This window comes from Panthera pardus, unplaced genomic scaffold, assembly GCF_024362965.1.
Source record: "Panthera pardus isolate Hobbes unplaced genomic scaffold, ASM2436296v1 HiC_scaffold_11, whole genome shotgun sequence".
In the NCBI taxonomy this organism is placed as follows: Eukaryota; Metazoa; Chordata; class Mammalia; order Carnivora; family Felidae; genus Panthera; species Panthera pardus.
The window spans coordinates 45333910-45478088 of NW_026526666.1; the positions used below are offsets into that span (position 1 = coordinate 45333910).

General features: G+C 36.9%; 1 long non-coding RNA gene across 1 annotated transcript; it reads left to right on the plus strand.

The window, feature by feature from the left end:
• Nucleotides 1-2170: 2170 nt before the first annotated feature.
• Nucleotides 2171-81395, plus strand: LOC109266677 (uncharacterized). The gene is made up of 3 exons (XR_002079813.2): nucleotides 2171-2692; nucleotides 29420-29502; nucleotides 81301-81395. It is a non-coding gene; the product is annotated as an uncharacterized LOC109266677 (long non-coding RNA).
• The last annotated feature ends 62784 nt before the right edge of the window (nucleotides 81396-144179 follow it).

Here is a 144179-nt window from a genome sequence, read left to right on the forward strand (position 1 = left end):
AACCAAGGTTTATAGACATAAACTGAAAGAATGAAAGAATACTTCACGTCCTGGCCCTAAGATCAGGAAGAACCTTTCCTGCCATCTACTTACAAAGGAGCTGTTGTTAGCGAAGAATGAAAGCCTGGGATTTATCATGCATATTTAGACACTTAGTATATGTTTTTTCTTATAACACCCTTAACAATTATGTAGGATCACTGGGTTCTGCTAAAGTTATGTAACAAAATTCTTAAAGATTTAAGATAGCTTCCCAAGCTCACATAACTGTGGGAAAACAAACAAAAAACTAAATAGACCCCACAGTGGTGGCAGAGAGAGCTTTGAGTACATTGTTTTGATCAAAATTTGTTAGTGAATAATTGCTCTGTTCCTGGTATAGGGTTATGTGCTGGGAAGTGCAAGGCTGAATAAAAAGTGGTCCCTTGAATATGTAGCATATAAAAGAACCAAGTGATGGTGCCCTAATGGTATTCTGAGTACGAGGTAAGCAACAGAGAGGAGAGGTTAATTCTACAAAGGAAGAAGGTAGCTGTCAAGAAAGACTGTGGCAGAGACAACTAGATGTTCTCTGAAAAATTTGAATCCCTACTTTCACAGCATGAAGTAGGTCCTGGGAGAGGAGTCTACAGCCAGGAACTGCTTTTTCCAGTCCCCTCTGCATCCAGAGGGGACTCACCAATAAGTGTTCTCACCAATAAGAAGGTTGCCCAACAGAAAGTGAGCAGAAGTGATGTGTTCCACTTCTGGGCTTGGTCTCTCCACTCTTCTTGCTTTTACTGACTAGAAGCAGAAACCTCTGAGGCCCCAGTGGATGATGAAGACACTAGATGGAAGGAACATACATCCCTGAATCACAGTGTGGAAAAAAGGTCTCTGCCAATAGGAATATTGTTATGCAGGTAAAAAATAAAATTATATTATTTTAAGCCATTGAAATTTGGGAATGTACTTGCTCTAGCAGTTATTATCACACTAATGACTTAGTAGTTACTCCAAACTGCATTAAGACAAGTTAGTTTACATAGGCCAAATAATTTTAAGTTGCAAGGAACCTTATGTATCTCTCCAAATTTTTATTTTATACAGCAAGATATATGCCTACAAAAGACCCAAGGACACATTGCTAATTAGTGATGAACTTAGGCCTAGAATCCTAGGCTTTCCTACTGCAATGTCCTTTTAAGTGTGTGTGTATGTATGTTATGACATTTTTATATAACACTTGTGTAAATCACCCAATTTAACTTTTTACAATTGACTTTAAGCCCATTTCTCTATATTGAATGACCTGAGAACAACTAGCACTAGTCATGGTTTTTCCTTATAATCACCTGCTCTGTGGATGAAGACAGCTAGTTTTCATTCATATCTTGATTTTAAGCTAAAATGTATAATTCCTTGAATTACTTCATTATCTTAGCTGAATCCTCTTAAAATCCATCCTGTATCTACTGTATCTTTTCTAAAATGAGGAGTTGCTCGGTCGAGAGAATATTAGGCTGGAAATAAAAATTATACTCCAACAGCTGTGGTATACCTATTTATTACATGTGAGTCTGGTAATAGTCTTAAGCAATGTACATTTCCAGTAACGTGGCAGAATGGCATTTCATGATCTACTTCTTGATGGGTGGGGACTATCTATAGATAGTCATATGACTAGTTTTATTCACTGACTTGTGAGTAGAAGCAGCATGTGTTACTTCCAGGGCATAGCTAGTATTGTTCCAGAACACTTTTTTTTTTTTTTTTCCCCTTTAGCACAGAGATAACCAATGTTCAAGACTGTGGCTGCTCTACCAAACTTTGTCTTTGGATAGATATGGATCCCCCCAACCCCAACCTATGGTGGACCTGTAGCAGGAACAACAAACAAGCCTTTGTTTTAGGTCTTTCAATCTTGAGGTTATTAAGACAGCATAACCTAACCTATCCTGACTGAAATGACACAATATTATCAGTGTGACCTTGAAAAATTCATTAAATCTCTTAGATTTCAAGCCTGTAATTTGGAAATTAACTGTTACTTGGAGATTCAGTTAGATAATGATTGTGAAAAATACTAGACTAGGAGTCAGAAAGTCTGAGTTTTGCTATTTACTCTGTCATTAACTGGTATAATTGGGGGGAATTATTCCTTCTCTCATTTATTCACAAAACGTTTATTAAGCACCTACTGTGACAAACTGCTAGAAGACAAGAATTAATAAAACATAGTTCTTGCCCTCATAAGAGCTCACAGGCTGCATGGGACAGACAGATTAAAAATATATAGAAATGTGTTAAGAGGTATAGTAGAGGTAAGTGCAGGTTATTACGAGAAGCCCAGAGGAGACTATTGGCTCGCTCTACAGGGGAGTAAGGGAAAGCATCACAGAGAAGACATTTCAAATTGAACCTTTTTATTTAAAAAGGTGGCATTTCCAGCAGGAGGAATGACATATGAAAATATTTTACATAAAAGGACAATCCCTTTTATTTCTTTAACTCTGACATATCTAGCTTCTCTTTCCTTGTCTTCTTTCTTCTCTTCTCTTTTTATTTTTACTTATTTTTTATTTTCTCTTCTGGACAGGGGCATACAGTGGTACTTCTGGTGTTTGTCAAGGTATCATTATGGTTCACTTCTTAAAAATCCAAGAATCCTTTGGGCATTATCTGGGACTTAGAAAAAGAAGGTAAAAAGAAGGTAAATTTTTTTTCTTTATTAAAACATTCAGCTCTATATACATCGTAGCCAGGGAATATAAAGCAGGCTTTATACATTGCATATAGAAAAAAAAATTTCCTTAAAGTGGTTTTATTCTATTATTTCCAATGCCCTTATAAAAGGCTTCTGGGTGTGTAGGTATATAAGTATCTCTGTGTGTATAAATGTATGTATATATATATGTGTGTGTGTGGGTGGGTGTGTTTCAGCAGTTACTCACCCCAAACCTACAGGAAGATTTAGGAGGTATACTGGTATCTCACACTGCCATGCAGATTGTACAGAAGAATACATATGATGGGCCAACACATTTCTTGGAGCTTTTCTGATGTACTCCCTACAGCTAAGGCCTCATGGTTTGAAAGCTGGAGCAACTTCAATGACTACAGATGGGCCAGTGTCTCTAGGGCTGGGGTACGGTGGGGTGAATACTTACCCGGGGCACAGTGAAGAATCCAATTCTTTCAGAGGGAGAGAAGAGAAAAATCTTTCAGGATGGGAAGCAAGGCTAGGAACAAAGGCATCAAGGATTCCTTTTCCTCAGACACTAGGAACCATTATACATAGCTTCTAAACCTGTTATCTCTTTATTTTAACTATTCCAGTTATGGACACTGCAATAAAGTTTGTTACATACACAAGACTTTTTGTAGTGACTGTTATGGAGAATTAAGGGATGGGTGCATAAAGGAAGGAATGGCTGTCCCCATATCATTTTCAGTGCAGTTATTACTGCAGTGGCAACCTTACATAGAGGAACACAGCATCCTATAGTATCAGGTGGTACCCAGCCACAGAGTGAATGACAGAGTTAGAGCTGAGTGTAGGCAGGAAGCCATATCTCATAAAGTAGCAACAGCCAATGGGATGACTCAGAATTAGGACAAGGCATTTTCACTTTTCCCCAAATATACTAGACAAATAGGGGCTCACATTCTAACTTCATAATATGGAACTACCTGTCATGTTTGTGTTAAAAGCTAATATTTCTGTGTGGCAATAGCCCAGGATCTGTGGGGGGTGGCAGACCACAAACACATACATAAAGCAGGAAAGGGAGCTGAAACATGAGGAAGAATTACACCGAGGAAAGCTAATGGGGTTCATGCTCATCCCACATGGTAGTGGTGAGCTACTGAGAATTTCGTGCAAGGGAAATCATAGTAAGATTTGTGTTTTGTAAAGCAATCTCCAGTAAACATACTGAAAGTGGATCAAAATCAGGAATACAGGAGAACCTAATACAGAAACAAACAAAATTTTGCTACTGCATTTGTAGCATCTGGAGCAGTGTGTGTCTGCAGAAGGTGCACAGAAATATTTGTGGCATGAAAGAGTGAAGGCAATGATGCGGACTTGAACTACCTCAGTGGCTATGAGTTAGTGAGATGCTCAGGATACAAAAATACAAGGCACTTGGATCACTGATTGGATATAGGATGAAAAGAAGAGGAATTTTAAGATGACCTAGATTTCTGGTTTGGATGAATTCTGGTGCCTCTAACTAAAAAGAGAAATCATAGGGAAAATAATTTTGTCTAATTAGAGCTTAACTTTACCTAATTGGAGCTTAACTTCCTTATTTTTTAAATAAGGAAGATAAAGTAGGAAGTCTCTAAGTTGTCAGGTAGATCCAACAGTTTATGATTTGATGATTCCAAAACAATTAGTAAAAGAAAGTAAACTGCTATGAAAGAATATATTATGGGTAGAAATATTGGCTTTCAACAATGCAGTATTATAACAGGGGCCCAGTTAGTGCTGAATAAAGAAAGATGACTATTTGTAGGCCCTTGCTTGACCTTTTATTTTTTAACATTCTAGTGTCTTGTCTAGTGTTTGTTTGTTTTCAGAGAGCATTATACAGCTTCTGCTTCTGCTTCTGCTTAACTTATGAGCTACTATGATCTCAGCCCATTTTGTCTTCTTTTGTTTTATCCTGTAATGTCTTTCCTTATAGTCTTTTTTATAAAAAAATCATTCAGTGCACACTTGTGTGTTTTGTTTGTTTCTTTTTGAGAGAGAGAGAGAGAGTTCCTGCACCAGCTGGGGAGGGGCAGAGGGAGAGAGAGAAAGAGAGAGTTCCTGCACCAGCTGGGGAGGGGCAGAGGGAGAGAGAGAAAGACAATCCCAAGCAGGCTCCATGCTGTCAGCACAGAGCCTGATGCAGAGCTCTATTTCATGATCATGAGATCATGACCTGAGCTGAAATCAAGAGTCAGACACTTAACTGACTGAGCCACCCAAGCGCCCCAGTGCACACTTGTGTTTTGATCCTAATTTTCTTTCCATCTGCTTTTTGTTAACTTACAATTCTTTACCTATTCCTAAGATATTAGCAATTCTACTTGGCATCATCTGAAAATGCATTGGTTTTATTCTTAAATATGTCTTTGAAAGCATTTATAAAGATAAAGTGTTCACTGCTTCTTTTTTTTTTTTTTTTTAACTGTTTATTTTTGACTGAGAGAGAAAGTGCAAGCAGGGGAGGTGCAGGGAGAGAGAGACAGAGAATCCCAAGCAGGCTCTGTGCTGACAGTGAAGAGCCTGGTGCAGGGCTCAAACTCATGAATTGTGAAATCATAACCTGAGCTGAAATCAAGTCAGATGCTTAACCGACTGAGCCAGCCAGGCACCCCCCCCCCCCCGCCACTTCTATAGTAACAACAAACAAAGTAAAATAATCACGGTAAAAAATTTCCATTCACAGTACCAACTAATGTAAAACATATACACTAACTTTAATAAGAAATTCATGTGATATTTTACTGAGAGGCATGAAAGAATTCTTGAGTAAATGAAGCAATATGCCATATTTCTAGTAAGTCTGAATGTTGTCAAAATGTCAACTTGTCTAACCTTATATTGTAGGTTTAATGTAATTAAAATCAATTTCCAATTAGAATTTAACTTGATGAAATTATCTAAAAATTCTTGTGGAACAGTTCTCAGAAATAAATAAGACAAAAGAAAAATGCGGAACTTACATTAGAATCATTATAAAGTATGTAACTAGACAAGAATGTAAGGTGTCTTTATTTGGGATCTCTAGGGACAGAGCCTATGATGAGTATTCATGTACAAGTGACTTATTAAGGGGATGTCTCAGGAGAAACCTGTGAGGGGCAGGGTAAACAGGATACAGAAAGGAAAGAAATCATGCATGGATGTAGTTTAGATTATGTATTTTCAGTGGGACAGTATTACCTGACGCTAAGAATCAGATTATCTTGTTTCAAAATGGGTTGAGTATGGCAGACAGAATTCTGCGATGGTGTCCAAGATTTCCACCAACTGGCCTAAATTTCCTACTTCATTCTGTCCCCTTGAGTGTAGGTGGGACGTGAGAATCTAATAGGGCAATTACTTTCTTGGTTAGGTCATACTATAGAAGGTTCTGCTTGTTTTGAAGAAGTAAGTATCAATGTTGTGGCAGCTTTACTAGGACCTGACAGTGGCCTCTAGTTACAGAGAGTGGCCCACCACCAACAGCCATGAAGGAAGAGGTCTCAGTCCAAAAACTTCAGGAGACTGAATTCTTCCGACAACCTGGAAGAGGACCGCAAACTACAGATGAGAACACAGCCCCAGAGGATTCTTTGCTTATAACCTGGGAAGACCCTAAGGTCTTCCTTACCCATCCAACCATACTCTGACGACCTGACACATGGAAACTGTGAAATAACAAGTTTGTGTTGTTTTAAACCACTAAATCTCTGGTTCATTTTTACAGAGCCAGAGGAAATTAATACATGGGGCAAATAAACTTAGGTATAACTTTCTCCTTTAAGAAAGGGAACTATTAACTGGGAGTGGCTTGGCCGAGGATACTGATCCTATCTACCTCTGCAATTTCAGATAGTAGAGGTTTTTAATGAATTTGTACCCAGAGACTATCTCACTCTTTAAATCTGTTCCTTGCTAGAGTCTCCTCTATCAGGGCTAAGAGTATGTGGGAGTAGTGAGAGGGAACCGTGCTTGGAGGCCAACTAAATTGCAAGAATTATGTTTAGAGGCTTTCTATTGTGTCCTCATATTATCTTCAAATATACATGGAGAGGGAGGTACTGGCTCCCGATGTCTTATACAAGGAAACAGATGCAGAGATACTTAGTAATTTTGGAAAAGACAATGTAGGTTATCAAGAGCCCATCTCCAGGGGCCCTGCTGACTTTTATTGTCTCCTCTCTGCTTGTAATGTCACGTTTACCTTCCCTAAGCATCCACCTTTCATTCCTCAGCTGTCACTAGAGCAAATAACGAATATCTGTGGCAGATCAACTGGCAACCCAGTTTATACATAATTATTTTATACTTTTTGAGAATAGAGTGAAAAAATAGCAACTTTGTTAATAAATAGGAATAAATTGTATACAATTATACAGTTTAAAATGTCTAAGAAATTTTCTTCAGGGTGGAGATTATACTATCGGTCATCCATTAGTTGGTTCAAAAGTGCTTCTAAGTGTCAAGGTAAAGCCTGATATACAAGTACTTAGTACAATGCAAAGTGATTTCCCAGCCAACATCTGCTGGGAAAATCCCAGTTGCTTTTGGTATTGTACTCTGCAAGTTGTCTTAGACTGTACTCTGTGAACTTATGTGTTTTCTGAGGGTTAATTTTTAAAAAAATAGAAATAATGCCTAAAATCATCAGTAATATTTCAGGGAGGCTCAGAGCCATTGAAGCAATTGGAGTCAAGATGAAAGTTATCAGCCAGAATGAAAAGGACTAAGGGATCACAGACATTGGCTGCATTCTCTCCTTAGAGAAGGCTTCATCCAGAACAATACTCACACTGCTGCCAAAATGAATGAAATTGCTAAATCTGGAATATGACAAAGACTTTGAATGCCATTTAATGAAGAAGGTGGAGAAAAATAGATCTATTGGATATAGACAAATGCTATCTAATGCTTGATTAGGCATTGTCAGTAAGGTTTTTTTTTTTATTTTATGAATGCATAATTTTAGATACCTGCTTTTTTCTATAAATTATTTAGTTACTCTTCATATTGATGTTGTACTAAAAATGGACATGCTGACTTTTTTCTATTTACTATGACATCTATTGCTTTCCCTTTATTATGATACATTTTATTATGTGCTGGAATCATCCACCACTTTTCAGGAATTTGTATAAATAATGAAACTCATTTTTTACTCCAAAACTTCTTATAAAAGGACTTGAGGTGTTCCATAAGCCAGATTCACCCAACTTTGTCACTCACCCTCATTATTACCAACCCTAACCTTGCCTTTTCCAACTCCATCCAGACCTGCCATCTCTCCCCAATATCAGACTCTTACAGAAGTTTTAGAGAACATAAGAGGATAATAATGAATTTGAGGCCAAAGGATGAAAGACCTACCAAATGAGAAGCAGCCTGAAACAATAAGTTCCATGATTAGTGGCAGTATTTAGAACTAAACACATATGTGAATAAAGAGAGACAATATGGCAATAAAAAGTTCTGACTAGGAATTAAATGGCCTGGATTTTAATCCTAATTCTGCGACCTCTTAGCAAGCTAAACTACTATAACAAAACAAAACAAAAAAAAAACCTATAAAATACAGTGACTTAAACAAGATAGAATTGTTTTCCTTTTTTACTTAATGTGTCATAGATGAATGTTCAGGAATGACAAGATGGCTTTGTCATTTTTAATATACAGCTTCCCACATTGCTCACATTGCCATTTTCAAGTTAGAAAAAAAGAAGGAAAAAGAACAGGGCAAGATATTTTGTGTTTAAAAGAATCAGGGATTGCCTGGGTGGCTCAGTCTGTTGAATTTCCAACTCTTGATTTCAGTTCAGTTCAATTCATGATCTCAGGGTCGTGGGATTGAGCCTCATGCTGGGCTCTCCCACTTCCCTTCTCCTCTGCTCACTCACTCTCTTTCTTTCTCAATATAAAATTTAAAATAATTGGAAGTCAGACACATTATTTCCATTTACATCCCACTATCTAAAACCTAGTTATATAGTGTATTTCTCCCATGTTGTGTACCTCCAAGGGGCATCATTTGCAGTGAATTTTATGTGTATGATGCCCCTTGGTATTATGCAGAGTGGTGGCTCTGTAATGGCCATCTACTGTAGGAGAAGTGTAGTAGGCAGAATTTGGCCATCCATGACTTTTGCCCTCCTCCAGTGAACATGTTGTATTATATACCACAAGGGATGTAACTAAGATTACTAATGAGCTAACTTTAAGATAGGTAGATTATCCTACATTATCTGGTTGGGCCTACTATAACTCCAGGAGCAGAGATCTTTCTCTGGTGTTAAGAGAAGTCAGAGATTTAGTGTGACGGCTTCAATGAGCCATTATTCATTTGAATATGAAAGTCTATATAATTAAGCAAACAGAGACCTCAACTTTAAAAATAGGAAGGAACTGAATTCTGCCAATAATTTTACTGAGATTAGAAGCAGATTCTTTCTCGAAATCTCCAGGTAAGAGCCCAGCCCAGCCACCATCTTGATTTTAGCCTTGTGCAGCCCTGAGTTGATAACTCAGCTGGATCCTCTGGCATTTCTTGTCTACAGAACTGTGCGATATTAAGGGGTGTTATTTTCAGCTGGTAAATTTTGAAAATTTGTTGTGGCAGCAATAGAAAACTAATTCAGGAAGTTTCAAAATATAGTCTCTAGCTATGAAACCAAAATGTACTGCTAAAAGGAAGGAGGAAAGAATGTGTATTGGGAGTAATCAGTGAACTCTTCAACAGCCACTGTTTGCAAGATTGTGTCCTCAGGTTACTTATCTGTGGAGGTTTGACCTAACCAGAGGTCTTGTGGTTCCTTTGCTGTGATATGATATTATAATTACACTAAGAATATAGTAAAGTCTATCCTTCTATGTCGACTGACCTTGATAGGATATCTGAGCACTCATCTCTCCTTCTGTTTGTCCATCAAGAAGCCTGCTCACCCTGGCTAGCTTGATTCTCCTCCTCTTTTTGTCTCAACACTCTACAAATCCACTCATGTGAAAAGGAAAAAGAAAAGATAAAAGCTAAGCAAAGATAAAAATAAGAACATCAACATCAACTATAACAAACAATAGATGATTTTCCTGAGCTGAGTGAGTTGGTTAAATTTTTATGGCTTTAAGGGTGCTACGTTTCCAAAGATGAAGGGTAGAATTCAGGGTGATATTCTAAATATAGAGGTGATTCCAGTACGCATAGTCTCCATTGCTGATTGCTAGCTCCAGTGGCAAGGCCACCTGATACAATAGTGGAAGACAGTGGCAAAGCTGGAGTGAGAAGCAAGAAAGGAAGGAGAAAGAGAAAAGGCTATTTTCAATGGCATTTAGCCAATTGTTCTCACAAATACAAAAAAAAAAAAAAGCAAAGATATTATGCATGCATACAGAGGAGAAGAGTAGAATTACAGTTAACAAGAGGAAAAATGGAATTTGGATCAACTTCGTTCCTTCTTTCCACTCCTCCCTCAAACCTTGACTACCATGTTCGTCACTATCAAATGTGTGCGTGTGTGCACACACACATACACACACATAAGGAGGTGAAAATAACAGAGTAGAGACAATGATCTATGATGATTCAACTTATGATTTTTTGACTTTACAATGGTGTGAAAGCCATATGTATTTGGCAAAACCTAGCCTTTGAATTTTGAATTGTCATCTTTTCCTGGGCTCGCGATCTTTGATGCTAGGCACTGGCAGTGAGCCTCATGACCCCCAGTCAGCCACACGACCACAAGGGTAAACAACAGATACACTTAAGAACATTGTGTACCCATACAACCATTTTTTTTTCATTTTCAGTCCAATATTGAATAAGTTACAAAAGATGTTCAACACTTTAGTATAGCATAGGCTTTATGATAGATAATTTTTCCCCCCTGTAGGCTAATGTAAGTGTTCAGAGCACATTTAACATAGGTGAGGCTAAGCTCTGATGGTCAGTAGGTTAGGTGCACTAAATGAATTTTTGACTTAGGATATTTTCAACTTATGATGGGTTTTTCCAATTGTAACCCCGTTTTAAGTCAAGGAAGATCTATATGGTAAATGTCACATTAGATCTGATCCAGACTAATATTTGACTTCCAGGCACACAAGTCTTTCCTTACTTTCAGACCCAGGTTAAGTGTGCTCTCAAAGGCTGCAAGCTGAGGTATAATGGATTTCCAACATATGGTAACAAATGATTAAGCGATTGTGTCTAAGGTTACGACCTTCCCCACCACTGGCTTTTGATTTAGCTTTTGCTCCATTTAAGATCTTGTAAGATCTTAATTTCCTCCAATAAAGGTTTACTTAAGAAATAAAACTCATTAAACTCTGAGAGGACTCATAAAAATTCAAGTGTACCTTCCCTCTGAAATGCGAACTAAATTTCAAGTAATGCCATAAAGTAAAATTAAGTTTTTTTATTTCAAATATCTTCGTAGTTGACAGATTTTGAGTTTAGTTGGTTTGTTTTTTCTCCTTAAGAATCTGATGAATCAGAAATTTCTTTAAAAAGAATGACCCTTTTAGTTTTAAGCTGAACTTGTCATTTAAGAATTGTGAAGTCTCAGGCTTAGGAAAGCTTAACATTTTATTATTTTTACTATCTTTGCTTTACAAAAATCACAAGTTACTTAGTTATAAGGTTGCAGAGCTAGAAAAGATTTTTTAAAAATCACTCTCCATATTTTTTATTAGAGTTCTTATTGTTCGTAAGAGCCGCTGAAGAAGGGGTGTCTGGGTGGCTCAGTTGAGTGTCAGACTTCAGCTCAGGTCATGTTCTTATGGTTCCTGAATTCTAGCCCAGCACTGGGGTCTGTACTGACAGCTGACAGGTCTAGCCTGCAGCCTGCTTCAGATTCTGTGTCCCTCACTCTCTGCACCCCACCCCCCACTCTCTGTCTCTCTTTCAAAAATAAATAAACATAAAAAAAAAAGGACCACTGAAGAGGCCGACTGTGGGTTGAAAGCTGTGCCTCTAAAAGATGTGGAAGTCCTAACTCCCAGTGACTGTGAATGTGGCCTTACTGGGAAATAAGGTCTTTGCAGATGATCAAGTTAAAATGATGTCTAGTGTGGGGCTATCCAATATGGCTATGCCCTTATAAAAAGGGGAAATTTGAATCCAGCAATAGGCATAAATACAGGGAAGACACAGGGAAAATGCCATCTATAAACAAAGGAATGCCTGAAGCCATCAGAAGCTTGGAGAAGGGTATGGAACAAATTCACCCTCACAGCCTCAGAAGAAATCAACTTCGCTGATACTTTGATTTTGGCTTTCTAGCCTCCATAACTGTGCAGCAATAAATGTGCAGCAATAAATGTCTACTTTTTTTAAGCCATCCAATTTGTGCCTCTATGGCATCCCTGGGAAACTGCTAGAAAGCCCAAGCCTAATTGTTTTGGGAAGAAACCTATGCTAAATAACAGGAAATCCAACTTACCTCAGTGAATATTTTCCTCTGTTTAATAAAAGTAGTCATAAAAAATGGAAAGAATTAAGATGATCTTAAAACATAAATGTTTAAGATTTTAAAAAAATGCTTTAAGTAAGATGTCAGTTGTCCCTAAATTAATTCAACAGAGTACCATTGGTTTTATTTTTCTGGAACTGTGAAACTGATGTTAAAAAGTTTATATGGAAAAGAAGTAATCTAGTAATTATAACCAGGGGAAACCTGATAAAGAAGAGCCATGTAACAAATCACTACAAATTTAAAGGCTTAAAACACCACCAATTTATTATCTCACAGTTTCTATAGGTCAGAAGCCAGCCAAAGGCATAACTGGATTCTCCTCTCAGGGCATCATAGGTTGAAATCAAAACTGTCTTGTCATCTGGAGCTTGGAGGTTTCTACCAAGCTCCTTCAGGTTGTTGATGGGATTCAGTTTCTTGCAGTTTAAGCACTGAGGCCTCCATTTTCTTACTGGTTGTGGGCTGCGGGTTGCTCTCAGCAACTGAGAATTGCCCACATTGCTTGTCATGTTTCTTCCCCCATCCTGAAAATCAACCTTGGAGAATCTTCTCTTACTCTGAATACCTTTCTTCAGAAAGAGCCTGGTCCCTTTTAAGGACTAATTAGATCAGGCCTACCTAGGATAATCTCTTTCTTAAGGCCAACTGTGCCATATAACGTAACCTTATCATGGGAATGACCTTCCATCATATTTACAGGTACCTCCCACAGTCAAAGGCTGGGGGATTATATAAGAGTGGGGGTCATGGGTGGTCATCTTAGAATTCTGCCTACCACAAAGCACAAAGTTATTAATGGCAGTGGAAGTACAGCCACACAATGAAATACTATGCAAGTACAACAAAAAGTATAAAGACTTTCTGATATAGGAAGGCACATTATTAAATTAGAAAAAAAATGTTAGAAGAAAAACAGTATAGGGTTGTGTTTATCTTTATGTAAGAATTGGTGGAAATAAAGGTTTATAGTCAGAAGCCCAACCATGAACTTATTGTTTCATCATTGGAACAATGATTAAAGCACTGTTCCTGTTCTAAAGTGCAGAAAGTATGGTAGGGATCAGAAACCAAATCCCAAACTGAATATAATTCAAATAAGAGAAATATTACAGAAAGATGAGCATTTGTTTTGTGGTTTTAAAGAAAGAAGTGATTGTACCAAGTGCCTGCAAGGCCTATTTTTTTTTCCTTGGCGATACCTTGCCTGCCTGCCAGATAGGGCCATTTAGATCATTGTCTATTGATCTGTACAATTCAAACTTTCACATTTAAAACACTAGAAGAAGCATTACATTCCTAAAATCTCATTAGGTATCATTGGATCATTGATTTCCACATATTGATTAGAAGGCAATATACAGTTTTCATGATTTAAAAAGAATACTTTATTGTAAAGCATTAGTCTGTGTGAGAGTCAGAAGACTGGATATGAGTTTTCTTCATTTTTGTGAAGATTGCTACACAAAGAAAGGTTGTTGGTAAAATATAAACAAGACATGCTTATCAGATAATTACATGATATAAATTCTCCTTTTCTACTTTGGACTATCATTATTATAACCCGAATTTCTTCTTTAGTTATTTTAAACTATCTGTATTCATTCCATTTTGAGAAATAGCAAAATAAGTCCACTGGATTTTCCTGTGTCTTGCTTCCACATTTCCTTCAAATCTCTACTCAGATATAATCTTCACAATGAGGGCTTCTCTAAAATAACCCCACACCACTACCCCAACTCCCTGTACCCTTACCTGCTCTTTTTCTTTAAAAAATATTTTTTAATGTTTATTTATTTTTGAGAGAGAGAGAGTGTGTGTGTGTGAGCAGGGAAGCAGCAGAGAGAGGGGAGTCCCAGCATCTGAACCAGGCTCTAGGTTCTGAGCTGTCAGCCTGGAGCCCAGCACAGGGCTCAAACCCACCAGCTGTGAGATCACGACCTGAGCCAAAGTCGTACACCTAACCGACAGAGCCACCCAGGCATCCCTCTTTTTTTTTTTTTTTAAGTTTATGCATTTATTTTGAGAGATACAGAGACAGCAAGTGGTGGACATGCAGAGAGAGACAAGAGAGATATTGAGAGAGAATCCTAAGTAGGCTCCATGCTGTCAGTGCAGAGCCCAATGTGGGGTTTGAACTCACAAAACTGTGAAATCATGACCTGAGCCAGAACCAAAAGTTGGACTCTTAACTAGCTGAGCCACCCAGGTGCCCCTGCTCTTTTTCTATATATCACTTACTTTGAAACTATTACATATATGAGCTTAGTTGTCTCCTGTGTGTCTCCTCCATCACAACATACATTCCGTAAACAGAGCAGGGTCTTTGTCCTGTTTGCAGCTCTGTCTGGCACAACTAGAACAGTGTTTGGCTTAAGGGCACTCAAAAATATACATATTGAATGAATAAATAACCAATTCATTGAAGAATAAATTCTATTCATTGTCCTTAAATGAGTTATGTTAATTCTTGCTTCCCCCACCCTCAAAGAAAGTATCTGACAAATATTAAAAGAACACAAGCTTTGTTCTCTCTGCTTTTTTTGTTTTGTTGTTGTTATTGTTCTCTCTGCCTCTATCTGGAAGTGACATGAGGGCAGTCATCACATCATACAGCCTAGCCAACATCCAAGGGGGATAAGGTGCCAAGTTGCCTTTACTTGGTATAGTAAATAATAAGTGTGGTATAGTAAATAATAAATATTTGGTCTTTCTCCCCAGTTCCTGGCACACAGCCCCTTGAAGTCCACTGTCTTCATATGCTAATGGCTTTGGTATACCCCTATGTAGCTTTAGGGTGAAGTTTTGTCCCCCAAAAATCAACCACATGTTTAGAGGGTTAGAACTGTCAGACCTACTCCCTAACTTCTGTGGATCAGAAAGACGCTAGAGAATGAGTTCAATCATCAATTGCCAGTGATTTAATTAATTGTGTCCATATAATGAAACCTCCATTTACTATTAATAATGGGGTCAGGGAACTTTCCAGGTTGGTGAATACATCACTGTGCTGGGAAAGTGGTACTCCCAGAGTCGGCATGGAAGCTCGCCCCACCTCCCCGCCCCAAACTTTGCCTTATGCATCTCTTCCATTTGTCTTTTTCTAAGTTATCTTTTATAATAGACTAGTAATTGTAAGTAAAGTGCTTACCTGAGTTCTATAAGTCATTCTACTGAATTATCAAACCTGAAGATGGAGTTGTGACAACCCTGAAATTTGTAGTCAGCTGGGCAGAAGTGTGAGTAGCCGAGGTACTCCCATTTTGGGCTGGCATCTGAAGTGAAGCCAGTTTTATGAGACTAAGCTTAACCTGGGAGTGGGGGTGAGGGGGAATTGTGCTAGCACTGGGCAGTTACTGCATGAATTGAGTTGAATTGTTGAACACCCAGTTGCTGTTGGAGAATTAGAGAGTTGGTTTGTGTTACAAAAGACACACTATTTTGATATTAGAAAAAGCCATACATGCAGTCAACCTGAGTCTCTGTGAATGGTTTCTCTCAAAGCATCTCCTCAATCACCTGTGAAAGCATCTCCTTCCCAATGCATTCTTTCTCTTGGTGGATAACTACTACTTGGAGAAATTTATCAGACTCCCTAGGCTTCTGGTTGAGTAGGTAAACAGGGGGTTGCATAGGGGTGATGGTTGGGTAGGTCCTGGTAGCATGTGTTTGGTGACTTACTTTTGAGTGAGCTTTCAGAATTTGGCTGCAATTCTAAGGCAACATAAAATATTCTAATCTCCTTCCTCAAATGAACAAATTAATATTTAAATTTCTTGTATATATTGGGTTGACTCTAACTTTGTGAAAACCTTTTGAAGACTTTTATTCAAGAGAATGTCAAAATCTATCTTAGGACCAACTAGACTTCTTACTGATATGTGAAAGACCAGCTCTTAGATTTTCTAATTATTATCTTTGGATAAATTACAAATTTAAAATTATAAATTATAATTAACACACTAAAACAAAACTATGCACTATTTTGTTTTTAAAAATAAGCTACAAAATAAAGTCTATTGAAAAAATAGAGATATAACCCAAATTTAGGATTATATAATGCTAACTGAATATTACATTGAGTTCTTACCATTTTGGCAGCAAATATAAAATAGCTACCATACTATGTTACCTAAGTCTCTTTTGTCTTAATAATAAAAGACCTTTGCTGCTTTAACTAGAATTGACATCAGTTAGAATTTTTTGCCTGATTTCTTTAATAAGAGACTCTGAAGATGAGGAAGAAAAAAATCTTTAATAGCAGTTCCATAGGAGGAAAAGAGGAAAATATTAACAACAACTATCATAAAAGACTGCTTAATTATAGAAGGCAATTTACATATGTGATCAAACGTGATATTCATAAAAACTCTGTGAGTAGTGCTTATTCCTGCAATGTACAGATGAGATATCTCATTTTGCAGAGAGTCACAAAAAGGCTGCAAGTTTCCCAAAATCATATTGTTGATAGTAGTCAGAACTAGGGTCCAGGGTCAGGTCTTCTTTACTCTATGTCGATGCTGTACACCATGATTGCCAATATAGGTCAGTGACACTGTGGTGGTCCATGAGCACATTTTCACTGAGATAAAATCAGAAAATAAGAACAACATTGTGAATTTTCCAGAAAATTAATTTAATTTAATTTGAAGTGCTGTCCTTCATTCAAGGTTGTATCCTTCCTACCTTTTGGTCTTTATTTTGATGTAATGAAATGATGGTGATAATAAATGGAGAATTTTGTTTATTTTTTTAAGTATATTTACTTGGAAAGGGAAAATACAACATTTTGCAAGTTTCTAGCGTGAGAAAAAGTCTTTAAAATCCAAATATCTGAAAATTAAAGTTCTATATCCTCTCTTGTTAATGAACATTGGTTATATCTTACATTGACTCTCCAAAAATGACTCCCTTACAAACATTTTAGTGCTCCTATTTGGCCAGCTCTCACTTTCCCAGAAAAACCTAGTCCCATTTAAATTATTGTCTACTTGGTGCCTGCTCCAGAGGAGCCAAACTTTTCTGGAAAAAAAAAGATAAGCATTTCACTGTGTTTTGTATTAATTCATTTTTTGATATACAAAAACTTTACATAATTAATGTATACAACTTGATGAGTTTGGACATAAGTATATACCCATGAAACCATCACTGTAATCTATGCCATAAACCTATCCTTTATCTCCAAATGTTTCTTCCCACTTATTATTATTATTATTATTATTATTATTATTACTACTACTACTACGTGTGATAAGAACTTTGACATAAGATCTATCTTCAGCATATTTTTAACTATGCAATACAATATTGTTAACTATAAGCACTATGCTATATCTATCTATCTATCTATCTATCTATCTATCTATCTATCTATCTTTCTATCTATCTACACATATATAAATTCATCCATAGATGGACATTTAGATTGCTTCAATGTCTTGGCTATTGTGAATAATGCTTCAGTGGATGTAAAGGTATGTCTTGGAGATCCTGATTAAATTACTTAGGATCTATACCCAGAAGTGGGATTGCTGGGTCATATGATAGTTTTATTTTTAATATTTTGAGGAACCTGCATACTGTTTTCCATAGTGGCTGTGCCAATTTACATTTCTACCAGTGGTGCTCAAGAGTTCCTCTTCTCCACACTCTTGCCAACATTTGTTAGTGTTGTTGTGTTTTGTATTTTTTGTAAAAGGCATCCTAACATGGTTGAGGTGATATATTATTGTAATTTTGATTTGAATTTCCCTGATGGTTAGTGATGTTGAGCACCTTTTTATATATCTGGTGACTACTTGTATCTCTTCTTTGGAGAAGAGTGTATTAAGTTCCTTTGCCCATTTTTAAATGCAATTATTTAGTGGTTTTTTTTTCTTTTTTTTTTCTTGACTATTGTTTGTAAGAGTTCCTTATATATTTTGGATATTAACCCTTTGCTGAATATATGATTTAGAAACATTTATCCCATATTGTAGGTATCATTTTTATTTTGTTGATTGTTTCCTTTGCTGTGCAGAAACTTTTTAGTTTGACATTATTCTACTTGTTGATTTTTGCTTTGTTTCCTGTGCTTTTAGTGTTACATTCAAGAAATCACTGCAACTTTACTGAATTCATTTATTAGTTTTAACAGTTTTTTGGTGAATTATTTGGGGGTTTTACACATAAGATGATTTTACACATAAGATCTCTGCATAGATAATTTTACTTCGTCCTTAAATTCCTTTTATTTCCTTTTCTTCCCTAATTGCTCTGTGTAGGACTTCCAGTATTATGTTGAATAGAAGTGGCAAGAGTGAGCATCCTTATCTTATTCCAGTTCTTAGAGGAAAAGCTTTCATTTATTCAATATTAGCTGTGGACTTTTCATATATGGCCTTTATTGTGTTGAGGTAATTTCCTTCTATACTTAATTGGTTAAGAGTGTTTATCATGAAAACATGTGAATTTCATGAAGTGCCTTTTCTGCACTTACTGTGATGATCATGTGCTTTTTATCCTTTATTCTGTTAATATATTATATAGCACAATGATTGATTTATGCATGTAGAACCATTCTTGCATCTGAGGGATAAATCCCACTTGGTCATGATGTATTATCTTTTTAATGTGCTGTTGAATTTGGTTTGCTAGTACTTTGCTAAAGTTTTGGATCTATACTCATCTGGTTTATTGGCTTGTAGTTTTCTTTTCTTGTGGTGTCTTCGCCTAATTTTGTTATCAAGGTAATGTTGGCATCAAACTGAGTTTGGAGTGTTCTCTTCTATTTTTTGGAAGAGTTTGAAAAGGATTGGTGTTCTTTATTTTTATTTTTTTCAATATTTATTTATTTATTTAGTTAGTTAGTTAGTTATTTAGTTATTTATTTATTTTTAATATGAAATTTATTGTCAAATTGGTTTCCATACAATACCCAGTGCTCATCCCAACAGGTGCCCTCCTCAACACCCATCACCCACACTCCCCTCCCTCCCACCCCCCGTCAACCTTCAGTTTATTCTCAGTTTTTAAGAGTCTCTTATGGTTTGCCTCCCTCCCACTCTAACGTTTTTTTCCCCTTCCCCTCCCCCATGGTCTTCTGTTAAGTTTCTCAGGGTGCACATAAGAGTGAAAACATGGTATCTGTCTTTCTCTGTATGGCTTATTTCACTTAGCATAACACTCTCCAGTTCCAACCACGTTGCTACAAAGGGCCATATTTCATTCTTTCTCATTGCCACGTAGTATTCCATTGTGTATATAAACCACAACTTCTTTATCCATTCATCAGTTGATGGGCATTTAGGTCTCTCCATAATTTGGCTATTGTTGAAATTGCTGCTATAAACATTGGGGTACAAGTTCCCCTATGCATCAGCACTCCTGTATCCCTTGGGTAAATTCCTAGCAGTGCTATTGCTGGGTCATAGGGTAGATCTATTTCTAATTTTATGAGGAACCTCCACACTGTTTTCCAGAGTTGCTGCACCAGTTTGCATTCCCACCCACAGTGCAAGAGGGTTCCGATTCTCCACATGCTCTCCAGCATCTATGGTCTTCTGATTTGTTCATTTTAGCCACTCTGACTGGCGTGAGGTGATATCTGAGTGTGGTTTTGATTTGTATTTCCCTGATGAGGAGCAACGTTGAACATCTTTTCATGTGGCTGTTGGCCATCTGGATGTCTTCTTTAGAGAAGTGTCTATTCATGTTTTCTGCCCATTTCTTCACTGGATTATTTGTTTTTCGGGTGTGGAGTTTGGTGAGCTCTTTATAGATTTTGGATACTAGCCCTTTGTCCGATATGTCATTTGCAAATATCTTTTCCCATTCCGTTGGTTGCCTTTTAGTTTTGTTGATTGTTTGCTTGGAAGTGCAGAAGCTTTTTATCTTGATGAGGTCCCAATAGTTCATTTTTGCTTTTAATTCCCTTGCCTTTGGGGATGTGTCAAGTAAGAAATTGCTGCGGCTGAGGTCAGAGAGGTTTTTCCCTGCTTTCTCCTCTAGGGTTTTGATGGTTTCCTGTCTCACATTCAGGTCTTTTATCCATTTTGAGTTTATTTTTGTGAATGGTGTAAGAAAGTGGTCTAGTTTCATTCTTCTGCATGTTGCTGTCCAGCTCTCCCAAAACCATTTGTTAAAGAGACTGTCTTTTTTCCATTGGTTATTCTTTCCTGCTTTGTCAAAAATTAGTTGGCCATACTTTTGTGGGTCTAATTCTGGAGTTTCTATTCTATTCCATTGGTCTATGTATCTGTTTTTGTGGCAATACCATGCCGTCTTGATGATTACAGCTTTGTAGTAGAGGCTAAAGTCTGAGATTGTAATGCCTCCTGCTTTGGTCTTCTTCTTCAAAATTACTTTGGCTATTCAGGGTCTTTCGTGGTTCCATACAAATTTTAGGATTGCTTGTTCTAGCTCCAAGAAGAATGCTGGTGCAATTTTGATTGGGATTGCATTGAATGTGTAGATAGCTTTGGGTACTATTGACATTTTAACAATATTTATTCTTCTAATCCATGAGCATGGAATGTCTCTCCATTTCTTTATATCTTCTTCAATTTCATTCATAAGCTTTCTATAGTTTTTAGCATACAGATCTTCTACATCTTTGGTTAGATTTTTCCTAGGTATTTTATGCTTCTTGGTGCAATTGTGAATGGGATCAGTTTCTTTATTTGTCTTTCTGTTGCTTCATTGTTAGTGTATAAGAATGCAACTGATTTCTGTACACTGATTTTGTATTCTGCGACTTTGCTGAATTCATGTATCAGTTCTAGTAGACCTTTGGTGGAGTCTATCGGATTTTCCACGTATAATATCATGTCATCTGCAAAAAGTGAAAGCTTGACATCATCATTGCCAATTTTGATGCCTTTGATTTCCTTGTGTTGTCTGATTGCTGATGCTAGCACTTCCAACACTATGTTAAAAAAGAGTGGTGAGAGTGGACATCCCTGTCATGTTTCAGATCTAAGGGGGAAAGCTCTCAGAATTTTTGCATCCATATTCATCAGTGATATTGGCCTGTAGTTCTCTTTTTTTGCTGGGTCTCTGTCTGGTTTGGGAATCAAAGGAATGCTGGCTTCATAGAATGAATCTGGAAGTTTTCCTTCCCTTTCTGTTTTTTGGAACAGCTAGAAAAGGATAGGTATTATCTCTGCTTTAAATGTCTGGTAGAATTCCCCAGGGAAGCCATCTGGTCCTGGACTCTTATTTGTTGGGAGATTTTTGATAACTGATTCCATTTCTTCACTGGTTATGGGTCTGTTCAAGTTTTCTATTTCTTCCTGTTTGAGTTTTGTAAGTGTGTGGGTGCTTAGGAATTTGTCCATTTCTTCCAGGTTGTCCTGTTTGTTGGCATATAAATTTTCATAGTATTTCCTGATAGTTGCTTGTATTTCTGAGGGATTGGTTGTAATAATTCCATTTTCATTCATGATTTTATCTATTGAGCCATCTCCCTTTTCTTTTTGAGAAGCCTGGCTAGAGGTTTATCAATTTTGTTTATTTTTTCAAAAAACCAACTCTTGGTTTCGTTGATCTGCTCTACAGTTTTTTTAGATTCTACATTGTTTATTTCTGCTCTGATCGTTATTATTTCTCTTCTTCTGCTGGGTTTGGGGTGTCTTTGCTGTTCTGCTTCTATTTTCTTTAGGTGTGCTGTTAGATTTGGTATTTGGGATTTTTCTTGTTTCTTGAGATAGGCCTGGATTACAATGTATTTTCCTTTCAGGACTGCCTTCGCTACATCCCAAAGCATTTGGATTGTTGTATTTTCATTTTCATTTGTTTCCATGTATTTTTTAATTTCTTTTCTAATTGCCTGGTTGACCCATTCATTCTTTAGTAGGGTATTCTTCAACCTCCATGCTTTTGGAGGTTTTCCAGACTTTTTCTGTGGTTAATTTCAAGCTTCATAGCATTGTGGTCTGAAAGTATGCATGGTATGATCTCAATTCTTGTATACTTAGGAAGGGCTGTTTTGTGACCCAGTATGTGATCTATCTTGGAGAATGTTCCATGTGCACTTGAGAAGAAAGTATATTCTGTTGCTTTGGGATGCAAAGTTCTAAATATATCTGTCAATTCCATCTGGTCCAATGTATCAGTCAAGGCCCTTGTTTCTTTATTGATCCTGTGTCTAGATGATCTATCCATTGTTGTAAGTGGGGTATAAAAGTCCCCTGCAATTACCACATTCTTATCAATAAGGTTGCTTATGTTTGTGATTAATTGTTTTATATATTTTGGGGTTTCTGTATTCAGTGCATAGACATTTATAATTAGCTCTTCCTGATGGATAGACCCTGTAGTTATTATATAATGCCCTTCTTCATCTCTTGTTACAGCCTTTAATTTACAGTCTAGTTTGTCTGATATAAGTATGGCTACTTCAGCTTTCTTTTGACTTCCAGTAGCATGATAGATAGTTCTCCATCCCTTCACTTTCAATCTGAAGGTGTCCTCGGGTCTAAAATGAGTCTCTTGTAGACAGCAAATATATGGGTCTTGTTTTTTTATCCATTCTGATACCCTATGTCTTTTGGTTGGAGCATTTAGTCCATTTACATTCAGTGTTATGGAAACATATGGGTTTAGAGTCATTGTGATGTCTGTAGGTTTCCTGCTTGTAGTGATGTCTCTGGTACTTTGTGGTCCTTGCAACATTTCACTCACAGAATCCCCCTTAGGATCTCTTGTAGGGCTGGTTTAGTGGTGACAAATTCCTTCAGTTTTTGTTTGTTTGGGAAGACCTTTATCTCTCCTTCTATTCTGAATGACAGACTTGATGGATAAAGGATTCTTGGCTGCATAGTTTTTCTGTTCATCACTTTGAAGATTTCCTGCCATTCCTTTCTGGCCTGCCAAGTTTCAGTAGATAGATCCGTCACTAGTCTTATCGGTCTCACTTTATATGGTAGAGCTTATTTATTCCTAGCTGTGTTCAGAATTTTCTCTTTATTCTTGTATTTTGCCAGTTTCACTATGATATGTCACGCAGAAGGTCGATCCAAGTTACATCTGAAGGGAGTTCTCTGTGCCTCTTGGATTTCAATGCCTTTTTCCTTCCCCAGATCAGGGAAGTTCTCAGCTATGATTTGTTCAAGTACACCTTCAGCCCCTTTCTCTCTCTTCCTCTTCTTGAATTCCTATTATACAGATATTGTTGTGCTTGATTGTATCACTTAGTTCTCTAATTCTCCCCTCATACTCCTGGATTTTTTATCTCTCTTTTTTCTCAGCTTCCCCTTTTTCCATAATTTTATCTTCTAATTCACCTATTCTCTCCTCTGCCTCTTCAACCCGAGCTGTGGTTGCCTCCATTTTATTTTGCACCTCATTTATAGCACTTTTTAGCTCCTCATGACTGTGTCTTAGTCCCTTAATCTCTGTAGCAATAGATTCTCTGCTGTCCCCTATACTTTTTTCAAGCCCAGTGATTAATTTTGTGACTATTATTCTAAATTCATCGTCCGTTATATTGCTTAAATCGTTTTTGATCAATTCGTTAGCTGTCGCTACTTCCTGGAGTTTCTTTTGAGGAGAATTCTTCCGTTCGTCATTTTGGATAGTCTCTGGAGTGGCGCGGAACTGCAGGGCATTTCCCCTGTGCTGTCTGGAGTAACTTGAATTGGTGGGCGGGGCCACAGTCAGACCCCATGTCTGTCCCCAGCCCACCGCTGGGTCCACAGTCAGACTGGTGTGTACCTTATCTTCCCCTCTCCCAGGGGCAGGACTCACAGTGTACTGGTGTAGCCCCTGTCCAAGCTACTTGCACATTGCCAGGCTTGTGGTGCTGCTTCGATGGGATCTGGCATATTAACCGGAGTGGATCTGCAAGGTGCACAGGGGTGGTGGGGCAGGGTTAGCTCACTTTGCCATCAGTGGTCCCCTGCGGGAGGGGCCGTGCAGCACCAGGAGAGAGGCAGACCCATCAGAGGGATAGATCCACAGAAGCACAGTGTTGGGCGTTTGCACGGTGAAAGCAAGTTCGGTGATGGGAACTGGTTTCCTTTGGAATTTTGGCTGGGGGATGGGAGAAGGTGATGGTGCTTGTCAACACTTTTGTTCCCTTGCTGAGCTGAGCTCTGTCTTCCCGGGCTCAACAACTCTCCCTCCTGGTGTCCTCTCACCCTCCCCACTCTCCAAGAGCAGAGCTGTTGACTTTTAACATTCCAGATGTTAAGTCCTGCTGGCTGTCAGAACTCACACAGTCCGGCCCCTCTGCTTTTGTGAGGCAGACTTGGGGGCTCTGCCTTGTCGGGCGGGCTGCCCCTCCACCGCCCTGCTGCCTCCCGCCAGTCCGTGTAGCACACACTGCCTCTCTGCCCTTCCTACCCTCTTCCGTGGGCCTCTTGTCTATGCTTGGCTCTGGAGAGTCGTTCTGCTAGTCTTCTGGCGGTTTTCTGGGTTATTTAGGCAGATGTGGGTGGAATCTAAGTGATCAGCAGGACGCGGTGAGTCCAGGGTTCTCCTACGCCACCATCTGCCTCAGGATTGATATTGTTTAAATGTTTTTTTTTATAATTCACCTGTGACATCATCCAATTCTGATTTGGGGGAAGGGCTTTTGGTCACCGATTCAATCTTCTTATTTGTTACTGGTCTGTTCAGGCTTTCTATTTCTTCTGGATACTGTCTTGGTAAATTGTATACGTCTAGAAATTTATCTGTTCCCTCCAGATTTTCCAATTTGTTGGCATATAATGGTTCATAATAGTCACTTATGATCTTTTTTAAATTTCTATGGCATTGATTGTAAACATTTCATTTTATTCATTTAAAAATGTTTATTTATTTTGAGAGAGAGAGAGAGAAAGAGATGGCATATGAGTGGAGGAGGGGCAGAGAGATAGAGGGAGAGAGATAATCCCAAGCATGTCCCTCACTGTCTGCAGAACCTGACACGGGGTTCGATCCCACGAACTGTGAGATCATCGCCTGAGCCGAAATCAAGAGTTGGATGTCTAGCCGAACTGAGTGGCCTAGGTGTCACAATATTTAAGTTTAAATTCATGTTCACAAAAACCAAGTAGACACCTGATATTGCTTGGTATCCCTAATGCAATCTATTTTCATCTCTTCAGGTGACCATTCTGTAGCTTTAGCTCATTTCCTCAAATACCCCACGTCCTTCCTCCAGTCTTAAGAAATGATTCTGCCTCATACTTCATGAAAAAAAAAAAAAAAACAGCATTAAAAACAATTAGGAAGGAACTCTTTTATCCTCAGTACCAGTCTTACCAACTTATCTGTGTCTGATTCATACCCTCTCCTTCCCTTCTGTAACAATGTATGAAGTACCCCTGCTGTAATCTAAAGCTACCTCTTTTACATGTGCTCTGGGTAGTCTCAGATATTTTCCGGAATTATAGTCTTTAAATTAATTCTTCTCTGTGTTGTTGATACCTGTCTTTAACTGGAACATTACCATTGGTATCCAAACATGCCTTAATATTACCAATTTTAATGCTTTTTTTGAGGTCATATCACATTTCAACTGTATTCTCATCTTGTTGTTTTTATTTCTATATAAAAATTTCCAAAGTTATCCATTTATATACTCTGTATTTCTCCAGTTTCATCCTTCCCTCAAATTAGGATAATCAGATTTCCATGGCTACCCCTCTACTCAAACAGTTCTTCATATGGTCTCTCACAACCAAAATTTTACCAAAGTCAGTGGTCCAGTCCACCCTTCTCACTTTATTGTACTAGATTTCAAAAAAAATTTGATAGAGCAGATGACTTCTTCCTCTTGAAACTTTTTTTTCTTCTGACTTCTGTGGTACTAAATCTTGTTGCCTTTCATTTTCCCTAACTACTTGTGCATCTCTTTTGCTGTTTTCAATGCCTTTGAACAATCTTTAAATACTGGCATGCTATATATCTTGTTGTTTAAGCTTGCTTTGTTCCTTCTTTTGTTTTTTGTTTTTTAATCTTTACTCTTTTCTTTGGTAATATCATCCAGTTTTATGGCTTTAAATTCCTTCTCTCTGCTGGTGAATCCTAACTCAATTATTTTCACCTCCATCTCTTCTCTAAAATCTAGGCTCATGGACCAACTCTCTGTACCTTATCCATTTGGATATTTAATAAACTATCTCACTTATTAAGTGTTTAAAACAAAGGTCTTGATCTTCCATCCCAGCTTATTTGTTCTCCATCTTTCCCACCTGGCTGAATGCCATTACCATTCATTATCTCAACCCAAAAACATAAGAATCAAACTTTGTTCCTCTCTTTCCCTCAATTCTGATGAATATATTTAAGTTCTATAGATTCTTCGTTAAGAATGTCCAAAAATCGCCTACCCTTTTCGGTCTCTAATGCTATTATTTTGTCTCATGTTGACAACTGGAATAGATTCTTAACTAATTTCATTGTTTCCACTCTGTTCCCCTCCATCCAACCTGTGCTTCTGCTAAACCAATCTCTATATAGTATGTACAAAACCTTCAGGATCACATTCTATCTCTTATCTCCTTAAAAATATCCAGTGATACACAATTACTCTTATAATAAAATCTACACTCTTAGCTTATAAAGCCCTACGTGATCCAATCCCTGCTAACTCTCTGATCTTATCTCATCTTAGCTCCTTTCTACTCACTGTCCAGGACCTTGGACTAGCTATTTTCTCTGCCTATAATGCTTTTCATAGATTTTTTGAATGGTTGATTTCTCCTCAATACTCAGTCTTAGTTTAAATATCTCCTCTGAAAAATGTTTTCTGATTATTCAATTTGAAATAACTGCATGTCACATCACACTCTTTTATTTTCATCATAGAGCACTTGTCTCTTCTTCAAATATTTGTTTACTTTCTGTGTCTCCAGGGTCATATAAGTACCATGAGAAGATGAATCATATCTGTTTATCCTTTGCTATATTCACAGTGTTTAGGAAAGAACTTGGAGAATAGTATCCTCTTAATAAATGCTCATTGAATAAATAAATAATTAGATAAATGATTGTCTCTTATATTTATTTTAGAAAAAAAAGATTAGAACTGGTTGAAATAGATAGAAGGATAGTTTGAATTGATCAAAAGATAAAATTATGCTTTTAAAAATGAACTTCATTACTTTTAGGTACCTAATCTAGGTTAAAAAAGGATTGCATAAAAAACCTGCTAAAGAAACAGCTTTAAAGAACAGAAGACAATGAATTGCAATTATACTATTGATTTACTTTTATGCAGATAAATGCTTCTAATGAGCTTTAAGTAATTCTTTTAAATTAGATAAATATTTCCCCTGCTATTCTTTTCCATACTCTTCTTTGGTTTTGAAACTTGATTTTTTTTATCCTTGAAATTTATAAGGTAAATTTTACCCTAGTCTATGACTGAATAATTATACATTTTAAATTAGTAGAGTCTGAAATAATGTGACTCATGTAGTAAAACTGAAATCTTAAAATGCTTAGTATATAAAAGCTGTTCTCTGAGTGTCTTAGCTCATTTTTCAGCATGTTTCTTTTAAAATTTTAAATGTATTAATCATAGAATGATAAAAAAAAAAGATTTTTAAAATGTGAATATCAATTGATCTTGAAATACAGCAAATCTTCAAGATAAGATCATGGATATCTAGCACTATGTTTTGCTACCAGCCTGGCATTCTTGTAGTTCATAATCTGATGGGTGACACTCTGATTTTCCTATCTTTTGAAAAGATTAATTAAAATCCCCTCAGAGTATCTGATTTCCTTCTGAAAATATATACTGATCATCAATTACATGCCAGGCACTAGTTTTGGTACTATATATCAAGGATGAACTTGAGGACTTGAGCTTAAAGAACATATGCTCTAGTTAAGATAGGAGGATAAGTAAAAGGCTTAGAAGTCAGAGTGAATAATAGAACATAGGGCATTTGGGAAACACAAGGCAATTTATCAAGGCTACAGTTTAGAACATGAGTGGGGTGCTAGCAAAGATGAGTCTGCAGATCTGAGCAGAGGTCAAGTCATCAAGAGCTTAAGATATGTCTCAGGGCTGGATATAGACTCAGTAAAAGTAGAGACTAAGATTTCAGTCCATCTTTTGGTTGTGATTTCTTATTTTTATTTTTTGCAACTTATATAACAAGCTGACTCATTGCCATCATCTCTGAACTGCTAATAATACAGTAGAAACTCTCTTAAAAAGCTAATCATAAAAAGTAATATATACGAATCTTAAACTTTTAATTATAACTTAAACAAATACTCATTTGCCAATAGTTTGTTGAAGAATAAAAAAAAATTCTTTTAGTATAAATCTGTTGATCAGACTGGTATGGTCTTACATAAACCACACCATTATGTTTCTTCTATGACTCTTAGTCTTAGTTTCTTTAAAATTAGTGAGAACTTAGATACTTGAAGCACAGTCTTTCTCAATTTTTATTGTTCCTAGCACTTAACAGTGACTGTGTAAACACAGTTCAACAGCAGTTCTTTTTACTAATTCATTTTATTTGGCTCCCCAAATATTTAATTTAATGTTTATAGAAAATATAGAGAACAACTTTATTTCTTTAGGAACTTCTAACTTTTTGGTTTACAAATTATTTAAATAACGTAATTTCAAAATAATGACAACTGACCTTAAAAGTTTCAGGATCCAACTCAATTGATTCTTCATAGCATAGAACTCAAACTTTGGATGAAGAAATGAACACTCTTCAGTAATCTTTAGTATTAAAGAATAGCCTGGTAAATATAAGTCTTCAGCATAGGATGAACATTGCTCATTATGTTTTCTTGAGAGGGTGGAGAATGTCTATTAATGTAGGGAGTCCTTTAGGTGAAAGATGTTTAAGAGGGTTCTTTGAATAACATCTACCTTATGAAATTTATGAAAGGGTTTAATGAGATTGCATAAAAACAACTAGTAGAGTACCAGGTGCATAGTAAATGTTTTAGACATTATATTATTAGCACTTCATATTTAGTATATTTTATCCCTTAGTAGGAATAAATTATCCCTTAAATAACTTTACTCTGGTATTTGTTTCCAAGCTAATATGAGGCCATATCATGCCTCTATGGGAATTAGGAAAACATTCCATCAGAGTGGCTGAAGTCCTTTAGGGCCATGGTTTATAAGAGGAGAATGCTTTTGTGTGAATTAGAAAAACATGTTGCTTTTTGCAGAAGCATGTCAGGAACCTGACCTGTAGGCTGAATGTTAGCCCCCTCTTGTCCTCTTAGTTGGATGCCTTTGTGCAGTTAACATTGGCAAAATCCTACATTGCAGGTCTGGATCACAGCCCCAGTCTTGCTGAAACAAAGGTGTTCAAGTTCCAGAGCATCTCAGGTTTTGTGAGCTGAACTGCCAAGGTAAGGGTGATCTGGCCTTCTCTAGTGCCACAAAGAGAAACCTTTGCTCCCTTCAGGTGATCAGATTTATTCTTCTCCTTTGATATCTGTATAACTAGTTTGTATATTTCCATCAGTATATTTACTGAAAGTTCACAGTAGTGAAGGAGGCTCTTTTATATTTCTGCCTTGAATGAAAATGTTGGGGATTGAGTGTTCATGAGGGAAGACTCTCCAGCTACCAAAAAAGTGCATCCACAATGCATGATGATTCTCCTTCAAACAGGATAACAGAAAAAAAGAAAAATGTGGATTAAATATCAGTTTTTTACATTTCTCCTACTTGGATAGATAATTGGATAGCTTATCTATTGCATGAGTCTACCTATAAGTCAAGGCAGACTTTGTTTCAGTATGCAGAGAACACCATTCTTTTGGTCCCTCAAATATTGCAGATTTTGTGAGGCAAAAAATGTTTAATTTCATATATCTTAAATTTGGGGATTCAGCCATCCTCTTTCTTGGATTTTCTGCTAGTATTCAGTTCAGACTTATGAAATATTAAGTGAGATCATTCTTTGTCATGTGAAAATAACATACACATGAAACGATATGTTGATTGAATTCTTACCTGAGCTTAAATGATTTTCCCGCAATACTTTGGGTAAAAACAAATGTCTTTCATTGAAATGCCTACCTCTCTTCCATGAGACTTTCTTTTGATAAATACATTTTGATTCATGCTGGATTCTATTCACTGGGGTTCATTCATGACTAGGACATACAAAGGATAGGTAGCTGTTTGCTTTGCAAAATTGTCACGGAATTGCAAGGCCTAGCAAAAGGTTCATCAAACCCTAATAAAGGGATATGTTGACTCTGAAGAAGCTACATTGCCTTATGATGATGGGAAGACTTTTGATTACATTAGAGAAGACCTTGAGTTCAGGTGAAAATAACATGGAATTTGCTGTTTAATGATGGATTACTAAAAGTACTGAAGCGATCCATAAATATATAATATATATATATTTAACTGTGTTTAAAAGAAAATATTTATTTTAATTTTTAAAATGTCAAGAAAATAAATCTCTACTACTTTTTCCCCCAGTGTTTACCTTGTTTCCAGTTTTATCTTTCCTCAATTTCTCATATTTCCAATTGTATTCTTTCACAAAAGAACTTCTACTTATCCAGAAGTAATACTGTCTTTATTTCTAAATGTTCTCTCTTAAGTTACTTATATATTCTAGCTCAATTATATTAATTTGTGTTTATGTCTTAACTTTCCTACTAAGTTGTAAGATTCTTTTTTAATGTTTTTCATGTTTATTTATTTATTTTGAGAGAGAGTGAGCCAGCACAAGTGGGGGAGGGGCAGAGAGAGAGGGAGAGAGAATCCCAAGCAGGCTCCATGCTGTCAGTGCAGAGCCCAACATGGGGTTGGATCTCACAAACCTGAACATCATGACCTGAGCCTAAAACAAGGGTCAGACACTTAACTGAGACACCCAGGCACCCCCTAATTTGTAAGATTCTTGAAGCAGAACCAATGGTCTCACAAAGACTTTGCCTTTGGCAAATGTTCAACAACATTTGGAGTGTAAATGAACAAATGAATATCTTTGTTGTGGAACATGATTACAGCATTTTAGTTGTCAGCACCTGAGTGTTATGAAGGTAAAATGCTCCATAGCAACTGTGTCGTATCTGTCATAAAATTTTAGAAAACCTTAAAAATGTCACTATATAAAAAAAAAGGCAATGATAAATAGAACACAAAGTTTGTGTTTTAACAAAACGTGATGACAAGTGAAACAGATTAAGCTTAATGCCGGTGTGAAATTATAGAACTTGGGATGGAACTATTAAACTGGTTCTGTGTTAAGAGTTTTAAGGTATTCTAGCCTCTGGTAGGAGGTAAAAAGTTGGTAGACTGTGGGAAAAAACATAGAAATGTATCACAGGCACATAGGAATCAGTTTTAATTGCAGAGTACTACAATTCCTGCACTTTCACTCTTTCTCATTTTCTCCACAATCAGCAGCACCCTAAATCAACTCCCTGCTGTCCCTAACTTCCACGATATGGTGGTTTTTTCTTCAGCTCTTTCCAGGCAAGCCTCGGGTCTCCCTATTCCTCTGCCATCTTAACTCCTCCATCTGCAGTGTACTAAAATGTAGAGTTGACCCTGAATTTATTAATGCTATTGAACAAGGAGTGTATATTTCACTAAAATGGATAGGCACCTATGCCAGTTTGATCATGTATGGTTAGGAATAATCTCATTTCTCACATGTTTAAAATATTGCAGTTCAGTCATTTATGTATCACCATTGCTGGCCAGATAACTTTTCTTGAGATTTAAAAATTCTCTCCTGCCACCCTCATGTTAGCTCGACTATCTTTTCCAGGAGCCCAACAAGTGATGGAAAAGTCTAACTGAATTTCATTTTAATGAAAGCTACTTAATTTCAAAAAATAGTTTTTGCACTAGTTGACAAACTAGTGCAAAAAAGCAGGAGGAAATGCTTGTTACTTGTACATAGTTGTGTCCCATGGAATACGTGGTAGAGAGTGCACTTTAGACTCCAATAGGATGGAAATATGAATTGGCAGCTTCCAAGATAGCCATTATATATTTTTTTTAAGTTTTTATTTTAATTCCAGTTAGTTAACATGCAGTATTATATTAGGGGTAGCCACTGCCTTGACCTTTCTTTTTGTTGAATTCATGGTCTCTCATCTTGGCTTCTCCTTTCAAGTCTGTTTGATTTTTCAATTTCTGGTCCTCTGGGGATATAATTTCCTTACAGCTGCCAAATTTAGCTGTTCTTAATTTAACTAACTAGCAGAAACCAGAATCTATATCTCATTGAAAGAAATTTCTGGGAAAGATAATGTTAATGGTCCTGCTTAGTGCACACCTCGTCCAATAAAATATGGTCAAGGAGTGTCAGTTACTGTAAATTTGGCTGTCAAGTCTCCCTCCTTTGGAGAGAAGTAGAGCTCTTAGTGAAGTGGATAGGTCACATGCTGAAGAGAGATTCTAACAAATATTTTCTACTCCTGTTCACCTTCTGATGAGGGGCCACCGTCGGATAGAAAAACAATTCTCGAGTGGGACAATGGAGCAGAAAGTAGTAAACTAATCCTGAATGTATAATACTTGAAAATGTATGGGGCATGTATAATGCCTCCTGACTGTCTATACACAGTCACTACAGAAATTTGATAAAATATTCCCCAGCTTGCAAAAGTCTACTAGTCTCACTGGCCTCCCTTCACTCAGTCAAAAACCACTCCAAAGGAAAGTTGCCAGAGATACAGAGACGCAGACACATGTGGGGAAAATGCCAGTTGATGATGGAGGCAGAGGTTGATGTGCTGAAGCTGCCAGCCAAAGAATGACAAGAATTGCTGGCAAATCGCCAGGAGCTAGAAAAATGCAAGGAAAGATTCTTTCTCCCAGGTTTCAGAGGGAGCCTGGCCCTGCCAGCACTTTGATTGTGGGCTTCTAGACTCCAGAACTGTGAGACACAAATATATGTTTTTCTAAGCCACCTAGTGTGTGGTACTTTGTTACGGCAGCCCTAGCAAACTGATACGATACATTATTGGAAAGACTATAATCTCAGAGTCATTGCTGGCTCCGTGTAATCATTTGTTAGATGTATATCTTCAAAGATAGCTTTGGACATACCACTTCTCATAGTCGAATGACAAGAATTTAGATCCAAAGTGGTAATGTGGGGGAACTGGATGAGAAAATAAGATGGGAAATTGAAGGGAGTGAAATCAATCAGGAAGATGGTAAGAGGTGGAGGCAGTCAGGGATAGGTGTGGGGAGAAAGCCAGCAACAGAGTGCTAGTGGCCATTTTAGTAAGGAAGTGTCTCATACAGTTGATATTAATTATTTGCAGATTCTGTGTTTGTGAACTTGCCTACTTGGTAAAATTTATTTGTAAGCCCCAAATCAATACTTGTGGTGCTTTTTCAGTAATTCCCATACATTCCAGGGTAGCAAAAAAAATGGAATCATTGAACTAGCATATTCCCAGCTGAGGTCAATGAACAAGGAGCTACTCAGCTGCCTTGTTTTAGCTCTCATACGGTAAACAAGTGTTTTTTGTGCAGTATTTTTAGCGTCATGTTCTTTACATTTTTGTTTGTAATTCTGCTCTTTAAAATGGGCCCCAAGTGCCTGGGTGGCTCGGTTGGTTAAGCGTCCGACTTCGGCTCAGGTCATGATCTCATGGTCCGTGAGTTCGAGCCCCATGTCGGGCTCTGTGCTGACCGCTCAGAGCCTGGAGCCTGTTTCAGATTCTGTGTCTCCCTCTCTCTCTGCCCCTCCCCTGTTCATGCTCTGTCTCTCTCTGTCTCAAAAATAAATAAACGTTAAAAAAAAATTAAAAAATAAAAATAAAATGGGCCCCAAGCACCAGTGCTGAAGTGCTATCTGGTGTTTCTAAGTGCAAAAAGGCTGTGATAATGCCTTATGGAAAAAAATACATGTGCTAGATAAGCTTTCAGGCAGGAGTTATAGAGTTGTTAGTTGTGAGTTCAATGTTAATGAATCAGCAATATAATATTAAATAAGGTGACTTTCAACAGAACACACATAAAACAGAGTAAGTATTGATTGGTTGATGAAAATGTTATAATCAAAGACTCAAACATAGGGCCTAACCCTGTTTTCCCATAGAAGCAGTGGTTCAGTACTTGCTAATTTATTGTTTGTGGAGACTTTGTAGTATATACTGCAAACAATGAGAATCAACTCTATATGATTTAAATTTGTTTGCAGTATAATGTGATGGTATAACTTCTTCACCATGATTCACAAAACTTCAGCAAACATTTAACTATAAAATTGTTTTCATGGTTTATTTTGTTCTGATGGGTAGAAAAGGAGGGTGGGGACAAGGCAGAGTTTTAGATTTGGGCAGGTGTCCAAACTAAGATAAAGGAATAGGCTCAAGAAAGAAGACAGAGAATTAAGAGGAGCAGAAATTCTGAGCTGGAGGTTGACCATGTAAAGCTCCCAGAAGTTCACAGATATTTTGAAAAGCCTGTGGTCTTCTGCAAGATGTCTAATGGGGGTTTGAAATATATGTCATTAGATGTTACTTGGCTGACATTTGTAGCAACACCAATCTGTCTTTTCCCTATGTCTGGACTCTTAACCACTATGAAACTTGTTCATGTTTTAAGATAGATTCAGCTTAAAAACTTTGCACAAGCATTAATCATGCCAAGCAACTTTTAAATCTGGACTACTATAATTTGGTTGTAGGCATCTTACCACTATTATGACATGTACTATGCTGTAAAATACTTCTTGTGTATATGCCTGATTCTTTATTTAAACCATAAATAACTTATGGCAAGAACCATGACAATTCATCTTTTTATTTCCACCACCTAGTCCACTGGTGAACATAAAGAAGGAACTCAGTTAAATAAAACTTTATTTTTTTTCTTTTTTGTATCAAATTATTATTCAAGTAATCACTTAAGAATATTTATTGCTGTGAAGGGAATAAGTGTAGCAATTAAGAGCTCAGGTTCTAGAGTCAGGAAGACCTGGATTTGAATCTTAAATTATGTGACCTCAGACAGATTACTTAAGTCTCAGAGTCTCAGTTTCCTCATCTGTAAAATGTGGACAACACTAGTATTATCTTATAGGGTTATGAGCATTGAATAAAGCTTGTACCTGATGCCCCTTGCATGGTTTCCACCACATAAAATCATATGACTCAGTAAATAATGACAATAGAAGTAGTGCTATTTGCACAAATATGTAAGGAGAGAGGATTGGTTGTGGTTGTGATGTATTATGCCACCGGCAGAGAAGAGGATGGAACAGAATCCAGCACGATAGAGCAAACCTTATAGAGACCAAATACATATATAACCTAAAGTATCCTTGGGATCCATTCTGTGTTTGCCTTCAGTGACTACTCCTTTTTCCCCAGAACAGTCCCTTCACTTTGATACCCAAGACCACATTATTGACTCATAGGCTTCCATGAAGTCTTCATTATTGCTGAGAACCCTGTCAATCACGTATAAGGAGGGGGCAAGGAGAGAGATTGCATCTTTTCATTCATTCATCTATATAAGAAAACTTTTTTTTAAAGGACCTACTTTGGGTCAATCACTGTTGAAAACACTGAAAATACATCAGTGCATAAGCTGACCAGATTCCTGTAAGCATGGAGCTTACATTCCAATTGAGCAGTCTGAAAATACACATGTAACAAGATAAATAAGAGTGATGACTAGGGGTGGATGTGGTGACAATCAGGGAAGGCCTCTCTGAGAAAATGACTTTGAACTTGAACATGAAAAATGAGAAGAAGGCAGTTATAAGGAGACCTGCACACAAGAGCAATTCAGGCAGAGGGATCAATAGGGGCAAACATCTTGGAGGAGAATCAATTTGGTGTACTACAGAGATAAGGTGAAGGCCAGTGTAGCTAGAGTGAAATGAGCAAGGGAGACAGTGTAGGAGTTTAATTCAAAGAAATAGGCAGGAGCTAGGATATTCCAGGCTATGAAAATGCATTTTGTTTTACTCTAATTGCAATAGGAAGGCATTGAAAGAAAGTGAAGAGATAGGACATAAAAACTCCAGTTTTGTTTAACTCTAATTGTAATAGGAAACCATTGAAAGAAAGTGAAGATAGGACATAAAAACTCCATTTGGTTTGTTTCCTGGAGAATGGTGTTGGAGGAGGTCATCTAGAGGACATGACCACTGGTTGACCTTGAGCTGGATCTGGACAATGAGAGGCTTCCCGGAATGTACTTGTCTTTGGAATGTACTTTTGGCCACCATTTGTCCACATGTCCTCACAAGACCCTAACCCTGTTTTCCTCTAGGAACAGTGGTTCAGTATTTGCTAATTCAGTGTTTGTGAAGACTTGTCTTTGGAATGTACTTTCCGGCCACCATTCCCACAGTCAGAGCCATTTTCAAAACACAGCCTTGAGAGAACAATGTGTTATTGAGAATATCTGGATGGCATATGTGACTGAACCCAGTTAAAACTTCTATAAAACCTTTAAAAATTTTGGTGGGTGGGTATAGATATCTACTCATCTTGAGGCTATCCAAGCAAGCCTCCTAAATTCCCTTTGTTAAAAGCAAAATTCAACTGAGTAAATTTAAATATCTAATGGGTTTTTTCAAACAATTCATGAACCTGGTAGCATCCCATCCAGCAAGTAGAGAGATGTTCCAAGGCATTGTACTGAAATGGAAGGTTTTATGGGAAGGAGGGTGGGCCAAGGAAGTTATTAGCACAAGAAAAGAAAGGATTGTTTCAGACCTGAGCATCTGTTTCTGGGAAAGGTAGGGCTTTTATCACACAAATTACCTCACTAGTGTTGATTGGGAAATTTCAGATTGACTGTTAAAAGTTCACATTCCTGTTCACATCTAGGAGAGGTTGAAACTGTGATTAAGTATTGGTTTGCTGTCATGGCAGAGCAAATGACTCCATTTTGGGCTTGTTTATTTTTCTTTTCTTTTCTTTTCTTTTCTTTTCTTTTCTTTTCTTTTCTTTTCCTCTTCCCTTTCTTTCTTTCTTTCTTTCTTTCTTTCTTTCTTTCGTTTCCGTTGTTGTTGTTGTTGTTGTTGTTTAACAAATGCAGACTGCCACATGCAGCACCTCATTTGGATATGTCTGGAATCTTGGAAGTTTGACTACCCTATATTCTCCTACAAATGGACCTTGAGAGCTTGTTTGGAGATTCTAATAGGGGAGTACAGCTACTCACATACACTTGATGGAAGAATGGGTCCTCCTCTATAAGGTCATCATCTTTAAGGGAGCATGCAGCTTCTGGAGGGACAGACATGGAGCTGTTAGGGAGGAAGGCAACACCTGCTCAGCCAGCCAGATCAGCTGAAAATCAACCCTGGCGATCAATGGGGTGACAGATGTCACAGCCAGAGCACCCTCACATTCCTGTTGTTTTATTTTTAACAACCTATTCATTAAGCCTGCTACCTACCAATCCCGAGTGGTCTACTCTTTCTTTATCTCTCCTTGTCCTCCATGTATGGGGGCCAGTTTATGATTCAACAAATAGACTGTGGGCTAAGAATGGTGGGAAAATGGAATGAGAGAAATCAGTGAAAGTTATTGTAGAGGTCTGCTGGACAGATGATAGTGATATAGACTAGAATGGTAGGAGGCATTTAGATACACAATATATTTTAAAGGTAAAACTAATAGAAATTGCTGATGGATTGGATCATGAATTAAAAGTCATTATGGGTATAATAAAGTATATTGTTATAAAAAACACATTTTTGTAGATGCTGTCAGAGTGAGCATACAGGAATCTAACTCCTAGTGGCCTTGTGTCTGGGGAATTCCCATGAAATCATCCCTAAGTGCCTAAAGTCAAGGCTCAGGATCTTGAATGAAAGGAGCAGAATGCAAGTCACAACCAAAATCATTTCTCAGACTGCATGCTCCAAAAATACCCTTTTATTTCTGATTACCACATAGAATGTGGGTTATGGGAGTGGGCAAGATTCTATTTGACTCTAAGTGATTTAGGATAGTTGTGTAATGTTTTGGTGTTACTCAGATGTATATGGGACATGAAACTCTGCAGATGGGCAACCCACAAAAGTCTGTACAGAACTTGTTAGAAATGTATAACTCTGACTAAAAGCCTTCTTCAAGCTATCATTGTTAGTCTGATCCCTCCTGTAAATTAACCTCCTTATTGGGTAATTATCACTGCAGGGTAGAAATGTTTCCTTCAGCCTCAATAGTGTTCCAAAGCCTCCATAATGTTAATGAACTTCAGGACTGAGGTCTCCCAGGGTGAAAGGACCCATAACTCTCTCAATCCTGGGGAATGAAACCTTTCTCTCTCTCTCTCTCTTTTTAATGTCCCAAATGCTCAATTGCCAAAACATGTACTCTTCTAAATTCAAGCCAATAAAAGTTTTCTCAATGGGTTTCTTTGGAATGATCTTTTTCTTTTCTCTTCAACTTCTTTTTTAAAATCTCCTTCTCATTTCCCTTCTCCCTTTCCTCCTCCGTCCCTTCCTCCTCTTTGTTCATTTTCTAAATTACGCTTTTTGCTAATGTGCTTGATAGGCCCCAACTGTGGGGTATAGTTGATTAAATTGATTGTACATCCTCTTGGTCTCTTTTACTTTCCTAAGAAGCAAATCATATATTTCTGTTATCACAAGGGATTTCTAGCTCCATATGCATTCTGCATCTCTCAGGAGGGGACATGCTATTAAAACTGTTTTAGTTTCACTGGAAACTACAACTGTCCAATTGAAATTTTGCTGATTTCTAAGTCATGATATGCTAACAGACCTGGTGGGATGGGGATAGAGGAAGTCATATTCATGACAATAGCTTTAAAAAGTAACTCATTGATAAACTGTCACTCAATGTATTTAAGGGAGAGCACCACCTGTATGCCATCCAATAGGTACTCCCAGTCCTCCACAGTGGCATTTTCCAAAGGATGCACCATGTTCCTCAGGACATGCTCTATAAGAAACAATTCCATAGTCAATGTCTTTGGAAAATGCTGGGTCAAATGAGTTTATTTACTGTATAACTTATTAAGGCTTTTAATAGTCAAAGCATTTCTTCCATTTTTGAGTTTTTAGAATTCCCATATTATAAAGAAGATGACCATAAAACCCCTTTAAGAAATATCTCATGGGGAAAATGTTCTATTCGATGCTGTTCCATAGTTATCTAGTCACCTATGCCTTTTGGGAGAATAACTTTGAGGGCACTCAAAAGAGCAGTAGTGAGGATATGGAAGCAACTTAACAAATTGACTAATTGATTACTGTCTTCCCTCTGGGTAGACACCATGGGTTCAAAATGAAAGAGTTTTTCCCTAGAGGTACATTATTTTACTTAAGTCAATTTTTGAAAGTAGTTTAACTAGAAGAGATTCTCCAAATGGAAAAATTTGACCTTGGGTGAAAAAAAGGTTTATGTGCTCAAGCTTATATTGGTAAATGCTCAAGCTTTGAGCTCTTACTATAGCTCCCTTTGATTTTGATGCTGTTATTCTTTTATAGCAGAAAAGTGGCTTAATTTCTTTAGCTTCTTTTGTATCCCTAACAAATTTTCTGTAGAATAGTGAGGATTTTTCTCTATTTAGGATATATTAAGAGTTAAATTGTGGCATTGTAAGAGAGGCTGTCCAGAAGCAAAAATTCGATGTTTATTAAGTTTTTACTGGCTGTGCCCTATAGGCCCTGGCTTATTCTGGTCACTATTTATTGTGTTATGCTATACAAGTTCTTGTGCCCGAGGGCCAGTTGCTGGTAAAGTACGGGAACAAAGCCAAATATGTATTACAGCCAAGTAAGGGAAGTAAATAGAACTAATAATTTTATTGGATTTTCTAAAAGAATGCCTTTAGAATAAAGCCCTAGGCAAAGGGAAATATAATAATAAGGGATAAAACTGTCATGCAATTGACTTTATAGTGATTCCTTGCTCTATAGAGCAGTATCTTAACCTATGACTTAGGGGTTCTATTGGATCTTGGAAGATATCCTGGCTTCCTCTTAGTTGATATGCTTCTCATCCAGGAACACTTAGACTCCTGTAGACAATCATAAGCTTTATTTGATTTTGTGCCAGCCATTGCAAGGTTGTCTTGAGATAGTTGTATTCACTACTAATAATGTCCAATCAAAAGGCTGTTGTGTTCTAGGAATCTCTGAAAGTTATAAATTGCCAGAGAAAGTGTTTGTTTATTTTTTGAAGTTATCCAACAAATACTAAGTGCCTCTCTGTGCAGGCACTGTTCTGGGCACTTGAATCCAGAAAAACCAGGTATCTCTCAATGCCATTTTCTGACTTCATAATGGTACTGCATACATAGCTTAAACTAATGCTATAGACTGGCTTGTTTTAGGGAGTCATTAAAGCACATACTGACCTCAAAAAAGCAGAGTGATAAGGGAAATCTACTGGCTTAACTTCATCATCTGAGAGGTTCTGTGTTATACAGTAGTTACTTCATTTGCTTGATTTTGAGCTTGGATGTGGCTTTTTCTCTACAACAAAATGTTACCTTCACATCTGTATTCAATCACTAGCTATGAGAAAACATGGTAGCCACCTTTTAGGGTTATTTAGCCCATATCCATTCTCCTTTTGGATACATGACTCTGACCTACTGGCCACAGTTTACTGATGCAGAAGACACTTGACCTGTGGAACTGTATCAAGGTGATAGGAGTGCTTTAGACTCTAGAACACAAGTTCATGAATCCTTTCTATCATGATGCCTAGACCTATGTGTTGCCTCTTTATAATGAATCTTAGTTATTCAGCTCTTCCTTTTATTGTAACATTATTAAAATGTTATATTATTAATAGTATATATTGAATATATATTGAAAACTACAAGACATTAATAAAAAAAATTGAAGAAGGCACAAATAAATGGAAAGATATACTGTGTTCATGGATTAGAAGACTTAATATTGTTAATGTGTCCATACTACCCAAAGCAATATATAGATTTGACGCAATCTCTTCTAAGTACCACTGGCATTTTTCACAAAAACAAAATAAACTCCTAAAACATTTATGGAACCATAAAATACCCAAAATAAGCAAAACTGTCTTGAGAAAGAACAAAGCTGGGAACATCACACTCCCTGATTTTAAAAGTATATTACAAAGCTCTAGTAATTAAACAGTATGGTATTGGCACATAGATCAGTGAAACAGAATAGAGAGCCCAAATATAAGCCCACATATACATGGTCAATTAATTTATGACAAAAGAGTCAAGAATATACAGTGGAAAAAGGACAGTCTCTTCAATAAATGCTGCTGGGAAAATTGGACAACCACATACAGAAGAACAAAACTAAACCACTATCTTATACTGTACACAAACATTAACTCAAAATTGATTAAAGACTTGAATACAAGCTCTGAAACCATAAGCTCCTAGAAGAAAACATAGGCAGTAAGCTTCTTGACACAGGTCTTGGCAATGATGTTTTTGAATCTGACACCAAAAGCACTAAAGGCAAAAATAAACAAGTGGGACTATATTAAGCTAGACAGATTCTATATAGCAAAGGACACCATCAACAAAATGAAAAGGCAACCTACTAAATGGGAGAAAATATTTGAAAATCACATGTCTGATAAGGGCTAATATCTAAAATACATAAAGATCTCATATAACTTAACAAAAAATCAAACAATTGATTGAAAAATAGGCTGAATATCTGAATAGACATTTTTCCAAAACAGACACACAGATAGCCAACAGATACCTTAAAAAGTGCTCAGTATCATTAATCATCAGGGAAATGAAAATCCCAAATCCATAATGAGATATCACCTTATACTTGTTAGAATGACTAGTATCAAAAAGACAAGAAATAACAAGTGTTGGTGAGGATGTGAACGTCGTTGGTGGGAATGTAAATTGGTGTAGCCACTATGGTAGAAAACAGTATGGAGGTTCTTCAAAAACTTAAAAATAGAATTACCTTATGATCCAGCAGTTCCACTTCTAAATGTTTATCAAAAAAACCCAAAAGGGAATGCAAGCTGGTGCAGCCACTCTGGAAAACAGTATGGAGGTTCCTCAAAAAACTAAACCTATGACCAGCAATTGCACTACTAGGTATTTATCCAAGGGATTCAGGTAGGCTGTGTTGAAGGGACACACACACCCCAATGTTTATAGCAACTCTATCAACAATAGCCAAAGTATGGAAAGAACCCCAATGTCCACCAACGGATGAATGGTTAAAGATGTGTATATATATATATATATACAACAGAGTATGACTTGGCAATCAAAAAGAATGGAATCTTGCCATTTGCAACTATGTGGATGGAACTGGAGGGTATTATGCTAAGTGAAATTAGTCAGAGAAAGACAAATATCACATGACTTCACTCATATGAGGACTTTAAGAGACAAAACAAATGAACATAAGGGAAGGGAAACAAAAGTAATATAAAAACAGGGAGGGGACAAAACAGAAGATACTCATAAATATGGAGAACAAACAGAGGGTTCCTGGAGGGAGTGTGGGAGGGGGGATGGGCTAAATGGGTAAGGGGCACTAAGAAATCTACTCCTGAAATCATTGTTGCACTATATGCTAACTATTTTGGATGTAAATTTAAAACAAAACCCAAAAACACTAATTTGAAAAGATATCTGTACTTTGTATTGCAGCATTATTTACAACAGTCAAGATATGGAAACAACCTAGGTGTCCATTGGTGGATAAATAGATAAAGAAATTGTGATATACATGCACAGTGGAATATTATTCAGTCATAAACAAGAATGAACAACAACATGGATGGACCTCAAAAACATTATGCCAAATGAAATAAGTCCGATAGACAAATATTGTATGATTTCACGTATATGTGAGATTAAAAAAAAAAAAAAAAGAAGAAGAGAAAAGAAAAAACAGAAAACAAAAACCCCAGCTCATAGATACAGAAAACAGATCAGTGGATGCAAGAAAAGGGGGATGGGGGACGGGAAAAATGGGTAAACTGTTTTTTTTCAAGTTTAAATAAATTGAATAAAAATAAATTAAAAAAAATTTACTGAGCATTTACTATGTACCTGGTGCAGGGGAAACAACCAATGGTGATTGGGCTCTCATGGAACTTACAGTCTTGTGAGGGAAGACACAATAAGAAATAAGTATGCAGTATGGCAGGTGATAATGAGTGCTAAGAAGAAAAAGTAAAGTAGGATAAGGGAGAGAGAGATAGGGTTTATTTATGCAGCATGGTTAGGAAAGTGCATTATTGGTGCTTTTTAAATGTGTGTTATGTAAGTAAATGAGCACAGCTATACATAGTCCTATGTTTATTCAGTTAGTTGGTCATTCAAGAAATGATGATCAATACTTTATCCCCTCTCCCAGGTGTTTTCTTTTCAACTTACTGAGTTGTTAATCATCCCTATGTTATTTTCATGTAAGGAGTAAATTAATTATTAAAATATGGATATTAATGGCATAGAAAAATATCAGCACAATGCTTGACATATAGTAGGTATATTACAAAGCTTGTTGATCTCAGCACTGAAAACCTGAAATAGTACCTAATTTTGGTTCTCTCTCTAGAATTCCGCATACTATTCAAAACCTCAATGTTTGGCTTTCTTTGTGTGCGAAAACTTTCAAATCATAATCATAGTCATAACTGATCTTACTAAGTGCTTACTGTGATACTGTGATAAGTAAATGAGTCTCAGTGCTAATTCTTTATTAAAAGCAACAAGAAAAACAACAACAAGCAAATGCATAGAGAGCCTAGTGTAAGTCACCAAACAAGAATATGGTGACTATAGATATCTGTTTTGCTGATCAAAGCCTATAACCACAATAAAAACACAAAACAGGAAAAAAAAATTAGCTACTCTAGCATTCTTTCAATAAATTCTATTTTTGTTTGCCTTATATACCACAGGTTGTTGTTGTTGTTATTGTTATTGAAATAAAAAAATCCTTACTAGATAAACAAATGTTATAGAAAACTGTTCAACCAAATTCTCTAATCTTAAACTAGTTCAACACACTCTAACAATAAGCACAATGTTGATGACATTTCAGCTCCATTTAAGGCAGTCCAAAACAACTGGCGATTTACCACTATCTTAGCATACTGCTTTTGACCCTGAGCCTGTCCTTTTTAACTTGTTGACAGATCCTGGTTTTCTGGCTTAGGCTTCATGGTATGTGTACACTTTAGTTAAGACTCCCTGGCTATGATTCTCTCCATGCTTGGCCATCTCCCTCAGGATCAATGAGTCCAGCTTTAACCCTCTAGAATGTAAACTCTGGCCTCAGTCTGCTTGTCCAGTCCAATAAAGGGACCCACAGTGGTTCTTTGCAGGTAAGAAGAACTGGGGGAATATTTCAGTTGGTAGTAAAGGATCAATAACTAAATTTTATGGTTTATGGTCTGAAATCTTGACATCATGTTTCCAGTCTTTTTCCTACATAGCCAAACCCGTTTAAATTATGAATCAATGTTTAAACTTAAGCTTCTTTTTGAATACAACAAAGTAATTTGAACTTGAAATGTGGCATAGTGAAATATCTAAAAATAGAGATTTTTATTAAATTCCATTTTAATTATACAAGCCAAATGCACACAATTAGCTCTATGCAACAGGACAATTAATAGTCCTATTTCCCCTAGAGTTCAAAGTTTTCAAAGTATGAACACCTATTAATCCTTTAAGAATGTTTAAAAATTTTTTTTAATGTTTATTTATTTTTGAGAGAGAAGGAGACAGAATGCTAGTGGGTTAGGGGCAGAGAGAAGGAGACACAGAATCCGAAGCAGGCTCCAGGCTCTGAGCTGTCAGCACAGAGCCCCACGCAGGGCTTGAACTCACAAGCTGTGAGATTATGACCTGAGCCAAAGTCGGATGCTCAACTGACTGAGCCACCCAGGTGTCCCAAGAATGCTTTTATGTTGCCTTTCAATGAAGCTTTTTCTGACTGCTCAGGTAGAATTGACTATTCCATTGCTAGCCATTCTTCCACCTCATCATCTCTGATACTCTGTGAGCATATGTATTAATATGGCTGCTACTCTTTCCACTCCAGGGACTATTTTCCTTGAAGCAGTGACCATCTCTGATATTCTCTATCTTGAGAGTCTGATAAAAAAGAAGGCACTTAATAAATTTTGAGAAATAAATTTTTGAGTGTGTTAGAAAAACACTCAAAAATATTTTCAGATTAAACTGACCTTTCACTACCTATCAATCACACCCCAGTTGACCTTAACTCAGCGAACCAGTATAAATTTCTGATTTTACCATTGTTTTTCCATTTGTCTTTGTTCTATGTCTATGCTCCTTTTGGTCTGATAAGAATAAGAATCTACATCAAATCTCTTAATTACAGATGATGTTTGAACAACACCGCTGGATCTGTTCATGTCCACTTACCCACAGATTTTTTTTTTCTATAAAACACTTTATTGTTTCCGTTTGGTCTACCACTTGGGAGAGGGCTCTTGGGGGGTGACAGAGCTGCCTACTGACAGCAGGAAAAGGCTCAGGCAGAAGTCCGGACACCAGGGGGAAAAAGAAGGTCCGCTTAAGGGCCTCTGGTTTCTGCAGGCTCCAGCTGTGCTTAAGAGTGAGGCTTTGAAGAGATCCTCGCCCAGCCTGACACAGGTGGCCAGCCAGCCTGTGGAGGTTAGTCAAGCGATTGCTTATATTCTTGATGAGTTTCACTTGCTCATCTAGGAAGTGGCTTTCCCGGATGTCACAGAGAAGGGGAGGTCTGCGCAGTCATAACCCAGGGCCTGCAGATACAAAGGGCTTGGTTCAGGTTCTTCTCCAGGGACAGCTTCTGCACATCCTGAGAGAGGGCATGACTGCCCGGCTGGTTTTGCATCTTCAAGAAGCATTTGGTGCCCTCCTGCTTCTCTTTGGCTGACTCACGAAAGAAGCAGCCCACGCCTCCAGAGCCATACCCCCATGGTGAAAATAGGAGCCCAAAGAGAGGTAGGTGTAGGAGGCCCACAGATCAGGTGGTTGACTGGCACCTCCACTTTGGTGGAATAATTGTGACCAATCTGCAACTCATGGTTGATCAGCAATAAGGAGCGAAACTTATAAAATGGTGTTGGCTGGTCCTGGAGGCAGAGGATTGCTGATAAGATGGTTCCAAAGTTTGCCACCACAAAATAGGTTGGACAGTGGTTAGAATTTGGAAGAAGTGGTGCCCCTGGGTCCATTCTGTCCATTTTTGAAGCAAAAGACAGATTGGATACTGCTGGGTGTAGTGTATTCACAGATTTTTTACAATATTTTAAATGATTCTCTTAATAATGTTTTCTTTTCTCTAGCCTACTTTATTGTAAGAATACAGGATATAATAAATATAACATGCAAAATATATGTTAATTATTACTGGTAAGGCTTCCTCTCAACAGTAAGCTATTAGTAGTTAAATTTGGGGGGAGTCAAAAGTTAGACTCCATGGAGGTTTGGCTCCCCTAATCCCCATATTGTTCAAGAGTCAGCTGTATCTAAATTTAATATGTGAAGAAAAATTCAAGTTTAGATGTTTATACACTTAGTATTTTTAGAAAATCCTGACATTTTGAGACTTATGAGGAAGATAGTTTTGCAGCTTAGAACTGAGGTCAAAAGTGGTTGAAGTATTGGCTTTTATTCTTTGAAGAAATTTCAATAGATTTGATTCAGGAGGATCATTTCCTTTCTATCAAGTTTTAAGAAATATAATCCTTGTATACAAATGAATACACTTAAGAACATAGGTCAAAGCTGGAAATTTATTAGTTCATATGATAGATAACATGTTTGGTAGGGTAACACTACTGGTGCAAAAAAACAACTTTTCGGGGCGCCTGGGTGGCTCAGTCGGTTAAGCGTCCGACTTCGGCTCAAGTCACGATCTCGCGGTCCGCGGGTTCGAGCCCTGCATCGGGCGCTGGGCTGATGGCTCAGAGCCTGGAGCCTGCTTCCGATTCTGTGTTTCCCTCTCTCTCTGCCCCTCCCCCGTTCATGCTGTGTCTCTCTCTGTCTGAAAAATAAATAAACGTTAAAAAAAATTAAAAAAAGAAAACTTTTCAAGAATAAATATAGTCTTACAATTTTCACAAATACAGTTTGGAGAAGAAATGACTGATACTGCAAGAACGTTGCAGAGGCAGGTTTTTTGGTGGAAATGAGTAGTTTTGAGTAAGTTGAAGTGATCTATGTATGGAGGTCTGGTCATCATATATCTTTAATAAAAGTGACACTGATTTTAAATATAATGAGATTCACCCATTTTTAGTTTTAGAGACTTGGACTAAACCAAGTTTATGAAGAAAAATCTGAAGTTGCTTCTCAATGTAAATGTAAAGTGGAACATTCTCAGCAACCATTTGGCAGTGATAATAAGCATCTCAATTTTACGTTTCAGCAGCATGTCTCTATTGCATAATTTCAGCATGCACATGATATTCAATCACATGTGTATGGAAACAATGCCTTCTCAGAAAATTTCCAAGGACTTCTTCAATGCTTTTAGGCAATAAGCTTTTGGAAATTGTGTTCAAGTCCAGTTCTTTCACATTCTCTTCACAAGTAATTTTTGGCTTGATACTTGTTTTGTTGGATGACAGAGCTTGAAGGCAACCTTTTATTGAGCTTAATGGCAGTTTGATGAAAGTAATATCTAATTTGGATGCATTGGCTCTGAACATTTCCTAGGAAGTGGGGAGGTGCCAGACATCCCCAGAGCTGTCAGATATGTAGCTCCATCAGCAGGATTTAATGTGGAAAGACTGGACTCTAGAATTAGAATATCTGGACCAAAGTATTGGTGTTTTGCTTGTCTGATTGGCAAGTGCACACAAGAAAGTATTTAGGAGCCTCCAATCTCACTCCAATGTCCTGAATTTCTCTGTACAGTTCCTCTTTGCATCTGAGGTCTCAGCATTGTCTTTGTCATCCTTCCAGTGAACTTTCCACTCACCTTTCTATCCCTGTGCTTATGCTGTTCCTTTATTTAGTATGATCATTTCCTTTGTTCCTTTTCCACTTCTCCAACTCTTATTCATCCTTCAGACTGCTCAAAAAGTCTTCTTTCCCATACATGTGCTAATGTCTCAGAGAATTTACTTGCAACTCTCCAGATCCACAGTGTTTCTTTCACTTAGTTTGTAAGCTTGTTTGAATACAGGAGGTCTACCTAATCACCTTTACATCCTCTATTCCTTGTAAGAGTCTTCATAATGTTCTACACGTACATATAGTTGTTCAATACACGTTTAAATTTAAGAGGACTTATAACTAAATTTTAAGTCTCTTCTCCCTCAAAAAATCTTTTATCTGAAGTGCCAGGAGCTCAGCAGCTCTTGCGCATCCTTTGTTCTCAATGCCATCCACTATTTATGTGAGGGAACAGAAACAGAAAATTATGTTTTTTGTACCTTTATAGTATTTTATATTTTTCAACATTCTCTCACGTGTATGACCACGTTTGATGGTCAGAGCAGCCCCTGAGATGGGAAGGGCAAGTGTGATTACTCTTAAGTGGGGGGATCAGAAAACTGAGACAATTGGACTGCTCATATTCTCACCACTGGTCAACAGCCATGTCAGTATCCAGTTCTGGTCTCCTGACTGGTGGAGTACTGTATTTTCTCTTTTCTCTGTTACACTTCATCCCCCTATAAGTATTCTTTGCAGGTCCAGTGTGTTCCCTATCTAGGAAAGCCCTCTCTATAGCCCACACAGATTTATTGAGCAGAGTGAATTGTCCCGTATCTGACCTGTGGCTGCATAGAGAGGATTTTCTTACTGTTCTTCTTGGGAAGCATGTTTCTTTAGCAAGTATGGCTGTGTTGCTTGGTCTTATGTGGCAATTCATAGGACTACCACTTTGATGGTTTTACTTGGTCAACAGTTCACATCAGTGAAACAATTTTATTTCATCCCACCGTCACTTGAATCTTTTCAAGCAAATGACCACTTGTTTGACTCACCTGGACCAAATGAATGAAGTTGTTGAATAACCTGCTAAGCTTGGAGTACTATGTGTAGTAGTATCACATACTATTGCATACCACTATTGGAGAAGAGTGGCACAGCTAACTGAACTCTGTAAATTCAAATATGTATGCTGTGTTTTTAAAAGAGAAAGTTAATAGAAATAGATTGAGAGCAGAAATTTAGCTAAGAAAATAACACGTCCTGGAGTATCCTGAAAATTAGTACACATTAGTAAAGTCTATAATAACTTTATACTTATTTTAATTTTTTTTTATTTTTAAAATTTTATTTAAATTCTAGTTCATTAACATAGTGCAATACTGGTTTCAGGAGTAGAATACAATAACTTTAGGCTTTAAAATGAAATGAGAATATATTTAATCTAAAAAAGTTAAAATTATTTTCAGCAAAACTCACAAACTACTATATTATATTTATTCCATTATCTATATTAAACAAATGCATATTAGAAAGAATCGTAAGAGGACCCCATCCATTCTGTCAACATTTTCATTAAAAAAAAAAAAAAAAAATATATATATATATATATATATATAGTGGTATTGCTGAAGCTTTGGTCAGAGCTAGGTAAGCCTAGGTAACTTCTTTGAATTTCTTTGAAGATTGCAGTTTTACCACTGGGAAGCAGAAGTGCTCAGTTATCTAAATTTTGCCCTATTCCTTGCAATATTCTTAGGAGGATCGTTCCTATCAATTAGAATCGGTGAGGTAAGGGGATTCATAAATGTACTGCATAAATTAAGTTATTGAGCATAATAGGATATCAGCTTTGTGGGATAAATTATGTATGAGTCAGTGTATAAATATGTGTGAATTATCTTTAACATATGACTGATCTATTGAACATCTAAAGAAGCAGTAAAAGTTGAAGAAAGGATTGACACAGGATTACACCACAGACTGCACAAATGAACACACAGCCAGATGGAGGATGAGCTATTCCACTATTAAAAAAGAAAGCATCAACAATATATCCAAGAATCATTTAAAAATTGCATTAACTCATAAAGTCCACAATGATTTATAGCACACTTACATATATATTACTTCGTTAGATTCTCAGAACTGAGTAGCATAGTTAATATATTTTTCCCATTTACAAATGTGGAAATTCAACTTTTGAAAGTTTGACAAATATCTCAAGTCACACATCTAGTCCACTGGAGCCCAGAATATAGGTTTTCTGGTTCCCTGTCCAATGTTCTCCACACCATTTTATACACTGTTAAGTAGGTACCCATTGTTTAACATATATTGGGGATACCAAGAATATCATTGTTCATATGACTGAAGAACTTATGATCTAATTATATTGACAGGAAAAGGAAGGGCAAACGTATATGTTTACAAACTTCTTGATATATAGGAGGCTTTCAATAAATGTATGGCCAAAGAAATGAGCTAAGTGCCAAATTAGCAAAAGGCAATAAATACTATATGGATTCATGGAAAGAATAATCACTAAAGCAAGGCTATCAGAAGAATCATGAGGGATAGGAATAAGAAAATAGTATATAAACAATCTGAGTGTGTAAGAAGGGGAGAGCGGAGTTCCTCTAGGCAGAGCCTGAGCTGACCAAAGCACAGAGAACTCATTTTGATTTGGAGAATGACTAGTGGAGTAGCTTGGCTATATACAGCAGAATGTTTATGCAGGAGAGTAATGGGGGTAGAAATAGGGAGTGGAAGAGGATGGACAGGTTGGAGTTAGACTGAAAAAGTAATATGGGACTAGATATGAAGAACATTTAATTTTAAATTTAATGCTATGGAAAATGCAGAACTTTGCAAGTGTTTTAATTTTGTTTCATTTTTGGTAAGTAAATTCCAAGATAGAATAGATTTTAATCCAAACAGTTTCAGATTAAGGTTAAAAAAACATGCTTTTGAAAATGAAATTCATTGAGATATTCAAATTTATGTTCGATAGAGTACATCTGTTTAAAGAATACAATGCAATGACTTTCAACAGATCTACATGCTTGAGGAAGTAGCACACCAATAAAGATATGGAATATTTCCATCATTATGCCATGCCTACAAGATAAACTATAGATTCTATTTGACTCCATCACAACTTAGCTATTTGATCCATTTGTCACATAACATTTCTAAACTGTTACTAAACTGTGTACTATTTCTGAGTGTCTCAGGATTGTTATATGGCAAAAATCATACAATGAAAGTATGAATTATTTGAAAATTGTGAGCTGCAATGAAAATTACGGCCTTATTATTCTAAGTTAAATACAGTTACAGGAAGACTAATATGACTGTGGAATGTAGGGTGGGCTCAAAGAGCTATTGGAACTAGGAAAAACATCAGCAAAAGTACTGCATTATTACAGGTATGACACGATTTGGGTGTGTACTAAGACTGGGGGTGTAGATCCTTGAGGTGAGTATAGTGGGTAGGATCAGTAAATCAGCACTCATATACTCCAGGCTTTCTTATTGGTTACTTCCATTTCAGTTTCATATGGTATTGGATTTCAGTTCATACCTCTGCAAAATTCCAAGTTATTTCAGGTCTAGGAACTATTGGGCTTGCTCATCCACAAATGTAACAAGTCAGCACACACCTAAGTCAGTACATCAACCTACTCCTGCGGGATTTTTCTAAAACATAACCTACACCTTTAATCCCCAGATAAAACCCTTTTAATGACTTCAACATTGCATTTAAATCAAACAAAAACTCCTTAATATGATGGATAAGATAATTAAAATCTGTAGCTTGCCCATTTCTTCACACTCTTCCCTCATCATACTTTACCTAGTCTATGCATCATAATTCTTGTTCTTCTTCTGCCATGCCTGGAAGACGTTAATAATATGTAATACCACTCCTCATTGAGCCTAAACTCAGGATGGTTCTCAGGTTAGCATCATATGCCCTCAAACTGATCAGAGATGTGTGGGCTTTGCAAAGGGAAAAATATGACCTTGAATCCTAGCCATTCACTAATTGTGGGCCCTGTTGATGAATCTCAAGAAGCCTCAGTTTTCTTATTTGTAAAATGAAAATGGGGATAATAGTACTAACCTCCAGGGTTTCCTGTGAGGATTAAATGAGGTACCAGAATATCTAAGAGGAAAGAATCTGAACCAAGGCTGGCTTGGTTGTATTCTAGCTTTGCCACTCATGAGTTGTATGACCTTGGGAAAATTACTTAACTTTGCTATGCCTCAGGTTCCTCATATGTAGAAGGGGATAGAACCTACCTCACGGGACTTTTGTTAGAACTGAATTAATTCATGGAGATGAGATACTGAGACGGATGCTCAGCATATAACATTCAATAGGTGATAGATGTAATCTATCATTACCTCTATTGTAACATAATAGAAATAAATATATTATTTTTAAATAATATATTAAATAAATATTTTTAAATTATCACAACCTCTCTTCTCTGAACCTACACCCACTATACCTTCAAAGGAATAAGTCTTCTGCATATTGTGGAAACTCTGGAGCTCATTCTTGCTGTGCAGATTCTGGGTGATAGACTGATTCCCCTCAGAAGAACTGAGTGAGGGTTCAGCTTGTTTTCTCAGCAAGAAAAAGCCATTGTCCACAGGGAATGTGGAATCATGAGATCCTGCAGTGCTTCTGGGGGTATCTGGATCAGCAGACAGGAGATGGCAGGAGTCCAGGTCGCTACACTCACCAGAGACAGCCTGTGTCCAGAATGACACAGGGAGACAGGAAATGGAGGCCAGGACAGCATAGTAGGGAGACAGCAGCAGAGAGGGAATGAGGAGAATTTAGTAGCTTCCTAGTTTGGGGATCTGTGGAATAAGAGAACCATTTAAAAGGATTTAATGAAAAAGTTCCCTCTATAAGGTGCTATGTAAAACTCTCATGTCTCTCCTTTAAAGATACTTTCAGGAAAGATCTACATCATTCTCCAAAACTTCTGGAGTCAGACTGTTATTTCTTAGAAATGGATGTGGTATAGAGTCTGGACCACGTTGAATTGTTGAAGAGAATTTAATACAATTCCTGGCATAAAGCAGGCACTTGATAAATGGTAGTAATCGTTATTATTGATAGACATTGAATTGTGTGCAGTTTCCTGAAATTTGATGTTGCTTCCTATATACTTTTCCACATTTTTTCCCTTTTGCCTACAATGCCCTTCTCTACTTGTCTATCTCCCATATTTATGAATTTTCAACTTGTCCTTTAAGAACTATCTAAAGCACCTTTACTTCATTGGAATTGATCAGTTTCTCCTTTGGCCCACCACATTTTCTTATGTATTCCACTCTTACTCAGCATTACTATGATTCGTGCAGCCATGAATACCAGCCTTGTTTAACTACGTGCAATGCTTGTGTCCATTATGGGAAGAACAGCCTCTAATTGGTTGACCCGTTTAACAACTCACTATCCCTTCTATACTAAGACTCTCTCAGTCTGTTTTTCCTATGTGTACAGGTATCTTTATCCTGGCAGCCTTGGATCCATGAGAGCTGAGATCTGGAAACTATTATCCTAACCTTTCAAAGTTTTCTAGGGCTCCCTTCCAGGGCCCATGGCTAATCTCTGGCCAGCAGAGGATGTATAGGTGTAACAGAACTCCACAACACTGTTTGTGGGTAATCGCTAGGTAGGGTGTAAGGAAGTAAATGCAATAAAGAATCTGTCAGCTATGACAGGCCAAATAGCCAGAGACCTGAGGTTTAGAGGCAACAGATTATTAGCATTGACTCGTTGGCCAGCATAATTTTAGATAATTAAATTGCTTTTTGTTTTTTTTCAACGTTTTTTTTTTTTTATTTTTTTTTTATTTTTGGGACAGAGAGAGACAGAGCATGAACGGGGGAGGGTCACAGAGAGAGGGAGACACAGAATCGGAAACAGGCTCCAGGCTCTGAGCCATCAGCCCAGAGCCTGACGCGGGGCTCGAACTCACGGACCGCGAGATCGTGACCTGGCTGAAGTCGGACGCTTAACCGACTGCGCCACCCAGGCGCCCCTAAATTGCTTTTTGAATACTTGTTGGCCCACCAACAGGTGGTCTGCTCCTTGACTAAACACATAAATAGAGTAAAAATTCATTCTTGTTTTCCTAGAACAGTATGGTTTATACCTGTTGGACAGGAGTATAATTCTGAATAAGCACTTTCTTTGACTCTTAAATGGGACATGGTTTGGACAATAAATTATATAGTCACCGTATAAATAGATCAATACCAGTGAGAAGTAAGATCCATCACTTTCCCATATATGGTGGAATGATTGGGTGCCCAAGTAAGCACCTGGGATCTCTTCTATTGTCTTAGTCTAGTCTCCCTTGGCTTCTGGATTAGTACAGAGCCATAGGTATTATTCACATTATTGCTTTTCTTGTTCTTTGGCTCGACTGACTTCAGAAATCTTGTAAGCATGCTAGTCAGGAGCTAGCATCACAGACCCAGTTGACAAAATTGTATCAGTGGCTGAGAGAATGATGTATAATACATGAGTATAACCTGAAACATAAGGGTAATTTTGTGCAAGTCCAATCTTCCTTAATCGGGCCTCCTACAGAGGAAGATGGCCTTCTGCAAAACCAAATGATAAAATAATCAATTCTTTCTTGGTGGAGGTGGTGAGTAGAGCTGGAAGCCACTGGTATGCCGTACAATTTTTCTGTTGCTGAAGGGGAATCCTCTTAAATCCCTTGTTAATGTTAGGGGAAAGGCTGGTCCTCATCTAACAATTAATGTATGTAGCAGGGTGGAGTAGAAAATCAAATTCTGCCCTTTCATATATATTCTGCCCTATAAGGTTTGGATTCCAGCTCCTGATCATGACAAAAGAGGAACTGGTTATCCCCACTTATGAAACATAAAAACCCCAAGAGCCAGGTTCACTTTAATGGTGTCTAATGCCTGGACTCAGTTGATCCCTACCCTTTAAGAATATGTTTGACACCTATCCAATTTAGATGGCCTCTTTGTTTTAGTTAGCACAAGAAGGTCAAATCTGTCATTTTCCATCTTCCTTTAGATTCTAATCTCCTAAAGACTGTACATTTCCATTTTTGAGGACATTCTTTTCCAACTCCTGAAACCTTCATGATCTGCCATCTGTAACTCACAGTGATCTTTAGAGAAATATCTTCTGCTTCACCCTTTTGCTCTATCAGAAAATTACCTTTTACCTTGGGGCACTACTTCCCTTGAAGCCATTTCAGGTGGTGGCTGTTTTCTTTTCCACTCTCATTTACTGATCGGGCTGGAGGAGGGCAAAGAGTATGGTTGTCCTCCTTTTGCTCCTAGCTGCTTTTAGTTTATTACCCTACTCTCTTACCTTAACCCTCCAGCTTTCAAAATCTCGTGTCATAAAACTATGCCAACCCAAACACCTTCTTGTGGATATCTTCTAATCCTCGAAGACATTAGAGTCACAATTACTTTCTTCAATAACACTATTACCAGAATTTTGGAGGATATCATCATCATCCATGTAGATTATCCTTTCAGTACTTTGAACTTTCATTTCCTTAAACTTTTCTTCTCTAATTATCTTAATTTTCACTTACCTTAGCTACTCACTCCCATGGGCCAGAACCTAGACCTTGACCTAACATGACCTCAGTTTCAATCATTTGATTCTCTGTCCATTATCTCCTCCTTTCAACCAATTCCTTCTAGTACCCCAACTACAGCAGCAGTTTTATACTACAGAAACATTCAATTAGTTGATTTTATTATCTTTTCTCTGCCCTGTATTCCCTTATGTCTCGACGGGCCTCTTTTTTGAGTTTAAATACCATGAACAATTACCATCATCATTCTCTTGTATATACTTCTAAATCTCTTGCCCCTTTCTAGCTTCATCATATTCACTTATCAAAATTATATTAATTGCAAATTGCTATCCTGTAACTGAATGTTGCTGGAGAAAAATACAACCATGCTGAAATGGTATTACTTTAAATTCAGGATCCCTAACGTAAAGCACACTCTTAACGCCATCTAACAATTATACTAGATTTTTCTAGTTTACTCACCCTTCAATTCTCATATAGTCTCTTCTGAAACCATTAATACAACACACACTCTTTCATCCTTAATATCCGTTCTTTAACAGATATTCAACAAACTCCTACCACCACATCTAACCATCCATCTGTATCAACTTTCTATTACTTGGTTGAAGTGCCTGTGCTCTGAGGAAAGGCCAACCCCTCTACCTATAGGGTAAATTATCTCCAGGATATTGCTTCAGTATTTTCCCTCTCTTCTGAATATTCATATCACCTCACCTCCTCCCACCCCAGATTTACCAGATTAGTTCTTATATTGACAAATAGTCTGTTATTTTTCCAAACTTTCTTCTTTAACCTCTTAATTTCCAGCTACTTCTCCAGCTCTCTATTTTCTTTTATAGCAGAATCATTCATACGAGTTGTATGTACTCACTCTCTCCAATTACTTCCCAGCCTTTGTGAATTGACCCCACTTCAATAAGGCTTTTACTTCTGTCCCTCCACTGAAAGTAGTCAAGATCATCAACGGTATCCATATTTCTAAACCTGGTGGTTAGTCCTCATCCAACTTAATTCATTAACAGTATTTGGCGCAACTGTTCACTCCCTCTTTCAGTAAATACTTTGGCTTCTAGAATCACCGAGCTACTAACTTTCCTTTTATTTCATTGGTTGTTTCTTCTTAGTCTTCTTTGCTGTTTCCTTTCATCTCTTTGTCCTCTTCACATTAGGATTCTCAGTCCTTTAATATTTTTTCTGTCTCTACTCAGCCTTTCAGTGGTATCATGGCTCTAGGTGTCCATTATATGCTGATGATATACCGTATTGGTATCATAAAGCATTTTAAGTTCTTTTCCCGATTCATCATATTCGGAGCAACCCTAGAAGTCCTATTGAACTGTAAGATTGTATTATCTCTAAACATTCCAGTTAGCTTCCCTTCTCACATAAAGTAAATGTCCTTGCAAAGGCCTTTGCATTCCCATTACTTATCTAATTCTCAGCTCAATCTCCTCTACTCCTCTTTCATTCTTTGCATTTGCTCTTCCTCTTCCTGGAAAGATCTTCTACCAGGTCCCCATATAGTTCTCCATTTTTTACCTCCTTCAGCTCTTTACTAAAATGTTACCTCTGCATTGAGGCAATTTCCTCAACACTTCTTATTCCTCTTCCTATATAACAGACTACATAGTTTACCAATTTGTATTATTTATTGTAATATTTTTCTTCCACTAGAACATAAGGATTAAGAAGCTGGGAGTATTTGTTTTCTCACAGATGTATTCCCAGCACTTCTGTAAATGTTTGATGATCAAATAAACAAATGGGCATATACAAACCAGAGATCAGAGCCTAAATAAGATTACTCTTGAGGTTCTTAGTGAGGTTTTATTCTTAATGGCTTTGATTCAAGGTAGACTGGAGAATTACTTATAGCCCTTCTATACTGAGATAAACTTGTTTTAGATTTAGAGAGGAGCTTTGGATTTGTCAGGGTGAAGGAAACTGTATAGTTGCTAAGGCATTAACATTACTAAATATTATTATTAATTTTATTATCTGGGGAGTTCAGAGTGGAGGGATTTGAAAAAAAATTGAAAGTTTCTGTGGGAGTCAATAGGGAAAAACATTCAAAGATTCTTTTTAAAAAAATGTTTATTTTATTTTTGAGAGAGAGATTGAATGCAAGGAGGGGAGGGACAGAGAGAGGAGAGAGAGAATCCCAAGCCGGGTCCACACTGTTAGCACAGAGCCCAAAGTAGGGCTCAAATTCCAGAACCATGTGATCATGACCTGAGCCAAAACCAAGAGTTGGACATTTAACTGACTGAGCCGCCCGGGTGCCTCTCCAAGACCCTTTATAACTGGAAGTATGAATGGCCACAGGACATATCTGGGAGAGCTTCATGGGTCTGTTCTCATCACAACCTTTCTAAGACTGTCCTGAGAAACTTTGGCATGCAATTGAATTTTGATTTGTGTGTATATGATCTATGATTATAAAGCCTATGTAAAAATTTTAAATGCACTTAAATCACACAAATTAACATTTAAATGAAAAAATAATTACAACTTTAGTGTTTTATTCTAGTGTGTGCATATGTATATGTGGGTGTGGAAAGGATGAAAGGTGAGGGGTCATTTTTTATAAAGGTATATTTTTTAGAAGTAAGAGTGATAGTTGAAGGCTAAACTTCTAGTGTCTGAATAGTGATTTAGAAGAAAATGTACTACCAGACTAGATCCACATGACTTTTAAGAAAATAGATGCATTTCATAAAACAAGAGATGAATTTGTTCAATATTATCTAAGCTAATATAAAATTTGAATCAAGAATAAATAACTAATAATAAAGGGTTTGTCATTGATGGAAGGAAGAGAGACAAAGCACATTTAGACATGACAGCAAAGTTAATACATTCCAAAAACATCCAAAAGTTTACCTAAATGAGGAATGGGGCTTATTGGAATCAAGAATCTAAGGAGCAGATTAAATGTACAGCCTCTTGGGGCGCCTGGGTGGCTTGGTCGGTTGAGTGTCTGACTTCGGCTCAGGTCATGATCTCACAGTCCGTGAGTTCGAGCCCCGCGTCGGCCTCTGTGCTGACAGCTCAGAGCCTGGAGCCTGTTTCAGATTCTGTGTCTCCCTCTCTCTGTGACCCTCCCCCGTTCATGCTCTGTCTCTCTCTGTCTCAAAAATAAATAAAAACGTTTAAAAAAAGATAAAAAATAAATGTACAGCCTCTTAACAGGACAGTGGGTATCATAAGAACTTCATGGTAATAAGTTATACTTAGGATACAATGAATGTTTAAGGTTATTTTTTGTAGCTGTTACCTTAGAGTATTGTTAGTAAATTTGTATTTTTTTCTTATTGTATTCTATAAGGATAATAAAGAGCTACTCCTTTCCCCTGACACTCTTTAAAGGGGACAGGAAATTTGGTGAGATTCAGAAGGAAGCACAAAGCTCTAACCTGTATGGTTTCCATGGAATTATTGTGTTTGGTTCAGGAGGGAAGGCAATGTCTCCCTCTGTTCTTGAAGGGATAAAATATGCAAGGAAACTTGCTAATGCGTAGGCCTTAGTTTATCAGGGACTTATGAATCAAGAAGGATCCTTGGGACACATTGGATTATAGGAGTCCTTTTCGCTCTATTATTTTTAATAATCCTCTTCATTTAAATAGTCTAAATCCTCCCCACATTTCATGCCTCTATTTAGATATCATATATTAACCTCTTCTTCCTTTTTTCTAGACTGGAGTTTTTTTCCCTTGTCTGTGTTCCTGCAGAAATCTCCTTACTCTCCATCACTTTTCACACTCCATTTTCTTGCTTGTACCATACCAGACTATGAACTTTTTTTTTTAAGTTTATTTATTTTTAGAGAGAGACAGCATGGGTGGGGGTGGGGCAGAGAGCCCAACATGGGGCTTGAACTCGTGAAACTGTAAGATCATGACCTGAGCTGAAACCAAAAGTCAGACACTTGACCAGCTGAGCCACCTAGGTGCCCCAGACTGTGAACCTTTTGAAGCACCAACTTGTTCATTGTCAAATTCCCAGAGAGGAGTATAGCATCTGGATCGTTTGTAGAGTGAATACTTATCCTCTTCTTACTGTGTGTCTGGCACTGGGCCAACCAAGTATTTCATGTGCATTAATTCATTTGATTCTCACAATAAACTTGGAAAGAAATTGCTATTATATCCATTTTAAAGATAAGACACCTGAGGCTGAAAGAGCATGAGTGATTTGCCCAATGTCACACACATAGAGAGCAACAAAATAAGCACTAGATTTCAAATCTTTCAGAAAGTCTTAGGATATTCTCAACCACTTTGACATATTCAAATTATTATTTAATGAATAATTCAACTCTGAGTGTCAGAAAGAGCTGGAGTCCATGCACTATAGATCTCATTTCCATATATCCTTACACCTAAAATTACCACTTCCCAAGAGTGTATTAAGTTGTTCATTTAATGGGGAATGTTGGGAAGGTTCTTAGTAATGAGAGAGTCTCTTGTCCCTCTATGACCTGAGGGATGAAGTGGGATAGAGTCCTAGTAAAGTTACCTAATCTGAAATCTCAGAAGAAAAGTCTGTTTTCCCTTTTGGAATGAAATTATCCATTCTAAAACAAGAAGGAACAAGAAATTATATCTATAAGAACTTGAACTTCAGTTTCCAAACTACTTTCTTGTTGGATAAAAAAGAATGAAAGATAAAGCTATATATCATGTTTTCAAGTCTTATGTTTAATAAACATCAAATGAAACTCTGCCAAATGGGTGAGTGGGAGTCAGATGTATAATTAAATCTCCTTCTGGAATATATGCCACTCAGAGATCAAATGGCTAGCATCAAATTGGTCTGTCCAAATGTGATCTATTGCCTCCTGGAAAGCTGTCAATTGGTCTTCACCATGGAAATTTAAAGGAATAGATTTTTTTTAAGTAAATGTTCTAACTTATTTGAGAATCTAAGCACAGATGTAGAGAAAGAAAAAATGAATGATGTATTGTAAATTATGCTTAGTGTAAGTAGTGTCTCTGACTTTATGCACGTTGCATGTTGGATTTCTTTTAGACTCAATGTCACATATGAAGTATTCTCAAGGTTTTTCTTGTTAGACCTCTCTCAATAATGATTTACAGTAAATGGATGGGTAGAGCCATGTGATGAGTGGCATTTCATATGAAAACACTGAATATTTGAGTTTGTCCTTTCATGACATCTAAAAAAAAAAAAAGAAGGGGGGAGCATCAAGAGATATTCACAGCCAGAATAGAGCAAATGAAAATCCAGCAGTACCTTTAAATATCATTCTATAAGGACAGCTCACTCTATTAGGAAGAGGTAAATAACATTTCTATTATAAGAAAAAAAAATATTTGTACAAACACTTCCTTCTATTCTGGAGCCCAAAACAGATGCTATTTTATAAGATTATATCTATAGTAATGATTACAATTCATTAGATATCATTAAATAGCTATTCTCAAAATCAATGTACTAAAAATAAATACAGTGTTTCAAATGCCATGCTGGTGTGTGGTATTTCTATTCAGAATTTTTTAAAAAGAAGAAACTTGCTTTAGTAAAATGAACAGTTATTTTTTCTATCAAGGTGACAGGTTGCAATTGATCTTTTCCAGTGTGGTTAATAAGCAAAAGCAGTTCCCATGGGCACCATGAGAGGAGAAGCAATTCTGCTGTTTGAAATAATGTTTGGATGCTTGATATTTTCTGGTTTTCTTCATACTTAACAAAGCTCATGACACTATTTTATTCTGAATCTGGTTACCGACCTTTATTGTTTGTTCTTTTTATAGATAAAATCTAACTGTAATCTTGTACTTTGGGTAAATATAGCCTGCCTCGGTAGGTGGTACTAATCTAAAATAATGGTAAATGCATACCCCTGTGCTAAAGGGAACAACTCTTAACATGTTAATAGTTTCTTAGGAGTGAGAATGAACCTAGTTCTTATGTTTCTGGGAACCTTTCTCTCCTCTTTTCCGCAAGTGGTGCTACCCTACCTATACTATTGCTTTCACTGTTGTAATGTAACAAGAACCTGGCCTTCGAGTTTTTAACTGGGAGGAGGGTTGTTTCTTCTGCTACATGACCCATGCTGGAGTACTGCATGGTGAGCACATTTGCTGTGGCTCTCCCCGCTTCAGGTGAATAGTGGTTGGAGGGATCTTAGGGCAGAACTTAAAGCCCATTTTGGGTATGGGAGTGTTTTGTCTTCTTCAGGTTGATGGGTTTTGTATAAGGGAAGAGTTGTTCCTCTACTGAGCAACAGTCATTTGTGGTGTCAAAGGGAAATTTGTGTGGCTCTGTTGTTCCCTGAATGTTGCCTCTGGATAAAGGAAAGATGTAGAGTACAGTTAAATGGTTGGGATGTGGTGTTGGGAGTTCAACACTTCACTTCTGTCTTTACCATGCTTAGGCCATTTACTGAACTTTGCTTAATTAGACTGTAAATATTCAGAGTTTTTTTTTAATGAAAGAAAATATATATTATTTAAAATATTATTTTGTGATCACGGCTTTGTAGTCACAACCTTTGTATTTTCTTCAGTAATGTAGTATTAATATGGGAATAGTATAGGATAGAGTTTAAAAAGTTATTGTTGCAACACTAATTTTATGTAAAGCCATGAGAGTAATTTTGGAGGTGTGGATTATCTTTTGCAATCAAAGGGCATGCGTTTGGTTCACAATAATAAAAAGAACAACAGCAACAGCAATAATAAAAGTAACAGTCGTGATTAGTTGGGAATTCAATACAAATATTAACTATAAATGAACTATCCCATCCAGTCAATTTTGAAAACCCAGGATGTTCGGCACAATATTTGGAGTTGTGACACAGTTGCAAAAAAGTTAATTCCTTTTGACTTCTGCCAGTTAGTATTAAACTTATGAGGCATGAAATCATCTAATTCTCGATAATAGGTTTTCTATAGAGTTTCCAGTAGAAAACATTTATGCTTGAAACATATGTGCCTAGATCTCACAAACCACAGGAACATTTATTTACAAAAATGCAGGCAGTCTTCCCCTTTCAGTGCTCAGAAACAAAATAATTTTTTAGAAAGACGGGAGAAAATGGGCCATAAATTTGCCCATATCTTTTGTGAAGGCTCAACAAATCAACTGAGTTAAAGCCTGGGATGTGTTACATTTGCATATTTATATATCCAAACTTTTGGCAATTGCTACTTTTCTCTCATCTCCATTTTATTCCAGTTTTCTTCATTATTTTTCTATTGGAGTGGTATGTTTTATTTTTGTCATCAAGTGGAGAGGTACAGGATGCCTGATCAGATCAAACTGAGATGAAAAATTATCCCATTTCATAGTATGAAAAGATCAATTTTAACATATCAAGTTTCATGAAAGGCAGAGGAGAAAAATGCGTCTTGGATACTGAACTGTCACTAACTTATTCTCAATCTTATTTTCACCTGATATTTCAGAGTATAGTCAGACCCTTATGACAAAGTTCTGGGTTGAGATCTTGAAATCGTTTATATGCAAAAGAAGGTATATCACTACATTTTAGCCCTCCTTATCATCTTTTCTACAACATGCTGACCACATATCGAAAATAGTTGGCTCTTTTTCTTCTTTTCCTTCAGGTTCCCAAAACACACCAATTTTACCTTCTTTCTAGAAGATTATTCTCTGTTTTCATGAATTCTAATATGCTGCAGTTTCTTCTCTGGGCATCTACTTTAGTCTGAATTTCTATTTACCAACGTTTATTTATTGTCTCAGATTTTACCAGTACATTTCACTGAAGGAAATTTAGAAAATACAAAAAAATACAAGGAGTTGGAAACCAATGCTACACTGTATGTTAACTAACTTGAATTTAAATAAATTGAAGAGAAAAAAATAACAAAGAGTAAAATAAGAAAGATTTACAATCTGCCAATCCAGAAATGACCATGATGTTTGTGTCCTTCCTCCTTTTTTTTTTTTGCATACACACCTACACACATTCTGTGCCATATACATAAAATTTGAACTGTATTGTAAAGTGACATTAGGCTTATTTATATGTTTCTTTAATTTCCTTTGCAAAGTGGAGAATGTTTACTGTAAAATTCTCCTGTATATTAGAATCACCCTAGGAACTGTAAAAAAAATTAAAAAAAAGTAAAATGAATCCACATTTCAGCCTCAGAAATTTTTTATTTGATCTGGTTTCATATAGAGATGTTTCAAAAAAAAAAAAACTCACCAGACATTTCTACTACTCTACAAAATAAAGAATCAGTGCTATAGAATATTCTCATTTTCTTCTACTCCGTGTACTTGGAAGTGAGTCTGTAAGTGCATATCACAACAAACTCTTCTCAGGCTAGTTCTTTTCCTATTTGGTCTCTGATAATTGATCATGATCTTTAGTCATAGATTAGACTGGGTTAAATTATAGTTTTCAATTCTTTACTTGGTTCATGTTACAGAATTATAAATTCATGATACCCTTTTCTAGAGGACTTTGAAAAGCCTCTATTACCAGAGCAAGTGGAATGTGTATCTCTGATTCTTTGATATATGTCTTTCTTTGGACAATAGAATGATAGACATGAGGCGATCAAGGATTTCAAATATGCTTGACTTCTCATGCTTTTTCCATATGCTTTGAGAAGAACATGCTCACTTAATGGATGGTCTGATCAGCAAAATGTACAACTTAGGTCACATGGGGGGACCCTGAACTGAACTTGTACCTGAAACCAGGTGAAAACATGAAACCGAACTGCTTATGCTGACCCATAGATCCATATGCAAGAAAAACAGATGTTTTGTTATAAGTGCTAATATTTTGTAAGTTTTTTTTTTTTATACAGCATCAACACAGAAAGAAAAAAACTGACTGGTTCACCCTTCTGATTTTTTGTTTGTTGTTTCTATGACACTATATTCTGCTTCTCTTTCTATTCCTGACAGTTCCTACTTAAAATATTTTGGTGACCTCTCGACTCATCGCTTAAATAAAAATGTTGTCCCAGAACTCTATTCTCAGCCCTTGTCTATTTTTACTCAGTAAATTCTTGTTGGCCACCCTTTTTTATTCCCAGCATTTCAACTATATTAATTGTGTCTTTATCAATAGCTCCAGAAGTAGACCAAAAAATTCTTAGATTTTATACATCAAGCCTCAACATCAGTCATGTAAAAATTGAGGTCATTACTTTATCTCCTCAATCTGCTGCTACTCCACATTAATCACCCAAACTGGTTGAGGCTACCACCTATACTGTCAGTTCAATAAGAAAGAAAGAGAGAATAAGAGAAGAAAGAAAGAGGAGAGAAAGAGAGCAGAAAGAAAAAAGAGAAGAGAGAGTAGAAAGATAAGAGAAAGAAGAGGAGAGAGAGGAAGAAGAAAGAAGAGAGAGAGAAGAGAGAATAATGAAGAAAAGAGAGAAGAGAGAGAAGATCATTCTAGGCTTCTATTTTCTTCAACTCCCATAGCCATCTCTTCACCTGTCAAACTTATTGAAACACATGCTCATGACCCATTTCATGAAGAATTTCCTGGTTACTCCTAATCTCCAGAAAATCTGGTCATTCTGAACTGTGTATTATCGCTTTACTTTAAAACTTGCATGTGCAATTTTTTCTTACTTGTTTCTCTAAGCTCATTTATGCCAGGGCTCATATGGTCTTTGATTTTGTAGTGGCCTATACGGTGCTAACACATGGTAGGTGTCTTAGTAAATATTTCTTGAGTGAAATGTATCAGAAGGTATCAGAGGCTGAATTAATAATGTGGCCTTTTTAAAAATTGGCAGTATGACCAAGGATAAATTACTCTGTTTATTTTCAGTTTTCATGTCTATCAATTGGGAATGTGCTGTATTATTTATCTTCAGCAAAGAGATGTTGAATGATTAACAAATAGAGTCATTTAAAACAAAAATGAAGTGCTGGAGAAATGATAATGAATTAGATTAGATTATGGAACTTGGCTCATTGTGTTATTAGTATTCTGCCTGTCTATTGAAATCACATTGCCAAATGATGACCTAATTATATCCCATTTGCCAGATGGTTAATTGTGGCAAGCAAAGAAGATTTGCAGTTATTGTAAATATTGTCTTTTGATAGTAAAACATTTTCCAGAATTACTAATTTATCTTTTAAATGATAATTTTCACCTTGTAACTTTAGAAACCTATTTCTGACTTTAATGAAGTTATTATAAAAATATAGAGAGAGGGTGATTCAAAAAGGCTAGGCTCCAATAAAATAACCAGTGCAATGTAATTTTAAACAGTTTGGTTTTCTTTACAATGGTGGGCCAAATTTTGTTTCAAGGATCAGGATGATTTAATATGACCCATCAGACATCTTCCAAATTTGTCTCCTATTCTTTACTTCTATCAAAGCCTCTGGCTCTGAAACAAAGGTGGTAGGTGTCCAAACCCCAATAAACACTTCTATCAACCTTGTGAAATTGGAATTCGTGTTCATAATATGTAATCCAGGTACAATTTCATCATTTTAATGTGTGGAATTTTATCTTATTCTTCAGAATCCAAGGCAGCTCTTTATTTTTACCAAAGTGTAGGGCTTTATTGAGACTTCTATATTACCAACTAGTTTATGTTACCTCCCAGCCCTCACTCAGTCTGGTGTAATTAAAAAATTAAAACATCAATACAAAATTATCAAATAAGTTTAAGACCATCCAACACAATCTTGATATTTCTTGTCATAACTAGTCTATGCCTTTTACAAGATATAAAATCTTTCGAAGAAATAATTTTGGAAACCTACTTTGCTCATTCCCTTAGATTTCTGATCTGCCTATTAAAAAGTTCAGATACAATCCAAAGGTTCTGTGGTCTAATTATTGCTTCTATGAAAATAGGTCTTTTTTCCCTCTGTTTTTAAAAATTTCTTGTTGTTTTTTGCTTTTAGCTTTCAGAAAGTTTGCCATTATTCAATGGCTTTATTTTTATATCTACTAATGATTGTCACTTTGCCACTCTGGAGTCAAATGTAAAAATAATAGCAGACCTTAAACTTTAAAATGTTTGACAAAATTTATTTTAAAGGGACTATTCATCTGTCATACTATTTATTGCTACAAGGAAAATTAAGAACAAAAAAAAAAAAACAAGAAGAAAAATAACAACTTAAAGTTAACATATATTCACTGAATCTATATAGTGTGTAATGTCCTGGGCCTCATATAATTTCACTTTCTATAAGTTTTGTTATACTTCATGTTGTTATTTTTTGGTTTCAGGCAAATGCGTTAGCAATCAAGTCATGGCTTACAAATACTAATTCTTCATGACATTGGTTTCTTGTTCCTACACAGTTCAATAAATTAAAAAAAAAACCAAACATATAACTCTTTACTATGTTGCACTCATTAAGGTCCAACATTGATTTCATCTATATGGTATCACAGTGTGCACTACCAGTCACCTTAACTGTAAAATGAGTTGCTTAGTCACATATCTAATGAGTAGAATTGGCCTTCATAACCACTTCTGTATTGTTATCAATCAGCTATTTACATAGGCACAAGGGAAAACATATCATTAATTACTTTGAGACAGAGTAACAAACATCAAATTTAATTGGCCTACTAGGCACTGGAGTCATAATCTTTACACAACACTTAATGTTTTCATTACTTATCAACTCACTTATAATTATGCTACACTCACAAAAGTTAAGCAGCTAGCAAACAGTAGATCTTTCACTGCTGTTTATACAGAGATAAACAAATAGATGCAAAATGTGTTAGAGTGAATATATTAACTCACATGATTATATAGAATGTCAGTTATTCCAGTTTAGCTTTACTAATATTGCTGAAACAGATTGTGTCAGATGTGCTTACCTTTTATGAGTAAAGGTTTTATATCCTTTTATTGAGTAATTTTTTTAATGGCTTTTCTTAAGACTTTTCCAGGGTTTGTCATTGCTACCCACTACTTTTTCCCAAAGAAGTTATTCTGAGAGACATGAAGTGACTGCAATACACAGTATCGTTCATTGCTTACACTTTTTTTTTCTTTTAAATTGTGCTAGGCTCTAGGCATGTAAAGATGATTAAGAGAAAAAGTTATGCCATTACAATACCTCATGTCTTGCAGAGATTTACAAATAAACTCTGGATAGAGAATATACAGTGTTTCTGAAATATCTCTAATGAAGAGAGAATGATGACCTGGGAACATGGCATGAATACTTTGACATTTATACTATTTTTTAAAAAAATTAGGTTTATTTATTTGTTTGAGTGAGAGAGAGTGTGTGACAAGTGGGGGAGGGGCAGAGAGAGAGAGAGAGAGAGAGAGAGAGAGAGAGAGAAGGAGAGAGTGAGAATCCCAAGTAGACTCTGTGTTGTCAGTGCAAGGCACTACATGGGGTTCATTCTCATGAATCCATGAGACCATGACCTGAGTCAAAATCAAGAGTTGGATGCTTAACTAACTGAGCCACCCAAGTGCCCCTTAATTTTAAAAAGAATGCATAGTTTGCATTCTAGTCCTTTTTCAAAAGAAAATCCAATCCAAAGTCAATAGGTAAAACATAAGATGCATGAGAATATGCCCAGTCACTCCCTCCAGAGAAGTTCTCTGTTGCAGAAACTCCTTAGCACCATCCTGATTCCATCCCATCTGTGTTATGTATAAAAAATATTTCAAATTACCTAGGTGATTGCTTAACTATTTAAAAAATATATCTACCCCAAATAGCTTTGAAAGTTGAGCCACATTTATTTCATAGCTTTGTTTACCCCCAAGGTATAACTGAATATACCCACAGATGTGTGCCTTGATTGAGAAACACTGTGGTCTCAGTGTAATAAGTATAATGTATTTAAGGACAATATACTGACAGGCACAGAGAAATATTGAAATTAGAATAGAAAGAATTAGGGAAGAATGTATTGAGATGTAGTCCCAGAAGAATTTTTGATAAATCAACACTTATGAAACACTTTTGGTCCTATGATATAATAGTGACTAAAAAAGCAGACATAGATCTTGCTTTCATGAAGTTTATAATATGTTATGGGAAACAAGAGATAATGGCTAAGAATTTTCTCAAGTTGATGAAAGACATCAAGTCATTAATTGAAGAAACCCTATGAACTCCAAGGAATAAAAATAAATTCTCACCTGGGTGAAAAACATAGTAAATTAGTTTCAAAACAAAAACAAAGATAAAACTTTAAAACAGCCAGAAGAAAAAAAAAAAGACATGTTTTTATAGAAACAGCAATTATACTAAGAGCTGATTTAGCAGTAGGAAAAAAAGAAAGTAGAACACAAAGGAATATCAATTATAAATATCTGAAGGATAATGGCTGCTAACCAAAACTTTTAAAATAGAAATACCTTCTAAGAATGAGGATGAAAAAAAGACATTACAGGAAAACAAAAGCTGAGAAAATTAATTACTAACAGACTCACATTTAAGGAAATAATAGAAAATGTGCTTCAGACAGGAAATTAGTCCAAACATGTATTAGTCAGCTTGCACTGCCAAAACAAAATACCTTAGACAGGGTGGCTTAAAAAGCAGAAATTTATTTTTCACAATTCTGCAGCCTTAAGAAGTCTAAGGTCAAAGTGCTGGCCAATTCAGTTTCTGGTGAGAGTTTTCTTCCTGGCTTGTACCCAGTGCTATCTCCCTGTATATTCACATAGCCTTTCTTCAGTGAGTGTGTGTGGAGAGAGGGAGAGCTCTCTGGTGTCTCTTAGGACACTAATCCCCTCATGAGGGCTCCACCCTCATGACCTCATCTAACTCTAGGTACCTCCCAAAGGCCCCAACTCCAAATATCATCAAATTGGAGATTAGGACTTCAACAGGTGAATCCTGGGGGGGGGGGGGGGGGGGGGGGGACGACATAAACATTCAATCTATAATAAGATGGAAGATAAAAATGTGGGCAAAATGAAGAATTATGAAAAGTTTAAATATATAGTTATTGATCTTATAAAAGAATAACAATGAGGGTACCTAGGTGGCTCAGTTGGTTAACCTTCCAACGTCAGCTCAGGTCACAATCTCACAGTTTGTGAATTCAAGCCTCCCGTCAGGCTCTGTGCTGATAGCTTGGAGACTGGAGCCTGCTTCAGATTCTGTGTCTCCCTCTCTCTCTGTCCCTCCCCTGCTCATGCTCCATCCCCCCCCCCCAAATAAACATTACAAAATAAAATCTTAAAAAAAAAAAAGAATAACTGTGGTTTCAGTGTTCTACAATATGTGTAGAATTAAAATACATGATACCAATGGCATAAAAGTCCAGTAAGAAATAAATGAAATTATAGTGTTCAAAGGTCTTTGAATTGTCTAGAAAAAAGGTATGAATGACAATGTTGGGCTTTGATAATTCAAAATTTGTTTTATTTTCCAGATTAATCATTAAGAGAATAGTAAAGAAATATATAACTTTCAAGAAATAGATGGAGGAAGTACAATAATAAGTAATGCTAACTCAAGCAAAAACTCGAGAGGAGACAAAAAATATAGAACACATAAATAGAAACAGTAAGATGATAGATTTAAATACTCATAGTAATTATGTTAAATGTAAATTGATTAATTTCACTTAAAATGCAAAGATTGGCAGACAAAAATTTTTTTAAATCCTGTTTGCAGGAGGTTCTAAAAGATCAAAGTAAAATACAGAAAAAAATGTATCGAAGAAAGAATATCCAATGGAAAAAACTCTCTTCAGCAAATGGTGTTGGAAAAACTAGACAGCAACATGCAGAAGAATGAACCTGGACCAATTTATTATACCATACACAAAAATAAACTCAAAATGGATGAAAGACCTAAATGTAAGACAGGACCAAATCAAAATCCTAGAAGAGAAAACAGGTAAAAACCTCTTTAACCTCAGCTGCAGCAACTTCTTACTAAACAGGTCTCCAGAGTCAAGGGAAACAAAAGCAAAAATGAACTATTGGGACCTCATCAAGATAAAAACCTTATGCACTGCAAAGGAAATGATCAACGAAACTAAAAGGCAAACAATGGAATGAGAGAAGATATTTACAAAGGATATCAGGTAAAGGGTTAGTATCCAAAATCTATAAAGAACTTATCAAACTCAACACCCAAACAACAAGTAATCCAATGAAGAAATGGGCAAAAGACACTTTTCCAAAGAATATATCCAAATGGCTAACAGACACATGAAAAGATGCTCAACATCACTCAACATCAGGGAAAAACAAATCAAAATCACAACAAGATATGGCCCCACACCTGCCAGAATGGCTAAAATGAACAACTCAGGAAATAACAGATGTTGGCAAGGATGCAAAGAAAAGTGAACCCTTTTTCATTGCTGGTGGGAATCCAAACTGGTGCAGCCACTCTGGAAAGCAGTATGGAGGTTCCTCAAAAAATTAAAAATAGAGCTACCCTATGACCCAGTAACTTCACTATTAGGTATTTATCCAAAGGATACAAAAATACTGATATGAAGGGATATATGCACCCCAGTGTTTATAGCATCACTATCAACAATAGTCAAACTATGGAAAGAGCCCTAATGTCCATCAACTGATTAATGGATAAAGAAAACTGTATAAAATAAAAAGTATAAATGGATAACAAAAAATGGATAAAATATGTGACAATGATTCATGAAAACATGGAAAAATTAGGTAAATCTACAATTGTGATGGGATATTTTAACACTCTTTATTTGTAACTAATAGAATAAACAGTGTGGATATAGAAGATTTTCACAACATAATTAATAAACTTGACCTAATGTACAAAGCATAAAGTACTTGAGAACTGAAGAATATACATTCTTTTCAAATGTATATGAAACCTTTACAAAAAGTAACAAATATCCATAAATTTCAAAATTAATCTGAGTGTATACTTTGTTCAAAATTCAATTAATCTAGAAATCAATAAAAAATTAATATAAGAAATATGCCTATAGTCAAGGAAGTAATGAAATATTTTTAGCAAAATAATAAAATTAATGTACATTAAAACTTATGAAATTAGACTAATTGAGATCATTCAAAATCAATGATCTAATAATACAAATATTTTAGAAAAAATATATTTCAGAATATAGAAAAAAGAAAATAATAAAGCTGAGCATAGAAATTAACAACTTAGAAAATAAACATGTAAAGGGATCAACAAATCCCAGAGCTTTTTGTGAAAGGACTAATAACACTGACAAACTCTGATGAGGCTAATAAAAAGCAATAAATACAAACACATGGTGTACTTGGGTGGCTCAGTTGGTTCAGTGTCCAACTCTTGATTATGGCTCAGGTCAAGATCCTGTGGTTTGTGGGATTGAGCCCCGCATCAGTCTCTGCATGGAGTCTCCTTGAGATTCTCTCTCTCCCTGCCTCTCTGCCCCTCCCCAGCTCATGCTCTATCTCTCAAAATAAATAAATCAACATTTTTTAAAAATTAAAAATACACACATACATACACAATATAAGGATTAAAACATGTAACATTATTATAGATTCTAATATTAAAATGATAAATAACAAGAACACTTATGATGTATGTTTAAATTTTTAGATAAAATTGAAAAATTCCTAAAAGACAACTGCTATGGTAAGAAATGGAAGATTTAAGAAATTAAATTTATAATTAAAGCACTAGAAAACTATCACAAGGAAAACTTAAGTCCCAGATTAATCCGCTGACAGATGAAACTAAATACTTTCAGAAAATGGAAATAGAGAAAAAGACTCCCAATGATTTCATGAGATCAGAATAACCACAGTAACAATAATGATACAGTGACACTACAACAAAGAAAAATTATAGAACAATATTATTAATAAACATAGATTTTTAAGGAATCTAAATAAATTAGTGGCAAACCAAATGTGGTTATTATATACAAAGGATAATACTGTCAGTGCCAAAAGAAGGATAGAAAAGCAAATTGATTTAACATTTGAATATATATCAATACTATACAAAATATTAACAAGATAATGGATACAACTAATGTAATCAGTCTAATAGTTGAAAAAATAAAATTTAATACTTGTCTATGATTAACATACTAGACACAGAAGGAAACTGTTAATTAGATAAAAGGTATCACTAGAACCCTACAGTAAACATTATACCTAATTTTGAATTATTGAAAGCTTTTTCTTTGAGATTGGAAAAAAATGTAGATGTCTGTTATTTTCTTATCCATACAACGTTGTATTTGGTGTCCTAGCTGTACCAATAAATAAGGAAAATAAAAATAGAATTATAGTTATTGAAAGGAAGTAATTAATTTTGTCATTATTTACAGGCAACATTGTTTATGTGGAAAATCCAAAAGATTCTACAAAAAACTACTAAAACCAATAACTGAATTTATTAAGGTCCTAGATACAAGTAAATACCCCAAATTAACTATATTTCTATACAGATTAATAGAAACTGAAATTTTAAAACAGATACAATTTACAATAGCATTAAAAAAACCAACGTAAGAATAAATCTAACAAAAAAAGTCAAAGTTTTCTGTACTGAAAACTATAAGACATTAACATGATAAATTAAAGAAAAGCTTAGTAAATGGAGGAATATACCATATTAATGGATTGGAAACTTCAATATTGTCAAAATGTCAATTCTCCCCAAATTTATCAACAGATTTAATGGCATTCCAATGAAGTGTTTTCTTGTTGTTGAAAGTTGCAAATGTGGTGAAAGTTTACACTGAAATACAAGCAACCACAAATTATAAAGTCAACTTTGAGTAAGAATAGGAAAGCTAAGGCTTGCATTATCAGCCATGAAGACACAAAGAATAATTATCATGTGATTATTTCTAGAATGCTCAAAAAATAGGCAAATTTACACTCACTGTTTAAAGATGCATGCTTAGGTAGTGAAAATTTTCACAGTATTCATTATATAAGTCATATCAGTGCTTTCCTTTGGAGGAGTGGTAAGAGTATACACTAATTGGATAAGGGCATGAGTTTCTGCATGCAAAATTCTACGTCTTATGTGGTGGGTACATGAGTGATAAACTGCCCGTTTCTGCTTTGTGTGCATTTCTGTGTTGTTTCATATTTCACGAGAAAAACATTTTCCAAAGATCTACTCAGACAAAAGCACATATAAGTATCTTCTAAGATTGGTGCTTTGGAGGAAAGCAATATCATACTATGATAAAACTTAACAACTAAAGGAAGTAAACCTTGAACGTAAGCTTGGAAGGGAGAATACAACATAAGTAAGGCTGGAAAGTGGATATAATGGATAATATCCCAGTCTGAGGAAAAGCGTGTGGAAAAAGTCCCAGTAGTGGGAGACAGCATGGACATTCACAGAATTGAATAAGCCCAGTGTGCCTGGAGCATGGAGAAGTGCAAGAGCTATGCATATTGAGGTATGCATGGTTGACCAGGCTATCAAGAGGTTTACAGGCCAGGTTAATCTTATGAGCAAAGTAGCTACCGAAGGTTAATAGTGGGGTTTGTTGGAGGCTATCCGATTGATATTTGAAAAAGTTAAATGGGAGTACCTGGCTGTCTCAGTCAGTAGAACATGTAAATCTCGACCTCGTTGTCATGAGTTCAAGCCCCACATTGGGGGTAGAGATTATTTAAATAAATAAATATTAAAAAAAAAAAAAAAAGCTAAATCTGGTTGTAGTGTGAAGACTGGATCCAAATGCTGCAGAACCTCTTCCAGGGGCCTAGTTACTAGTCTATTGAAAAAGTTTTGGTGAGCATTGAGAGGATACTGGCCTGTGGTGGTGCCAGTGGGGATGGTGAGAAGTGGATAGAGATACGTGGGAGTTCTAAGTTTAGAGGCAAGCTAGTGAAGATTGTGTTCCTGGGAAGTAATGCCTGGTATAATACTAAGTGCTAAATCCATTTTCTTTCAGGGGATTACAAGCTTCAGTAAAGGAAACAGTAACAATCTGGCTAATAGCCAGTTGCATTTCTATCATTAGGATAACAGTATTGTACGCACATATTTCTTCTGCCTGTTCCAATTAGGACTTGTTAGGCTATATTAAGCAAACTAGTTTCTTGTTGGTAGATGCAGTGTGGTCCCTATATCCCCAGTATGATTATACACAAATAGACATTTTTTGCTGTGTGACTTACAACAGTTAAAAATGCAGGGGCACCTGGGTCAGTTAAGTGTCTCACTATGGCTCAGGTCATGATCTCAGGCTTTGTGAGTTCTAGCCCCACATCAGGCTTGCTGCTGTCAGCATGGAGCCCACTTCGGATCCTCTGTCTCCCTCCCTCTATGCCCCTCCCCCACCCGTGCTCTCTCTCAAAAATAAAATACATGTTTAAAAAAATGCATATGACCTGACTCTTCTCTCCTTCTGCATTTTCTTCCTTAGTCACAAACATCTCGCTTCCCACTGCTTGACACCAAAGAGTCTGTTTAATCAATTACCCCTGTTCACCATATATAATGAATAGCTAGTGAAATTTCATTTGAAAAGTTGTTACCTTTGAGTCAGAGTTGCCTCAGCAGGTGTCTGGGAATCAAACTTTGTATTCTGCTTTAACTGGAATGACTCATTTCACTGCTCTTTGACTCAGTTTTTACTCCTTTCATCATTTACATTGTACAGTGATCAACATCACAGAGTTTTTTTTAAAGCGAGATGTGTACAAGTGCTATGGAAACGCCCCCTGATCACAATCCGTGATCACGACAGATCCCAAAGATCTGGTGCAGCTTGCCATCCTGGTGCATGCAGAGAAAGTGATGAATAGAACTGCAGTGGTTTCACCAGGCACAAAAATCCAGTCGGTAAAAATCTACAATTTTACTCCTACATGCAGACTTTTCATCACAGCTTTCTCCCAATCATTTGCATAAAAAGGCTTCTGCTTGTTGCCCTGTGGTAGAAGGAATCAGATTAAAGTGGTTAAAATAAAGGTAAGCTACCACTGCAAATATACTCCTTAAGGGAGAACAAAGTCCTTGCAGTGTGCAGGTATTGGACCCACACCTTACAACAGTTTTTGAACTGAAGCGAGCTATTTGTTCCTAAGATGTATATTAATATGTGAAGGACGGAACAATTTATTGGACTTCAACTCTTCCTTTTAAGTTATTGCCTAATCATTATTCACTATATGAACACATAAGAAAAGTTAAATAATTCATAAGTAATGCTTTGAGAGACACATTGTTCAAAAAGAGCAGACATACTTTTGTCATTTCATGTAAGGGATTTCTGAAGTATATTCCTTAAAGAAAATAAAATATTAACAAGAAATATAGTGGGTTACTGAATACTTTTATTCTAAGTCCTCTGATATTTCTCTCCAGCGCTATTTAAAGGTTACTTTTTCCACTTTGACACCTTTGTTCTTCTAGTTTTCTTAACCGTTCTCTCTGGGCAGTAGTTTTTCTGGTCAAATTGAAAAATTTCCTCCTCACCGTCTATTTCTGCTAGTACCGCTAGTTCATATAGATTCTTGGATTTTTTCCCCCATTTCCTCTGTATTCAGTTTGTCATAAATGCATTTCGAGAAATATTTTGCTGCTTTGGTTGACTGCGTACAATATGCTCGATCAAGGCAAAGACTCACTTCCAGTGAGAGTCATGGACCTCAGCTCATTCTTCCCTTTCCAACACTGCATGCTGTCACAGAAATTCATGTCAATAAATTGTCCATTAGTGGCTGCACAGGGTTATGAGATCTGTTGTGATCTGGGTACTTCTTCTCATGGGATAGTGTGAAATTAACAATGCATTCTGAAGATGACTCAAATCTATATTTTAGTTTCAGACTTTTTACTATTTTTGTTGCTTATTTGCTGATCTATATTCCTTTAGCAAAAACACTCTTTAAAGCTGAATATTACATATAAGTTTGTTTAAATTGTGTTTAGACTCTACTATATCTACATATTATAACACAGAGTATAACATCAAATTGTCAATATACTTATGATGCTATAATACTATAACAAATTATCAACCTCATTTACTTTGTAGTATTTTGTTTTGTAATTATAGAATGATGGTAGACAGTGGCTTGTGGGTAACCCATTTCCATTCTGGGAATTTTAAGTACCATTCACTTAAAATTTAAAATTCAGTCATTCATAAAAAATGTGAAATGTGGTTTTATCTTTTGTTTAAACTCTCTATTGGGTATGAGAATAGTTACATTGCTGTGTTTTGGCTGTAACTGGCCTAATTTGTAAAACAAAAAAATATATATTAAGTGTATTAATATACTTATATAATCCTACTCTCATGTCTGTGCTTTTTGATTTAAAGGCTGACTATTCAGTCTTATAAATGTAGCTGAAGATCACATAATTTGTGAACAACAATGCAGAGTGTGTTGGATTGAATTGCATGAAATGCTATAATGGAGTTGTAGATATTCCCAAAGATGTTTTTCTTTAAAATTTAAACCTTGAATTTAGAGGAGCCTGGGGATCTTAGGTTCACACTTTAGTTAAAGGAGCAAGGTGATAAAAGATGAAAAGTCTTCATTACTATTACTGCCAGAATAACTGTGCTTTAAGCAGTTCACTTTCCAGTAAGAGTAATATTGAATATTTTGAGTCTCAAAACTCCAATTCAAAAGTTAATTCCTTGGCTTCTGTTTCAATGGGACAAATGCAGTTTTCAATCATCATTTTGTTTATTTATTTAAAACCTCTTTTCTTACTCAAGATTCAAATGCAAATGTCAAGAACAGTGACTCTTCTATCCCCCTCCCCCACCATTCCTTAAAGGTAACAGAAATGTGAGGCATGAGGAAGGAATGAGTTGGGGCAGGTAATCACAAGACATGCACTTCTTTCGATGATGAATTTCAGCCAAGAAGTTAGATTAGTGCTTATGTGCTTCCTATTGGAGTCCGTGACTGCCTTGTGCTCTCAGCAGTACTTCCATTTTTGCCTTCTTTAAACGGAAGGTTCATGAAAAAAGACAGTATATATGGATGATTTATTATGGCCTGGAAAAGGTCACTTTGGGAATAAATTACTAATTTTTTTTTTATTCCTGAGCATTCACCATTTAAGCAGTTTCAACTAACATTCAGATAGCCATTTAAGAATCTGACTTTGGCAGCCTTTTAAGGAGTACTTATTTCAAAACGAACATGCTTTAATTTCTACTTATTTGCATATGAAGTTTTGGTATTCAATAATTCTGATATTGTTTCTAGTTTTGCATTCTATTTTCTTTCAGTTTGCCAACACCCTTCCTCCCCCCCCCCCCCCCCCAGTTGGACTTGAACTTTTTATAAGCAAGGTACCTGCCTCTGGCAGCTCCTCTGGCTTTGTTTTATATCTCCTCCCATTTTGTTCTGCCAGAGACTTCTGGATCCAGTTGTGGTCATTCACAGAATGTCCGTGATAGGCTGGTTCCCATTCTCTTTGGAGAGGGGATGCTAATTTAAGTAATGCTTTCGTTTATTGCTGTCCCCATTTGAGAGTATCACTTAGTGAAAAACTTGCATAGAGGTACAATTTCCTCCCAGTTCAGTTATTGTTTCCACAGCTGGTACAATTTTACTTTTGCCTTCAAACTGACTTGAATTATGTCCTTTTATTAGCTATGTTTTTGCTCTCCTATTGCAATGGTATGATAACAATCACATAAATGGGATGTAGCATGACATTCCTGTTTAAATATTATTTTGACTAAACAGGTACCAATATAAATATTACAAGCCATAAGCATAGAATTAGTGTGATAATTTTGAAGGAAAATGTGAATGGTGAGTGGAACTCCCTTTGTCTTTGTAGTATAAAGAATTGGTATTTGAAAAAAATGTCAGAAGAGTTTTATGATCTTGAAATAGTACCTTCCAGAGTGGAGATTATTTTTAAAGGGGTAAAAAAAGTACACATTTTAGATGTTAAAACTGCTTTTAAGCCCTGTACATTAGGCAGTAGTTCAAATGGCTTACATTATTTCCTAGACCTGGCTTACCTTATTTCCTAGACCTACACCTCAGAGCCAAGGGTAGTAGAGGTCATCATTCACTCATATTAGACTCAACCAGCTGTTACTTTTTTTAAATTTTTGATCATAAATCATCATTCTTTGGACTGCCCATTCTGTGCTTGCATAAATCTGACCTAATAAGAGAAAAGGCTTCCAATGTGTCCCAGATAGTATGTCTTAAATGTAGTTTCAGGTGACTGGAGAAACATTGAACTCATATCCTCCATATCTCAAATAACAATTTGTGGCTACTATGCTCTAATGTGTTGATGGAAAGAGCCCTTTATCCAGACCTAAACCACAGACAAGATGGTATTGTGCCCCTGAAGTCATGTAAAAGTGGAATCTCTGTCAACGTGAATCAGACTCACTTCTCAGCAATACAGCTAACGGTTTCTTCTCAGCTGTGCGGGGCACTCATGCAGAAAAGCAAAATCCCACTTTCAGCTGGGGAGTGTGTGAATGTAACACATCCAGTCTCTGTGTATTCATATGGATGAAATAAACCAGGAGACAGTGCTTGCTGTTGATGGCATTCTCATTTAGGAGCCTTGCTTTTCCTGTGCTGATAAATTTTGCAGAGCATAAAGCCAGGTGTCCTTTGGATGCAAATGATTTATGAAGGTTAATTCTTTGGAGGAGGGCTGATTCCACAGTATGTTTTGTGCGAGGTCACCCACCATCTTTTAAATTCTATGTGTGTGTTAATTGCAGCAATTTGAATTATTTTATTTAAATTGCCAATGAAATTGTAGCAATTATAACAGCATGAACTGTTTCTGTTTGCTTTTTTCTCTGCTGCATATGCCATTCTGGACTCTACCAGGTTAACTTTACTAGTGCTGTAATTTACTCCTCAACGTTTACATCTTCAGGTTTTCCAGAGGATTGGTGTCAGCACCATAAGACTGACTTATTTTTGCATGTAACTTGGTGCTACATAAAGCCTCGGCTATCTTCAAATAGCATGCACCGTTTTCTTTCAATGGTCATGTGCTAAAATTCCTATGTTTTATATTTTGAACGTTAATGTCTGGCATGAGACTTGAAGTCTCCAAGTCTGAGTCTTCGTCGTGGACAGCAACTCTTATCCTAAGTGCTATGCACAAAGGTACATAGGAAAACTCTTTAGGAGCTTTTCATTCTTGATAGAAAAAATTTGCACACAATTCTGATCTACAGGCTTCTTCCTAAGAATACACATTTGCAAATAGAAGTTAATATAACTGCATTCCTCCCCCAACCTTCCCCCACACATTAAATCCCATTTTCTAACCATACACTGGAGAGCAAATGCCCTGGTCCCATAACTGTGTTTATATGTTTGAGGAAAGAGGAGGTAAGAACGACTTCCTTCAAGTGTGTTTCTCCTTACGACTTGAAGGACTCATTTCTTTCTTCCCCCTGCAATGTGAGTTTTCTTTCTTGTGTGATGAACAAAACTTGATGTCTAAAAGAAGACCAGCAGGAGTTCATCTTCAATAGCTTGTTCTTCATAGTAGCAGAGTGGAATTTAAATATCCTTCTAATAAGTTACAGGAAGACTATGAATACCCTGTCAAACACAGAAACCATGAACATTCTTAAGAGATGCAAAGGGATTTATTATAATGGCACTTGCCTTGGTTCACCCATGGCATTCTCCACAGTATCGTAAATCTTACAAATTCTTCCTCACAATCTCCTTTTACCTATAATGCTTTTCTGTAAAAATATGTTGCAGTGGGCACCTGGGTGACTCAGTTGGTTAAATGCCCTACTTCGGCTCAGGTCATGATCTCACTGTCTGTGGGTTTGAGTCCTGCATTGGGCTTTGTGCTGACAGCTCAGAGCCTGGAGCCTGCTTCGGATTCTGTGTCTCTCTCTCTCTCTCTGCCCCTTCCCTGCACTCACTCTGTCTCTCTCTGTCTCAAAAATTAATAAACATTAAAAAAAATTCTAAGTATGTTGCATTTTTACAGGTAAGAACACATTAGGAATATTCAGAGTATTTGGTATGTACACCTAACAAGTCAATAACTATTTTTTAGAGTGTGACCTTTCAAATATTACTGTAAACTGTAAATGTAATTAACTCACAAACACACAAATATAAATTCACAAACCTGTAGGTCCCATCTATATATAATCTATTATAATTTAATTATATAGGTTGCTAAGAAACATTTAGCTATTCTAGATTGAAATCTTGGTCAAATTTTTTTTATAAGGAGGTACATATTTAATTTTTATGCCAGTTTTTCTAATGTCAAGATTATTATCACCAAGATCTCTACCAAACTTTCCATAGCAACAGGGTAGGCACAGCTCTGAGGACCCAATCTGTAAAATGTGTCACTATCACTAATCACAGTCTGACACTCTAAAGATTAGTTTACTATGAAAATGAATCTCAGGAGTCTAGACCAGACAGAGAATGATTCATGGTTGCAAAATGAAATGCCACATTGTTTCACTGATTGTAATTAACTTTTTCCTGGTACCAACTAGCGACAGCCTGGGAAGTCACATGGTGTGTGGCTATATCCTTGATCTTGTTGATTAGAGTTAGAGGAACAGAGGCATCCTTTCTCCTAGACCACACATGTGCTTAAACTGGGGGACTCTGAGGAGAACTTCTTGTGGACACGAAAGTCTGGAACTAGTTTCCTTAACGAATAGTCTTTCTGGATGCAAGGCTTTGGGCCATAGAAGTGACTACCTTTGTTGTCTGTTAGTTACTTGTTTACAGTTCTGCTTGCTTGTTTTCTAAGGGAAATCTTGATTGCACAGCTAATTGTGGAGCAGAAATCAAATGGACCCATGCGAGATTCTCTTGTTGCTGCAGATCTCCAAGTAATTACGAAAGGTAATTAGGTATGCTGTGGCCATTTTTCATATGGTGCCCTTGCTAGATTTGATCCAGTGCAAGCACAGGAGACCAACAGAGATATTGCCTTTCTTTATTCTTCCTTAATTTTAATAAAGGAAACTGGTGGTTTCTGTACTTCAGTTTATGACTTCATGCTTATTTTAACAGTCATCACAATGATATTGTCTCCTATTGAACTTTCCCCCTACTGAAAATTTTGCTTTTCTTAAAATAAGAAATTCTAGTACACCCTAGAGAAGAATAATTTTCCATAATACAGTATTAAGACCACCAAATCTAAGAGATGCTTCACTTCCTTACCTTTATACTGGGAAAGTTCACTGCTTGATCTCTCTAAATCCCTAAAGCTTTTATAACTCATACCATATGTTTCATCACTTAATTATACACTGCATGTTTCAGTTGTTTATGCAGTGATACTCAAAACAGGGACTGGACCAGAGGATACATTCTAATGACCCAGAGCACTGGGACTTTTTCCTGGGCCCTCAATATGTACTTAAGTAATTAATGCTTGATGATTTTTGACCTAAACTCTGTTTATTATTTGTCTGGTTGAAACATAAACATCTATTATTATTATTATTATTATTATTATTATTATTATTATTGGAACACATAGAGATATAGTTAAAAGAATAAAAGATGCATAGAAGCATTTTATTTTATATATTTATATACTGATATATATATAAATATCTGATTAGTATATATCAGTAGGTAAATTACATGACCTATTAAAAGAGGAAGGGAAAGAATGATGGCATTTTTCATTTGTAAGAGACTTCTGACAGCAGAGTTCTGGTTTCTGGCATGTAGAGGTAGTATTTTTACTTGAAAAACTAGTCAACCAAAGGCAAATCCTTAAGTAATAGGTTTTAAAGTTAGCAGAACTGGGTTTAAGTCCCTCTACAGTTGCTTAATATATTTGTGATCTTGTAAAAAGCTGTTTATTTATTCTTTGGTTGAGTCTCATTCTCTTTTCATGTAAAGAGAAGAAAATGCTCTCTCTTGGGTTTGCTAAGCAGGGTCAGTACCTAAACATGTGTGAAAATGTCTCTCATAGCACCTGGGGTCTGACAGGGTTCAGTTAGCTTTCTTACTGGAAAAATCTCAGGGACATGAGAAAAAGGATATTGTCTAATATATTCCATTGTTTTATACAGTTTTGTGTGATTTCACAATTTTGACAGAAAATAGTCAGATTTTTTATTTGCGCTGTGATATTCTGTTTATTTCCTAATTTCCTCAACACATGTAGACTTAGAAAGCTGAGACTATATATGACACTTTGCATGAAAGAATTCCCTAAGACAACTTTCAATGAAGCAGAAGATAGCAATTTTGAATACTGTCCTTTTTGAAAAGAACAAGAAATAAAAGTCACACAAATCACTCCCTTATACCATATTTTAATTTTATACTCATGAATTTAATGTATTAAAATTTCAGAAAATTATATAAATTACTGGTATTTCAATGAATAAACATTTTTAGTGTTTAGTTACAAGAGTTCACACTTCATAATCTACTGAATTTCCTAACACGATAACTGTACTCCCTCATAAAATAAATTAGAAAATTATTTCCCACAAGAAACTCCTTAATCTCATTCTTATCTTAATGTATGTGTTTCTCTCTCTACTGAGAGGCTATGGAGCGATGCCATAGCGTGTCCGTGGTCATGTTTTGTAGGGAGATGTGACAAACTAAAGATTTAACAACAATCATCTTTTCTCATTCCCTAGACTCAGAAAATATAGAAAAGAATAATATAGTGGAGTTATGGTTTAGTTACATAATTCATTGGGCAAGAAACATCTTAAACAAGTACCTTCTTCTTCATGTTCACTAGAAATTCTCAGTACTATCATCTCTGAAATGATCTAGCCTCATGACAGACCCACAAAAACTAAAAGGGACTTATGTATTGATGTAAAAAAGTGGCCAAATAAAAATATTTCTATATGTTTACAGGAAAGTATAAACATAGATTCAAGTAAATGTATTTTATTATTCAATTTACTTTCATATTTTGTCAATTTACTTGTAGTTGTTTTAAAAAATTTTTTTTTTTAACATTTATTTTTGAGACAGAGAGAGACAGAGCATGAACAGGGGAGGGGCAGAGAGAGAGGGAGACACAGAATCGGAAGCAGGCTCCAGGCTCTGAGCCATCAGCCCAGAGCCTGACGTGGGGCTCGAACTCACGGACCGCGAGATAGTGACCTGAGCTGAAGTCGGACGCTCAACCGACTGAGCCACCCAGGCACCCCTACTTGTAGTTGTTTTGTTGAACTAGTGGTTGACATCTATTAAAGTTGACATCATTCTGGATGTTTGGCTGTGGAAGAGGTTCAAAATGGCATGATAAACTATCCCTTTACTACAATATGGTTGGTTTTGAAGAGAAAAAAAACCTGCAAACAAGTACACTCTGGTAATAAAATTTCAGTAAATGGAGTTGAACAATCTGTTTCTTTAGTTTGGAATCTTATATATGACTTATTGTGCATAATCTATATTATCTAAGTAAATGGGCCAATAACTACCAAAAGTGACACTTAATTAACCTGCACCTTTTCCTTATCAATTGATTTGCCATTAAGTTTTCTATGTCAGATATGTAATAATAATTAAAACACTTTTGTATACTTTCTAACACCTCCACATAAGTTAATTAATTAATAATTGATGAATAAAGAGAAGAAGAAAAGGAAAAGAGAAATTTTGAAAGCTTCATATCCCAGGAATCACAAATGATGTTTGTTGAATTCCATAAGAATATACTTATATTTCTTTTTTTTATTTTTTTTATTTATTTTTTATTTTTTTTTAACGTTTATTTTTTTTTGAGACAGAGAGAGACAGAGCATGAACGGGGGAGGGTCAGAGAGAGAGGGAGATACAGAATCTGAAACAGGCTCCAGGCTCTGAGAGGTCAGCACAGAGCCCGACGCGGGGCTCGAACTCATGGACCGCGAGATCATGACCTGAGCTGAAGTCGGACGCTCAACCGACTGAGCCACCCAGGCGCCCCTAATATACTTATATTTCTTAAAATTTTTACTTCAAGTTTTGAAAAGTCAAGATAGTGTCAAATCTGTATTGCTGCCATATGGGTCTTTCAACAACATCCAGTTTCTGTGTGTATGTGTCTACATATTTTTTCTCTAATCTTCCATTTAAAAACATTTGTTGACTATTAGACTGGAGATTAATATAGACTAATACATTTTTAATAAATACAGAAAGTTTTTTAAGATATAATCCTTGACTTTGAAGTGTTCACAGCTCAAAGGAGAAAACGACATGGAAACAAAGGCATTAAAGATGAATGTTTGATGTCAAGTGACCACAGCCCAATTCAAATAGGCTTGGGTGGCTCAGTCAGTTAAGCATCCTACTTTGGCTCAGGTTGTGATCTCATGGCTCATGAGTTCAAGCCCCACATTGGTCTCTGTGCTGACAGCTCAGAGCCTGGAGTCCACTTCAGATTCTGTCTCCTTCTCTCTTTGCCCCTCCCCTACTCACGCTCTGTCTCTCTGTCCTTCAAAATAAATAAACATTAATTTTTTTTTTTCAAATAGGCTTATGAATCAAAGGAAATGATTTGGCTCAAATAACTAATAGTCCATGTCCATTTTCAGGGAAGACAGATGCTTCAATTATGTAGTCAAATCTATCTTTCTTCAAATCTTGGCTTCAGCTGCCTCTGATCTGTCTTGCTTATCTGATTCAGACAGATTCCAGCTTCGTAGAGAAAGATGGCCACAAGAAGCTACAGATAATAGGAAAAAGAGAGCTCCTTTCCACACAGCTCCATTCCAGAAAATATTTTACTGTCCTGGAGTATGAAATGCTGTCAGTAGGAAGCCTTGGGCCACATACTTATATGCCTCAAGGGTTAGTGCCCTCAAAAACATGTGGGCAAAGAGAGCAAAGGAGAATTCTCAGAGGAAAATCAGGGGGCTGTTCTCATAGGAGGGGATTCTCAGTATCAGTGTAGATGACATACCACTCTGTCTTTGTAACTAGGTAATGGTCCCGATTCTTAATAGTAATATAATATATATGTATATGTGTGTATATATGCATATATATAATATATTCGTATATGAATCAGTGTTGTATCTTAGTGGCAGATAAACAAAAGCTATGTATTCTTCCTTCCATCCACCCTGCTCTGTGTCACACCCACTCTCAGGCAAGCTGGTATTACAACTTCAAGTAGCCAAGACCAAGGTTGTCCTGCTTGACCAGTCAGTCTCCAGCAGGCAATTCATAAAATGCTCATAACACATGTGTGAGTAGATATCTAGGGATTATTAAGAATCAAAGTCATATCATTTCCCTTCTCTTCAACCTGGCTAGCTCATATTCATCTGTATAAATCTGTCTCAAAGGGTATCCTTAACAAGATTCAGTTCCTGACCCTTCCTTCTGCAGGAAGAATAGACTATTCTTAACCCTGCGAGTTTGTGGAGAAAGAGAGAGGAGGGAAGATTTGAGGTCATTTGCTCTTTTGTTCTAGAGGAGTTGAAACGGAATCATGGACATGGTGGCACTATATAGAGATAGAATAATGAAGGGTGGAAGATATGAACAAAATTATGGGTGGCTTTTTTTTTGGGGTTTTTTTTTTTTTGTTTTTTTTTAAATTTTTTTTTTTAACATTTATTTATTTTTGAGACAGAGAGAGACAGAGCATGAACGGGGGAGGGGCAGAGAGAGAAGGAGACACAGAATCGGAAGCAGGCTCCAGGCTCTGAGCCATCAGCCCAGAGCCCAACGCGGGGCTCGAACTCACTGACTGTGAGATCGTGACCTGAGCCGAAGTTGGACGCCCAACCGACTGAGCCACCCAGGCGCCCCATGGGTGGCTTTTTGAAATATTATGCTATCATTTTATAGCAGTGCTATTCTCAATACACAATTTAAAAAAAAATTTATACTGTTTTGTCATAAAGATTAATACATATAGGAAGGTTGTCACAAATATGTATGTAAGGAACATAAGATTAGTGGATTGCTGACTGAAATTACTAGAGATGGAGTCACTCTATAAACAATAAAGTAAGCACTGAAAGAAGTACAAAGCAATCCTGGCAATCAGGCATTTTATGTTATCAAGCACATCTGAATAAAGTAGGCTTATCTTTTCCTGATATTAATGGCAGGATGGTTTTATTTTTAATCACTTTAAGCACCAAAGGATTTATTTGCCATTTTTTAACGGAGACTTCCCTAAATCAGTGTTATAATGCTTTCTACCTTCTTAAATCAATACACTAAACATTTATAAAACTTATCTTTTCTCCAGGATCATCTATATCTTGCTGCGATTAAACAAAACCAATCAGGGTACATATAGCTCATTTGTCAGTCTTCTGGACTTTTTAAATCTTGTAGCTGATGAGTACAGCTTGTTTCCTCCTTTCCTGTTAGGCTATCAGCTGTCCCTTTGTCTTACTGGCCCTGTGCTTATGTAAAATTATGCTACAATTGAAGTATACAGTAAGACTGAATACATGATAGTTATTGTGTTATGGAAAATCAAGTAGCTCTGCCTTATTCCAATTTTCTACCTTTAAACTGCTAACGACTTAAGAATCAGATTAGCAAGTTTGCTGTAATTGCTTGTAAATTAAAATTAATAGTATCTCCATAATACCTACAGAGTCCTGAATTCTCTCAGGAGTATGGGGCATAGGTTTTAAAATAGGTCACATTTGTGTGCTATGTGCCACTTTACCAAGAACTTCTGTGTCTGTTGTGCTATTTTGATACTCAACTCAAAATATCTCTGAATTATCCAGGACAGGAATATTATTCCCATTTTACAGGAGGGAAAACTGAGGCTCAGTTAAATGAATTGCCCAAAGTGAGTCAGGTAGATCGTCATTGGCAGAGTTGAAACTGAAACCTGTCTTATTCAACATCTGTTGTTTCTTTCATTCCTAGCTGCTGTGGTCAGTATTTAGAGGATCTGAAGTATCATGATGTTTGAATTCTCACTAGATCAACTACATTTTATCCTAATATGGGAAGGTCCAATGAGAGTCAGCCAGCTAAGCTGAACCCAATTTCAATTAAATTTTGCCTCTATTTGAATTCTGTTTCTTAATACATTTATGGAAATCTCTTTGAGGTTAAGGTGTATTTGCTTTAATTATTGACATGTTTTTGCCCACTCTGTGAAAATTCAAAGGATAAACTGAGGCAATAGTCTCCCAGAGAAAACTCTACTTACAATTAAAAACAAGGCTTCCATCTTCCCCTAGCCATGTGGAATAATCTGGGTCCTATTCCAACCCCCTCTTTCTCTTCAGTCTAAATATGTCTAGGATAAGACAGTACTTAGCTTTGGAAAATAGGGAGCTGAGAGGCTAGTTATGGTTGTTAGTCACTATGTTAAAATTAATGTAATTCTCCTGATAATTTTCTAATGTTTATTTTTTTTAATTTTTTAAAAACCTTTATTTATTTTTGAGAGAGAGTGTGTGAGCAGGGGAGGAACAGAGGGAGAGGGAGACACAGAATCTGAAGCAGGCTCCAGGCTCCAAGCTGTCAGCACAGAGCCTGACGTGAGGCTCGAACTCACGAACCATGAGATCATGACCTGAGCTGACGGCTGCTTAACCTACTGAGCCACCCAGGTGCCCCAAATGTTTATTTATTTTTGAGAGAGAGAGAGGCTTAGGTTTTATGGTGGCTAGGAGGTGGACATGGGATGAAGGTCCCCACACATAGGCTGAGGTTTGCATGGTTTCACCTTCCCACAACTACCAAAGGTTGGAACACCTGACTTCTTATCAGCTTGCTCACATTCATGGGGCAGAAGGGGAAGAGAGAACGGTGGGGTTTGAAATCTATCAGTAATCAAGTAGCAAAAATGGGGTCACACTCTTTATTATACCTAATCAATATTTAAGCAGTTGATTGAAAGAAACACTGACTCTAGTCATCAAGCTTTATTTGTACGTCTTGTCTACATTAGGCCCTCTCCTTTAGTGATGAGTGAGTCATGCTTCTGGGCTGCTGGTGGTCCTCAGTGGGAATAATTGCTTTCCTCACATTTCTTTATGAATAACATAAAACCAGCTAACAAACAAAACAAGTGGTTAGGCAAATACAAACATACCTCCTAGGAAGGGGTTCTCTCACATATCTCTCTCGCATATTGGCTCTTGACAATGACTGCTCAGAGGGCCCTTGTGCACTACATTTGGTGCTGTCTGTGAAAATTAAACAATGGTGCTAAATTGGCTATCTATGGGGAAGGCACACAGCAGAGCAATCTGCCTGCTTCTGAGTGACCACCAACAAGATTTGCTTCCTTTCATCTCATTCAGCTGTGTAACAGAGTGCTTGAAGTGCCCCCAGGAAGTTCCTTTATTTTGCAGAAGGGGTTTGTGAGTCTTGATTTCAATGCCCTTTTATGCTACTCGCTGTCAAAGGGGATGCTGTGCAAAGAGAGAATCTGTAACAGAAATGGCTGCCATGACAGCCTTATAGAGCCAGTGTCAAAAATATTAGTGAACAATTTAGTAGTCCATCAAGCACATGAATAGACTGGGCCTTTTGCCATGTACCATCTATCTAGGTGGGAAAACACTGCAGCAGGATCAGAGGATGGGCATGGGGGACAATGGCACACTAAGTCAGAGGGACCCTTTTGTTTGCTCAAAAGCTGCTCATCACCATGTCTGACACAAGGTCATTTTTCTGTATCTAAGAACCTGCTAGGGACTCCACAGGGAGTCTAAAGGGATTATTTCCCTGGACCCCACTATAGTGTTCACTACAAGTTACACTAAAACCTTCTCAATGAAATGTATCATCTCATATTAGATGTGTAATCTCATCCCATTTTAATTCTGCAAGTCCATTCTAATCCCCATTTTTAACATTAGGTTTACCTGCTTATAATGAGACTTGATTACACATTTTGCTGTTATCCTAATTGGGCAATGGTTATAAATTTTGTTTCCTTTTTTTTTTCAAGTTTTTATTTCAATTCCAGTTAGTTAACATACAATGTAATATTAGTTTGATGTGTAGAATTTAGCTATTCATCACTTACACATAACACCCACTGCTCATCGCAAGTGCCATCCTTAATCCCCATCACCGACTTAACCCACCCCCCCACCCACCTCTCCTCTAGCAATCCTCTGTTGTTTTCTATAGTTAAGAGTTTCTTTTATAGGGGGCCTGGGTAGCTCAGTGGGTTAAACATCCAATTCTTGATTTAGGCTCAGGTCATGATCTCACAATTCATGGGATCAAGCCCCATGTCAGGTTCTGTGCTTACTGTACAGAGCCTCCTTGAGATTCTCTCTCTTCCTGTCTCTCTGCCCATGCCCTACTCCTGCTTTATCAAAATAAGTGTTTTTTTTAAAGAGTCTATTTTATGGTTTCCGTCTCTCTTTTATTCTCCCTATGTTCATCTGTCTTGTTTCTTAAATTCCACAGTAGTATCTGTCTTTCTTAAACTGACTTATTTCACTTAGCATAGTACTCTGTAGCTCCATCCATGTCCTTGCAAATAGCAAGATTTCATTCTTATTATGGCTGAATAATATTCTATTGTACATACATATAGCACTTCTTTATCCATTCATCAGTCAATGGACATTTGGACTCTTTCCATAATTTGACTATTGTTGATAATGCTGCTATAAACATTGGGGTGCATGTGCCCCTTCGAATCAGCATTTTTATCCTTTGGATAAATACATGGTAGTACAATTGCTGCATCATAGGGTAGTTCTATTTTCAATTTTTTAAGGAACCTCCTTTACTGTTTTCCAGAGTGGCTGCACCAGTTTGCATTCTCACCAGCACTGCAGAAGTGTTCCCTTTTCTCCACATCCTTGCCAACATCTGTTGTTTCCTGAATTGTTCATTTTAACCATTCTGACAGGTGTGAGGTGTTATCTCATTGTGGTTTTTATTTGTATTTGATGATGAGTGATGTTGAGCATCTTTTCATGTGTCTGTTAGCCATCTGGATATCTTTGGAAAAATGTCTATTTATGTCTTCTGCCCATTTCTTAACTGGATTATTTGCTTTTTGGATGTTCAGTTTTATAAGTACTTTATAGATTTTAGATACCAACCCTTCATATATGTCATTTGCAATACCTTTTCCCATTCCAAAGGTTGTCTTTTAGTTTTGTTGATTGTTTCCTTTACTGTGCAGAAGCTTTTTATTTTGATGAAGTCCAAATGGTTCATTTTTGCTTTTGTTTCCCTTGCCTCAGGAAAATATCTAGTAAGGATTTGTTATGGCCAAGGTCAAAGAGATCACTGCCCGTGTTCCCCTCTAGGATTTCGGTAGTTTCCTGTCTCACATTTAGATCTTTCACCCATTTTGCATTTATTCTTGTGTATGATGTAAGAAAGTGGTTCAGTTTCATTCTTTTGCATGTTGCTGCCCAATTTTCCCAACACCATTTGTTGAAGAGACTTTTTTCCATTGGAGATTCTTTCCTGCTTTGTTGAAGATGAGTTGACCATACAGTTATGGGTCCATTTCTGGGTTTCTATTGTGTTCCATTGATCTATGTGTCTGTTTTTGTGCCAGTATTATAATATCTTGCTCACTACAGCTTTGTAATATAACATGAAGTCCAGAATTGTGATGCCTGCAGCTTTGTTTTTCTTTCGCAGGGTTGCTTTGGCTAGTCAAGGTCTTTTGTGGTTCCACACAAATTTTGGGATTGTTTGTTCTAGTTCTGCAAAAAATGCTGGTTGTATTTTGATAGGGATTACATCTCAAGTGTAGATTGCTTTGGGTAGTATAGACATTTTAACAATGTTTGTTCTTCTAATCCATGAGCAAGGAATGTTTTTCCATTTATTTTTGTCTTCTTCAATTCTTTCATCGGTGTTCTAGTTTTCAGAGTACAGATCTTTCACTTCTTTGGTTAGATTTATTCCTAGATATCTTATGGTTTTTGGTGCAGTTGTAAATGGGACTGATTCCTTGATATCTCTTTCTGTTGCTTCATTATTAGTGTATAGAAATGCAACAGATTTCTGTACATTGATTTTGTATACTGCGAGTTTACTGAATTCATACATCATTTCTAGCAATTTTTGGTGGAATCTTTCTGGTTTTCTACATAGAGTATCATGTCATTTCCAAATAGTGAAAGTTTGACTTCTTCCTTGCCAATTTGGATGCCTTTATTTCTTTTTGTTGTCTGATAGCTATATCTAGGAGTTCCAGTACTATACTAAATAAAAGTGGTGAAAATGGACAGCCCTATCTTGTTCCTGACCATAGAGGAAAAGCACTCAGTTTTTCTCCATTGAGGATGATATTAGCTGTGGGTCATTTGTTTATGGCCTTTTATAACATTGACATATGTTATCCCTATCCCTACTTTGTTGAGGGTTTTTATCCAGAATGGATGCTGTTTTTAGTCAAATGCCTTTTCTGCATCTATTGAGAGGATCATTTTATTCTTATTAATGTGGTGTATTATGTTGATTGATTTACAAATATTAAACCACACTTGTAGCCCAGAAATGAATCCTACTTGATCATGGTGAATGGCCTTTTTTTAATGTATTATGGATTCAGTTTGCTAGTATTTTGTTGTGAAGTTTTGCATCCATGTGCATCAGGGATTTTGGCCTGTAGTTCTCATTTTTAGTGGTGTCTTTGGTATTGGAATCAGGGAAATGCTGGCCTCATAGAATGAGTTTGGAAGTTTTCCTTGCTTTTCTATTTTTTGGAACAGTTTGTGAAAAATAGGTATTAACTCTTCTTTAAATGTTTGGTAGCATTCCCCTGGGAAGCCATCTGTTGTTTTTTGGGATATTTTTGATTAATGATTCAATTTCTTTGCTGGTTATTGGTCTGTTCAAGTTTTCTATTTCTTCCTATTTCACTTTTGGTAGTTTATATGTTTCTAGGACTTTATCCATTTTTTACAATTTGTTGGCATATAATTTTTATAATATAATACTACATGTATTGTATTTCTGTGGTGCTGGTCATTATTTCTCCTCTCTCATTGGTGATTTTATGTGTTTGGGTCTTTCTCTTTCCTTTCTGTTAAGTCTTTATTAATTTTTTCAAAGAACCATCTCCTGGTTTTGTTGTTCTGTTCTGCTATTTTGTTGTTGTTGTTGTTGTTGTTGTTGTTGTTTTTGTATCATTTAATTCTGCTCTAATCTTTATTATTTCCCTTCTTGTGCTGGCTTTTGGCTTCATTTGTTCTCTTTCTAGCTCCTTTAGGTGTAAGGTTATGTTGTTATTTGAGATTTTTCTTGTTTCTTATGGTAGGCCTATATTCCTATGTATTTGCCTCTCATGTCTGCTTTTGCTGCATCCCAAAACTTTTGAGCTGTCATATTTTCATTTTCACTTGTTTTCATGTATTTTTAAAAATTTCTTCTTTGATCTCCCGTTTGGCCCATTCATTCTTTACTACCATGTTCTTTAGCCTCCATGTAGTTGTGGTCTTTCCAACTTTTTTCTTGTGGTTGATTTCAGGTTTCAAAGTGTCAGAACTATGCATGGTATCATCTCAATCCTTTTGTATTTGTTGAGGGCTGATTTGTGACTTAGTATGTGATCTATTCTGGAGAATGTTCCATGTGCATTTGAAAAGAATATGTATTCCGCTGCTTTAGAATGGAATGTTCTGAATATACCTGTGAAGTTCTTCTAGTCCAGTGTTTCATTCAAAGCCATTGTTTCCTTATGGATTTTCTTATTAGATGATCAGTCCATTGTTGTAAGTGGGTGTTAAAGTCCCCTACTGTTATTATAATATTATCAATTAGTTCTTTATGTTTGCTATTAATTGTTTTTTATATTTGGGTGCTTTCAAGTTAGAGGCACAAATATTTATAATTGTTAGATCTTCTTGTTAGATAGACCCCTTTATTATGGTATAGTGCCCTTTTTCATTTGTTGTTACAGTCTGGTTTAAAATCTAGTTTGTCTGATAGAAGTCTTGCTACTGCAGCTTTCTTTTGACATCCATTTGCATGATACACGTTTCTCCATCCCATCACTTTCAATCTGCAGGCGTCTTTAGATCTAAAATGAGTCTCTTATAGGCAGCATATAAATGGGTCTTGTTTTTTTTTTTATCCATTCTGATACCATATGTCTTTTGATTGGAACATTTAGTCCCTTTATATTCAGAGTGATTATTAATAGATATGAACTTGGTGCCATTTTATTACTTGTTTTGTTGTTGTTGGAGATTTTCTCTGTTTCTTTCTAGCCTTTGTCACTTTTGTCTTTCTTTCCCACTCAAACAATTCCATTTAATATTTCTTGCAGGGCTGCTTCAATGTTCATGAACTCCTTTAGTTTTTGTTTGTCTGGGAAATTATCTTTTCTTCTGTTCTGAATGATAGCTTTGCTGGATAAAATATTCTTGGCTGCATATTTTTCCCATTCAGCACATTGAATATATCATGCCACCCCCTTCTGCCTGCCAAGTTTCTGCAAAGAGGTCTGCTGCTAACCTTATTGGTCTTCCCTTGTAAGAGGAATTTCTTTTGTCTTTCTGCTTTCAGGATTGTTTCTTTATCTCTATGTCTTGGAAATTTACCTATGATATGTCTTGGTGTTGACTTTCTTTTGTTAATTTTGATGGGAGTTCTATATATGTATGTATGTATATTTATTTTTGAGAAAGAGAGACACAGAGCACTAGTCGGGGAGGGGCAGAGAGAGAGAGGGAGACACAGAATCCAAAGTAGGCTCCAAGCTCTGAGCTGTCAGCACAGAGCTCAACTTGGGGCTTGAACTCACGAACTGCAAGATCATAACCTGGGTCAAAGTCTGACGCTTAACGTGCCCCTTGATGGGAGTTCTTTGTGCCTCCTGGACTTGGATGTCTTTTTCCTTTCATAGATTAGGGAAGTTTTCAGCTCTAATTTTCTCGAGTAAGCCTTCTGTCCCATTTCCCTCTTCTGGGATTCCTATGACACAAATGTTATTACATTTGACAGAATCACTGAGTTTCCTAAGTCTACTTTGTGATCCAAGGTTTTTCTTTCCATCTTTTGTTCAGCTTATTATTTTCCATAATTCTGTCTTATATATCACTTATTATTTCCTTTGATTCCTCTATCCTTGTGGTCATTACCTCCATTCAGATTTAAATTTCAGTTATTGCATTTTCATTTCAGCCTGATTCGTATTTAGCTCTTTTATCTCTATGTTAAAGATTCCCTAGTGTCTTCTATGCTTTTTTCAAGCCCAGCTAGTATTCTTATGATTATTCCTTTAAATTCTGGATCAGGCATATTACTTATATCTGTTTTGATTAGATCCCTGGCTGTGGCCTTTGCTTGTTCTTTCTTTGGGGATGAATTCCTCCATCTTGGCATTTTGTCCAGGTTTCTATCTTCTTCTCTGAGTTAGTAAAGCATGTTATATTTCCTGATCCTGAGAGTAATGCCTTTATGAAGAAGATGTATAATGTCCATGGCTTGGTGCTTTAGGAAGTGTCTCTGGTGTGTGCTACATCCACTCTCCTGCTGTTTTGTGGCTGCTATATCCCTCAGGTCAGTCAGTTTCTCCTTGCCTGCAGTGGGGACTATTTGGACCTTGGTGAGAGTATGCGGATTTTTAGCTAGGTGGGCTCTGGTCTATTTGCTAGAAGACACATGATGCTATTTTTACTGGAGCTGAATCTTTGTAGAATTCTATGGTCAGTAGACCTGGTGGATTCTGGAGTTTGTGCTGGTCTTCTTGGGGAGGAGCCTTCTGCATTGGTTGTTAGGCACACTTGCCCTAGAAAAGCAGTCCTAGGAGAGCACAGTGGGGTGGGACTTGGTGTAAGCAGGTTAGGCCACCTTTGTTGGTGCTATTCTGTTTACTGAAGTTGGTTTATGCTGAGGGGCAGGGAAGGGAAGTGGCACTAGCCTGCTCCTTTGTGTCTGGAGAGGGGAGTCCCTGCTTGTGGGTCTCACGGAAGCACTTTCAGAGGAGTGAATAATTTCCCCTGGTGCATCACAAGCATTTTCAGATCATTGAATTTATACTGTCTGTCTCTGGATTGCTTGCCTGCCTGGAACAGCAGAGTTTACCTTGGGCTCTACACTAGCCAGGTCTCCTGCCTTTTAAAATTCCAAACTTGAGGGACCTGGTGTGGTAGGAATCTGTGCTTATCTTTTGGGAAAGGGTCTCACCACACTGAGATTATTGCAGGTTTGACCCAGAAGTGCAGTTGTGCCAGGGCAAAGGAGCATGGGATTTGGAGCAAGCTAAACACTGACTAAACAGCCAGTGTCTCAGTTAGCCACCCTCAGCAGTTGTCTTTGTGCTTTGCTGATGGGCAAGGGAGGGAAATGGCACCTGCTGGCTCCTTTGTCCCCAGAGAGGCAATGCCATATCTCCCAGATGCCCTCCAAAAAAGCAGGAAAAGTCTCTCCCTGTGCCACTTAGACAAACCTGAGCTTATGCAGACTGCCCTGATGTTGTTTGCCTGCCTCCACTGGTGGAGGAAGGCAGCATCTAGTCTATCACAGCCAATCCTGGGGACATCTGAAACTCCAATCTTTGAACTGCACCTGATTGCAAAAATTCACAAAATTTAGCCCTTCTCATTTTCCCAGACAATGTCTTTGGGGAAGTGTTCTCCTAGTGCTTATCCCTGTGTTCTCTATTCTCTCTCATCTTTCTCCATGATAAGAGCTCCCTCCCCTCCACAGCACCTGCAATCCATTTCTTCCCTAAAACATTTCTCTGTACTTCCTGCCTTCCTCAAAGTGAGCTCTTCTCTCCCTGTAGTTGTGAAGTTTGTTCTATTGGTCCTCAGGTCAATTTCTTGAGTATTCAGAATGATTTGATAGTTATCTAGCTGTGTTTGAGGGAAGAGGAAAGCCTAGGGTCCTTCCACTATGCCGCTGTCTTACCTCCTCCCCTCAAAATGTTTAAATATTTTATATTATAAAGTTCAATTCTGTTTTCTAGCTTCTTTCTGTATCTCTTTCAAAGTTATATCACTTTTTTTTTTTTTTTTTTTTTTACAGAAAGCACAGCTTTGGTTTTGCTTTTCAGCTTAGGTGTTTGAAGGAACATGAACCATAGGGCATGTTAATATTACTAGTCTGCATGTTTTGGGGTATGTTTGGGCTCACTTTATTGTTTTCCCTTATTTAATGATTGCTATTATCTCACTTTTGGATGATGAAAGAATTAGATTGCTGGAAACATTACATCAAGTACCTGGATAGACTATAAGTTCCATGAGAACAAGAGCTTCTATTTTTGCTCGTCAGGCCTCAGTGCTTAGCACACTACTAAGTTTAGCACAGTGTTCAATAAATATTTGTTGAATGAATAAATAAATGAATTCTATAGAACTTCTCTGCCTTGTAATCAATTACAAGAATTTTCTATGTTGCCTGCTCTTCTTCTGCCTTTTTAAAAAAGTTTACTTATTTATTTATGAGAGACAGAGTGAGAGAGAGACTGCACAGGGGAGGGACAGAGAGATCGGGAGACAGAGACTCCCAAGCAGGCTCCACACTGTCAGCAGAGTCCAATGCAGGGCTCGAACCCACAAACTGTGGGATCACGTCCTGAGCCAAAATCAAAAGTCAAACACTTAACTGGCTGAGCCACCCTATTATTTTACTTTTTAATATTTTTTTTACCTTTATATATTTTCTACCTATAAACAGACTTACTTTTTTTTTTTAATTTTATTTTACTTTTTTTAATTTATTTTTGAGACAGAGAGAGACAGAGCATGAATGGGGGAGGGGCAGAGAGAGAGGGAGACAGAATCGGAAGCAGGCTCCAGGCTCTGAGCCATCAGCCCAGAGCCCAACGTGGGGCTCAAACTCAGGGACCACAAGATCGTGACCTGAGCCGAAGTGAGACGCTTAACCGACTGAGCCACCCAGGCGCCCCCAGACTTACTTTTTATACTTACAACTCATGGGTAATGTGAATGTGTTCGAAAAAGACATGATATGTCCTGATATTTTTGCAGGTGCTAACCCTAACTCCATCCCGGCTCTCCTGTATGCCATCTTACATTACAAACCATTGGTCAATATCCATATCTGGTTTGGTAAATGATTAGGCAATGTAAACTTAGTGTTTCTGTTTTTTTCTAAGAATGTCTATGCATCATGGTGCTTTTTCCCCATCCTTCCTATTATATAATATATCCTGGGTCTAATAGTTGCAAGTTGCTTTACACAGGAAAGCTATGCCTCTGCCTTTTAAGCCTGAAGTCCTATGTTTAATGTCACAATTATTTAACCTTTTCCTTAGTTAGCTTCTAATTGACTCCAAGCTTAGAGATTCTGTATCAGTTGATATCTAATTTGCCTTAAATTCAGAGTACTGTTGACCTTAGTTTCATTAGTCACTAACATAGTTAGAAGTCACTGCCCATCTGCCTTTATGCTTAAGCTTTTTTGGCCACTGAAGACCATATTTGGGACTTCCTAGAGCACTAAAGATGAATGAAAACAGGAATATTTCCCCTTCCTTCTTCCTGAAAAAAATATAAAAGAATCTAGAGAAGATGTTGAATGTTCAAGTGTCTGTTGGGGGAAAAACATGTAATGCACATGAGAATTTTGTCAATTGTAAGAAAATGGGGAGTGGTCAGTGCTATGGTAAAACAAAAAGTGTATTCTCTGACTAAAGATTATGAAATTATATTTTTTAGAAACTATTCGAACAAAATGCATTTTAGAGCCACGTTTGGACTACAGGATCCTAGTTTTCATCCAGTTATCTCAACACTCCTTGGCGGCTTATTTACCCCTTTCATAGATTCAGTAAGTTGTGTTTGGCTTTGGCATAGAGAAAGATGGATGAGATGGACACTCTGGCTTCTTAGTTTTTTTACTTCAGGGTTAGAGGTTTCATTCTTTTCTGTGCTAATAGTAAATTTAGACTATTACTTCCACATAACTTTGAAGCCCATGGCATTTGGCCCTTCCACAATTTACCTGTCTGTTTCAATGTCATATCCTGACAACTGGATTATTCCTCTTCATTCATGAAAGAGTTTCAAAGCCATTTCATATGTTGACTCCCTGCTCCAAAACCCCTATGAACTTTGGGTGATGTCAATAAATAGGCTGAGAAACCAGCATTTGAACACTCTGGTCTCTCAGGCCCCTGACTTACTCATCTTTAGGCATCATTATTTCCTTGTCATTTTATCCCCTCATTCACACAATGAAACTCAGAGCCTATTTGTCATCTGGAAGTACTATAGTTTTAAAAGTGTAAATTCAAACATCCTGATTTAATTTCCTAACCTTCAAGTAGCTTAAATTAGTTACTGCTAATCTTCCTCCTCATTTATTCAATCCTTTGTTCCATCTACTTTTTCTCTATTAGCCTCCTCACCTCACCCCTATCTTTATTTCATTTCTTATTCATATTGGACTTCAAGTTACCATTATCTTCCTGACTCTTTTTAGCAATATTTTCAATTCTGTTACTTTTTTATGCTGTTGAACCTGCATGGGATAAACATCTTGATTAATAATCTTGCCTTTATATCTTAGGTACTTTGCACAGCTGAAGAATTCATAGAATAGTGCAGTTAGTTCAATATAAAGGCACGTCCTCAGCTTCCACTGTACATTTAAAACTGCTTCTTAGTCTTTCTATGTTTCTAACCATCTCTCTCTCATTTTACACTTCTCAGAAAACCTGATTTACTACTTTTTCCTCCCTCACATAGTCTCACCTCTGCTTCCCTGCTGATTCCTTTCCATAAACAGTTGAGCATGTTTTTGTCACTACACTAGTAAATAAAATACCCACACCAAAAACCAAACCAAAACGAAACACAACTTCTCCATACATAGCCTTTCTAGATGCTGTAGTTTCTTCTCTCATTCACAAAGTTCTTGGCATAGATGATGGTACTTTTTTTACTTGTCATTCATTCTTCTTCCAGCTCTTTTCTCTTGCTCCTGTCGCCAAGGTTAATATTGTTAATGAATATCAAAATGTTCAATCCATATCCTCCTGAACCTTTTAGCCATATTTGTCACTGCTGACCTCCTTGTTCTTGAAGCAGAATATTTCTCTTGCTTTTCTGACACTTTTTTACTATTATGGCTGCTGCTTATTTTTCTAGACTAGCCCCTAACTTAGTGTTATACTTTGTACTTTCTTATCTTATTTCTCTACACAATTATTCTCATTATTTATTTCTCATTGGTAGGGTGAAAACTTCCAAATCTGTATTTACTCTATATCTTATGCATTCACTCTACATACACCTCACATACCACTGTGAGCTAGACATCTCCATTTGGAGGTCCTTGAGCCTTGTAAGTCTAAACATGCCCCAAATTAAACTCATTACCTCCCTTTTCCTTAATTCTGTTCTTGTTCTTCTCTTCTCTATCCCTATGAATGGCACCATTCTTCATCCAGTTACCCGGTCTGGAAACTTGAACACCTTGTTCTCATCATTCCCCACACAGAGTGAACTGTTAACCCTACCAATTTTACTACTACACAGTCATCCCTTAAATCCATCTGTAGCTTGTAAAACGTTTATAGAAGAGATGGGGTGCAATAGGAGTGTATTATAGTGAAATCTAATTTACATGTTAGAGTTCAAAGAGAGAAATGACATCTAAGTTGATAACTAAAGAATGACTGGTACTTCCAGGTATGGGAAGTGAGAACAGCACTCCTCTAGAAGGCCTCCTATAGGAGGAGGGAATAGCATAGAAAAAGAACTTGGAATTGAAGCACAGTTAGAGTCCAGAAATAAGCACATATAAAGTATCTGCATCAAGGTCAGAATGAGGGAAGGTGTAGGTATTATGGAAAGTCAAGGCTAATTTATGTCTTCTATCAGTAATTTTAAATTTTATTTTAAGAGCAAAGGAAAGCTATTGGTGAGTTGTAAGCAGGAAGGTGACATAACTTGGTAATATTTCATTTAGTATATGTACAATGGGGAGTGGTTTTATTTCATAATATGATTTCTACACACACACACACACACACACACACACACACATTCACAGGCACAGAATTTAACAACTTGAATTTACTTTTGCTTCATTCTCCTAGTGTTCCTATATGTTTTACCCTGTTGCCCTAAATAGCTTGCCTGCTTCACTATAGGGTAGAACTTTGATGAAGAAATGTTCCTAATAACCCAGTCAGTTATGTCTTGGAAAGATAATTTTGATTGATGTTATAAAATATTATTCTTTTTTAATGTTTATTTATTTATTTAGATAAAGCATGAGCAAGGGAGGGGCAGAAAGAGGCAGAGAGAGAGTATCCCAAGCAGGCTCCACACTGTCAGCGTAGAGCCCAATACAGGGCTTGAACCCAAGAACTGTGAGATCATGACCTGAGGCAAAATCAAGAGTTAGATGCTTAACCAACTGTGCCACCCAGGTATCCCTAAAATGTATTATTCATAAATTATTATCTACCTTTGCATATTTCACATATATTTGGCGCATTTGTTTCCACAGAACCATTTTTTTTTTTCAAACTCATACTATGGGATACAAGTAGGTGGCTATTTTAAGGTTTGTTCACCTCTAATTAAAAGATTATAAGAAAAAATGCTGTTAGTGGTTTTGGGATTTTATTCTGATTTGACAAACAATGAATTGTTTTCTTTGATAGCACTTTTTTAGATGCAGCTGGGTGAAAAATCAACCACAAAGGGAGCTCAATTTTATTTATCATTAATTTTGACATGTTTCCACAGATGTTTTCTGGAAACCATTGTAACCTGCTTAATTTGTCTCTATATAATGGGAAGCAGATAGCCTCAATTTAACGTACTGATTAGTAAGTTCTTTAATGAGTTTCAGTAGTTTTACTCATTATTGCTGACATAGTACACTGAATCCTGGAAACTGGGATTTGAGCATTATTAGAACATAAAACCTGAACCATTGCAGAATTGCTTTTCTATGGCATATTTGTTGTTTACTGGTTGCTTCTCTCTTGTGTGCATGTGTAAGCAGGGAAGACATTGAAACCACATGGCAACAAGTCCATAGACTTGTGGTGTTTGCAAGTTTGTTGAAGAGTGTGTATGCCGCATGTAACGGGGAAGTGGCTGTGTCAACCCCTTGGTAACTATGTATAGAATTGTAATTTATTCAAAAGACATGGTTGATACCAAGAACTAATGCAGAATGTAGCCTCACTTAATGGTTTTGATAAAAACCTGGATATTTGTAACAGAGAGTTCATTGGGTGTTCCTTCCTATAAGCAAGAAATAAAATACTTTATCCTTAGGAACTAGATTACTTCTTTCAGTTAATCCAGTAAGCATAGCAGCAGGGTTTATGGAAAGGCATTAGAAAATCACTTTTGCCCCAAATAGGGGAGTGGTAAATATGGTGTGTTTATATATTACTAAGAAAATAGATGAATCCTCTTCTCTGGAGCTTAGTATCTTAGTCTTCTAAAAAAGAGGATTTAAGACCTGTGGGATCTTCTAAATAGCATAGGTACTTGGATAGTAATGGCCTTTTTTGTTGGAACAGGAATATAGAAACCATGGTCAAAACATCAGGGTTTCTCCTTTGAAAGTTTACAGCCAATTTTTCTTCTGTTTCTATTAGGGGCATTTATTGTTATAGCTGCAATGTGCCAGATCAAGCAAAGACCATAGTATCCTGCAAATGCCTGTTAGAGAACTTCTCTTCCACAGAAAGGTGCTTCCTTGTTGCCACATTTTATGGTAACATAAAGTTTCATGACATTTATGGAAGTGTGTGTCATGAAGCAGATGGCTTGTTAGCCTGTTTTAGTAAGCTCATTCATATCCATACAATATTAAAACTTTTCCAAGTTCATGAATTATAAAAGAATGCTAGATGCTGTGTAGTCCAAAGAGTCCTTTAATTATTAAAATTAGATATGCCAAAGGATTCAAACCTGAGTGGAAATTAAAGATGGGCTTTGAATCAAGATAAGGATGCTGAATTTGATTCGTGCAAAATTACTTCTCTTCAGGAGGTACTGGATTTCTACTGGTATTACAAGTACTAATTCAGCTTTATCTCTTATTACTTCCTGACATAAAGCCTTTATGAGAGCTAAACTTGTATTACAAGGACTGTTCACTTCCCCAGGAGCATGAAACATACTTTCTCAACTCAGTGCTTTAGCACATGCTGTCCTTATGTCTGGAAAAAAACTTTCTTAGCTTTCATGCATCTGACTTTGAAAAACCTACCTAAATATCAAGGCCCATCCCAAACAAAACTTCAAGAAAGCTTCTGTGATCCCTGCAATCATGTGGAATTCCTTCCTCCCATGAATCATATTATAATCCTCTACAGTGTATTACATCTTATCCTAAATTATGTTGCTATGTGTGTTGTTCTGTGTCATCCATTAATTAACCTCTTTAAAGCTGATGACTCTTTTTTCTTAATCTTTACATAGCCCCACATTGCCTAATGGAGTGGTTTAAAGTAGTAGGTGCTTAATGGATATTTATTGACTTTTATTTTTTAAGGTTTCTTATGACAACAATATCCTAAAATATTATTCTAATAGATATTATTTCTCTCTTTATTTAAATGTTGAGATCATATGATCTCTCAAACTTCTGTTTTAACTTTGGTTCTCAGGAAATTCTGAGTTGGTTTATGTTCATTTACAGTATCTTCTCTTAGCCTTTGCTTCTGATATAGTTTTTCTCTTCCCTCTCCTTTAGCACCTGGACTTATCTTTTTACTGTTATTTGTATGGTTATAGGTTTTATTATAACTGCTAGCAACACCAGATTCTCACTCATTTACTTATGAGACATTTATTGTCTATAACATAGTAGACATTAGGCTAGACATTAAAGATATAAAGATTAATAAGATACAGCTTATGCTTTCAAGAAGCTCAGAGCCTAATAAAAGTGTACTTGAAGTACTTAAGTAATTACAACAATGTAAATAAAAACAAAATCATAGCTTTCAGCTCTTTATGCCTTCTTAGAGATAGTGACAGGAAATAATTTTTGTCTTCGGACAAGCTAGTGCTTTTTCTTGTTTGTCCTCCAGATTTCTTTGAAATACTAGAAAGCTCTTTATTTTCCCCTTTCTTTAGTCATCTCTTTCTTGAAGCAAATGTTAATAGATATAGGCCTCTCTTCATCCAGAAAGAATGCCAAAAGAAAATCCCAGATGATTTAAAACCTATTAACGTTTTTGGTGTTGTAAATATTTTTACTTCTTTTGGTAGAAATGAGTAATTTATTTTAATCTATTTCTAAGGTAATCTTGATTTAGATTGCCAGAAAATGTTCCTTTTGTGTCTACCTCAAAGGACAGCCATTCTATTTAACAATGAGCAGCCTAAACTTGATATTTGCCTCCTTGAAGCTTATCTACAGTAGATTCACAGAATGATGTTTACAGGTGAAGGACATGAGTTGGACATAATATGAAAATGTTATTTCACCATATCTTACTACACAATCTTGTTTTTCAAATTAAGGTAGGTTTAGGACATATTCCTGAAATAGTCTAACAAATAGTTGTGTTTCCCTGATTAGTGTAGTAGAAAGAACATTAACTTAAAAAAAAATGAGACACCTGAGTTCAAATTCTAATAAAAAATCCTTAGCTCCATCAAATTGCTGATGGCATGAAATCTCTCTCAACCGTCTTATCTACAAAATGAAAAGATTGGACTAGTGTAGTTAGTAGGATCTTTTTTAGCTCCAAAATTTTATATTACAACAGGTTTGATTTAAGGGGTCCTACAAACAAAATTAATTGATTAATTAATTAAAATAAAGATAATTTTATTTATTCAGATAGTTTCTTTTATGTTCTTTCCCTCTTCCTAGTTAAAATGAGATCTTCATTAACTTTGCTGCATTAATGAAAATTCTGAGTATAAATGTTCCTTTCCTATAAACCTTAGGACTCGAAAAAAAAAGAGAGAGAGAGAGAGAAAACTACGTTTGATCTCTGCATTTTGGCAGTCAGTAATTGGACTGATCACTTTGAAAATTCACTGTTGGCCAATTAGCTAGAGCCAGTGCATTTAAAATATGCATTCTGGGTGACTAATTTTACATAAAATTATATACAAAAAATCACATAATTATAATCAGATTCTCATTTGTTTGTAAAAGGGTGATTTTTTTTCCAATTAAAAGCAAGCGATGTGAAGCATAAGGTTTTTTTTTCTTCTCACTTAAACCATTTCTAAAACCAGTATCTGTTTAAATGTCAGCAATGTAGGTAACTTTAAAGCAAATGGACAACAAAAGCAATGCTATACATGATGTACAGTACTTAGAGTCTATCATGGATCCCTCTCATTTCCATCACTGACAAACTTCCATCTCTACCCGTCAAAATTGTAGCCAATTCCTAGGTGATCTTTCGTAATTAGCAGCCATGAAGATTATCATGGCACATTTATGAAATTAAAAAAAAATCCTTCTTAAACATGACTGGGGCAACTACATTGTTCTTTACTATAAAATCAAAAGGTTGTGCAGTCCCCTTCACATCCTGACCTCTCTGAGTCAAACCAATTACCAGCCAATTTTTGATAATGAGCAATCATATAATCATAAGATTGGAAGAGACCTTGTGAGGGCATATGATTCACCTTCCCATCCCAGTTTGGGTTGCACTGAAATCATAAGGGAAAGTAATTCTCCACTCTTTTCTTTGACATTTTTAAAGCAAAGCCTTCACAGTCTCCAAGCTCCAGTTACCCAGAGTAGTAACTCACTTGATTGTGCACATTTTATTGGATTTCTTCTCTTCCCTGTCTCATTCTCCACTCCCCTCTTGGTGTCCTGGCATCAACTCCCAGATAAACTACTTGCACTCATATCTTCATCTCAGCATCCACTTTAGGGGAACTCAGTTAAGACAAGCTGATTATAGCCCTTAGTGAGGACAGAAGTCATAAAGAAAACATTAGATTGATTATATTAATGTTAACCCACACAGAATGTCATGATTTGTATATTGTTACTAAAAACCAGGTGCCAAAGCATTCTTCACATAAAATAATCTTTTTGTGTTACTTATTATGCTGTTTCCAAATCCAGATCTGCTTATTTTTTTAACTTTTATAATGCTAATAGAGGTATCCAAATCAATAATTACACATTTTAACTATTATATACAATGCAGCCATTTCATCCAGGAATAGCTGGAACCCAATCTTTGTAATATTTCTGGGATGTTAAAAAGCTTTTAAGGGAACATTTTAGTATATCTGTCAAGAGTTGGGAGTCTTATCCTATTCATATTTTTCACAGATGTAGATAAATATGGGTTGGAAAAAATCATCTCAGCTAAATCTGTTATAGCTATATTTTAAGTAATGTGTAGAGAGGTCTAAAAAGTCAGGATTTTAGCTTAGTTGATCAGAGTTAACATAGATTGAATGCTGTTGATAGCTCAAAATGTCACTTAGAAATAGAATATGTTGAATACTTAACGTAGTTGGGGGCCACGCATACTATGTCTCTACTCACTGTCCACCCTGTACTCCAAGGTTATATAGAAAAGGTTAAAAGCTAAATGGAGTTTATCTAGTGGGTAACCATAAATAATATTCATTCACCAACTTCCTGAGAGCAGAAGGGTGATGTTTTGGGAGCAGTCATATACGAACAATAAAACTAAAATCTTTATGGGAATAGTAAATGGACAATAAAATTAAAATTTAATTTCCTTTTTTCCCTTTTTTATGTTTTTAAGGTTTTTTTTTTTTTAGTGGTAAGAATATATTTTGGTATACCACTGGTTTGAGAGGTTGCCTTTAGCTCTGACAGCCCAATTTTATTCAGATAAGAACAAAGCAAGCCTTTGAAGGCTATAGTCTATAGTCCATTTCTAATCAGGACATGAGGAGGCTTATAGTCTCTAGAGAACTGGATTTGGCATTCCCCTTCTTGTCCTTGTCTTAAACCTATTGAATAATCCAGACTTCCTTTCAAACCCTCACTGTGAATTACAAGTCAACTAAACTTAGTTTTCTGATTATGTTCTCCTCCTGTTGGAAAGGAAACCTATTCTTTATTCAATCTGCCTGACTGTGATAGATATTTTATCTACTTCCTCTTCACCCCCTTGGTGAAGGAGGGTTTACCATTCTGAGATGATGGCAATGGCCAAATACACAAGACCCAATATTGGAAATATGAAACTGACAGAATTTTATTAGTCACACACACTCACAGCCTTGGAGAGGACACTGACTGGGCTTTTGTAATAATAGGAGGGTGTGGTGAACCCTAGTTCCTGTAGGAGGATGATATTAGTTTGTTTGAATAATTTCATGGGCTGGCAGGGAAGTGAAACCTGTTAGGTTGAGTGCCAGGAGGAGTAGAGCTAGTCTGGCTAATAGGGGGACTAGCAGGGTGAGAGTTTTCCAACTCTGTGAGGGGCATATCTGGTGAAAGCAGGATTAAGCCTCACAGTCGAGTCTTTGAAGCCCCATGAGGTTCAAAGATGTCAAGGCAGCACATGAAATTTTTGACCTTACAATACAGTAGGATAGCTTTTTATCTGGGGGTTGGGGGCCAGTTAGGTGTTCTGAATAGGGTTCTGAATAGGATTATCCTTGTTATTTAGAGAGCTTTTGATTTCAAATCCACTCAACTTGGACTAAACCTGGAAGATTAGTTTAGTTTATTATTGTTATTATTAGCAGTTTAAACTAAACTTGAGTTCACCACATTTCCTATAGCCTTGTGAATTTCATAATTCTTTTCCAGGAAGATTGAGCCTTTGAACTGAATTTTCTCCAGCCCTTATCCCTGCATGTTCATATGCTTCTAAATCCTCACCGTACATTATGACTGGTTTTGAAATCTCCTATTCCATGTATTATCAATCATCCCTAAGAATGATTTTAAAGTCAGAGTCTTCATATCAACCCTACTTAAATTTCTAATAATAATGAAAATGATGATGATGATGATGATGATGATGAAAGATACTATAATTTATTGTTATGTACCAGTTGCTTTGCTTAGTTCTTTATATGCATGTTCTCAATTAATTCTCACAATCCTGACTTCAGACGTGAGGAAAGTTAGGTTCAGTGATCTTAGGCAACTTTTCCATGATTAAGCAGCTAATTAATGGCAAAGTCAGAATTAAATTCTTAGTCTCTTGACTCTAAAGATTTGCTACACCTATTATGAAACTCATAAAAATTTAAGTGATGTGATTAAGCATTTCAGAATTTCCAAATGAAGACTACGAGTTAATGGAGATTTGGGAAACCTTGACACTTACATAGAAACCCCTGGGCCTGACCAGGAAAAGTGCCCAGCACCCTGATCCTGCATGTTCTGCCAGCATTAGATCTGTATTGCCAGCCATTATCTCACCAGATAACACCTATGGTGCAGGGCAAAGGGCAGGGATGCTTGAGGAGACACATTTTAGTGATGGGAAGGAGGCTTTTAATAAAAGAGTCATATCTTTGCGTGAGCAGGGCAGCAGACCTTAAAACAAAGCTATTAGAGTTGTACATTATGGGGGGAAATGCAATGGGTTGGAGAATAGAAGGGGATGTGCTTATCGCAGCAATGAAATCTTTCAAGTCCTTTGGGATATTATACCAATGATTTACAGGGCCCGGTGATAATATCTTCCTCTCTCCCTGCTTAATTTTGTGGCAAGTACAGTTAAATAAAGAGCAATTTGATACTATTAATAATTATAATTTATAGCTCACCTTCCTGCTGTATGTCAGCTTCATGGGAAGAAAGAGAAGACAGACTTATTTTCTGAAGGATTTATAGCTTTGTCGTCACCATCTGGGAGGGATTTTGGTACCCCATAGGAACAGAGTAATGGAAATTTTCCATGCTCAGGGTTGATTTGAGTTTGCCTATCTGGTCAGTGCCAACTTATTCTGTGGGCAGCATGTGTGAATCCCAAGATATTTTAGTTTTGTTAATCTGATCAGTGCCAGTCCATTTCTGGCTTTCCTGTCCACCTGCTGACTCCCTGGTGTTGGCTTCCTGCTGCTCTGTCCATCTGTTAAGAATTTATTTACAAAATACACTAAAATGCAAACTGCACCAGAGTGGGACTTAGCATCCCCCTGCCCATGAAATGGCATTGTGCCAGAGCACAATTTCCAATTGTTACTAAGCTTGAGTGTAAGAAATTGGAAGATTCAAGGGACTCCTACTTCCTCTTGAAATCCCACAGGCAAAATGGCAATGAAAATAATCTTTATTTCCATCCAGAGTAGGTAATGCTTACACTACATAGAAATGTAGAGTCTAATTTCAGACTGGTTTGTATAAAGAGTGTTGGGCTGGTAAACAGAAATCCATGATTACAATTCAGGATCTCTCATTATCTGTTCATATGACTTTAGTCAGGACTTTAGTTTTGGAAAAGGTTGTACCAGTTAATATCTGAAGTCCACTGTAGTACAAAATCAGGATTTTTCTCATTTTCATGTAGATACACAAATTCATGCACATAAAACACATAGATGTAACAATATGGAAGTAGATATAAAACAACTGGAGATTATTCTGGTGGCTTGACTGAACATGTTGAGGGCAGAATGTTTCTATGAGATACAGGTTGTCATGGAGGTAGGGGAGGGGCAAAGTCTTGATTAATAAGGTAGAAAGTCCTCCAAGAGAACAACAACAACAACAAAAGTAGAAGTAAAACAAGTCCAAATAATTAAAAAAAATAAAACTATTAAGGGAAAGATATTCATGGAGGTGAAAAGAGAGTAACAGTGAAGTAGAATCTGGTTTTTCAATTTTTCTTTGTTTAAGGCTATGTGTGTGTGAATGGGAGTGTTGGGATATATATTATTCATAACTGATCACAGAGCTAATGATTGGATCAAGATGGTATGCAACAGATTTAGAAGAAATTTTGTTATAGTTCTGGGGTCAGTGAAAGAACAATGTTAAAAGGGATCAGCAGAGCCCAGCAGAGAAACTAGATTAAGAAGGCTCCCCATTGGGACAACTGGGTGGTTTAATCAGTTGAGCATCTGACTCTTGATTTTGGCTCAGGTCATGATCCCAGGCTTGTGGGATTGAGCCCCACATTGGGAGTGTGGAGTCTGCTTGGGATTCTCTCTCTCCCTCTCTCTCTGTCCCTTCCCTGCTTGCACAAGCATATTCTTTCTCTCTCTCTCTCAAAATAAATAAATAAACCTTAAAAAAAAAAGAAGGCTCTCATCTTTTCAGCCATCAAAATTAAGATGAACAAAAATGGGGCTTAGTAATTTATGAAATTTCCACTTTCAATATGCTATACACTGACTTATTAGTCATTACATGTAATTTTCTGTTAAGCATTTCTACTGATCACCTTCAGGCAAGATTAAGCAAGTAGTTTGGCAAAATATATCTTTCTGTGTGTCAGATATTCCCAAAAGGACTAAAAAATGGTAAAGGGTGAGCAGTCAAATAACATTTTTTGAACTCTTACTTGGGTTTTCCTGGATAATGTAAATGATATTTAAGTTACATGTTGGATTTTTATTTATTTATTCAACATATATTTATCAACTATTGAGTTCTGATCCTTATTTAGCTTATAGTCTAGAAGGGGAGAGAGACATTAAAGAAATAATTTTAAAATATGTATTAAATATAATTTTAAATAGCTTTTAATTTTTAGAATAATTTCAGTTTTACACAAGAAACTTCAGTTTTTACACAAGAAAACTTGTGTAGGAAGCATAGAGTTCTCATATGTCCCCTTTTCTCCCCAACAGAGTTGCCCTTATTAACATCTTGCATTAATATGGTGCATTTGTTACAACTAATGAACCAATACAGATACATTATCACTAACTAAAATCCATACTTAGAGTTCACTCTTTGTGTTGTACAGTTCTATGGCTTTTGACAAATGTATGTCATATTTTCAACACTATGGTGTCATGTGTAATAATTTCATTGTCCTAAACATACCCTGTGATTCATCTGTTTATCACTTCTGTCCATCTCAAAACCTATTGCAACCACTGATCTTTTAATTTTCTCTACAGTTTTTCCTTTTTCAGAATGTCATGTAGCTGGAATCATATAGTATATCGCCTTTTCAGGCTGGCTTCTTTCACTTAGTAATATGGATTTAATGTTCCACCACATCATTTTGTATTTTAAGATCTCATTTTTTTTAATCACTAGAAAGTGTTCCATTTTATGGATGTACCACAATTTGTTTATACATTCACCTAGTAAAGGACATGTTTGTTGCTTTCAATTTTGAAAAATCATTAATAAAGTTATAAATATTCATGTGCAGGTTTTCACGTGGTCATAAATTTTAATTCATTTGGACATATACTTATGAGCACTATTGGTAGATTATATGGTAAATGTATGTTTAGCTTTGTAAGAAACTTCCAAACCATCTTCCCAACTGGCTGAGTCATTTTGCATTCTCACCAGCAGTAAATTAAAATTCCTGTTTCTCTGTATCTTTATCAACATTTGTTATTGTCAGTGTTCTGGATTTTGGCCATTCTAATGAGTGTGTAGCGGTAGCTCATTGTTTTATTTGCAATTTCCTAATGACATGTGACACTGAGCATCTTTTTATATCTTATTTGTCATCATGTATTGTCTTTGGTTCATATCTCTTGTCCATTTTTTATTAGGTTGTTTATTTTCTCATTGTTAAGTTTTAAGAGTACTTTGTATAGTTTGGATACAAGTCTTTTATCCAATATATGTTTGAAAAATGAGTTTTTTATAGACAACACATAGTTGGGTTGTGCTTTTTTCAACCCATTTTGATAGTCTCTGCCTTTTATTAATGTATTTCAACAATTCACATTTAAATTCATTATTCATACAGTTGATACAATATCAATCTTATTTGTAAAAATTTTTTGCTACCTCTTTCTCTCTTTCTTTCTTTCTTTCTTTCTTTCTTTCTTTCTTTCTTTCTTTCTCTTCTGTTATTTTTCTGTCTTCTCTGGTTTTAATTGTACATTTTATATAAATCTATCTTCTCTTTTCTCTTAGTCTATCCATTTCAATTCTTTAAAAAAAATACTTTTAATGGTTTCCCTAAAGTTTGCCATATACATCTACAATGAGTCATTAAAATAATAATGGCTTTAAAATAACACTCTACTTCTTCATGAGTAGTTACAAGTAACTTATATTAATGGCTTTGACAATTGGTAAATTAGAACACATTTGGTACTTGTGCTCTAAAGTTATCATGGCCTAGAATCTGTAATACATTTTTACATCATGGCTTAATCATATTGATTTAAACTTAACAGGAACATTAGGCAAAGTGCACAATATTGAATTATTGGTCACAATTCTTTACTCTCCTGTAATAGCATCACTATACTGCATGACTTCATGGTGGATGTGCTAAAAGACAATTCTCCATGACTTTCTCATATTTCTTCATAGTCTGGGCCTTCTGATCTGTTTTAATAGCAAGCAGCCCTGGAAGCTAGAGATAATATATCCCTCCACAGAGTTTTAGAGATATGTCTCTCCAAAGATATCCTAGGGTAGTAAACACAAAGCCTAAATACAGCATGTATGGATGACTTAGAATTAATACTTTTCAATACACATGCATTTAAAAATATATATATTAAACCAAATGAATCTACTTGATGGAATTTTAGTCTGTGTGGAAAAGGACATGTAAAGCATTCAGGCAAAGCAGGATTCGAGGCTTCTGCTAGCACATAAAGAACCTTTGGACATCTGAAACACCCATTTCTTTTTTGTTGTTGTTGTTTTGTTTTAAGTTTATTTATTTATTTTGAGAGAGAGAGAGAGAGAGAGAGAGCAGGGGAGGGGCAGAGACAGGGAGAGAGGGAATATCAAATAGACTCTGTGCTGTCAGCACAGAGCCTGCTGTGAGGCTCGAACTTGTGAGATCATGACTTGAGTCATGATGAAATCAAGAGTCCAATGCTTAACTGACTAAGCCACCCAGGCACTCCTGAAACACCCATTTCTAAAGACATTTTACTTCCATCTGTTGGAAAACTGTTGTGATATATTTTGCTGGAACAAGACACTGACATTAAGTCTGCCAGTAAATTGTCATAAACAAACAAATGGAGGAGGTTTATCAGCTGAGTGATTCCCTTTCAGATGTGATGTCTGCAGGGCATAAACTGCAACCATGTAGGGTAGCCCTGAGTGGGAGAATACATTCTCAAGGAATTGACTGTGTCCCTGTTGAAAGGGTTCCTAACCTAGAAGTCTGTACCAAGCTTCAAGTCTCTTAGAACTTCCCAGCTTTGTACAGACTTCAAGTAATTTTCATGGAAGGGAGATGAGGTAAGGAAAAGGAACTCACATTTATTTAATGCTAACCTACTTACTACCTACTAGAGATAACTAGACCCTTTATAATGTCTCATTTAATCTTCACACAAAAATTTTGAGTTAGACTAAACTGCACATGTTATAAATTGAGGAAATTAAGGCTTGAGAGTACAAGTGATGTTCCCAGTAGTAAGTCATAGACCTGGGATATAAACTCAGGATGGTCTGTTCCAAGGCTAGAGACTTTCAACAACAAAATTCCATCATCACTTTCAAATTCTTATCACGGTGTTGGTGTAAGAAGGCTGAGGGAATAGTTCTATCTATACAAATATTATATACCCATGCTTCACCATCTAGAAAGTACAAATTATTACCTTTTTGATGATATCCAAATCTTGCATTGACTAATATAGGCAAGTGTTTTCCTGCCTTCATTCATCACCAATATCATTCCTAAGTACCCCTTGGGGGAAAGGGTTTTTAATCATGACTCACAAAATGGTGGAGTCTACAGAACATTCTAGTTATATAGGCCAGCAACTTGGGGGATGTAGAAACTTGTCTTGAATTGTCATGGAAACCAAAATTGTAGCTTCCTTCACTATGTTGAATTTGTAGCCTTCACGTTATCTTTCCTATTCTCTGATTTGTTAACTGGTTTATTTTAATGTTGCCTTCCAGAAATTAGAGTACCTGATGTTAGATCATGGTTCTGCTGTGGGATCATCAGAAAGACATTCTGTCCGTTGATTTTCTCAAGTGTAAAATACAGGTAATAAACATAGTGTGAGTACAGGAAGATTAAGAGTGTGTGTCTGTGTGTGTGTATCAGGGGATGTTAAGTGCCATGTCCTTGTTGGCTTCAAGATAGTGGCAGCAGATCTTTACAATGCTTGTTTTAGGTTACCTGATTTACCAGAGTTTGTTTATAAGCATCATATGATAACTTCACTTGTGAGTCAGATCCTGTCTTCTTTCAGCTACTCTCTTCTGGTGTTACTAATGCCCTCCACATGTACATTGAGCTTCATTCAGTTTCTGACCAACAATGATGATAGCAAGCTACCTACTAAGATCGTGGGCACCTCAACCTGTGGGACATGGAACTCATTTTGTTGCCTTTGATCTGGTTTGATTCCAGGCACCTGTGGGCTCTGCAAATTACAGCCTGCCCCTTTCCTCTCTCTGCACCTGGGAAAAGTCCACTTTGCCAAAGTCATTTAACCTCACACCTGTTTGCTTACTGATCAATTTGCTTAATGAACATTTTATTTAAAATTTACCCACTTTGCCAAATCTCTCTTGCCCTTTCCTATCTCATTCCTCTTCTTTAACAACGCATTATCATGGGGCTTCTAACTTGGTTCTGGAATGTAGTATTGAAGTTTTCCACTTTACTACTCCTTTCTTGCCCTCAGTCCACTTTCTGGGGTTAGACACTCTCCATAGCTTTTTCTAGCAGGATCCTACCTGCTGTGATCCCTCCAACTCTTGGCTGCTGTTCTGCCCTGAATGGATTGAGAACGTAAAATCTGGCCAGGGCTACACATCTCTGTTAATATTAGACTTTCCCTGACCTAGCTCACCTATTGCAATGGATCTTCTGAATCAGACCTTTCCAAACTAAGACTGCATTTACCACCTCTTTTATGACCACACCTAGTACCTTAGGCTTCTAATTACCCTCCAGAGACTGGCTTGTAGGCAGTTCCCTTCCTCATGTGCCTCTTAAGATGTTGAAGCTCTATTATAACTCATGCTGGAGCCCATATCCAGTGCTCATAATATGTGCTTAGTCCCTGAGACCCCTTTTTTCCTGTGTTTGCTCGTACCTTGTATCCTGCCTATCCCTTTTTTTGATCTCTCATAACAAAATAGGTTGTGTGGAGACTCTTTAAAATCAGATTTGAGTAGGGAGCCAAGAGCCTATGGCTCCTAGAGGCTATCTCCTTTCCTCTCCCAGTACAGGTTGTGAAATAATGTTAGGCAGGCATGCATTTCTGCCAGAGTTCAACAAAACAATTTTTCAGAAATCCCTGTCAATAAGGAGGTGAACAAACACACAAATAGAAATGGACTTTATGGAAAAGCCCTGCAGTTGTAAAGAGAAAGTGGTAAATTAAACTATGGGCCTTTCCAGTTCTCAAAATATGCAACTGTGTCTACAAACAAAAAAGCCTCTGAGCACGTTCCACCGAAGTGTTATTAAATGTTGTGTTTGGAATCAGCTGTGACTGAATCACACTTTAAGAGTTTGTTCATTGTGATCTGTGGAGACACATTATTAAAGTGCCCTGTTCTAGAATATAAAGTCAGGTCCTCATTAACCAGGACAAAGAGTGTTAGCATCCGAGCTCAAGAGCGGAAGGAAACTCCCTATCTCTGAGTGACAGATGTGGGTGTTAGTAGCATTGTCGAATAACCCTGGGAATTCATTAAAAGTGTCAGGCTGTGTCACAGGGGCACTTTACATTGACAGCCCTAGTGGGAAAAAACTGTGATAATTGCTTTCATCCCTTGCTTACCTTTCACCTTAGCAAGGAAATACGATTGTAAATAAATAACCCTATGCTGACACATCACAAGCTTTGTGCAGAAAACTGCTCTGTGAAATGTGCATCTCAAGGACTGCAGGGCACTTTTCATAAGGGAACTAATAGAATTTATTCTGCTGGTTTTGCTTGTGTGAACTCTGGACTCACTTATTCTTTATTAAAACCAGCTTACTCAGTAACTGCTGACTTCTTGAAACAAAAGGTGGAGTGACCAATGGTAAAGAGAAAAAGAAGAGTAGAAATTAAGAAAGAAGAAAGAAGAGAGCATGTGCATGAAAGAAGAAAAGAGAGAGAAAGGAAAGAAGGAAGAAAGATGAATGAATGAATGAATGATATTTTAGAGGCAGGCAGGAATGGACTGAAAATCTCCTACTAATACTCTTCTTAGTGGAAGAGAGTAATGATACTATTTACTATTAAATACTCATTGTTAGCTGTCAAAACACACAGGAATCTAGAAGAAACAGAATAGCCTTTCTTTGGTTTGGGGTGCATCTTTCTATTCACAAGGGGTCTTCAGGGAACTTGGGCTTCTGAAATGACTTTTCTATTTTATTTACATTTTTATCTCAGCTCTTCTTGAGTGCCTCAGTCTCCAAAATCAGTGCACCCTTGTTACTCACAAAGCAGCTCAATGCACTTAGCTTTCTCTCGTTCTTTCCTTTAAGGCCTCTACTGTGCTCTTCTAGAGTGCCTTTGTTCTTTGCCTCAGCTTCTAGCACCAGTTAATTTCCTGCTACTTCCAGTCTATTTGGGTCTTAAATTTAGGAAAAAGATGAACCTATTGAGAATAGTTTTAGTTTTTATGGCTAGCTCATTTGCAAGATAGTTTGACTTTTAGTCCTGCCAAGTTGCCTGTGTACTATTATACTAAAAAGTCTGTGGTTATTATACCAAAAGTGACTTGGTTTCTTCCCCTACCTTGAGTCTTAGCGTCTATTGCCTCCTTGTTAATCTTGCCTTTGTTATAAACAACATCTTAGTAACAGGGCATGTGTTCATGTCAGGTTTTGAAAAGGGTGGGAACAGAAAAAAATCCTTAGTTCTTTCAATTTTATATAAAACGATTCATGTCTATTTCTTTGAAATATAAAGATAAAGCAGAAAATACTTGAAAAATATTTGGAGTCCAGTGCATATTTAAAGTTTAGTGTGTATTTAATAAATGGTGACTACTAGTATTAAGGACTAAACTGCTAAAAAGGATTGATAATTGGCTGGTTACATCAGACAAATGGACATTCCTTTGTCACTTATCAAATGTTAGACTTGAAGAAGATGACATGTTCATGGTAGGATTACATGACAAGTAAATGCTAGAACAAAACAGTTCATTTCAAGTGACATTTTTACATCTGGTACATGATGTATCCTCAGGATTATATTTTTTTCTTGTTGTTTATTTATTAGTATTTGTTTTTTGTTTGTTTTTTTAAAATTTAAATCCCAGTTAGCTAACATAAAGTGTAATAATAACTTCAGGAATAGAATTTAGTGATTCATAACTTACATATAACACCCAGTGCTCATCCCAACAAGTGCCCTCCTTAATACCCATCACCCACTTAGCCCGTCCCCCCACCTAACACCCCCTCCAGCAACCCTCAGTTTGCTCTCTATTTAAGAGTCTCTTTTGGTTTAACTAACCTCAGGATTATGTTAATAATATATAGAACTGGGTATTGACTTGGGCCTTCTGACCATAAATCATACACGGTTAAGTAGGCAATTAGGAGATGATTTTATTCAGGTTGCCACAATAACATTAATTCATAACGAACAGAACATTTCATAAAAAGGAAGGGGGGCGCTGAGGTTTTATAGAGTAAAATAAACAAAGAAATCTTGAGGAAAGGTGGAGAAAGGTTTTGTCTGAGTTATGGAGCAAGAAGATGGAAGTAGAGCTTATCTGGGACTGTTTCAGGGCAGGGCAATCCTTTCTGTCAGGTGGTTAGCTGATGAGTCTGCTAGCATTTCCTAGAACACAAAAGAGGTGTGCATATAGGACAGTGGGAGAATTCTCAGTAGTCCTAATTTCTTGGAGTACGGGTCTCCCGTAAATTTCAACTTGTAAGTCTCCTCATTTATTCAAGGCAAATATCATTTGTTGCTGATCAGTTCAAAGATGATCAGAAACCACCTGAGTGGGTCAAAACAGGGTCTAAAAAAAGCGTCTGAAAGGACCCTTGTTGGAGTTGTTCCTATAAAACCAGTTGAACCATTTTTTAACAAGTGGTGACAAAAATCAGTTGTTTTAGAGTCCAGACATCCTAGAAGAGGATGCCTAAAGAAGAAGCCTAAAATTAAGAAGAGAAACATTAACATTAAATATTATATTAAGGATCCAGGAATTGAATCCTGAGGATAACCAGTCCAGTGAAATCTAAAATGTCAATCTGTAGAGGAAAATCTTTTGGTTATGCAGCATGAATTACTGAGTTCCTTCAAGCTGTCAAGCTAGGATGTTCATGCTTTTGTTAAGTCATCCACAGTCTTTCATATAAGAGCTTATATGTTACCTTTCATATAAGGGCATGCATATCTGAGCATTTCACCAAATTTTCTTTGTGCCCCAGATAGTGACTGGTCCAGAGAGAACACCAGTCCCTCTAAGGTCTGCTACAGTAGTGAGATCTTCAGGATGATTGGGCTTCAGCTTGCAAACCTTCTTGAGATCCTAAGAAAAAGTCCAACTGAAAGGCAACACAGAGTCCCAATGGAATCTGTGTAGTCAGGTTTTAGTTATCTGTGACATCTAGTCAAGTGGGGGAGAGAAAAATCGGAAAAGTTAGTTTGGAGGGTTGTCTCCAGATATAGAAGAAAACTTGAAAGAATTAAAAGTTTGGTAAAGATCAACAATTGGAGGTAGTTCCTAATTGTGTTTTCCAAGGAAGGAGGATGAGGATATCAATGAAGTCTCTATTAGACAAGACACACCAATATATTGAAACACAAAATTTCTCAATAATCTTTCCTTAAAAATAAAGTAAAATATCTCAAAATATCTGATTAATATATTTGTATTTTTCGAAACTATTTATTATTGCTATTCACTTATATTGGATGAAAATGTTTAAATGAAGCACAATGTTCTGTTGTTGTATAGTAGTAGTTGGATGAATGGATTAAATTTTTAGGGATTTCATACATATTGTAAGCCATACATTTGCTTAATTCTCTCATTGGAGCTTACAGAAATGAAGTTTTTTGTTGTTGTTGTTGTTAAGTTTATTTATTTTGAGAGAGAGAGACAGAGAGAGAGATCATGAGCGAGGGAGGGACAAAGAGAGAGGGAGACAGAGAATCCCAAGCAGGCTCTTAAACCATGAGATTATGACCTAAGTCCAAATCAAGAGTTGGATGCTTAACTGACTGAACCACCCAGGTGCCCCCAAAATGAAGTTTTTAAGAGGAAAGAAAATAACAGCAGGTAGAATTTAATCTCAATTTACCATGTATCCATATATGTATTGATGTATATTAAGATACGTATACATACACATTTATAGATATAAATGGAATATATTTATATTATAAATACATGGTACATATAATATTAATTAACAGTAGTTTTTCTCTGGATGTTAGTATTATCAATGATTTATATTTTTCTATTTTTGTACCATCATATTTTCTACAAAAATGTATTAGTTATATAAAAATAAAGTTTACATGAGAGGAATAATTAAATGCCCAGAGGAAAATATGTCTCATTAATAATGGCAATTAGCTAAACCTGAGGAATCACATGAAGACCATAAGAACAAAGCAAAATAGATCCACTCTTGAAAAATAAGATACAGCCACGTGTTAAATCCTTTGGACTGTTAGTGAGTAATGGGTGAGAATGGCATTTAGTTAATTTTCATTTTAAGAGACAGCTATGGGGAATTTGCTACATTTCCTAAAATAAAAATATTAAAAGATAGTATTATTTTCAATTCGTGTATTAAAAATGGATACAAATTATGTTTTAGAGCTTACTTTTTATTTTTAAAGTGATACTTATCTTTTGGGGGGGACTGGCAGAAGATGGTGGTATAGGAGGACGCTAGGCTCACTGTGCTTCCTGCTGATCACTTAGATTCCACCTACACCTACCTAAATAACCCAGAAAACCACAAGACTAGCAGAACAGAGTCTCGAGAGCCAAGCGCAGATGAGAGGCCCACGGAAGAGGGTAGGAAGGGCGGAGAGGCAGTGCGCGCTCCACGGACTGGCGGAAGGGAGCCGGGGTGGAGGGGTGGCCCAACAGCCAAGCAGAGCCCCTGAGTCTGGCTTGCAAAAGCGGAGGAGCCAGACGGAGTGTGTTCCAACAGCAAGCGTGACTTAGCATCTGGGAGGTCATAAGTTAACAGCTCTGCTCGTAAAGCGGGAAGGCTGGAGGACAAAGGGAGGGAGAGTTGCTGAGCCCCGGACGACAGAGCTCAGTTTGGCAGGGAACACAGGCGCTAGCCAGCACCATCTCCCTTGCCCATCCCACAGCAAAAACCCCAAAGGGAACCAGTCCCTGCCAGGGAACTTGCTTGCTCCTCACAAACACCCAATGCAAAGCGAGCTAAGCCTGCCCCTCTTGCCCCTGTGCAACTTGCCTACCCACCCCAGCTAATACGCCAGATGCCCAGCACCACAAGCCTGGCAGTGTGCAAGTAGCCCAGATGGGCCACACCACCCCACAGTGAATCCCGTCCCAAGGAGAGGGGAAGAGAAGGCACACAGCGGTCTGACTGTGGCCCCAGTGGTGGGCTGGGGGCAGACCTCAGGTCTGACTGCGACTCTGCCCACCAACTCCAGTTATACACCACAGCACAGGGGAAGTGCCCTGCAGGTCCGCACCACTCCAGGGACTATCCAAAATGACCAAACGGAAGAATTCCCCTCAAAAGAATCTCCAGGAAATAACAACAGCCAATGAACTGATCAAAAAGGATTTAAATAATATAACAGAAAGTGAATTTAGAATAATAGTCATAAAATTAATCGCTGGGCTTGAAAACAGTATAGAGGACAGCAGAGAATCTCTTGCTACAGAGATCAAGGGACTAAGGAACAGTCAGGAGGAACTGAAAAACGCTTTAAACGAAATGCAAAATAAAATGGAAACGACGACAGCTCGGATTGAAGAGGCAGAGGAGAGAATAGGTGAACTAGAAGATAAAGTTATGGAAAAAGAGGAAGCTGAGAAAAAGAGAGATAAAAAAAATCCAGGAGTATGAGGGGAAAATTAGAGAACTAGGTGATACACTAAAGAGAAATAATATACGCATAATTGGTATCCCAGAGGAGGAAGAGAGAGGGAAAGGTGCTGAAGGGGTACTTGAAGAAATAATAGCTGAGAACTTCCCTGATCTGGGGAAGGAAAAAGGCATTGAAATCCAAGAGGCACAGAGAACTCCCTTTAGACGTAACTTGAATTGATCTTCTGCCCGACATATCGTAGTCAAACTGGCAAAATACAAAGATAAAGCGAAAATTCTGAAAGCAGCAAGGGATAAACGTGCCCTCACATATAAAGGGAGACCTATAAGACTCGTGACTGATCTCTCTTTTGAAACTTGGCAGGCCAGAAAGGATTGGCACAAGATCTTCAGTGTGCTAAACAGAAAAAATATGCAGCCGAGAATCCTTTATCCAGCAAGTCTGTCATTTAGAATAGAAGGAGAGATAAAGGTCTTCCCAAACAAACAACAACTGAAGGAATTCGACACCACTAAACCAGCCCTGCAAGAGATCCTAAGGGGGATCCTGTGAGACAAAGTACCAGAGACATCGCTACAAGCATAAAACATACAGACATCACAATGACTCTAAACCCGTATCTTTCTATAATAACACTGAATGTAATGGATTAAATGCACCAACCAAAAGACATAGGCTATCAGAATGGATAAAAAAATAAGACCCATCTATTTGCTGTCTACAAGAGACTCATTTTAGACCTGAGAACACCTTTAGATTGAGAGTGAGGGGATGGAGAACTATTTATCATGCTACTGGAAGCCAAAAGAAAGCTGGAGTAGCCATACTTATATCAGACAAACTAGACTTTAAATTAAAGGCTGTAACAAGAGATGAAGAAGGGCATTATATAATAATTACAGCGTCTATCCATCAGGAAGAGCTAACAGTTATAAATGTCTATGCGCCAAATACGGGAGCCCCCAAATATATAAAACAATTACTCATAAACATAAGCAACCTTGATAAGAGTGTGGTAATTGCAGGGGACTTTAACACTCCACTTACAGAAATGGATAGATCATCTAGACACACGGTCAATAAAGAAACAAGGGCCCTGAATGATACATTGGATCAGATGGACTTGACAGATAAATTTAGAACTCTGCATCCCAAAGCAACAGAATATACTTTCTTCTCGAGTGCACATGCAACATTCTCCAAGATAGATCACATACTGGGTCACAAAACAGCCTTTCATAAGTATACAAGAATTGAGATTATACCATGCATACTTTCAGACCACAATGCTATGAAGCTTGAAATGAACCACAGGAAAAAGTCTGGAAAACCTCCAAAAGCATGGAGGTTAAAGAATACCCTACTAACGAATGAGTGGGTCAACCAGGCAATTAGAGAAGAAATTAAAAAATATATGGAAACAAACGAAAATGAAAATACAACAATCCAAATGCTTTGGGATGCAGCGAAGGCAGTCCTGAGAGGAAAATACATTGCAATCCAGGCCTATCTCAAGAAATAAGAAAAATCCCAAATACAAAATCTAACAGCACACCTAAAGGAAATAGAAGCAGAACAGCAAAGGCAGCCTAAACCCAGCAGAAGAAGAGAAATCATAAAGATCAGAGCAGAAATAAACAATATAGAATCTAAAAAAACTGTAGAGCAGATCAACGAAACCAAGAGTTGGTTTTTTGAAAAAATAAACAAAATTGACAAACCTCTAGCCAGGCTTCTCAAAAAGAAAAGGGAGATGACCCAAATAGATAAAATCATGAATGAAAATGGAATTATTACAACCAATCCCTCAGAGATACAAACAATTATCAGGGAATACTATGAAAAATTATATGCTAACAAACAGGACAACCTGGAAGAAATGGACAAATTCCTAAACACCCACACTCTTCCAAAACTCAATCAGGAGGAAATAGAAAGCTTGAACAGACCCATAACCAGCGAAGAAATTGAATCGGTTATCAAAAATCTCCCAACAAATAAGAGTCCAGGACCAGATGGCTTCCCAGGGGAGTTCTACCAGACGTTTAAAGCAGAGATAATACCTATCCTTCTCAAGCTATTCCAAAAAATAGAAAGGGAAGGAAAACTTCCAGACTCATTCTATGAAGCCAGTATTACTTTGATTCCTAAACCAGACAGAGACCCAGTAAAAAAAGAGAACTACAGGCCAATATCCCTGATGAATATGGATGCAAAAATTCTCAATAAGATACTAGCAAATCGAATTCAACAGCATATAAAAAGAATTATTCACCATGATCAAGTGGGATTCATTCCTGGGATGCAGGGCTGGTTCAACATTCGCAAATCAATCAACGTGATACATCACATTAACAAAAAAAAAGAGAAGAACCATATGATCCTGTCAATCGATGCAGAAAAGGCCTTTGACAAAATCCAGCACCTTTCTTAATAAAAACCCTTGAGAAAGTCGGGATAGAAGGAACATATTTAAACATCATAAAAGCCATTTATGAAAAGCCCACAGCTAACATCATCCTCAATGGGGAAAAACTGAGAGCTTTTTCCTTGAGATCAGGAACACGACAGGGATGCCCACTCTCACCGCTATTGTTTAACATAGTGCTGGAAGTTCTAGCATCAGCAATCAGACAACAAAAGGAAATCAAAGGCATCAAAATTGGCAAAGATGAAGTCAAGCTTTCGCTTTTTGCAGATGACATGATATTATACATGGAAAATCCGATAGACTCCACCAAAAGTCTGCTAGAACTGATACATGAATTCAGCAAAGTTGCAGGATACAAAATCAATGTGCAGAAATCAGTTGCATTCTTATACACTAACAATGAAGCAACAGAAAGACAAATGAAGAAACTGATCCCATTCACAATTGCACCAAGAAGCATAAAATACCTAGGAATAAATCTAACCAAAGATGTAAAAGATCTGTATGCTGAAAACTATAGAAAGCTTATGCAGGTAATTGAAGAAGATATAAAGAAATGGAAAGACATTCCCTGCTCATGGACTGGAAGAATAAATATTGTCAAAATGTCAATACTACCCAAAGCTATCTACACATTCAATGCAATCCCAATCAAAATTGCACCAGCATTCTTCTCGAAACTAGAACAAGCAATCCTAAAATTCATATGGAACCACAAAAGGCCCCGAATAGCCAAAGTAATTTTGAAGAAGAAGGCCAAAGCAGGAGGCATCACAATCCCAGACTTTAGCCTCTACTACAAAGCTGTCATCATCAAGACAGCATGGTATTGGCACAGAAACAGACACATAGACCAATGGAATAGAATAGAAACCCCAGAACTAGACCCACAAACGTATGGCCAACTCATCTTTGACAAAGCAGGAAAGAACATCCAATGGAAAAAAGACAGTCTCTTTAACAAATGGTGCTGGGAGAACTGGACAGCAACATGCAGAAGGTTGAAACTAGACCACTTTCTCACACCATTCACAAAAATAAACTCAAAATGGATAAAGGACCTGAATGTGAGACAGGAAACCATCAAAACCTTAGAGGAGAAAGTAGGAAAAGACCTCTCTGACCTCAGCCGTAGCAATCTCTTACTCGGCACATCCCCAAAGGCAAGGGAATTAAAAGCAAAAGTGAATTACTGGGACCTCATGAAGATAAAAAGCTTCTGCACAGCAAAGGAAACAATCAACAAAACTAAAAGGCAACCAACGGAATGTGAAAAGATATTTGCAAATGACATATCGGACAAAGGGCTAGTATCCAAAATCTATAAAGAGCTCATCAAACTCCACACCCAAAAAACAAATAACCCAGTGAAGAAATGGTCAGAAAACATGAATAGACACTTCTCTAAAGAAGACATCCGGATGGCCAACAGGCACATGAAAAGATGTTCAACGTCGCTCCTTATCAGGGAAATACAAATCAAAACCACACTCAGATACCACCTCACGCCAGTCAGAGTGGCCAAAATGAAGAAATCAGGAGACTATAGATGCTGGAGAGGATGTGGAGAAACAGGAACCCTCTTGCACTGTTGGTGGGAATGCAAATTGGTGCAGCCGCTCTGGAAAGCAGTGTGGAGGTTCCTCAGAAAATTAAAAATAGACCTACCCTCTGACCCAGCAATAGCACTGCTAGGAATTTATCCAAGGGATACAGGAGTACTGATGCATAGGGGCACTTGTACCCCAATGTTTATAGCAGCACTCTCAACAATAGCCAAATTATGGAAAGAGCCTAAATGTCCATCAACTGATGAATGGATAAAGAAATTGTGGTTTATATACACAATGGAATACTACGTGGCAATGAGAAAAAATGAAATATGGCCTTTTGTAGCAACATGGATGGAACTGGAGAGTGTGATGCTAAGTGAAATAAGCCATACAGAGAAAGACAGATACCATATGGTTTCACTCTTATGTGGATCCTGAGAAATGTAACAGAAACACATGGGGGAGGGGAAGGAAAAAAAAAAAAGAGGTTAGAATGGGAGACAGCCAATGCATAAGAGACTGTTAAAAACTGAGAACAAACTGAGGGTTGATGGGGGGTGGGAGGGAGGGCAGGGTGGGTGATGGGTATTGAGGAGGGCACCTTTTGGGATGAGCACTGGGTGTTGTATGGAAACCAATTTGACAGTAAATTTCATATATTAAAAAATAAATTAAAAAAATAATCAGAAACATTTAAAGGCACTGTCAATATGGCATATGATAAAATATTTGGCTTAAAAATGGAAAGCATATTCAAATGAGTTATTTAGCATTGAGGACAGCTTTTGAGTGAAGATTTGAACAGTGCAGTTCTGTCTTTGGACTAGTGTGCAAAAGGTAAATCCAAATCAGTATTTGGGCTACTGCGTTACCTTGAAAATCACAATAGTAGAAATACAATACGGTTACGGGGTGAAAATGGTGGCAAGTGAAATACCACTGACTGGTCTCACCCAAGGACACAGGGGTTTTCTCTGTCTCACCCTGCCTTAATTTTCCATTCTCAATTTGGGGGTCCCAGGGGTTGTTTTGGATCATTCTCGGGGCTCAGTTTATCAGTTGGTGCATAGTAAATCTTTGTGCACGGTGTGTTCTTTCTCCTGGATGATTTGTAGAAACCAGGCAGGTGTTGATGGTTGTTCTCCCAGATAAAAGCAAGGACAATCCTTTGACTAAATACTAGAGTGGTGTGAGGGCTTGAAATTTATAAAATTTCGGTATGAAATTTAGTTTCATTCCCAGTCTAATCTTTCCTTTTGCTATGAAACAAATCCCATTCTTGACTTCCCACTAGGCCTTCCCTATTGGTTGCCCGTAGCTTTATTTGGAAGCTTAAAAAAAAAAAAAAAGACCTTTTTTTTCATTCCTTTTAAAACAAGCTTAATGCTCCTCTAAATAAGGAGCATTAAGACTAGACTAGAAGAAGGGTCACAATTAATAAAGGGCAAAAATATTAAAGATTTATGTTTTAAGAGATTATTAAGATTAAGGGAATTGACCCTACTATAGATTCTTAACAAGGATCTCTTGTCCTCAGAGAATATCCTCTTCACCAAACAATGAAAGATAGAAGGATGATTCTCATGTATGAAACCTCAAAATATAGCTTTTCTTCTGTTCTACCAATAGATACATTTTACCTTTACCTGGTTTCATGTTGTCAAATAATTTCTTCAGGTTTTTAAATATTACCAACTTCAAATTTTATCTATTTTTCTTTCAAAGTCAATTTAGCAAAATCCTCTGAAAAATACATGGAAGACCAGATAAGGGATGTAGGGGAGCAAATTTTGCCACCCCAAGATATGCCCTTTGGCATATTGATCATTTTAGGTTGCTTATTTTTAAGAAACTGCAAATAGGAGGGCCACCTGGGTGGCTCAGTTGGTTAAGCATCCAACTTCAGCTCAGGTCATGATCTCACTGTCTGTGAGTTCAAGCCCCAAGTCAGGCTCTGTGGTGATAGCTCAGAGCTTGGAGCCTGCTTAGGATTCTTTGTCTCCCTCTCTCTGCCCCTTCCCTGCTCACACTCTATCTCTCTCTCTCAAAAATAAACATTAAAAAAAAAAAAAAAAACTGCAAATAGGATTAGCTCTGAAGATGGAGTAGAAATAATAGGAGGTACTTACAATAACTGTTGATTGATTGACAAATTTATAGGCATTGTATTAGGTTATTAAAATTAATTATTTTCTCATTTTTTAGCTAAAACCTTCAAAGTTGAAGACAAATGATAGTAGTGAGTATTTTTATATTCTTTTGTGAGGTTCAAGACTATCTTTTCAGAACTTGCATCAGAAGATGGTCAAAATGCCTATGGTGCCACAGATTGCATTTGAATGGAAGTAGAATTAAAAATATGCCTTTTCTGGTGACAGCCTACAAATCTCACTCAGTCGATCTTGCAGTTATAGTATGAAATCTTTTTTTTTTTCTATTAGTTGTATGCTATTACTTTCATTTGACAGATATGGAAACTGAAGGTTTAAAAGGTTAAATAACTTGCAAATTTCCAAAATAATAATTATAAATGTGATAACAGAAAGCTTCTTCTGTGCACATTGCTATTCAAAGAACACTTATGCCATTTTTATAATCTTGTACTTTTTTCTTACAATGCATTTGTTAAAAAAAAAAGATAAATGCTTTTAATAATGTTTAGTAACTGAATGATGCTACTGTAACCTGAGAGCTAAGGCTAAATGGATTATTTTGTGATATATCCACTGAACCTGAACATAAGTGCCCTCAGACATTGATAAAAAGAGGTTTATATTTCATATAATAGATAACATACATAGGACACATGTACTGCTTATAATAAATTTGTGGAACTTATCACAGGGACACCCAAGCCTGTTAAGACCTACTAAATATAACTTTAAAGTAATGTTAATTCAGAGAGGGGGAAAAAGTATGCATCATCTGTCGAACAATTTGATAGCCTGTGATATGTGTAACCAATTGTTCTTATTTACATTAATTTGCATTGTGAAAAGCAATTTTACAGTTTCAGTCAGACTTAATAGGCAATTTGCAGCTGAGTGCCTAATGGCATAGTTACTTAAGCCTGCCCCAGGAGGGCTTTCTAGAACTGATATGAGACTAAACCTTTTAAATGTTCAATTGAACATCTTAAAAAGTCAAAAAGTCTTTAGCTATTAGACCCAGTTTGCATTTGCTTTGTCATATTCAGTGCTGCTGCTAAAGACTACCTTACATTCAAAGACCATTTCTCTCTGTAGGCAAGAGATTAGATTCTACAAAATATTTAGTTTTTCTTCAAAACAATAATTAATACAGACACGAGGTAGGTCACAAGTGTAGGAGACATGCCTTTGGTTCATAGACTGGAAACATTTTTTCCCCCTTGAATAAGGCATATATTAATGTGCCCAAAATTATATTTCCTCTCAAGCTCAAGAAAATAAACCTTCTGCAGAAATAACTTATGTTTCCACATCTTTCTCACTTACAAAGTGTTTTCAGTACTCTATCTCATTTAGTCATTTTTATAAATCTTCCTTTATGGTTTGTCTCCTTTGTTCTTATTGAGTCTACCAAATTTCATGACACACAGTGGACATTCAACAGTATTTACTGGAATTTTTTTTTGAATTTTTTTTTTTAATGTTTATTTATTTTTGAGACAGAGAGAGACAGAGTATGAACGGGGGAGGGTCAGAGAGAGGGAGACACAGAATCCGAAACAGGCTCCTGGCTCTGAGCTGTCAGCACAGAGCCTGATGCGGGGCTCAAACTCATGGACCGTGAGATCATGACCTGAGCCCAAGTTGACCGCCTAACTGACTGAGCCACCCAGGCGCCCCTATTTACTGGAATTTTTAATTGCTGAGAGTTAGAACAGGTAGTGTGCCATGTCTTAAAGAAGAGGAAATTCAGTTAAATATTGACTTTGTATTCTACGATATTAAATTGGCTTCATTGATGCTTTATACTCAATGGGGAAAAGCTTATTCACTTGAAGAGAGTGCGTTCTGTAAGCTTTTCAGCTGTCAGGATAAGGCAAACAACTGAGGTCGCTGGGCTCAGGTGAATGCATATCTTTCTGTGTTCCGCTCTTGTGTGATGAGCAAAAGGAGGAGAACTTGATAAAGCTAGCACCAATTTTTAAAAATTATTTATCCGAAATCTGCATAATATTTTCAGAAAATTCTCGTAAATGGGCTAGGCAACTCGAATTGGTTTGCTCTACTCTGCAGTGTTTGGTACAGAACACTCATGGGAGAGAAGATAGAGAATCGTGGGCGTGAGTAGGATTCACTAGCAAAGATACTGATATGCTCCAACACTAGATGCTATCTTATCTGCAAGTATTCCTGTAGGTTTCATGAAAGAGAGAGAGAAGGCAGAGTGGCTGGACTTGCCTTTGGCTACACAGCTCCTAGAAAAAGTGGATTGCTTCAGACTTCTAGTAGCACATGCTGCTTGGGATTCTCACTTTGGGGTATACTTTTCAGTGTACCGCTAGAAGTAACAGTGACAAATGTTTTTGCAAAAGTTGTCATGGATGTCACAATTCTCCTAAATCAGGAAGTAGTGTGTGAACTAGGAAATATATAAGGTTTAAGAACAAATGTCTCATTTAGAAGATATAGGAGTTCACATTCTGCTACTATGGAGAAATTGATCTTGAGAAAGTCACTTTCCTTGATAAACCTGCAAATGAGGATATTGATGAAGTTTTGGAGTGATGGGGGGTTCATGGGGTCCAGAGTCAACAGCCAAGAAAGAATTCTTGAAGACATCTTTGGTGCAGAAAGGTGATTTTATTAAAGCACGGGGCAGGACCTGTGGGCAGAAGGAGCTGCACTGTAAGTGTGGGAGGTGACTGTTTTTTTATGGAGTGGGAGGAGGTAAAGTGAAGAGGGAGTTTCCAAAGAGACTTCACATGCTAAAGACTTACTGGAGGCCTAGTCATTGTCAAGCTAAGGTTGTTTTTCCCTCTAGCAAAGCATTAACATTAAGACAGTAGAGAGTTCCTGGACTTTAGGCCATTGATGGGATTGCCTTTTTCTGGTAAACTGGTGGAGACTCTTATCAGTTTAACAATTTTTTTTTTTGTCCTTTCCTGTTTTTGGGTAGATAGGAGTGTCCAAGGAATATCCTGCAAGTCCTACCCGAGATGGGGTTGCTTTGCCCCTCAGCCTGCCTTATGCTCCCTCATCAGGTATTAGCATCATTTCATGAGGACATATGAGGATTAAATGAGGCTTATGCCATAGTATTTGGTGAATGATAATAAGCAAGACATATACCTTTTTCCAGTATCTCGTACATTGCCTGGGGCAAAACCAGCGTTTTTTAAATGTTTGTTAAATAAATGAACAGAACAAAGGACAGAAGCCAGAGGAGTAATTCCCCCCTGTGCTTTTCCATAAATACATAGAGATCACTGTGGCCTCAGCAAGTTTGTGAGACATCAGTTTAAGGAGTAAGGCTGGTAGCAACTGGGAGATGGAGAATTTGAGGAGGATGCTTCAGGAATAGTGCTGGAATAGTGCAGGAATAGTCCTGGAGTTAGGGGTAGGATGTAGGTTTTACCACTGAAACACTTTTCTAAATCCATTGCATGCTTTTATAGTTGTTCCACATGTTTAACTAAAAGAAATTGAGGACTACTTACACATTTATAGAATTTTACATTGGGGTCTGTTAATTTATCAAGAGAACTATGTAAAGAATTTCATTTTTTTTTCCAAATAATGTTCATGGAAATAAGTTGTTGGCACATAGAAGAAGTGGTTGTGTGACCACTTAAAATGAGTCAGAGCTAAACGTGTAGGTGCTGTTGAGACTTGGCCCTGAATCTGCTCTTGGAATCACCTCTAAAATATCTTCTAGTGCTCCTGAGAGTCTGTGCTCTGGGAGGACCTGCATCTGTAATTACAAGCATTTCGCCCAAGGAGGGCAAGTGTTCTGCATCCTAAATGTCCATAGACCCCCAAAGCATTTCAGCTTCCTGTGTTTTTCTCTAGATGTGTTTTTGAACTCTTTGTTTCTAATAAGATGGCTATTCTAGTTTTTCAGAACACAGTAATGACACAACTAGAGTTTGGATAAAAGCAGCTTTGTTGGAATCCCTTGGTTCCTTTCTTTTTGTGGCGGGGAGAGGCAGAGGTCCTGTTATAAGACTTGGGTTTGATACAATGGGATATTACTCAGCCATCAAAAAGAATGAAATCTTGCTATTTGCAACAACATGGATGGAGCTAGAATGTAATATGCTAAATGAAATAAGTCACTCAGAGAAAGACAAATGCCATATGATTTCCCTCATGTGGAATTTAAAAAACAAGACAGATGAACATACGGGAAGGAAAAAAAGAGAGAGGGAAGCAAACACAGGAGACTTTTTATTGTTTATTTTTTTATTTTGAGAGAGAGAGAGAGAGAGAGAGTGTGTGTGTGAGCAGGGGGAAGGGCAGAGAGAGAGGAGAGAGCATCCTAAGCATATATCAGCATGGAGCCTGATATGGGACTCAATCTCATGAACCATGAGATTATGACCCGACCTGAAATCAAGAGTTGGATGCTTAACTGACTGAGCCAACAAGACGCCCCAGTAAGATACTTTTTTTTAAAATTTTTTTTCAGTGTTTACTTATTTTTGAGAGAGAGACAGAGTGTGAGTGGGGGTGGGACAGAGAGAGAGGGAGACAGAATCTGAAGTAGGCTCCAGTCTCTGAGCCATCAGCACAGAGCCTGACATATAACTCGAACCCACCGATTGTGAGATCATGACCTGAGCTGAAGTCAGAAGTGTAACAGACTGAGCCACCCAGGCTCCCCAAGAGACTCTTAACCATAGAGAACAAACTGAGTGTTTGTGGAGGGACGTGGGTGGGTGATGGGCTAAATGGGTGATAGGTGTTAAGGAGTGAACTTGTTATGATGAGCACTGAGTGTTGTAATAACTGATGAATCACTAAATTCTACTCCTGAAGCCAATATTACACTATATGTTAACTAATTGGAATTTAAATAAAAATTTGAGAAAAGAAGGGGTCCCTGGGTGGCTCAGTCAGTTTAAGTGTTGGACTCTTGATTTCAGCTCAGGTCAGGATCTCACGGTTTGTGAGTTTGAGCCCCACATGGGGCTCCAAACTGACAGTGTGGAGCCTGCTTAGGATTCTCTTTCTCTCCCTCTCTCTTTTCCCCTCTGCCACTTGTGCATGCTCTCTCTCTTTTTCCCTTTCTCTCAAAACAAATAAATAAGCTTTAAAAAAATGAAAAAAGAAAAAAAGGACTTGGGTTTGAATCCAGCTTTGTCATTGTGACTGGTCTGCTGACAGTTTCATAATTCATAGAATATACTGTAAGCAAGCGCATGGTACATGATGTTCAATATACATGATGTTTATTTCTTGAGGGCAAAGGAGTTGGAGGAATAGTTTAAAACTAAGTTCAATTTGGGACACCTGGGTGGCTCTGTCAGTTGGGCATCTGACTTCAGCTCAGGTCATGATCTCACGGTTCATGGGTTTGAGCTCTGCATCGGGCTCTGTGCTGACAGCTCAGAGCCTGGAGCCTGCTTTGGATTCTGTGTCTCCCTCTCTGCTCCTCCCCCACTCACACTCTGTCTCCCTCTCAAAGATAAACATTAAAAAAAATAATACTAAGTGCAATTAAATCTAACAAAAACAATAAATAAAACGAAGTGAATTTCAATAGTAATAGTGGGTAAAGTTCTTTTATTTATTTACATAGGTCATCCTTAAATAAGATTGTCTGAAGAAGTTGAGGAACTTTTGTGATTCTCTCCTTAGCTCTTCAGATGTACTTCCCAGATCAGCAACAGCAGACTCTGGCCAGAAGACTGTTAGAAATGCAGAATTTTGGGCCGTATCCCAGATCAGTTGAAACAGAAGAGCATCCTAATAAGATCCCTACAGGACTTATATACACACTAAATTTTGACAACTCCTACTATAGACCAAACCCTCTTACTTTACAGGTAAGGAGATTGAGACCTAGAGAAGTTAAACCACAGCCCGAAGGACCAGTCAACTCATCTAGGGTCCAGTTGTCTTTTTTCTTTTACAGCCATGAACATTCTAATGGCTCTGAACTTCACCTCTGTTGTGTTCCGTGGGCCTGTGTTGGAAGTCACTGTACAGGGTAGGACTGGGATGACACTAAAGAGACAACTTAATTCTTTGAAACAGGAGAAAGGATTTTGGTGCTCCAATCAGCTGAGATGATTTGCTCCAGAGGGAATGAATAGGAAGTGCAAAGAGTCTGCAACAGAGAGATTTAAGGCAAGCAAGGGTTGTAGCCAGGTAAAACCACCTTGGATATGGAATTCAATACAGAGCTCCCTTCACTGGGTGAAGAAATAGCAAATCTCTCAAAGAGGTCTGCATTGGTGATTGGTTATTTCCGTGAGAGAACAAGGGATTCCAGTCTGAACCTGCATAGCTAAAACCCCTTCTTCCAGAATGATTAGCAGGCAGTGTGGGATTGCTTGCTTCAAATGCCTTAATAGAATGAAATCAGGGATGTCATCCCCCTTTTTTAAATGCTGATATCCATAGAGAGATGTAAATCTAATATTTTGACATGTTGAAATTAATAGCTACAATGGTTATTCACTGATTATTTGCATATGACTGTTTCATGTCCTGGGACCTTTTTAAAAGCTCAAAATATTTCCTGAGGAAAATTAGAAACCTGAGGAAATGGAATTTGGGACATGGATGCATTTACTTCTGTACTTTCATGTTTTTATTACTATAGAACAAGAGAATTTATTTACAGAAAATGGTTTTGCTTTTAGTCCTTATTCATTCATTTATTCATTCATTAACTCATTTATTTTTATTTCATAGTTTTTCTCCATAGGATTTTAGGCAATTTCCAGGAATACATTTAATAGAAGATAATAAAATAATTAAGGAATTGGGGTCATAAAGAAAAATGAAGGTGGCAAAATAAAGCAGGGATGGGGCAATCCTCAAAATGTTAATTATAACATATTGTATATTTAATAAAACTGACATATAAATGTGTCTTCCAGCTCCTTGTAACCAAGAAAAAATTACTATATAATCAATAAGAGGATTTATGGTGTCTTAGCAAAAAAAGATGCTCTAAAATCAAAACAGCTTTTCGTGATTTTGTGGCTAGAATATTCTGATGTTTTTTCTATGAGAGGCACTTTGAGATCAAGTGTCTTATCCTTGGTTGTACAACTCTCTGAATAAACAAGTTTAATGTAATTAATTTATTACTATTTTTACATTCACCATAAAATAAAATTAAGACACAAAATTTACATATAGAATGAATGCTGTATCTAGGAGAATGATAGAATAGTTTATGAAGTACTAGGAATTTTGTTTGGGATAGGTAGACCTTTCACTACTAAAAAAAATAAATAAATTTAATTTACAAATTTGCTATGAGGAGCAAATGATCCATGGTAAGCAGTTTACCTGAAAGGAAAAGGTATGCAGGACACCCACATGGCAATGGCAACAAGCATAAACTAATGCATCAGACCTAACTACCTCAGCAATGTGAATGATCATTCTTCAGTGCGCTTAGGTGCCATGCAGCCATTAATTGGCTAGTTGGCTTTCACATGCTGTCAATTAATCCTTAAAACCATTAAGGCCTGGCATGGCACTGGAGGAAAGCAATCACAGTAATCTTTCAAACTGGGAAACAAAGATTATTCTACTAATTAGTATCTTCTCTTTGCTGAAAGCAATTGAAATCTATGTTGGCATAAGTATGCAACTTTCAACAACTCTCCAAGGGCCTGCTTTCAATTATTTTAAAAAATATTTCCCTTTCTTTTTTATGTTTTCCTGCTCTCTGATCTTTTCTTAAATCTCTGGGTGTGTTTGTTTATTTCCAGTACAAAACATGGTATTTTTTTGTCAGCCAGAAAGGAGTTTAATGATCAACAGAGATTCTTACTGAAAAGATTTAGATACTAGAAATTCTGTAAATCTCCTGAAATTTTAAACAAAATATTTAGTGTATGTACATGTGCTAATTCGGTAAACAGCCATGAATATTACAGGCAAAGCACAAGAGTAAATGTAGACAGATGTAGCCATTGCCCTCAGATTAATTTCTAGCTGAGGAAGTCAATATGAAACACATGATTACCTAACTACAAGGAGTGATTTAAGCATAAAAAGCGTAATGAAGGTGAGGGATGAGTGCTGTGGGAACATGCAGCTAAAGGCAAGTGGGGAAATCCTTAGGAAGTGCCATTGGATCTGAGTTCTGATGAATGCTTGAGGGTTAACGACAGGAAGGGCTGTGTGAGGGAATAGGGGAAGGGAAGAGTTGATAGGGTCTGAGGTAGGCGATAGTAAATTAGATGCAACAGCATCTCTGAAAGGTCTGAGAAGGAATATTTCATGTTCAAGGGTCTGAAGGAAGGCCAGTTAGGTGTAGGTACAGTGTCTCTTAGGAAAAAAGAAAAGAGGGGTGCCTGGGTGGCTCAGTCTGTTGAGCATCTGACTCTTGATTTGGCTCAGGTCATGATCCCAGGATCATGGGATCAAGCCCAACATCAGGCTCTATGCTGAGCATGGAAGCTGCTTGGGATTTTCTCTCCCGCTCTCCCCCTTTCCTCTTCTCCGCCTATCTCCCTCTCCTCTCTCCGTCTCCCAGCCTCCTGCATGTGTGTGAGCTCTCTCTCTCTTTCTCTCAAAGAAAGAAAAAAAGAAAAAAAAAAAAGTATCCCACTGAACCCAATGCTATTCATTGCAGACTTTCTGTTAAAGAAAAGTGGGATCTAGTGATATCTGCTTCCCCGGGAAGCAGTTAGACCTGACCTGATAAGGCCACAGACCAGGATTATCAACTCCCAGCCTAGGTACTTGCCCTTTTCTATACAATCTACCCAGAACTGCTCCTTGAATTTCCCCACTTTCTTTTCTTCCCTCTCCTCTCACCATGCACAGAATATCATCAGTGTAAAATTATAATTAAAGAAATAGTAACTGCCCCAAGGAATGTGAAACACACTTGTCTCTGTAAGAAGCATGTGAAGAGGGAAGTGTCTTTCTTACTGCAGCATGTTAGCTTTCTGTAAATACAGTAATTGTGGGGGAGGATAAAGGGACTAAAAGCTAAGTCTCTATCCTGCTTTTTATAATGATGGCCAATATGATAGCTTGTAAAATCTCAATTAACAAGATGAGACAGAGAGAGATGCTAATCAATTTTATCAAAGAGCCTGGTGGGACCTTGTTTTGTATCCAAGATTAGAAAGATTAGCTCTCCAATAGTAGAGAGCTGGGATCCTGTGTATTCAAGCCACTAAATCACATTGCCCACTGGCACATAAAATGTTCTGGAACTGGTCCTGTACTGGCAAGAGGTTCGTGCAGCTTTTTAATGCCTTTCATTTCAGAAACAGCAGCTCATAGTTGTATGCTCATAAATACAGTGTCTACAGACTATAAAGCCTCTATAAAGTGGGATCCGTTAAAAAAATAAAATCCAGCTATTTAAGCCTGAAGCCACGTTTCAGGAAGTGAAAATTGGAAAAGTAACCTCTTTTTTTTTTTTTTTTTTCCTAACAAAAGACAACATAATATTAAAATCACTGGATTGCTTAAAAATTGATTTATTTTAAGGGCACCTGGGTGGCTCGGTCGGTTAAGTGTCCGACTTCGGCTCAGGTCATGATCTCACCGTCCGTGAGTTCGAGCCCCGCATGGGGCTCTGTGCTGACCGCTCAGAGCCTGGAGCCTGTTTCAGATTCTGTGTCTCCCTCTCTCTCTGCCCCTCCCCTGTTCATGCTCTGTCTCTCTCTGTCTCAAAAATAAATAAACGTTAAAAAAAATTTTTTAAAAATTGATTTATTTTGCCTCTGCTTGTTATTGTTGTTGTTAATGAAAGGGAGATACGATGAACAATATTCTTTTCACCTGAGCTTTTGTGGGAGTGTTTTTGTGGAAAGTGCATAAATTAGTCTTGCCCATGTAACTATTGAGAGTCAGGAAATATTTAGTTGAAAGACCTTATCCCAGAATGTGTTGCACACTGGAATAGTGAAATTACTAAAGGTGGTTTACAGGATTTAATAACTTTAGGGGTAATATGTCAAAAAACAAATAGGAAAGTGAAATGAAGTCACACACTGGAATATGATATAGCAGTTGAAAGGAATAAGTTCCAGTGAAGGCAACTATATGGCTGAATATTAGCAACATAATAGTAAATAAAAAAGTTCTGAAAGATTAAATACTGCCTGAAAAAGCTTAAAAATTAAAAACAATGAGGGTGCCCAGCTGGCTTAGTTGGTAGAGCGTGTGACTCTTGATTTGGGGGTTGTGAGTTCGAGTACCACATTGGGTGTAGAGATTACTTAAAAATAAAATCTTGAAAAAAATGTAAAACAATTGAAACTAACTTTGTATATGCAATAAAAAAATAATACAAAAATAGATGCCAGAGAGGGACGAACATGGGATTCAGGATGATGGTTACTTTGGGTTGAGGAGAAGGGCAGTGGGGTGATTAGGAAACCATATTGTTAGACATAGGTTGTTGCCAGAGTAGTGATTATGCTTTTGGGTGGTGGAGTCCCAGGTATTTATTTCATCTTTTTAGAAAATAATCAACTATAATAGATTAATTGTAAAAATGTCCTCAATTCTTTCTCTATATATTTATGCCCTTTGCAGCATGACTTTGAAACTCCACTCAGCAAAGGCAAAGAAAAAAGATCCATGAGAGTTAACAGAGTGAGACCCCTGAGTCTGACTGGTCATTTTAATTGTGCCTTTGCAGAGAGAAGAGAAACAAGCATGGTCTATTTACCATATTGCAGCATAAGGACAGCACGCAGCATTCTGGAAGGAGCTTAGAGGGTCTCAGACTACCTGTTAACTTCCAGTTGAGAAAAGCCACTGTGGCAAAAAGGGAAGCATAGGCATTCCACATTATGAAATTTTCTCAGATTGTTTCCTCACCTTTCAAAGCTGTGTGGTACTTGAAAACTTAGGATTTGTTGAGTGAAACTGATGTATGGCTGTGATAGAAGGAGTGAACTACAATTGTATCGTGTTGGGAGAGGCCTTTTAACAACAACATGATTTAACTTGTGTGTATTTGCATTATATCCCAGGTCTTCAAACAGTTGATCCTGATATTCCAGCTGATATTGAGTGATTTTTTTTCACTATATCAATTGGGGAAATTTGTGGGGAAAAAAAAAAAATCTAGCCATATTAAAAATCTACCTGATTAGAACCCAAGGTGGGGTAGTGCTAGGTTACTAGCAATTTGGGGAAAGCTCTCTGCTCTCGACATATTTCCTATTACAGCTAGTGCAGTCCTTCTTCCACTGTACCAGTCAATGATTTTCCCATTAGCTTCTTTCTTCAGCAGGGTTTATATAATTTTGAGGCATGGGGACTTCTCTACAAATTATTATGCTTCCCAGGGATATGTGCATTTTACTAAGAAACTTTGAACAATGACCCTGTTCAATACACCTTTTGATAATGAAATGCCAGATATTGGTGGCAAAAGAGGAGCTAGTTTGAATAGAATTACCTACCCAGTATCATTAAATTATACTACATGTGGATGTATATGTACTCTGTTTATATCTGAGGTCAGCCTATAAACGGGCTTCAAATATGATGTTCCAGCTGTGGTACTTAAAAGTCATATTGGTGCTATTTGTACTAAAATAGTGTTAGGGGTGTTACTTCTAAAATGAAGTGTGGAATTTTTATTTTATTATCCAAACCAGCCTCAGAGCTGCACTGTTCAACAGGAAGGCAGGGACTCAGCACATTGTTCTGGCAAGGATCCAGAGAGAAAGATAATAATTCATTCTGTTAGATCCCTACTGCTGGTTCAACCAAACATGAAGTCAGCTCAATTATCTATGCCGATGGAGGGGAAAAGTGACCTAAGTGATCGAAAACTAGGGGGAAAAAAAGAAAAACAACAGTGGATTGCTGTGAAAATACAGAGACAATCTTTTTAAAGGAAAATTTAAAAATTACTCAGTTCTTTCTGAATTCAACTGTTTTCCGCCTAAGCCAATTGGATGGGGGAGTTAAGCATCACTTTGTATAATGTAAAATAGTAATGCTAATGGCAAAAACGCATATAATATTTAGCATCTGTTAAATAACCTGTTTTGTGTCAGATATGTGGGTAAAAAAGAAGATTTGATTATTTCTACTTCATTTCTTCAATATGTGTATATGTGGATTTCTTTCTAGAGTAAAAGCTAACAAAATTTGCTTACATTGACAGGTTAAACACAATCATTCCGTTGGACAACTACATTTTCAGTAATAAATGAACTTATCCATTTACTACATACACAGTACTTATTTTTAAAAAATCAAATAATGTTAAAATCTTATAATGGGTTATAAAAATAATTATAAGAAAAAAAATCATAGTAATTCACGTCCTTCCACAAATCTAGAGTCCCGCTCCACAGATAAAATGATTTTGTAATCTTTTAGGTATTTCTTTAGGCATTTATACCAACAATGAAATTAAAAAATAAACAATATTATTCTATTTTACTTTCTATTGTGGAAGACTAAGATTTGCAGTTACCTTTATATTAGTTGTTTATTACTTCATAACAAACTACCCCAAAATCTAATAGCTTAGTACCAGAAATATTTATTATCTCACAGATTTTGAGGGCCAGGCATCTTGGAGCTACTTAGCTGGGGGGTTTTGGCTCAGGGTCTCACAAGAAGTTGCCGTTGAGCTATTCACTGGGGCTGCATCATTCGAAGCTTTGATGGTGGGGGAGGTTTGAAGGGTCTGACTCCAAAAAGGCTCACTCCTGGGGTTGCTGGAAAGAAGCTTTAGTTCTTTGCCACACGGGCTACTCCACAGGACACTGAGTGTTCTTAAGGCACAACAGCTGACTACTCCCAGCACAGGCACAGGTGTTCTTGGGTTACAAAAGATAGGGTACATTTTTATAACCTAATCTTGGGCATGGCATAATATCATTTCTGCACAGATGAACTTCAGCGTAATGCAGGAGGGAGTCACACAAGGAAATGAACATCAGGAGGCAGGGCCACGGGAGCCCTGCTAAGAGGCTGCCTACGCCCTCACAGTTTGCAACACTGTCTCTCTGTATCTCTAGCCACTCCCAATTTCTCTTACCTCAGTCCATCCAATATGGTTATATTACAATCTTATTTGCATCAATGCTAAATTTAGATCTTTATGGCTATGGGAAGTAAAATTTTGAGATTTCACATGTCTGTGAATATCTATCCTAACTCAATTTGTCTGGGCATAGAATTCTAGGATGAAAGTAATTTTTCCCACGGAATTTTAAAGATATGACTCAATTTTTGATTATCTTTTGTGGTTGCTTTTACGTGTCTTTCTTATTCCTAATTATGATACATTACTTTCTGGAAGATTTTAAGGTTTTCCTTTTATTTTTGGTATTTTGAAAATTTTTAGTGGTGTACCTCGTAAGGCTGCAGATAACATACAGAACACCCAATTAAATTTGAATTTCAGATAAATAATAAATACTTTATTATAGAAGTATTCTTAAATATTGCATGTAACATATTATGTTAAAAGATTAGTTTATTTGAAATTTAAATTTTAATAAACACCATGTATTTTTATTTGCTGAATCTGCCAAACCTAGTACCTCAAAATAATAATTTATCTTACTTCTTTCTTGCCTCCCTCCCTCCCTTCCATCCTTCCTTTTTTCTTTCCTTCCTTTCTTCCCTCCTCCACTCTGCCCCTCTTTAATCTCTCTCTCTCAGCTATGTAGAATATCCTGTTATTCATTTTAGGTAGATGAAAAAAAGATCATTTCTAAATCATCTTCTCCCTTTCATTCTTAGTTCAGTGCCTCACACATATGCTCTCCTCTCTTCTGGTTATAAGTAGTGAGGATGGGACCTGGTTTTACAAAGTCTCTTATTTAGGTTTTCATTTTCAACCACTGGTCTTGCTTCAGTCACATCCCAAATACCATCTTCCCTGATGCTTTATGGCTCTAATTTGTGTACATTTCAATGGTTGTGGGACTTGAACTGGCTTGTATCTTTTTGTCATTCTTGTGCAGGCTTCTTAACTTTGCTGAGTTAAGACTCTGTATTCTTTCCTTTTTCGAAAGTTTTCTGAATTTTCCTATTGCTTGCGTTAGTTTGAGGTTTGCTGTAAGCAGCAGACGCTAGGTTGATTTAGATGTATCAGAGATACATTGTTCCTGATAGGAAATACCTGTGAGGAAGAATGGTGAGGAGGCCTGAGGAAGGCTGGAGAAGCTGTGAGACCATTTTGCAGGTTGCGTACTTGTGAAAAAGAGAGGAAGGAAGGAACGTTGAGTGGAAGGGTCTTAAACAGCAATTCTGTCCTTAGAAAGTTCAGTAAAGTTGATGGAATTGATCAAGCCAAAGTCACCTATCAGAGAAGTCCCATGTCTCCTAGGACTTGACCTGCATTAGTATTTCTCTAAAGCTCTCCCCTTGGCTGAGAGCACCTTATGGGAAATGCAGCCTCAGGGTGAATGCAGGAATGCATTTTGGAGTGCAGCAGCTGAGCTCTTGGTCATTTATGCTTTGCACAGTAGGAGATCTGAGAGGTATATTTTCATTTCCACTACACTGCTACTCTCCCACCCTCTCTATTCTTGTGGTTTATATAAATATGTAAATATTATGTAAATATTTATGTAAATATTATCACAAGATAGTGTATATATGTATATATATGCATACATATATACCAGGATATATGTATATATGTATATAGACATGAATTCTAATACACAAGAATATATATATGTAAATCATATATGATATATACTTTTTTAAATACAGAAGAATTCCCAAATTATGAAGTTTTCTCATATTATTTATTTCACCTTCCAAAGCTGTGTGGCACTTTAAAAATTCGTATTTATCATATGGAAGTAATTTATGGCTGTGATAGAGTATTGATTATAGTTACTACTGTTGTTGCCACTATATTGATGAGGAAATGAGGTGCATAGAAGTGAGGTAAATTTCTCAAGGTCACACAGACAGTTAGTGGTAAAGTTAGGATCTGAATCTAGATAGTCTGACCAAACAGCCTATATATTTTCCACTATAATATGTTATCCTATCCCCATAGTGTAGTTTTGTTATATAATAAGCTTAGTGCTTCCTGGTTCAAAGGTAGGTTTGGTTAATGTTTAGAGATGTTTATTAGGAGCATCTGAATACCTAGTATTTCTGTGATTAGATTTTATCTGTAGAAAATTATACTTGATGAGAAGCCTGGCTTCTCTTCTATATGGAACAAATTACCCCCAAATCATAGTGACTGGAAACAACTAATATTACTCATTATATCTTATGGATTCAGTGGGTCAGAGATTCAGGCAGCACACAGTATGGAGACTGTCTGTCATCTATGATACCTAGAGTATCAACTAGAAGAATCAAGGACTGAGGACTGGGATGATGTGAAGGGACATAGCTCTCGCAGGTCTAAACGCCGATGTTGCCTGTTGGGTTGGGTGAAAGTGTTCCCAGTACACCAACATGGGGCTTCTCCATGTGGTCTGGGTTTCCTTACCAGAAATAGGTGGCTAGTTTCCAGGGCAAGCCTCCTGAGACAGTGAGATGGAAGCCATATTGCCATTTTTTATCTACTTTCCAAAGTTGCATAACATTATTTCTGCCTCATTTTATTGGTCAAGGAAGTTACAAAACTCAAACCCCGTTTAAGTCTTAAGAGGGGAAAAAAATGTATCTACATTACATGGTAGGAAGAGCAAGTTGGATAGTATCTCGTTCCCTCTCTCTCTATCATCTATCTATCTAGACATCTATCATCTAATTATCTCTCTTTGTATGTCTGCCTTTGGAAAATACATTCTGCTTTATATCCTCAAATGAAAAACAACTGGAAAACTGGATAACATTATACTTTCTGGAGAATGCAATGTAAATTTCTTAATACTCACCAATTTTAGTAACACTTTATAAATACTCTAAAAATGTCGATGTCTTAAAATAGTGAAGATATCAAGGAAAATTGAACTTTTGTTAAGACTTGTCTACTGTATGGCATCTCCTCTTGATTTAAAATAGCTTTGTTTTGGGGCACCTGGTGACTCAGTCAGTTAAGCATCCAACTTCAGCTCACTCAGGTCATGATATTGCCGTCAGTGAGTTCGAGCTCCCGCATCAGGCTCTGTGCTCAGAGCCTGGAGCCTACTTCATATTCTGTGTCTCCCTCTCTCTCTGCCCCTCCCCTGCTCATGCTCTGTTTCACTCTCAAAAGTGAATAAATGTTACAAAAAAAAAAAGCTTTGTTTTGTCTTATCAGATGCCATCTCTATGGTCTCTGGTGTAATTAATGGTTAAAGAGCATGAAGTTTGGAGCCATACATGCTGAGTTTTAAAACTCAGATAATCAGGTTTACTAGTTTTTTTTTCCCCCTTGGGCAAGTTATTTAACTTCTCTAAGCCTCAGTTTCCTCCTCTATGAAAGGATAATAATAATACCTCACTGAGAAAGATTGTATGTTTTAATGAAATAATGCATGGTACAGAATAAGTTATCTTTACGTTTCCCTCCATTTAGAAACAGACATTTGAAAGAAATATTGCTTTTGGATCAGTCCATAAAGTAAGAAAATCTTTTCAACTGTAATTCTCTTATCACAAAGATTTCAAATAGGTTATGCTCAAAAAATTTCACCTGAAAGGCATAAAAATATATAGGCTTGCATTGTATTTCTATAACTTGAGGTATCAAAATTGAGTAACAGCCCAAAATTAATGCTCAGAATTCTCAATTGTGGAACACTCACTAAATTCAATAAATTTCGTAAAAAAAAAATCTTTACTGAATACCCAGTATATCCCAGGCATCTAGCTAAGAGCTGGATAAAGACAATGAACAAAGTAGACATGCCCTAATAGACATACACATAACAAAACCACGTTTATTGCATATTGTTGCTGTGTTAGATGTTCTTTTCTTCTTCTTCCCCTGACATTTTGAGTATGCTTTCTCCATTCTACATACTTCCTTTAATAGCTTTATTGCTTCACATGTTCATTCCACATGATGATCATCTGGGCCTTTCTTTTTCTTTAATATATTTTAGAACTTTTGAAGGAATTAGAGAATAGCAGCTGTCTTACTGAAAAACACAGAAAGTTTGAGTCATAGATTGAGCAATATCTAACAGCTGCTTGTTTAGACTCTATTGCATTTAAAACACACTGAGTACTAAGGGATTTCTGGAGTAAGTCTGAAGTTTGAAGAAAGAGAGACATTGCACCCATCAAAATTCAAATACTTCTCACTTCACGTTTTAGTTAGCATTCTGCTTTTTTGCATCAAGAGGTGTCCAGTAGCCCCCAGGTGAAAACTCAGAAAACCATTTTGTCCTTGGAATGCCAAGCAGTGTCTGAGGGATGCTTACTACTACATTCCTGGATCCTGGTGCTTGGAGTACTGAGGAAAAGGGTTGATTTCAGAGGTTTTTTGAGCCCTAACTGTGCATTATTTGCTCTACAACAATGCATTCTACCTAGGTGTTAACATTTTTTTGCGTCCTCTTCTCTGTACATAGTCTTAGCACTTCCTTCATCTCAAAGTTGTCATTTATCAATATTCTATAATCACCAAATGAGCACACAGTGTTCTTCCAGGCAGCAAATATTTCTGAAGGAACTGCAGAGAGGAGTTAGAGAAACCATGCCACTGAAGAAAA